General features: G+C 52.8%; 2 protein-coding genes across 16 annotated transcripts in view; both read right to left on the bottom strand.

Moving 5' to 3' along the window:
- Positions 1-19,317, bottom strand: part of Aebp2 (AE binding protein 2) — a 24,405-nt gene extending 5,088 nt beyond the window's left edge. Inside the window, exons 1-7 of the mRNA XM_070011857.1 lie at positions 18,975-19,317; positions 18,641-18,821; positions 8,915-9,122; positions 5,315-5,422; positions 2,751-2,937; positions 2,329-2,453; positions 590-657 (exon numbers count right to left, since the gene is read on the bottom strand). Coding sequence (XP_069867958.1) covers positions 590-657; positions 2,329-2,453; positions 2,751-2,937; positions 5,315-5,422; positions 8,915-9,122; positions 18,641-18,821; positions 18,975-19,317 — 1,220 coding nt within the window. The remainder of the gene's footprint in view (positions 1-589; positions 658-2,328; positions 2,454-2,750; positions 2,938-5,314; positions 5,423-8,914; positions 9,123-18,640; positions 18,822-18,974) is intronic.
- A 6,972-nt stretch (positions 19,318-26,289) lies between these two features.
- Positions 26,290-122,109, bottom strand: Plekha5 (pleckstrin homology domain containing A5). 15 transcript variants are annotated; one of them, XM_070011598.1, is made up of 31 exons: positions 121,875-122,109; positions 121,701-121,780; positions 118,183-118,240; positions 67,629-67,712; positions 66,564-66,681; positions 65,801-65,905; positions 62,528-62,600; positions 61,080-61,180; positions 57,712-57,827; positions 54,840-55,256; positions 53,591-54,002; positions 51,592-51,675; positions 49,862-49,981; positions 48,894-48,947; positions 46,408-46,488; positions 43,529-43,564; positions 42,569-42,625; positions 41,869-41,949; positions 41,609-41,758; positions 40,622-40,723; positions 38,921-39,032; positions 37,282-37,328; positions 36,032-36,220; positions 34,241-34,361; positions 33,160-33,278; positions 31,485-31,694; positions 30,170-30,310; positions 28,812-28,936; positions 28,406-28,551; positions 27,524-27,622; positions 26,290-27,059 (listed from the first exon to the last, which is right to left on the bottom strand). In XM_070011598.1, the coding sequence occupies exons 1-30, from the start codon at positions 121,964-121,966 to the stop codon at positions 27,531-27,533; spliced, it is 3,723 nt and encodes a 1,240-aa protein (XP_069867699.1). In that variant the 5' UTR covers positions 121,967-122,109; the 3' UTR covers positions 26,290-27,059; positions 27,524-27,530. The 15 variants fall into 15 exon arrangements, with proteins under 15 accessions (XP_069867699.1, XP_069867698.1, XP_069867700.1 ...); XM_070011597.1 differs by having other exon boundaries at positions 26,290-27,015; positions 121,875-122,108; XM_070011599.1 differs by lacking the exon at positions 43,529-43,564 and having other exon boundaries at positions 26,290-27,015; positions 121,875-122,108.
- Positions 122,110-141,805: the final 19,696 nt, after the last annotated feature.

Raw genomic sequence — 141,805 nt, 5'->3', positions numbered from 1 at the left:
GCAAGAATTTAGGAAGGAATGAGCAGGGTCGGGTACACGCCTAGCTGTTTGCTCGCCAAGTGCAATTGCTATCTGACGGAAGGAAAGCTGGGGGCCAATGTCTTCCTTATGCGAAGAAGCATCACCAGAGCCCGGCGCTGGTGGCTCCCGCCTGTCACCCCAGCTACTCAGGAGGCTGAGATCCCAGGATCGTGGTTCAAAGCCAGCCTGGACCGTGAAGAGTCTGAGCTCCAAGAAACCACCAGCAAACCAGAGGTGGAGCCGTGGCTCACGTGGTAGCGCATTTGCCTTGAGTGAATCAAGCCCCACGACCAACAGAAATAAATAAATGAAAAAAAGTAAATCCCCGATGAGCTGGGTGCGGCTCACGCTTATCATCCTAGCTGCTGGGGAGGAGGAGGAGGGAGCCGGGATGGAGGCCCATGGCCAGCCAGGGCCCAGGCCCGCAGCGCCATCTCCAATTAACCCGCACGATGCCCCTCCCAGCAGGAAGGCGGAGGGCCGGCCGGGCAGCGGAGGAAGCCGCCCCTGGACTCCGCCGTGGGGACAGGCTCATCCACGGGGCACGGCGCACGCTTCCCCTACTCACATGTCTTCAGGCATCCAGTGGAGGAGGAGCTTTATCTTTCCAGAATCCTCTTTTCTCTTCGCTATTACCTGGTAGGGAGAGACAGGAAGGGAAAGAAAATGTCTCAAATGCTGCGTGCAGCATCAGTCTTGGGCACTGTCCTAGGCACCCGGGGCCCCGGTCCGGCTCTGGCTTAAGCTTCACAGATCGGGATGGCCCCAGGATTTGCGGGGGAGGGGTTAAGAGTGAGAAATTCATTCAAATGGCAACATTTTATTTTTTACCAGTCCTGGGGCTTGAACTCAGGGCCTGGGCGCTGACCCTGAGCTGCTTTTGCTCAAGGCTAGCGCTCTACCACTTGAGCCACAGCACCACTTCTGGCTTTTTCTGCTGATGTGGTACTGGGGAATCGAACCCAGGGCCTCATGCATGGTGAGGCGAGCACTCTACCACTGAGCCACCTTCCCAGCCATGCAGACGACGTATCTTCGCTGCAAGGCTGGTTACCTATGCGAGCACCATTTACTGCATCTACATACTAACTCCCCTCACCCCCAACACGTATTGGCCCAAAAGACACAAAAAACAAAGCACGACACGGAAACCCCCAGAGGAATGGTGGTCAGGGGCCAGTCCCAGCAGAGCAAGAGCAAAAGAGCTGGCGTGGCAGCCCGCAAGCACAGAGGCCCCGGGTTCGATTCCCAGTCCCCGGGTTTTCTCCCGCCCCCACGGGCTTTCCCAGCTTCCACGCTCGCCAGGGCGCACCCCTAAGCACGGGCTGCGCTGGCGGCTGCCCACACTTCCACTAGTTACATTCATCGTCGTGCACAGCCATCTTTTCCCATTTTCTTTCCACTGGCCTGCGTTCTTCTCTGGTTTGTATTAACACCCAACACACAGCAGGGCCTCAGATTTAAGGGAGCAGAACAGTGCCCGGTGTCCGCATCTCAGGCCAACGACTGCAGCCCCTCGCCAGCCAATCAGCAAAAGCAATCGGATACCAAGTCTGAGTCCCCGTCTCAGACCACGAAAAAGGCAAGCTGAGATTTGGAAGACCTCTATCTATGTAAGGCCAGGCAGAATTCACTAGACTCCATCTCCAAAATAGCCAACATAAAGTCAGGCTAGGGCTGGGCAGGTGGCTCAGTGGTAGAGTACTCGCCTAGCCTGCGCGAAGCCCTGGGTTCGATTCCTCAGCACCACCATATCCAGAAAAAGCCAGAAGTAGGGCTGTGGCTCAAGTGATAGAGCGCCAGCCTTAAGCAAAAGTTCAGGGACAGCACCTGGGTTCAAGCCCCAGGACTGGCACAAAAAAAGTCACGCTTAAGCGCTAAAGCATCAGCAGAGGAAAAGCAACGGAGAGACTGGGTCCAAACCCTAGAGCCAGCAAAGGGAAAGGGGAGAGAGACGTAGTTTGGTTTGTCTATTGAAACTGTTTTAGAAAGCAGGAGTAAGACTGACTGATGCCAGGCGCCGTGGCTCACACCTGTCATCCCAGCTGCTCAGGAGGCTGAGATCTGAGATCACAGTTCAAAGCCAGCCCAGGCAGGAAAGTCACTCAGACTCTGATTTCCCATGAACCACCAGAAAACCAGAAGTGGAGCTATGGCTCAAGGGGTAGAGCGCCAGCCTTGAGTGAAAGAGCTCAGGGACAGCGCCCAGGACCCTGAGATCAAGCCCCACCACCGACAACAACGACAACAACAAAATAGAAATGTGATGGTGAAAGGCCAAAGCCATTCTTTGCTTTTGATACTCACAGTACTATGGAAGACCACACTGTGGCCCTTGCCCAAGCTCTCTATGTGGGCGGAGAGGTTAAAGCATATAGCTCGGTGTCGGATGGCATCCAGGGTCTGGGCGTCGAAGAAATCGTGCGGTCGCGCTACAAGGCAGCACAGAACAGCAACAGTTAGGGAGGCAAAGGATCGTGAGGAAAACCTAACAGTCCAGGCTGGGAAGGTGGCTCAGTGGTAGAGCACTCGCCTCGCATGCATGAGGCCCTGGGTTCGATTCCTCAGCACCCCAGACACAGAAAAGGCTGGAAGTGGCGCTGTGGCTCAAATGGTACAGCGCTAGCCTTGAGCAAAAGGGAAGCCATTTCCTAACACCATGGTGGACTGAGAAAAGCCCCCCAAGAGCTAAGCCTGGGGGCCACGCTCCCCCCGTGCCCCCCACTCACGCAGCGAGCGCCGCCTCTTGTTCCTCAGCTTCCGCCTCTTGTTCACGCCAGCCTTGGAAGGAGATTCTTCTTTGGCCTTGGGCTGGCTGGACACCTTGGACGAGTTCTGCTGGCTGAAGTGCGTGGGCACGTGGCGCGCGAGCCCCCCCTGCGACGCGAAGCTGGCGCTGCAGCCGCCCACCACGCACTGCAGACACAAAGACGGGCGCGGGCTGAGCCCGGGCACGGCGGCCGGGGGGGGGCGGGGAGCCCCGGGGACACCAGCTGCCTCCCTCCCGCCCTACGGCCGAGCACGCCAGCAGAACACTCCTGAAACCTGCGACGCTCTTTAGTGGGAAGGTTTACTGGATCCAGGCGCTCAGGAGAGACTTCTGAAAGCACTGCACAGTGTCCTCCCTCCCTCCCGCCGCGCAAGCAGGACGCGAGCGCAGCCCCTGGGGCCTGAACCGCGTCTCAGGTGCAGCTCAGCTCCAGGGCCTCTGGGTTCGATCCTGTGGGCACGCCTAACAGTTCTGTCACCAGCAAGTCGCTTTCTAGATGATTCTCCAGCCGGGACCCTTGGCTCAGACCTGATAAGCGACTCAGGAGGCCGCGATCCAAAGATCAGAGCTCAAATACTGCAGCGGTGGTAACTGTGTGTTCAAAACGCACTGTGTACACAGGTGAAAATATCCCATTTCAAAGGTATCCCAGAGCTAGAACTCGGCCTGGGCGCTGTCCCTGAGCTTTTTTGCGCAAGGCTGTAGTACTCTACCACTTGAACCACAGCTCCACTTTATTTTGGGGGGGGTTAATTGGAGATAAACTTTTATGGACCTTCCTGCCAGGGCTGCTTCAAGCTGCGATTCCCAGGTCTCAGCCTCCTGAGTAGCTAGGATGACAGGCGTGAGCTGGGCTTTATTATTTTATTTTATTTTTTGGTCGGTCGTGGGGCTTGAACTCAGGGCCTGGGCACTGTCCCTCAGCTCGTCAGCTCAAGGCGAGTGCTCTACCACTTGAGCTACAGCGCCACTTCTGGTTTTCTGATGGTTCATTGGAGATCAGAGTCTCACGGTCTTTCCTGCCCGGGCTGGCTCTGAACCTCGATCCTCAGATCTCAGCCTCCTGAGTAGCTAGGATTACAGGCGTGGGCCACCGCGCCCAGCTGTAAGCTGGGCTGTATAAAGGTATCTTAACTCAAGAATAAAAAAAAAAAGGAAGGAAAGAATGAGACATGTTTATGTCCTGTCTGTAGTTCCATGAAAAAACACTTAGGGGGCTGGGCAGGTGGCTCAGTGGTAGAGCGCTCGCCTAGCCTGCAGGAAGCCCTGGGTTCGATTCCTCACTACCACATATGCAGAAAAAGTGGCGCTGTGGCTCAAGTGGTAGAGCGCTAGCCTTGAGCAAAAGAGGCTCAGGGACAGCACCCAGGCCCTGAATACAAGGCCCAGGAGTAGTGAGAGAGGAGGGGGGGGAGGAAGAGAGGGAGAGGGAAAGAGGGAGAGAGGGAGAAAGGGAGAGAGTACTAGAATTCACTAGACACCAACCGTGGGGGTGGCGGGCTTCTATGGAAGGAAGTGTTTTGGGGTCTCACCATGTTGCTGGCTTACCCCTGGCTTCCTGTCTCAAGCCATCTGCCCATCAGCCTGGGACGGGACTGCACGCATGCGCAACTAAGCACCTTGCTAAACACGTGCTTACCTCCTTTCACAAACGCTACCAACAGTCCCCTCAGAAAGCGCTCAGCGATTCGCACTGCAACCCACCAGCATGACCCACTCTCCGACAAGACCCCAGGGGGAAGGTTCTGGCACAGTACCCACATTCCAGCCCAGCTTAGGGTTTCTTTAAACAAGCACCTTTCAACCTGGTGGTATTTGTGTTTTCCGCATTTAGAAAGCAAGCGAGTGTGTTTAATTTTCATCAAGCTAACTGGGGAAACAACTTTTGCTGAAACTTGCTGCTTATGGTGATTCCCCAGAACATGTCCATAAAGTCATTTAGGACTAACTAGCCTCTGCTGATATGCTGTTGTTTCTTTCTTGCTAGTAACTGCCAGTAAGAGGGAAGCCCCTGGCAGGGAGAAAATGTAATCAGACCACACGGTACTGACGACACTGCTGCTCTCCCAAGGGGCCAGGCATGGTGCGCATGCGTGCAATCCCCGCCGGCGGATCCCGAGGCAGAACCACAAATCTGAAACCAGCTTCAGCTGCACAGCGAGACCCAGACTCAAAAGAGAAAATCTCCTCCAGCCGGGGGCTGGTGGCGCAGGCCTGTCACCGCAGCTACACAGTGCGCCGAGATCTGAGGATCGTGGTTCAAGGCCAGCCCAGGGAAAGCAAGCCCCTGAGACTCTTCTCACCAAAAACCACGAGAAAGATCCCGAAGTGGCACTGTGGCTCAAGTGGGAGAGCACTAGCCCTGAGCAAAAGAAGCCCAGGGACGGCACCCGGCCCTGAGTTTGAGTCCCGGATGGGCACTCAATTGACGGAGACATGGCGGGGGGTCAGAGCTGGTGGGCTAAGGGTGAGGCCATCCAAGGGGGGGAAGGGGGGAGGGGGGAGGGCCGCAGCAGCACGTACCTTGAAGGGCCGGTCGCCACTGTGTGTGAGCACGTGTCTCTGCAGCCAGCTCTGGCTGGTGGAGGGCGTGTTGTACACTTTGCAGCCCTTCCACAAGCACACGAACACCTGTCCAAACGAGAGCCGCAGGTGTCAGTCACCGAGCGAGGGTCCACACGCTCCAAGCCCTGGGGTCCCCGCCTGCTGTGGCACAGGAGGGTGCGTCTCTAGAGAGCAGCGTCCCGAGGTCTGCACCAGTACTTCACCCAGCGCCCCGCCCCGCCCCGCCCCCCCGCAAGTGTCCACTGGGAGGAAACACCTGAAGCATTAACATGGTATCTCCATGGGCGCTGGTGGCTCCCGCCTGTCATCCCAGCTACTCAGGAGGCTGAGATCTGAAGGTCGTGGTTCAAAGCCAGCCCAGGCAGGAAAGTCTGGGAGACTCTGATCTCCAATGAACCACCAGAAAACCAGAAATGGAGCTGTGGCTCAAGTGGTAGAGCACCAGCCTTGAAAGAGCTCAGGGACAGCGCCCGGGGCCTGAGTTCAAGACGCACAACAACAAAAATCTAGATGCATGCTGCACATTAGTGGCTCACACCTGTCATCCCAGCCACTCAAAAGGCTGAGATCTAGAGGATCACAGTTCAAAGCCAGCCTGGGCAGGAAAGTCCATGAAACTCTTACCTCCAATGAACCACCAGAAAACCGGAAGTGGAGCTATGGCTCAAGTGGTAGAGTGCTCACCTTGAGCAAAAGAGCTCAGGGACAGCGCCCAGGGCCCTGAGTTAAAAACCACCACCACCACCACCACCAATCTAGATGTTACCCACCAGTGGCTCATGCCCATCATCCCAGCTACTTCAGAGGTTGAGATCTGAGGATCTCAGTTCAAGGTCAACCTAGAGGAAAAGTCTGTAACTCACCAGCTCAAGTGGTAGAGCACTAGCCTTAGGCACAGAAGTGAAAGAGCAGAGCGCAGGCCCCGAGATGTAACCACAACTACGTCTAGACATTAAATCATAAATGTGCCGTTCTGCCAGAGAAACTCAGCACTGTGGGAAGGGGGGGGGAACGGGACTGGGGGGGGTGCTGGAGGGAGGGAGTGGGCAGGGCGCCCGGCTGGGTGTGTTGAGATCAAACCTGAGTCCCCCCAGAAACATTTGAGAATGAGATAGAAAAGCTGGGGGAAGGCCAGAGAACGCCACGGGAACGCATGCTGCCCGTCACCTGCCTGACCACGGGTCGGACTACAGCTCCAGTGCTCGGCCCAACCATCCACAAGCAGCAGGGCCTGGGGGGAAGTTCCCTCACACAGACGACAAGATGGAGACGAGTCCTGGGAGTACTCCAGCCCGGGGAAAAGCTAGGACTTACCTCCTCCCGCACACCCGCAGCCTCTACGCACAGCCTAGCCACCGCACCAGGAGAAGCCAGTGTCTCCCCTCCCCCTCCTCCCACGCCATCAAGCACGCCTGTCAGTCAGCGCGCGTGGCGGGCGAGACACCAACCCGGGACATGCGCAGTGGCGGCCACTACCCTGCAGCCCGGTGACTTCAGGAGAAAGAAACCAAGCGGATGCGGACAAGCAAGTTCAGCACCCCAGGGTGAAAGTTTTCCCTGATGCCGGAGAGCCGGGTGAGCAGCTCACCGCTGTGTCTTAGTGCCAGGATCACAGTTGCAGCCCAGCCCAGGCAGAGACGCTGCAGAGACCCTCTCTCAAAAACTGACCTACTAAAGCCAGTGGTTCACACCTGTCATCCCGGCTATTCGGGACTGAGATCTGCGGATCATGGTTCAAAACTAGCCCAGGCAGGAAAGTCTGTGAGACTCTGATCTCCAATAAACCACTCAGAAAACTGGAAGTGGCACAGTGGCTCAAGTGGTAGAGCGCCAGCCTTGAGCGAAAGAGCCGAGGGACAGCGCCCAGGCCCAGAGTTCAAGCCCATGACCAACAACAACAACAACAAAAAACCCTGACCTACAAGCTGGGCATTGGTGCCTCACGCCTGTCATCCTAGCTAGTTAGGAACTGAGATCTGAAGATCACGGTTCAAAGCCAGCCTGACAGGCAATTAATTCCCTGTGAGACTCTGATCTCCAATGAACCACCAGAAAACTGGAAGTGGCGCTGTGGCTCAAGTGGTAGAGCGCCAGCCTTGGCCTGAAGAGCTGAGGGACAGCGCCCAGGCCCAGAGGTCAAGCCCCATGACTGACAAAAAAAACAAAACAAAACTGACCTACAGAAAAACTTGGGCTGGAGGTGTCGGTACCAGCCTAGTAAGCGTGAGGCCAAGTTCAAACTATAGTACTGCCTCCCGCCATTGGCCAAAATAAAAAGATGATAACCCTGTGGAAGGTGGTTCTTTAATCCATCTTTGCACAAGTGCAGTCTTGACAGTAAAAGCTCACGTGACAGAACAGGGGATCCCCAAGAACACCAAACTGCCCCGGGCCTGTGTTTCCTTTCTAAAACCAGTCTTTGTCTGAAATGGGACAGGACGATCTTCAAAGCCGAGACCGCGGCTCAGGCTCAATCTGTGAAGACGGCGCTTTGTCACTGGGGGTGGAATTACAGCTCTGTGGTTTCCTATTTTTAGTTATTACTTTTTTTTTTTTTTTTTGCTAAGTCTTTGGGCTTAAACTCAGTGCCTGGGTGCTGTCCCTGAGCTTCTTTTACTCAAGGCTGGCGCTCTACCACTTGAGCCACCGCTCCACTTCCGGTTTTCTGGTGGTTCATTGAGATCAGTCTCACGGATGTTCCTGCCCGGGCTGGCTTTGAACCATGATCCTCTGGATCTCAGCTTCCTGAGTAGCTGGGATGACAGGCGGGAGCCACCAGCACCTGGCTCGCACGTGGGGACCAGTGTCACGCCAGCCGGTCCCACATGCTACAGCAACGTAAGCAGTAAAGTCTCAGAAAGACTGGATGGATGGAAGATGGCTCTCTCAATGAGGAGGAGAGGGTGGGGGCCATAGCCATGAGCAGACACATGCGTGGAGGGCTGACGTGGGAGGCAGGGAGACAGGACACCCGCCGGGGGGCAGAGGCCGAGACCAAGCACCCGCGCGCTGCTGACGCTGCTGACGCGCCTGCAGCCAGCCCCCGGGGCGCTCTGCCTTTCTGTGGGCCTGCACCCACCCGCCCCGCAGTCTCCCTGGGGGCTTTCCCTTCCAGGATAACCTGAGAGCCCTTTGGCAGGGCCAAGGCCGAAGGCTGAGATCCCCGCCGCATCTCTGCACATTTGCAAGATTTCTATTTGTCTGTTCTTTTTTTGGCACGGTCTCTAGCTTGTTTCACTCAAGGCTGGCGCTCTACCACTTGGGCCACGGCTCCACTTGCAGCGTGCTGGTGGTCCACGGAAGGTTAAGTCTCGTAGCCTGGCATGCCCGGGCTGGCTTTGAACCACGATCCTCCCACCGGGGAAGTGGAACTTCTCTACACCAACTTGCTGACTAGTGACCAGCGCGGGAGGTTCTATCAAAGAGGTGGGGAACATCAACCCTGGGTAGAAGGGAACCCCACCATCAAGAGAAAAACCAAGTCTACTGCGCCACCACGAAGCCATACCCAGCCCGGGAGGGGGAGGGGGAGGGGGAGCGGGCAGGGGGGGTACGCACCCCTCCGCGCTGGCCGTCCACGTGCAGCGAGCGGATGTGCTCGGCCAGGTCCGGGCTGGAGGGGAAGCAGGCCTGGCACTGGTCCCAGCAGCAGCTGTAGGCCAGGCTTTTGCTGGCGGAGGTGGTGCTGCCCTGGCCGTTCATCATGGCGGGCGTGGAGCGCCCACTGGAGACCGTGCTGTCCACGTCCATGATCGTGCTGCTGATGCTGCACACAGAGGAGAGAGAAGAGAGAGAGAGAAGGCCGCGTCAGCCCCCCACACTCGGCAGCCTCGAGGCGGCCCGCAACAGGCCGCTCCCCGAACAGAGCTGCGGCTCAAATGGTAGAGCGCCAGCCTTGAGCGGAGAATCTCAGGGACGGCGCCCAGGCCCCGAGTTCAGGCCCCACGACGAACTAAAAGAAAACACTCATGCTTCGAAATGAGCAGCAGTACCCAGGCGCCGGCGCTCACGCCTGTCATCCCAGCGACTCAGGAGGCTGAGAGCTGAGGACCGAGGTTCAAAGCCAGCCCCGGGCAGGAAATTTCGTGAAGACTCTGATCTCCAAGAAACTACCAGAAAACCAGAAGTGGTGCTGTGGCTCAAGTGGTAGAGCACCAGCCTTGAGCTGAAGAGCTCAGGGACAGCGCCCAGGCTCCGAGTTCAAGCCTCAAGACTGACCAAGAAAAAAATACAAGGTGAGGAGCAATAAGTACAAATGAACGCACAAATACGAGCGTGCCTCTAAACTATACACACACACACACACACACACACACACACACACACACACACACACACACAGGTTCATTTCAGTAGCTTCCCCAAGGTATGGACTACCAACTCTACACAGATAGAACCCTAACCTGTGTCCGCACACAGTTCACCCATGCTCTCTCTCTCCCTCCCATAGTTCCAGGAAATCTAAGAGAGCCGTCCTTCCAAGGTGTCCGCAATTCAATCAAAACATTACTTCACAGAGCCTGAAAGCATTTCTATTTACAATCTGACCATTAAACCACTTCCACCCATCTCAAAAGAAAGAGCCAGGCGCTGGCGGCTCACACCTGTCATCCCAACTAGTCAGGTGGCTGAGATCAGAGCCAGCCAGGGCAGCAAAGTCCCCGTGAGACTCTTTCCTTTTTGCCAGGCCCGGGGCTTGAGCTCAGGGCCTGGGCTCTGTCCCTGAGCTCGTCAGTTGAAGCCCACAATAATAATAATAATAACAACAACAAAGAATTCAGTTGCAGGCTGGGGCATAGCCCAGGACTAGAGTGTTTGACTAGCCTGTGTAAGGCCCTGGATTGCATCTCCAATACCACACGTGCACGTGCGCACGTACACGTGTGCGTGCACACACACACAGTGTGCGTAAATCTGCATAATCTCTTCCTATTAGCTCTGTAACATTATTCTCCTAAATCAGCTGGAAATTGCTAATGTGACACTCCAACGTGTATTTTTACAAATACACCAACCCCACCGGCGTGGACCATCAAAGGCGCGCGTTTCCGCCGGGCAGGCCGTGGGGTGAATGTGGGCTGGGCCCTGCTGGGCAGCGGCTCTCCCCCGTGAACCCTTCCCTCCACTCTGCACGCGCCCATCTTGAAAAAGTTAACAGAAAGAAGACAGAAGGGGAGGCTGGCGCTGCTTGAAGGGTGCCTTAGCGCGCGGCCACTGGCTGGCCGGCTGCCATCGACGTAGGTGTGAATTCCACCTCGCGCTGCTCCACCCTAAAGCGTGTCTGCAGCGCACCTCTGAGGGCGCTTCACGCATGGCCTGCGGGAATCAAACGCAGGTGGTTCCTCGGCTCCCGGGGCCTCCCCCCTGCCATCCTCATCCTCTCATGGCCTGCCGTGCGCACATCCAGCTCCAGCGCGGGCGGGACAGAGGCCACCAACCCAACCCAGGGCACTGTGGCCCCACACGGGCACACGCTCGTGCCCCGGGGGCAGACAGCAAGACCAGCCCGTCCAGGGACAGACTCCAGGGAAACAGACAGACAGACAGGCAGGCAGGCAGGCAGACAGACAGGCAGACAGGCAGGCAGGCAGGCAGGCAGACAGACAGACAGACAGACAGGCAGACAGACAGGCAGGCAGGCAGGCAGGCAGGCAGGCAGGCAGGCAGGCAGACAGGCAAACAGACAGGCAGGCAGGCAGACAGGCAGACAGGCAGGCAGACAGGCAGGCAGGCAGGCAGGCAGGCAGGCAGACAGGCAAACAGACAGGCAGGCAGGCAGACAGGCAGACAGGCAGACAGGCAGGCAGGCAGGCAGGCAGGCAGGCAGGCAGGCAGGCAGGCAGGCAGGCAGGCAGGCAGGCAGGCAGGCAGGCAGACAGACAGACAGACAGACAGGCAGGCAGGCAGGCAGGCAGACAGACAGACAGACAGACAGGCAGGGCTGCCCGCAGATCCTATCCTCTTGAGAAGGACACACACACACCACGCTGCTGCAGCGCTGAATGAATGAAATGAATGAATGAATGAATGAAAGTCTGAGGGTACCATTTTTTTTTCCTGAGAGTCTCTGTGCGTCCCGGGCTGACCTCCTAACGCAGAGTCCTCGTGCCCCACCTCCTGTACGTGTACAACAGCCAGGTTGTGAAAAAGCCCTAGCCACACCCACTTCTGTGCCAGGACCGAGACTCAAACTCGGGGCCTGGGCGCTGTCCCTCAGTTTTTCCACTCGAGTCGTGCGCTCTACCACTTGAGCCACAGCTCCACTTCCGGGTTTTCTGGCGGTTCATTGGTGACGTGGAGTCTCCAACCTCGATCCTCAGATCTCAGCCTCCTGAGTGGCTGGGATGACAGGTGTGAGCCACTAACACCCGGTGCTAGCCCATTTAAGTCGTCCCCCCCCATGCTCCCCCCCACCCCCGCCCCAAGCCTCCAGCTGCCTGTGATGAAGGAAAGCCGCTGGGACCGGGGACCACAGCAGAGATGAGCTAGTGCAGACTTCAGTGTCTAGACAGCAAGAGGATGAGAACTAGCCAACCGCCCCGACTCAGCTCGGCCGGGAGCTGCCAGCGCTCACTTCCTGCTCCTCTGAAAGGCAGCCGCCTGAGCAGCCAGGCTGCTAGCGGAGGAAATGCTGAGCACTGGGCGCACACGACGCCCCTTGCTCTGGAAGGCTGAGGAGGGCCTGGCTGAGGCTGGGCCTCGCTTCCTGCCTCCTCCAGGCCAGGGTGGAGGAGCAGCAGCAGCAGCTAGCACTGTGAGCTGGAGGTGCAACTCAGCAGGAGGCCCAGGCTTCACACACGAGGCAGATGGAGCTATGGGATGCACGTTCAAATACAGTGAATAGATAGGCAGACAAACAGATAGGTTACATAGGCAGGCAGGCAGGCAGGCAGACAGACAGGCAGACAGACAAGGCAGAAACACAGATGAACTTGTCTTAAGAGTAAGACATCTGGCCAGGCACTGGTGGCTCACGCCTGTCACCCCAGCTACTCAGGAGGCTGAGATCTGAGGATCGCGGTTCAAAGCCAGCCCGGGCAGGAGAGACCATGAGACTCCTATCTCCAATAAACCACCAGAAAACCGGAAGTGGCGCTGTAGCTCAAGTGGTAGAGCGCTCGCCTTGAGCTGAAGAGCTGAGGGACAGCGCCCAGGCCCAGAGTTCAAGTCCCACGACCGACCAAAAAAAAAAAAAAAAAGACATGTGGACCATGTCACATTTCTGGCAAATCCGTCTCGTTTAACCTTCTAAAGCACTCTGCATAGGACTAGGGGCATGGCTCAAGAGGTAGAGCACCAGCCATGCGCAAGAAGAGCTTCAGGCCCAGAGTTCAAACCTAAAGTGCTAGTTTTTCTGGTGCTTAAACTCAGAAACAATTAGGAGGAACAATGGGGCCGAGCTCCTCCCTCTCAGATGGGTGTTATGCATTTCCCTAAGGAGCTTCCTTCCCTGGGGGGGGGGGGGGGAAGGGCTAAATCTGCTCCCTGTGACGCAATTAATTTGCACCTTGAATCATCTGCAAAACTCACCGAGTGCCAACTCCAAACCTAGCTAGTGCCTCACTCAGAGAAGGGCCAGTGGTAGTGACAAATCCAAGACAGACTGGAAAAATAAGACACACAGCTTGGTGACAGAAGCAACCATAAAAAAATTAATCACAGTCACCCACGCACACAAAAACAATCACTAGCCAAAACAAAGATGGTATTATTACTATCATTACTGTAATTACAGGCCATTATTACTATAATCCGGAAGAGCTGAAATAGATTTTTCTAATCAAGACTACACTGTCCCCACAATTATCCTCTAGCCAAAAACACAAATGACTTTCTCCCCACAACCCGCACGCACAAATTGGCCAGAAGGGATTTCATGCAACCATGATGCAACAGGGCAGAGAGGCAGGTCCGTATCAGCACCACACCAGACCCTAAGCGCCACGCCCAGCCCATCATGAACTTTCTCTTCCCACGTTTTTCAATCTACCTGAAGAGATCATTAAGTGATTCCCTTCAAAAGATCCTAATGCTTCAATAAAATTACACCAACCACTGCCCCAGCTAGGGCGCTGCTCAGTGGCTCACGCCTGTAATCCCAGCTACTCAGAAGGCTGAGATCTAAGGGTTGTAGTTCAAAGCCAGCCAAGGCATCTCCCATTATACACAAAAACGCTGGAAGTGGAGCTATGGCTCAAGTAGTAGAGCGCTAGCCTTGAGCACAAGAGCTCTGTTTGTCTGTTTGTATTTTTTGGTCAGCTGTGAGGCCTGAACTCTGGGCCTGGGTGCTGTCCCTCAGCTCTTCAGCTCAAGGCTAGCGCCCTACCACTTGAGCCACAGTGACACTTCCTGCTTTTTCTGCTCATATAGTGCTGAGGAATCGGACCCAGGGCCTCCTGCATGCAAGATGAGCACTCTACCCCTGAGCCAATTCCCCAGCCCCAGCACAAGAGCTCTGAACAATGCCTGGGCCCTGAGTTCAAGCCCCAATACTGAAACAAAGATAAATACATCTACCACAACTCTATCAAATACCGATATTAAGACTCTCAGCTGGGTGCCAATGGCTACCAGAATCTCAGAATCTTGGTCTGAAGGGACTTGGGCAGAAAAGTCAGCAAAACTCTACATCCAGGGCTGGGCATTTGGCTCAGTGGTAGAGTGCTTGCCTAGCATGCATGAAGCCCTGGGTTGGATTCCTCAGTACCACATACACAGAAAAAGCCACAAGTGGAGCTGTGGCCCAAGTGGTAGAGCACCAGCCTTGAGCAAAAGCAGCTCAGGGACAGCGCTCAGGCCCTGAGATCAAGGCCCAGGACCGGCTAAAAAGCAGGTGAGGTACATCAGGCCTTGAGTTCTGGTCCCAGGAATACAAAGGACTGTCTAGCACCCAGCCAAGCCCGGGACGTGAGGCCACGCCCCCTCGTTTCCAACAAGTGTGAATCCCCACACACGGGCAGGAACTCAACCCCCAAAGCCAACAAGGACGGGTTCGGAATGATCAAAACCACAAGCCAGTTTCACAGTCAGCTCTCCTTCACGAATGATTCACGGGCTGCTGGATGAATCGACTAGCACGCTCTGCCCTGCCCTCTCTCAAAAGCAAGTGTGTGTGGTTAGACAAGTTTCAACCTTATTTGGACTTATGACACCCATCTTCTCCCGTTCCTTCCTGTAAGACATGAGGTAAAAATCAGACACTCACTACCATCGAATGAAACCCCAAACTTCACTCGCTGAAATAACACTTGATAGTTAATTGATATTTAATCTCTTGCCTCTTAAAGGCAAGAGACGGAACGGACAGACACAAATTAAAACAAAACAAGCTGATCCAGACCACCCTATTGCTTACTGCTGTGCCAGTTCTGGGACTTGAACTCAGGGCCTGGGCACTGCCCCTGAGCTTTTTTGCTCAAGGCTGGCTCTCTACCCTGTGAGCCACAGCACAGCTTCCCGCTTTCTCTGTGATTTAAGTGGAGGCCAGAGTTCCACCGACTTTCCTGCCTGGACTGGCTTCAAACCCCGATCCTCAGATCTTAGCTCTGGAGGAGCTGGGATGACAGGCGTGAGCCACAGAACCCGGCCCACCTGTTATTCATGTCTTCTGAGCCCTGCAGGGTGGAACCAGTTCTGGGAGCCTCTGTTTCTGTCCGGCTCCACTGGTCCAGGCCACAGGTGAAGCCAAGGGTCACTGGGCTTGCGTCATGGTGGAGTCTGTGACACGAGTTGGGAAAGCTGGAGATGGAGACAGCGGAAGGTGGACACAGGCGGGTTCAACGTGGAGCACACATCGATCTCGTCTCTCCCAAAGACAGGCAGGCAGTGGAGACTCCCGCCTGCCACCCTTGCGACTCTGGAGACTGAGATCTGAGGATCCTTAGTTCTAAGCCAGACCAGGCGGCAAGGAGACGCTAATGAACCAGTAAAAAACCAAAAGTGGAGAAGTGGCTGCAGTGGTTCAACTCCAGCTTTGAGCAAAAGAAAGCACACTAGAGCACCCAGGCCCGGAGTCCCAGCCCCGGTGTTGGCACAAAACCAAACAAATTCATTTCCTAAAGCGATTCCCCACCTACCTTCTCCGATCCAGCTCGGCCCAGGTCAGAGGCTTACATTTCAATTCACTTTCTGAAGGAGGCACTCAGCATGTGGTTAAACACAAACACAAAAAAGCCTGGGGTTTGGATTTCTCAAAATACGTTCTGGGGATATTCCAATTATCCCAAAGATTCCTTGTAGCTCTGACCACAGGGGTCCTGTTGATCAGTTAGCCATGTCTCTGCTTTTAAACCCCTAGCCCTTTCCACACACAGACCCTGCCCTCAAGACAACGCAAAACCACTACGGACCTAGAAATCCTACTGCGTGCCAAAACATCAGCCGAGAGCCAAAATAAATGTGAATACACTTTGGAAGCATGATTCGCCTTTTAACACATTAAAAACTGACTACTGAAAACACGGTGTTTTCCGAAAACATTCCAAGTAGTGAGCGGTGGAGAGGGGGCGCATCTGCAATCGCAGCGACTCAGGAGGCCGAGATCTGAGCCCTGCCACGCACCGTGAGCTTGGGGAGAAAAATCTGAGACTCTCATCTCCAATGAACCACCAAAAAGCCGGGAGGGATGCTGGGAGGAGCAAAGTGCTCATCTCCAGCAAAAAGCAGCTCGGGGACAGTGCCGGGCCCTGAGTTCAAGCCCCAGGACCTGCACCAAAAAAAAAAGTGATGAAGTAATGAGAGCAACATGGGAAACATTTCTGCAACGTCTGGGGAAAGAAGGGCTGCGTTGTTCTGCCTCTCATTATTTCCAAGAAGCTTTAAAAAAAAGTACGCTGAGGAAGTGGCGCTGTGGCTCAAGCGGTAGAGCTCTGGGCTTGAGCTGAAGAGCACAAGGACGGCGCCCAGGCCCAGAGTTCAAGCCCCATGACCAACAACAACAACAACAAAATGTACACACACACACACACACACACACACACACACACACACACACACACACACGCACCACAGGACTTCAAAAACTGCCACTATGGAAGCAGGGCGGTGTCAGATCTCACTTCTTACTTCTGTGACCATCTCACTACAGTCCCACCCGGGTGGGACTCTGCAGAGCTCTCCCGCTGGGGTCTGACCTGCGCTGTAGGGTCTGACTGTAGGTCTGACCTGTGCTGTGGGGTCTGAATCTGTGCTGTGGGGCCTGACCTGCGCTGTGGGATCTGACCTGAACTGTGGGGTCTGATTGTGAGTCTGACCTGCGCTGTGGGGCCTGACCTGCGCTGTGAGGCCTGACCTGCGCTGTGGGATCTGACCTGCGCTGTGGGATCTGACCTGCGCTGTGGGATCTGACCTGCGCTGTGGGATCTGACCTGCGCTGTGGGATCTGACCTGCGCTGTGGGATCTGACCTGCGCTGTGGGATCTGACCTGCGCTGTGGGATCTGACCTGCGCTGTGGGATCTGACCTGCACTGTGGGGCCTGACCTACGCTGTGAGGCCTGACCTGCACTGTGGGATCTGACCTGTGCTGTGGGATCTGACCTGCGCTGTGGGATCTGACCTGTGCTGTGGGATCTGACCTGTGCTGTGGGATCTGACCTGCGCTGTGAGGCCTGACCTGCACTGTGGGATCTGACCTGCACTGTGGGGCCTGACCTGCACTGTGGGATCTGACCTGTGCTGTGGGATCTGACCTGCACTGTGGGGCCTGACCTGCGCTGTGGGATCTGACCTGCACTGTGGGGCCTGACCTGCACTGTGGGATCTGACCTGCGCTGTGGGATCTGACCTGCACTGTGGGATCTGACCTGCGCTGTGGGATCTGACCTGCACTGTGGGGCCTGACCTGCGCTGTGGGATCTGACCTGTGCTGTGGGATCTGACCTGCGCTGTGGGATCGACCTGCACTCCAGGCCTCTCCTGGACCCTCCACTGGCTGCACGGGACCGGCTCTGGCCTTGACCACTGAACCCCCATCCCAGGGAGGATCGGCCTCTCCTCACTCTTTCTCTAAGACCCCAAGGCCCAGGCGGAGAGGCTGAAGCCACCAGTGGCACTGGGAGGCTCAGAGCAACGCCCAGAGGTGACCAGCAGATGTAAGACGGCGAAGCACAGGCGCCCCCACCCAGAGGAGCCCAGTGAGCGCGGCCGGGAGTTCTACCGACCCCCAGGGCGGGCGGGGCTGACCTGGGTACCCTGTCTGGAGTCCTGGGGTCTCAGGCTGGGCACAGAGTCCCTCCGAGGCCCGGGGAGGGTAAAGGGGAGGAGGGTTACAGTGGCATCAAGGCCCCTAGATTCCCCCTCACCCCCTCCCCGCGAGAAGGGCAACGGGGGGGGGGGGGTACGGAGGCCTAGAGCCCCCTCGATCCCCTGCGAGAGGGGCAGGGGAGCGGGTACTGGGGACAGGGCGGCGGGAAGTCCCTGAATCCCCCGTGGAGGCCCGGGAAGGGGACTGGGGCCAAGGCGGGGCGGGGCACAGCCCGAGCCCTCGGAGGCCCGGGAAGGGGATCGGGGTCCGGGACGGCGCACAGACCTGCGATCGCCACCGGGAGGCCCGGGGAGGGGACCGGGGGACAGGGGGAGTACAGCCCTCCAAAGGAACCGGGGTCCGGGACGGCGCACAGACCTGCGATCGCCACCGGGAGGCCCGGGAAGGAGACCGGGGGACAGGGGGGAGAAGAGTCCTGCAAGGGAATCGGGGTCCGGGACGGTTCACAGCCCGCGATCGCCACCGGGAGGCCCGGGGAGGGGACCGGGGGACAGGGGGGGAGTACAGTCCTCCAAAGAAACCGGGGTCTGGGACAGTGCACAGCCCGCGATCGCCACCGGGAGGCCCGGGGAGGGGACCGGAGTCCGGGACGGCACACAGGCCCCGATCGCCAGGAGGCCCGGGGAGGGGATCGGGGTCCGGGACGGCACACAGGCCCCGATCGCCAGGAGGCCCGGGGAGGGGATCGGGGTCCGGGACGGTACACAGGCCCCGATCGCCAGGAGGCCCGGGGAGGGGACCGGGGTCCGGGAGGGCGCAAGAGGCCCGCGATCGCCAGAGAGGCCCGGGGAGGGGACCGGGGCCAGGGCGGGGCAGAGCCCCTGAGCCCTTGGAGGCCCAGGAAGGAGACCGGGGGACAGGGGGGGGGGGAGTACAGTCCTCCAAAGAAACCGGGGTCTGGGACAGCGCACAGCCCGCGATCGCCACCGGGAGGCCCGGGGAGGGGGGGACCGGGGTCCGGGACGGCGCACAGGCCCCCTCCCCCGCCGCCCGGCCCGGCCCGCGCCCCGCACCCCGCACCTGTCCTCCGAGTCCATGCGGCTGAGCGGCTCCCCGTCCGACGACATCTCCAGGCTGCCCCGGCGGCCGCCGGAGGTCGCGCTGCCGCCGCTGCCGCCGCCCCCGGTGCCGTAGCCGTCATCGCCGCCGCTCGACACGACGCTGCTGCTGCTGCTGCCGCCGCCGCCGGGGCCGCCGCTGCCTCCGCCGCCTCCGCCGCCCGGGCCGCCCGAGCCGAGGCCTCCGCCGCCGCCGGGGCCGCCCGGGCCGAGGCCTCCGCCGCCGCCGCCGCCCGGGCCCAGGCCGCCGCCGGGGCCTCCGGGGCCTCCGGGGCCTCCGCCGGGGCCGCCGCCGCCCGCCGGGCCCTGCGCCGCGCCCGGGCCGCGCCGCGCGTCGCCGTCGCCGCTGCCGCTGCTGCTGCTGGCGGCGCCGGGGCTGAGCGAGCGCGCCTCGTCGCCCTCCAGGCTCTCGGCGCTGCTCTCCTCGCCGTCCTCGTCGTCGTCGTCGTCGTCCTCGTCCTCGTCGTCGTCCTCGTCGCCGCGCCCCGCCGCGCCCCCGGGCCGCAGCAGCGCCGCCGCCGCCGCCCGCGCCGCCGCGTCCGCCGCCGCCTCGTCCTCCTCGTCGGCCCGCGCCGCCGGCCCCGGGCTGAGGCGGGAGAGTTCCTCCAGGTCGGCCATGTCGGCGAGCGCGGCGGCCATGGCGGCGCTGCTCCCCGCCGCCGCCGCCGCCGCCCCGCGCGCGCCGGGCCCCGCTCGCCGCCGCCGCCGCCCGCACGCACGCACGCTCGCGCCCGGCTGCCCGCCCCTCCCTGCCCGGCGCCTCGAACTCCGCCGCCGCTGCTGCTGCCGCCGCCGCCTCCGAGCAGGAGGAGGGCGCGCCGGCCGCGTCAGCCCGCACACGCGCTACGGAGCCCGCGCGGGGACACACGCGCCGCTGCGCGCCTGCGCCGACGCGCCGCGCCCGCCCCGCCCCCACCCCCGCCGCCCTCTCCCACGGCCCGGCGCGGAGGCCACGCCCCCCCCGCCCTGCGGACACGCCCACCCCCCCGGGGCCCCCCTCGCTCGCGTAAGCGCCGGAGGGGACGCTCGCTCCCTGCCTCTCACGTCCGCCGCTGGACGCGGAAGCCACGCCCCCCACGTTGGTCACGCCCACGCCGCCCTTCCCAGGAAGCCACGCCCCCTCGCCCTTCTCACTTGCACAGCCAGGCGCGGAGGCCACGCCCCCACGTTAGTCACGACCCCCCCCCCCCCCCCCCCCGCCGCCCTTCCCAGGATCTGGCCCGGAGGCCACGCCCCCTCGCCCTTCTCACTCGCACCGCCAGGCGCAGAGGCCACGCCCCCTCTCGCGTCCGCGGGCTGACGCGGAAGCCACGCCCCCGTAGTCACGCCTCCCCACCGCCCTTCTCCAGACTGGCCCGGAGGCCACGCCCCCCCTCGCCCTTCTCACTTGCACAGCCAGGCGCGGAGGCCACGCCCCCTCTCACGTCCGCGGCCTGGCGCGGAAGCCACGCCCCCGTAGTCACGCCTCCCCACCGCCCTTCTCCGGACTGGTCCGGAGGCCACGCCCCCTCTCCCTTCAGCCGCGCGGAGGCCGTCCGCCTTCCAATCCTCTTCCTGTACTAATGTAGAAGCCACGCCCCCCGTGGCCACGCCCCCTCTGCCTTTCCGTGGCAGTACGCGGCCACACCCCCTAGCGGCCGACTCACAGCCACGCCTTTGGCCACGCCCCCACCGCGCCGCCTCAGGGTCCTGGGCGGAGACCACGCCCCCCAGGCCCTCAGTCCTGGGAGTACCGTGACCTCCCTTCCTCCCTGCAGGCCTCTCCACGCTCCACAGGCCTCTCCGGAGGAGGCCCAGCGGCCTCTCCAGGCTGCCCTGCCCGCCTCGGGCCTGGGGTCCCTCTGCCCTCTCCACCCTGCTTCCCCTGCTCTGCCCTCTCCTCCTCCCCGGGGGGCACACGCAGCCTATACATAGACCACGCCCTCCTCATTCATGCTCCGCCCCCAGGCCGCCCCCTGTCCAATCCCAATAAGCAGCTCCGCATGCGGGGCTCGACGCCCCACCCCCTCCAGCAGCACGCCCCGCCCCCTTTCGGCGGCACGCCCCGCCCCTCCGGCGGCACGCTCCGTGGCGTCAGCCCCTTGAGGCCACGCCCCCTCCAGCGGGCCACGCCCCCTCTGGTTATTACCTTAGCTCCAAGGGACCAGCAAAAGCCCGGAAGTGGAGCCGTGGTTCAAGTGGTAGAGCACCAGCCTTGACCAAAAGAGCTTACAATCCCTGAGTTCAAACCCTGTTCCCCACCCCGGGCCCCACCAACGTCCCTGGGAAAGGAAAGTGCAATAAGTTCTTCACGAAACAGTCTGGGTTGATCAGAGCAGATCAAATAGTCACAAACTCCATACCTTCCCTGGAGAAAAGATCATTTCCCACACTGCACTGTCCCTTTCTTTTAGGCCCTAGAGGGGTTGGTAGAGAAAGGCCTAGAGACCTGGAAAAGCTGCACCTTTTGTTTTGCAAATGAAAGACGGAACTAGTGGGTGGAGGTCTCTAGAAGTTAAATCCTGACCAGTCTTTTACTATTGGGGTTGGAGGACAGTAAGTGTAGAGAGCTGATTTAATGATATGATTCATGATGGAGTGCTTGACTCAGTCTCCAACACCACTCTTATTAGAAGAAACTACATGAATCATTAAAAACAAAGCAGGGCTCTGTGGCTTCCGCCTGTCATCCCAGCTACTCGGTGTAAGGTCCGCTGGGACCTTACGCTCAGGGACAGTGCCCAGGCCCAGAGTTCAAGTCCCCTGCTGAACAAAGCATAAAAAGTTTCACGAACTTGTGTGCCAGCGGATCCTCAGATCTCAGCCTCCTGAGTAGTTAGGATGACGGCTGTGAGCCACTGATGCCTGGCACCAAAACTCTAATTAATAGCATCCAATTAGCAACGATAACCTCCCAAGTCAACTACATTAGGATACTCCAGCTTTTTCTGGTCCTGCTGGGCTGAAGGAGTCTCTTAAGAGCTCAGACACCCACTAGGCATGCCTTTCTCTGTCCTTCTAGGTACCTATGTGGATTTAAGATGCAAGAAAACCAGCAGGAAATGAAGCAATAGGGTTGATCGTGCTGATCTGGGAACCCCCAACGCTAAAGGTTCTGCTAGCAGATTAATAAAACAGCTTTTTTTTTTCTTTTGGGCCAGTCCTGGGTCTTGAACTCAGGGCCTGGGCGCTGTCCCTGAGCTCTTTCACTCAAGGCTGGCGCTCTACCAACTTGAGCCACAGCTCCACTTCCGGTTTTCTGGTGGTTCATAAAAGATCAGAGTCTCACAGACTTTCCTGCCTGGGCTGGCTTTGAACCTTGATCCTCTAGATCTCAGCCTCCTGAGTTGGCTAGGATCACATGTAGGAGTCGGCTCTTGATGTAGCTACTCAGAGCCAAAGATGTGCTCCCTGGCCTAGTTTGGTGACAGATTCAAGTCACAGCCGCCCCAGGCTGCATTTATGACTTGTCAAGTGACTGATGACTAAGTGTTTCTTCCCATTCTTCCTCCCTGCTTTGGCAGACTTGTCCAGACTTGAGCCCCGGTGACTCAGCCAGGTGAAGGTTGAGATGAGATTCTTGCTGTACCACAAAGCAAGCACGTTTCTAAAAATGCACCCAGACTGCCAGCCGGGTTACAATTGGCACCCTTGCTTTAGTTCCTGTGTCTTGAACTAAAAAAGGCGCTGGCATAGTGAACCTCATTCTCCAAGTGATTTAGGATTGAAGCAAACATGCAGAGAAGAAAGAACACTTTTCCAGGCGCCGGTGGCTCCCGCCTGTCATCCCAGCTACTCAGGAGGCTGAGATCTGAGGATCACGGTTCAAGGCCAGTCTGGGCAGGAAAGTCCGTGAAACTTTTATCTCTGATTAACTAACAAAAAGCCAGAAGTGGAGTTGTGGCTCGAGTGGTAGAGCATCAACCTTGAGCACAAAAGCTCAGGGACAGGGCCCAGGTTCTGAGTTCAAATCCTAGGGTTGCTACCTGCACACAAAAGTATTTTGTCAGTGGTGGTTCTGGGGCTTGCACTCAGGGCCTGGGCACTGTCTCTGAACCTCTTTGTGCTCAAGGCTGGCGCTCTACCACTTGAGCCACAGTGCCACTTCTGGTTTTCTGGTGGTTCATTGGAGATAAAAGTCTCATAGACTTTCCTTCCCTGGGCTGGCTTTGAACTGTGATCATCAGATCTCAGCCGGGAGCCCCACTTCGACTTTTTGCTGGTTAGTTGAGATTTCTCTTTCATTGGTTGCCCAGGGTTGGCTTCCAACAGAGATTGGCTTTCTGAGTAGCTGGGGTTAAGGTGGGGAGCCCTGGAGCTGGGCCTTTGCTCTAGAGTGTGAGATGAATGGGAGGATGGGTCAGGTCCCACAGAGTGACAAGGTTTGGGGGTGTCACTCTCATCCAGAGCCTGAGTCCTGGGCCACCGCTCACAGCCCCGCCAGGTCTGGCTCAGGGAGAGCAATGGAATTTGTTTTCCCAGCGTTAGTTAACCCCAGGGTGGGGACAGATAGAGGTGCAAACTTAATCACCTCCTTATCTGGTCAGGCTGAGAAGTAGAGTTTAAGTAACAAAGTAAGTTTCTCCCAAACAAATTCTTTCTTTTAGCATTTGTAAAGCTAGACGCCCGCAGCCTTGTTTATTTACATGGTAAATGCCTTTATCTGCCCTTCATTAGCATATCTTTGACCAAGCCTCTTAGCGCCTGAATCCGTGCACGCCAGGGTACTCAAAGGTAGAGACCTAGACTCTTTCCCAGTCCCCTTACTCAAAGGTAGAGACCTGGATTCGTTCCCAGTCTTCTTCAGAAAATGGTCTTTTTATTTACTTTAGAAATAAACAGTCTGAGCCAGGCCCTGATGGATCCCGCCTGTCATCCCGGCTACTCAGGGAGGCTGAGATCTGAGGATCGAGGTTCAAAGCCAGCCTGGAAAAGAAAGTCTGTGAGACTCTGATCTCCAACAAATCACCAGAAAATCAGAGAAAGACGCTCAAGACAGCACCCAGGTCCTGAGTTCAAGCCCCGTGACTGATCAAAAAAGAACCTCCTGGGCTGGCTTTGAACCAAGATCCTCAGATCTCAGCCTCCTGAGTAGCTGGGATGACAGGAGGGAGCCACCAGTGCCCAGCTTTACTGACCTTTTTTCTTTGGTCAGTCGTGAGTCTTGAACTCAGGGCCTGGGCACTGTCCCTCAGCTCTTCATCTCAAGGCAGGTGCTCTACCACTTGAGCTACAGCTCTACTTCTGGTTTTGGGATGGTTGATTGGAGATAAGAATCTCATGGACTTTCCTGCCCAGGCTGGCCTTGAACCATGATCCTCAGATCTCAGCCTCCTGAGTAGCTGGGATGGCAGGCATTGGAGCTTGAGCTCAGAACTTGGATGCTGTCTCAGCTTTATTATTATTATTTTTCTACATTCTTTTGTTGTTTTGTTTTGCTGGTACACTGGGGTAGGCCAGAGTCTCTTGGCTTTGTCTGCCAGGGCTGGCTTTGAACCATAGTCCTCAGATCTTCAGTCCTCTGAGTGGTTCACATCATAAGCTCCAGGACAGCCCACAGCTGGCTTCTTCATGATGATTATTTTCACTTTGGTCAAGTTCATCAGCACGTAATAAAAAAGAGCTGCCATAGACCGGACCAACGGTGCATAAATGAAGGCCATCTGAATACTCTCATCTCCAAATGTGCTTTTCATCCTGAGCCTGTGGGATTGTGGGAAGTGAAGAGGTGGGGGGGGAAGGGGAGGGGGGAGGGCTGGCTTTACTCCTCCAGGCTGGTGAACTTGGCAACCTCTGTGGGAAATGAACCCCAGCTCTCCCAACCCCCCGCCACCCCCCACCCCACCCCCAGCCCCCCTGAACAAACCCATTCAAAACGATTTCATACTTTTCCTTCCCCAGCCTTTGGGAATGTGGAAGCCATTTTCCAGGAAGCTAAATCACAGATTTCCACAGTTAACCCTTGCAGAGAAACAAGCTCCTTTCTCTCTTTCCAAGGGTAAGGAGGATAATATGCAGTGTGTGTGTATGTGTGTGTGTGTGTGTGTGTGTGTATACTAACCCTTAGCTTTTTAATTTTATTTATTTAGCCAGTCCTGGGGCTTGAACTCACGGCCTAAGCACTGACCCTGAGCTTCTTCTACTTGAACCACAGCGCCACTTCTGTTTTTTTTTTCTGTGTATGTGCCACTGAGGAATCGAACCCAGGGCCTCATGCATGCTAAGCAAGCGCTCTACCACTGAGCCACCTGCCCAGCCCTGTCCGTCAGCTTTAGCGCACAAGTCTAGTGTTGTGCCATTTGCGTCACAGTTCCACTTCTGGTTTGTTGGTTCATTGGAGATGAGTCTCAGGGACTTTCCTGTCCCTGGCTGGTTTTGAACCTTGATCCTCTGATCTCAAGCCTCTGGGCCTAGCTGGGATTCCAGGCATGAGCCGCAGTGCGTACACTTTGCTTTTGAGATGGGGTTCAGGTTCTCATTACGACTGATGATTTAATAATCAGGTACAGGAGGCTCCTGCCTGGGCTGGCTTCAAACCTCACAATCCTCAGAGCTCCGTCTCCGGATCAGGCGGCTGGGATTACAGGCAGGAGCCACCTGCCTGGCCTAGCTGCCCACATGGATATTTGGAGGCAGGAAAGGGCCTGGAGTTGAACTCAACTCTCTCCCCATTCTTGCTCTTTCTCTTCGGGTTGGGAGCAGGTCTGTTTGCATCTGGGTGTTCTTTTGGGGGGAAGGGGGTGGGTGGAATTCTTACACATCTGTGCGCAGCAACTGGCTAAATCCTCTTTGGCAGGCATCCGTGTGTGTGTGTGTGTGTGTGTGTGTGTGTGTGCAGGAATCTGCTACTGAAGGGTGTGGGTTGGGGGCTGGGCAGGCGACCCGAATCGCAAATCAATCGTGGGGCCTACTGATCAACACTGGGAAGCTGGGGGGGGGGGGGGGAGGGAGACAGACCACGATTTTCTGGTGTTCCTCATTCTCTTGTTGAGTGTAATAGGATTAGGGCCAGCAGTTCTGGGAAAGGCGCTCAGCCAGTCACAGGGCCGGGCTGACAGACACCTCCTTTATGAACGTCTCTAAGACCCTCAAATTCTATTCTTTTCTCTGATTTTTTTTTCTCTTTCTTATTTTTATTGGTGCTGGGAGAGGGAACCCCAGAGCCCCCTGCAGAGCCCCTTCTCATTCATTCACTCATTCATTCATTCCTTGGCTGTGGAGCTTGAACTTGGGGCCTGTACCTCGTGCCTGAGTCTCTTTCACTCAAGGCTGGCACTCTACCACTTGAGCCACAGCGCCACTTTCTGTTTCTGAGTGGTTCATTGGAGCTCAAAGTCTCATGGGGATTTTTCTACCCTGGGCTGGCTTTGAACCCCAATCCTCAGATCTCAAACTCCCGAGAAGCTGGGATGACAGGTGTGAGCCACTGGCGCCTGGCTATTTCATTTATTTATACTGGTGCCAATTGTGGGTCCTTGAACTCAGGGCCTGGGCGCTGTCCCTGAGCTTCTTTTGCTCAAGGCGGGCGCTCTACCACTTGAACCACACTCCCAGCCCCAATTTTCCACTTTCCGGCCCCAATTTTCCGTGGTTCAGAACCCAACAAGCAGCCAAGGAAACTCCCGACCTGGCCCGCAACTTAAGAACATCAACATTTATTTAACATGATAAAAAAGGAATGCGATATGAACATTGGCGTGGAAGCGATCGTTCTGGAAGCTGCCTTTCGCACACGGCAGGCGCTCGGTGTATGTACACGATGAAGATAATTACATTTGTACACAGACTAAGTACAGGACTGCAGGGACTTCTGGCTTATTGCTGTCCAAGTCTGTCGGCCCCGGGGGGGGGGGGTTGGGGGTCCTGCGGGGGGATCGAACTTGGGAGTTTCTCCGAGGGGACGGGGAAGAAGTTAGGGGCCTGAGCACTCATGGCGGAGGAGGGGGGGGTGGCGGCGATGGTGGGAAACGGGGGGCACCCCTCACGGGCATGAATGAGGTGGCATTGCGGAGGGAGCGGTCCACGGCTATGACAAATCAAGTGGGAGCAAAGCAGTCCTGAAGAGATGAGGGGGGGACGGGGGGGGGGGACCCAGGTCCTTGGAAATAATAACTAACGCTATGTAAGGAGAAGCCAAAGGGCTGAGCGGTAGAGACCCCAGGATGGAGGGGGCGGGGCTTGGCAGGTGGGGTGCAAGCTGGAGGGGGGGGGGGCGGCTACAGAGGGACCGGTGGGTGCTTAAAGCTGTTTGGAGGAGACGTTTTTTTTTTCCCCGGGAATGATCGGGTGTCGCTCGGTGAGTTTCAGAGAGTGAAGGCGTTCTGTACACGTCTTGTCATGGCGGTCGGGGTGGGGTGGCTGAAAAACAAGGGCTCTCCTGACCTCTTGCCCAGTCTCCAGTCCTGCCAGAGATCCAACAGGTAATGGGGGGTGGGGAGGGGGGGTGGGGTGGGCGTGGATCAACATGCAGTTTTCACAAACTGATTTTTTTTTTTTTGGTCAATTGTGGGACTTGAACTCAGGGCCTGGGCGCTGTCCCTGAGCTCTTTCGCTCAAGGCTGGTGCTCTACCACTTGAGCCACAGCGCCACTTCCGGTTTTCTGGTGGTTCACTGGAGATGAGAGTCTCACGGACTTTCCTGCCCGGGCTGGCCTCCAACTGTGATCCTCAGATCTCAGCCTCCTGAGTGGCTGGGATGACAGTCGGGAGCCAGAGGCGCGAGGCGAGCCCAGCTGCGCTCCCCTGGGTGGATGGGACGGATCTGAAGGTAGGCGCCACGGCCACCGTGCTGTCACCTGCCCCCCCCCCCCCCGCTGCTCTGCGGCCTCCCCCCGTAGCGCCAACAATGAGTCTCGGCGGGCCTTACCTGGGGTCTACACGCACATGAAGTGTGACCCTTCGGGGAGCTCTGTCTGCAGGGGGGGCTCTGGCGACGAGGGCTCAGGAGATGGGGTCAGGCTTGGCACTGAAACACAGAACACACGGCGGGGGCGTCAGGATGAGCAGGAAGAGGCAGGGCGGGCGGCGGGCGGCGAGACCACTGCAAAGCGTAAAGGGAACCACGGCCCAAGGGCCGGCGAGGGCCGGGCCGCAGCTCGCTGGCAAAGCACTTGCCTAGCAAGTCTGAGGTCCTGGGTTCGATTCCTGGTCCCGAAACAGAAGAGACCAAGAAGAACGATGATGCCCATGATGATAACAATGGTAAGCTGGGCAGGTAGCTCAGTGGTAGAGCGCTTGCCTGGCGTGCATGAGGCTCTGAGTTCGATTCCTCAGCACCACATAAACCACAACCAAATTAAATCATGGGGAAAGGGGGGTGGGCACAGAAGTTGGAGGAGAGGAGGGAACGGGAGGGGGAGAGGGGGACAGAGAGGAGGGGAGAAGGGGAGATAGAACAGCACAGAACGCCTTCTGCTTATTTTTTTTGGTCGATCCTGGGACTTGAACTCAGGGCCTGGGCGCTGTCTCTGAGCTCTTTCATTCAAGGCTGGTGCTCTACCACTTGAGCCACAGCGCCACTTCTGGTTTCCTGGTGGTTCACGGGAGATCAGAGTCTCACGGACTTTCCTGCCCGGGCTGGCTTTGAACCGTGATCCTCAGATCTCAGCCTCCTGAGAAGCTGGGACGACAGGCGGGAGCCGGAGCCGCCGGCGTCTGGCTCTGCCGCTGCTTTTGTGTGTGTGTGCCGGTACCAAGATTTGAACCCCCACTCTTGCCAGAAAGAGGGGCTCTGGCACCCAAGACCTACCGGCGTGCGTCTGACTCTCTCTCGAGGCCTCGGGAGTGGGCTCAGGGGAAGCCGCAGGCTCTTCCTGGTCAGGAGCACTGCTTTTGGAGTCTTCTTCAGGGCTGTCTAGTGCTTCGTGGTTCGCGATCTGCCCATCGTCTCTGGGGCTGTGGGAAACGGTGCGCTGTTTACGCGTGCTGGACAAGGGCCTCCACTTTTCTCAGATGGGGTCATCCAGTGCGGGCCTCCCTAGTCCCCTCCTCCCCGCTCAGCCTCCCCCGTGCTAGGGTTATTGGTGTCAAACCCACTGTATTCGGGGTAGTGGTGGTGGTGGTGGGGCTTGAACTCAGGGCCTGGGCTCAGAGTTCTTATTATAAAGGGGATGTACAGAGGGGTCGGTTACACAGCTCCTCCTGCTCTGAGTTACCTGCATGTTGCTCCAACAGGGTCGGATTCCTCGCTCCTTTCCTTGTCCCCGGATTCCTCAGAGTTTAACCCTTTTGGCTCAGGGGTGAAAAGCACACCATACAGAACATTCTCCGTTCTCTTCAACTACGAAGGAAGAGACACATGGTTTCTAGTGTGTTCTTACCACCTGAATACCAGTCTATCTAAATGTTTCAAAGAGCCAGGTACTGACAGGTCACCCCTGTCATCCCAGCTACTCAGGAGGCTGAGATCTGAGGATCGCGGTTCAAAGCCAGCCCGGGCAGGAAAGTCTGTGAGACTCTGATTGCCAGAACCACCAGAAAACTGCAAGTGGAGCTGGGGCTCAAAATGGTTGACAAAAACCAAACACCCCCAAAATAAACACACAACATAAACATCCGTATCAAGTGACTTCAAATCATGCACCAAATATTTAGTGGCTAAAAAAAAAATTCTAGATTGGAGTATATTGAAATCATTATTAACATTTCCTATTAGCTCACCCTAGAATTCTAGTAGCAATCCTGTAACCGAATTGGCAATGCTTTATTCTAACTTTGTTTTGTTTTGTTTTGTTTTTGGGTCCGGTTGTGGGGCCTGAACTCTGGGCCTGGGCGCTGTCCCTCAGCTCTTCAGCTCAAGGCTAGCGCTCTACCACTTGAACCACAGCGCCACTTCCAGCTTTTTTCTTTTTGCTTATGTGGTGCTGAGGAATCGAACCCAGGGCCTCAGGCACTCAAAGCAAGCGCTCTACCACTGAGCCACCTTCCCAGCCCCTAACTTTGATTATACTCTGCATTTTCTTCTTGTTTGGCTGGTCCTGGGGTTTGAACTCAGGGCCTAGGCACTGTCCCTGAGCTTCTTTTGCTCAAGGCAAGCACTATACCACTTGAGCCATAACACCACTTCTGGCTTTTTCTGTGTGTGTGGTACTGAGGAATCGAACCCAGGGCTTCATGCGTGCTAGGCGAGCGCTCTACCGCTGAGCCACACGGACAGTACCGTGTGTGTGTGTGTGTGTGTGTGTGTGTGTGTGTACACGCGCACGCGCGCGCGTATAAGCACAGCTCCTGGGGTTTGAACTCAGGGTCTGGGCGCTGTCTCTTGGCTTTTATGCTCAAGGCTGGCGCTCTTCCACTCTGAGCCACATAGCACTTCCAGTTTTCTGGTGGTTCACTGGAGATCAGAGTCTCATGGACTTTCCCGCCCGGGCTGGCCTCGAACTTCGATCCTCAGCTCTCAGCCTCCTGAGCAGCTGGGATGGCGGGCGGGAGCCGCGGCGCCCGGCTCACTGTGTTTTTCTGTGGTGGAGGCCCCGGGCCTCCGCGGCGTTTCTCTGGTGGGATCTCACGCTACCTCCTTGCCGGAGTCTGGACTTTGGGGCTCAGCGGCGGTGGCGGGAAGAGCGTCTTCCGTGGGGGATTCACGGGGTGGCTTCCCGTCGCTTTCTGTCCTGACGGCGTCCGGCTCCTTCACGCCGTCGTCCCTCCTCCGAGGCTGCGGGGACACAGAGCATTCCCCCCGTGACTCCCTTGGGTGCTGGGAGTGCTGGATTACAGGAGTGCACTACAGCGCCCGGCCGAGTAGCTGGGCAGGGAAGGATGGGGGCGCTGATGTGTGCGGCTCACGTCATTACAGATGGGATCCACCCAGGGCGGACCGCTGCGTGCTAGAAGACGGCCCGGAGGACACGACGGACAAACAAGGGCCATTTCTGTTCCTGTCTAGAAGGGACCGAGAACAAACCGGAAGTCACGGCACCGAGACTCTTGTGTGGAAAAGCTGAGGGCCACAGATGGCGGGCAATCTCTGCCATTCGGGTCACACTGAGTCAGGACACACACGCACATTTTATTGGGAGGGAACTGTAGGCTATCTTGGTACTTTGCTTAATGGCGCCAGTCCTGGGCCTTGAACTCAGGGCCTGGGCGCTGTCCCTGAGCTGCTTTTGCTCAAAGCCGGCGCTCTACCACGTGAGCCACAGCGCCACTTCCGGCTTTTTCTGCTTCTGTGGTGCTGAGGATTCGAACCTAGGGCCTCCTGCATGCTAGGCAAGCGCTCTACCACTGAGCCACCTGCCCAGCCCAGCATTGTTTTTGTGGTAGTTCTTTGGAAATAAGAATCTCACAGAGTCTCTACCCAGGCTGGCTTTGAACTGTCATCCTTGATCTCAGACTCCTGAGTAGCTGGGATTACAGGCGTGCTCCTGGCATCTCGTTTTTTCTTGGTGTTTGTGCAGCAGGAAGATCAGGCCTGGTGCAGGCATCTCCACCGAGAACTCTGCCTCTCTGCTTCTCAAGGCCATGGATGCTTAGTGAGCTGTCTTAAAAATACAAAGCAAAGCCGGGCGCCAGTGGCTCCCGCCTGTCATCCCAGCTACTCAGGAGGCTGAGATCCAGAGGATCGTGGTTCAAAGCCAGCCTGGGCAGGAAAGTCCGTGAGACTCTGATCTCCCATGAACCACCAGAAAACCAGAAGTGGAGCTGTGGCTCAAGTGGCAGAGCACCGGCCTTGACTAAAAGAGCTCAGCGACAGCGCCCCGAGTTCAAGCCCTAAGACCATCTCGTCCCCAGTGTAGTATCCCTTTTCAAAGGACCAAAGCGCTGCTCTGCGATTGTAAAACCCAAGTCACCTGAGCCTTCAGACAGAAAATTCCGGGCCACCGACGTACCTGCACCGTCCTGAAGGGGTTTTCCCTCAGGCTGGAAGGGCTGTGTAAGGGGGACGGGTCGGAAGCGCCCAGAACATTCCACCCTTTCTTCCTCTCCCGCAGGCAGGCCTGCTGATGCCGGCGGATCCGCTCCATCTGCTCCTCCACCGTCATCCGGGGCCGAGAACTTTCTGCCAGGCAGAGCTGCTCCACGGCGCTTCGCGGCCGCTCCTTGAGAAGGACAAGGAGGGGTGTGAAGCCGGGTGAGTCGCCTGGGGGGGCGCGCGGCCAGGGGCGCAGGAGGAGGCTGAGGTCTGGGGATCGCGGTCGGAGGCCAGCCCGGGCAGGAAGGTCCAAGGAACCACCGGAAAACCACAAGGGGCGCCGCGGCTCACGCGGGATGGAGGTCGGGCGGGGCCTCACGGAGATGGTGGGAAGGAGCCGTGACTCACAGGCGCAGGAATGAGTCACGGGCAGAGCCGCCCGCAGCACCCCCTGTCCCCCGAAACCCCCTGCCCTGCTTCCTGTGACGCACGCCTGCCGGGCCGTCCCGCCCCCGGCTGGCGCAAGGCCACGCGAGCCCCGCCCCCGCTGGCCAGGCACCCAATCCCGCTCCGGCTGGCGCGAGGCCACGCGAGCCCCGCCCCCGCTGGCCAGGCACCCAATCCCGCTCCGGCTGGCGCGAGGCCACGCGAGCCCCGCCCCCGCTGGCCAGGCACCCAATCCCGCTCCGGCTGGCACGCAGCCACTCGAGCCCCGCCCCCGCTGGCCAGGCACCCAATCCCGCTCCGGCTGGCACGCGGCCACGCGAGCCCCGCCCCCGCTGGCCAGGCACCCAATCCTCTGTGGTGTCCGGTTCTGGCTCTTCCGTAAGTGAAGCAGGTGCGCGACACCCGCCCTTCCCTGTTCACCTGTGACAAGGCCTGTGCCCAGTGGCTGGGACTTCCATCTGGGACCTGGCATTGTTTCTTCCAAGGCCGGCGCTCTACCACCTACTCTGCGCCTTCAACCTGGCTTTTTGCTGCTTCACTGGAGAGAGAAAGAGTCTCTCCAGACTCTCCTGTCCCCAGCTGGCTTCAAACGGTGATCCTCAGAGCTCAGCCTCCTGAATGACTGGGGTTACAGGCGTGAGCTCCCGGCCCCTGGCACAGTGTACTTGAACTGACGGTCTCACACTCTGGATGGGGCTTTTATCATTTTAATTGTTTGCCAGTCCTGGGGCTTGAACTCAGGGCCGGGGCGCTGCCCCTGAGCCTCTCTGTGCTCAAGGTTAGTGCTTGAGCCACAGCAGCACTCCTGGCTTTTTTCTGACTAGTCAGTTGGAGGTAAGAGTCCCATGGACCTTCCTGCCCGGGCTGGCTTTGAACTGTGATCCTCAGATCTCAGCCTCCTGAGTCGCTGCGATGGTGGGCGGGAACCACCGGTGCCTGACTGCTCAAGGGATTTTTCTCGGGTCTCCAGGGCAGCCATCCAAGGAAAGACCCACACGGGTCCACAGACGTGGTCCACAGACAAGACACCTCGATTATAGGACCTTTAGGAGTAGTCCTAAGGTGTTCACTGTCTAAACGTAATTGGAAGATGACCGCATCTTTCTTAGAAGAAAGAAAGAATTGGGGAAGCCACTAGAAGCGGTGGGGGGGAGATAGGAAAGCCAGCAGACTGGCTTTGAGAACGCTCGATTTTAGTCCAGTACCGTGCTGAGGTCCAGCACCTTCTTGGTTTTCCTCAAGGTCACGTACGAAGCGATTGTGGAAGACTCGGGCGTCGGGGACTTGGTTCTGGGGGGGACGATCCCCACAGGAAAGTGCGGCCCTGGAAGGAAAGCAGACTTTCATGAAGCCCTGTTATCGAGGACAAAGCTCTGTGTGTGTGTGTGTGCGCGCGCATGCCCACCAGTCCTGGGGCTTGAACTCAGGGCCTGGTATTCTTCCCTTGGCTGTGTTGCTTAAGGCTGGCGCTCTACCACCTGAGCCACAGCTCCACTTCTGCTTTTTGCTGGTTCATTGGAGAGTCTCATGGCTGGCTGTTTACCTGTGATCCTCAGATCTCAGCTTTCTGAGTAGCTGGGATTACAGGTGTGAGCCACCAGGGCCTGTTAAGAAATTAAGTTGCAGATTTTCCTCATATTCTTGTTTCCAGAGTTCACCTATGTGGGGCTGGGCAGGTGGCTCAGTGGTGGAGCGCTCGCCTAGCATGCATGAAGCCCTGGGTTTGATTCCTCAGTACCACAGACAGAGAAAAAGCCACCAGTGCAGCTGTGGCTCAAGTGGTAGAGTGCTAGCCTTGATCAAAAGCAACTCAGGGACAGCGCCCAGAGTTCAAGCCCCAGGACTGGCAAAAAAATAAATAATAATAATAATTAAAAAAAAATAAAATTCCCCTATTCCCGGCACCGTGGTGCATGCCTGTAATTCCAGCACTCAGAAGCTGTCAGCTGTAGCCAGCCCAGGCTACATGGTAGGATTCTAACTCAAAACAGGCAAAACCCACTGACTACTATCCTAGCTACGCAGGAGGCTGAGATCTGAGGATCACGGTTCAAAGTCAGGTAGGGCAGAAAAGATCGTGAGACACTTTATCTCCAATGAAGCACTAGGTGGCGATGTGGCTCAAGTGGTAGAGGGCCCCACAACTGACCAACAATCACACACACACACACACACACACACACACACACACACACACACACACACACACACACACACACACACACACACACACACACACTAAAAAACACAAAACAGGAAAAGGGATGATGGGGTCTTGGGGCTGACCTTTGATGGCTGCGGTTTCGGCCTCTGACACAGGCTCAGATTTTTCTTCGCCATTAGACTCATCAACCTCTGCTACTGTGGTTAACTCGGGCTCACTCTTGTATAGCCTATAATCGGGACCCTGGGAAGGAAAGAGCAGCCATGATCAAACCCCACAAGGCTTGGGCTGCGTGGCAAACTCGCTGGTGAAACCCTGGCTAGCTTCTACCAGGTCTTGGCGTCTAATCGGCAACATTTACATGAAATTCCCAGGAAACACTGCAGCCACTGAAAACCACACAATGGATATGCGCGTGATGAATAAGCAGAAAGAAACAAAACAAAACCTTAACTCGTTTTAACCGGTTTTGCTGGGCACCGGTGGCTCCCGCCTGTCATCCCAGCTACCCAGGGGGCTGAGATCTGAGGATCACAGTTCAAAGCCAGCCTGGGGCAGAAAAGATCGTGAGACTTACCTACCATGAACCACCAGAAAACCGGAACTGGAGCTGGGGCTCAAGCGGTAGAGCACCAGCCTTGAGTGAGAGAGCTCAGGAATAGCGCCCAGGCCCTGAGTTCAAGACCCAGGGCCGACAAAACAAACAAAAAAATCCACACACTGACGTGTACCTCCCCACGCCCAAAACTTCCAAGACTCTCGCCTCAGCCTTCCTAGTGCTGGGATTACAGGCGTGTGCCAATATGCTTGGCTGCGAAATGTTTAAGTGGTGAAACTTTTTGTTTTACAATTAAGAATACTCCTGCATCCTGTTGTTCTTTTGTGCTGGGATTTGGGCCTCTGGTAGCTACCTCTGAAGTCTTCAAGGTTACCGTAAATGAATTTGGGGGGCAGTACTGAGGTTTGAACTCATGGCCTTGTTCATGGCGGGTGCTCTACCCCGGAGCCATGCCGCCAGTCTGGCTTTTTTTTTTGCCTAGCTCAAAGGGGATGGACTCTCCGGGGTGGGCTTGAACCAACGGTGAGCCTCTGCGTGCGGGCAGGAATTACAGGCATGAGCCACAGATAGAGGTCACATTCTTCTCAGGATCACTGAGGCCAAAAAGTCATTTTGTAATCCAGTAAGTTTTCACTGTGACGACAGGGTGCGAAGGAAGGTCCACTGAAGCACTGAGTTCTTGTTAGTGAGCACGATTTCTTTTGGGGTGGGGTGGGGGTGGTCACCAGTACTGAGGCCTGAACTCTGGGCCTAGGCTCTACAAGCGCCACGTCTGGTTTTCTGGTGGTTCACTGGAGATCAGAGTCTCACTGACTTTCCTGCCTGGGCTGGCCTCCAACCATGATCCTCCGATCTCAGCCTCCTGAGCCAGCTGGGAGGACAGGCGTGAGCCACCAGCCTAGGCCTGGCTTACGATTTGAACTCTGGGTAAGAGAACTGGTTCTGGCGTTCTGGTTATTGTCCTTTCTTATTTCACCTCTATGCTTTGATACCCTAAACGGGGCCTTGACAACAGGGCTCTATCAGTGTGTGCCCAGCCTGCATGTTCCAAAAGGAAAAGGTTCAAAGCAAGAACAAAAGCGCTACCACGCAATCATTCCAGTGCGAAAAACCATGATAAATACGAGCAGGCTAAAACAGCAGACGGGAAAAACCAAACCAAAACCCAGCAACGAATGATGATGATCTTCTATGGAAATGACAGCGCTCCGGCTACAACAAGTAGGGTGACCAGAAAAAAACACAACGGGGGGGAAAAAAAAAGCAAAAAAAAAAAAAAGCTTGAGTATGCAAACGAAGGAACTTTCCAGAAAGGGCGAGGGGGCGGGACCCGGTGGCTGCTGGGGCCACTTACGCAGTGAGGTCCATTTCTTGGGTGTCCTTGAGCTTGAGGCAGCCTCTTGTCCTCAGGCAGATGCGCTAGGTCCCTGCTATAACAGAGCAAGGAGCGGCTATCACTGCACAGAGGGGGGGGGATGGGAGGATGCTCGGTAAAGTCATAAGACCGAGGAAGTGGAGGCCGAGGGGGGGCGCTCTCCTCTTCCTAAGGATTGTAGAAGTCACCTTGTTTAGACAGGCACAGTGAAGTCAGCATCGCTAAAGTCTTTGCAACGGTACAGTAAATTCACATTCACACGTTGAAAGGGACACTGCCAAGCCAGAACTCGGGGTGGGGGGAAGAATAGGAACTTTGGCCCTCCCACCCTACACCCTTAAAAAAAAAAAAAAAGAAGAAGAAGAAGAAGAAAAGGTTAGAAGAGCCAGCTATTGGGTTTCCCCGCACGGCCACTTCTGGGTTGAGCTTGCCGCGGTAGTAAGTTAGCTTTAGTAAGTCAGCGGTAGTAAGTTAGCTTTCCCACTGCAGCTCCACTGTGTGAAATGACCAAGTTTCACCTTAAAAGAAGAAGAAGAAGAAAAAAAAAGAATCTTGCCCCATGCTGGTGGCTCATGACCGTGGTTCAAAGCCAGCCTGGGCAGGAAAGTCCATGAGACTCTCATCTCCAATGAACCACCAGAAAACTGGAAGTGGCGCTGTGGCTCAATGGTAGAGCACCAGCCTGGAGCTGAAGAGCTGAGGGACAGCACCCAGGCACGGAGTTCAAGCCTCCCCCTTTATTAAAAAACCCCTTTCTCTTAGGTTTCTGTATCAGTCGAGCGTACAGGACCTCGTGTTTGGGTTGACAGTATCTCTTTACAGCGATCATTTCTCTACATCACCCATAACAGAGAAGCAACACATCTATCAAGCATCCTACAAACTTTACCGATGAAAAGTATGCATTCTAAGTATTCAGAACACTCAGAAAAAGCATGACAGAGTTAATTTCAATACACACAAAAAGCAGTGAGTTTTTTTCTTTTCTTTTGAAGAAAGATTCATGTTAGACACACCCAATTCCTGAACCAATAAAAGCCCAACACTAAAACGATTTCACTATATTAAAAAGAAATTGTGTTACGTAAACAGACTTAAATCCCTTCTCATTTCACAGGTGAAACGCTTTAGGCGACCGCTCCAGTTATACAACAGACTTAAATTCCTTCTCATTTCACAGGTTAAACACTTTAGGTGACCGTTCCAGTTATGAAACCAATGAGACTCACCTCACTCCTGTACTTAACTGTGGAGAAGGGCTTTGACCCTGTCACACCTATGAGAAAAAAATTAAGACCCTGTAACTACTCACAGTAAACACAGTTTTCCCCCATGAATGGAGCTTGAACTCAGGGCCTGTACCCTGTTCTTCTGCTCAAGGCTTAGCGCTCTACCACTTGAGCCACAGTGCCACTGCTGGCTTTTTGGTGGTTAGCTGGAGATAAGAGTCTCACAGACTTTCCTGCCCACCCTGGCTTTGAACCATGATCCTCAGATCTTGGCTTCTTGATTACAGGTGTGAGCCACCAGCGCTCAGCTAAACACATCTCTCTCTATCTACAGAAAGAATCATTTCTTTTTTTTCCATGGTACTGGGATGTGAGCTGTAGGAAATAATGATTGGTAGTCCATTCTTTCCTTTTTTTTTCCTTTGCCACATGCCCAGACCCTTTTTTTTTGTTTTTTTGTAGTCTACCACTTTCTTCTGCTAGTAGTAAGCCTCCTCCTCCTAAGCAACATCATGTGGTTTAGGTTGTATACCTAGCTTTGAAAATGGACCAGGGTCTGGCAAGGTGGCGTAATGGTAGAGTACTCGCCTAGCATGCATGAAGCCCTGGGCTGATTCCACAGTAACATATACACAGAAAAAGCCAGAAGTGGCGCTGTGGCTCAAATGGTACAGTGCTAGCCTTGAGCAAAAGAAGTTCTCGGACAGTGTCCTGTCTCAGAGTTCAAGCCCCAGGACTAGCAAATGCAAACACACACACACACACACACACACGACCTGAAGGGACAAAGCCTACTTCTAAAATTCAACCAGTCTGAAAAGGGAGTTCAAATTACTCAATAGAAAATAAAAAGCCAGGCGCTGGTGGCTCACGCCTGTAATCCCAGCTACAGGAGGCTGAGATCTGAGGATCGTGGTTCAAAGCCGCTCTAGGCATCCAAGTCCATGGCAGGTTCGTTTTGTTTTGTTTTTGGCTGGGCCTGGGCGCTGTCCCGGAGCTTCTTTGCTCAAGGCTGGCGCTCTTCCACTTGAGCCACAGCGTCACTCCCAGCTTTTTTCTGAGTAGTTCGACGGAGTCAAGAGTCTCATGGACTTTTCCTAGCCTCCAATATCTGGGATTATAGGCGTGAGCCACTAGCGCCCAGCTTTCTAGGAGACTTATCTCCAATGAACCACCAGAAAACCGGAAGTGGAGCTGTGGCTCAACGTGGTAGAGCACCAGCCTTGAGTAGAGAGAAGTTCAGGGACAGTGCCCAGGCCCTGGGTTCAAGGCTCACCACTGACCAAAAAAAGAAGAGAATTAGACTGCCATACTTCACACACTCCACACCAAGGCAGAAGGAAGTAGGTGGAAGACAAAAGCCCTCCCTGGTCCATACCCAGGTATGGCTGCCGACCGGAAGTCTCATTACTTCCTGTCTATTACTTCCTTCCTGCATCTAGCCAACATGCTTCTCCTAGGTTTGCCTGAAGCAGGGTTCTGGATGTGTAGGCTGGGATGGCTTTGAACTTGTGGATCCTCCTACCTCCGGTGGGGTTACAGGTGTGCACTAACCTCCTCAGCTCACTTACATGACATGAACGTCAATGAGCAGAGTCCTTCCGGCTAGAGGGGGCCGGCTCGGCCCCACTGTACGCACCCGGTTCCCAGGAGCCTCTCTGCTGCTTGTGTTTGCTGAGGCCTTCCATTACGTCTTGGATCCTCCACATTTCCTTCTGGACCTGTGCGCGCTGAATTCCGGCCGACTCCGTCTGCTGGCGGAAACGGACAGACCACGGAGGGGGGGGGGGGGGAGTCCACGTGAGAAATTAAAAACAGCAGCGCAGGGAGCTTGTGTCCTATCTAGCATGACCCTAGGGGATTCTGTAGGGTAACATTTTCAGTGGCAAAGAGAGAAAAAGATGGAACTTTTCAGACTCAAATAGACCATTCTTCATTTTTTTTTTTTTTCTTTTGTCAGGTTTGAACTCAGGGCCTGTCCCTGAGCTTTGATTCAAGGACAGTGCCCTACCACTTTGAGCCACAGCGCCACTTCTGCTTTTCTGGTGGTTCACTGGGGAGAAGTCTCAGGGACTTTCCTGCCTGGGCTTTGAACTGTGATCCTCAGCTCTCAGCCTCCTTAGCTGCTAGGAATGATAGGCATGAGCCACCAGCGCCTGGCCTGTTTTCCATTTTTGCAGAGTTTTACCTAGTGTTCTTCACAAGCTTAAGAAATTGAGACTAATTTGAAGGGACTAAATATGAAGCTGTGTACTGATGGAGCACACTTGTCACCCACCTATTAAGAGGACCCTGATTCCAGGCCCAGGCTGGGCAGGTGGCTCAGTGGTACAGTGCTTGCCTAGCATGCATGAAGCCCTGGATTTGATTCCTCAGTACCACATACACAGAAAAAGCCAGAAGTGGCGCTGTGGCTCACGTGGTAGAATGCTAGCTTTGAGCCAAAAAAGCTCAGGGACAGCGCCCAGGCCCTGAGTTCAAGCCCCACAACTGGCCAAAAAAAAAAAAAAAAAAAAAAAAAAAAAGAAAGAAAAGAATAAAGGATCTGGGCCAGTCTAGGCAAAAAAGTTCAAGAGACCCCATCTGAACTGAAAGAGCCGGGCGTGGTGGTGCACAGCTGTAGCGGGACATGTAAATAGGAGGATGGTGGTCCTGGCTGGTCTAGGAAAAAGACCGCCTCCCCTTCAAAAGGCACTAGGCGAGTGGCGCATTCAGAACGCCACCTGCACAGTCAATGTAAAGTCATGAGTTCAAGTCCCAGTACTGTCAAAATATAAAAAGTAGAAGGGAAAGGTTAAAAATAGGAAACAAAACCAGAGAGCCAGGGCCGTCTTCAGCTCCTGTGAAGCTGGAATCACAGGCGTCCACCACCACGCTAGGCCTTTGTTATTGTTTTAAAACATTTTTTTTTTTTCTGATCCTCCTGGGGCTTGAACTCTGGGCCTGGGCGCTGTCCCTGAGCTTCTTTTTGCTCAAGGTGAGTGCTCTGCCAACTGAGCCACGGCGCCACGTCTGTTTTACTTATTTGCCTTTTTTATTTAGTCGTTTATTGGGGATAAGAGTCTCCTGGCTTTGAACCACTATCCTCAGATCTCATCCCCCTGAGTAGCCGGGATTACTGGCGTGCGCCACTGGTCCCTGACTTAGGTACCGAGGGACCAGACCGTGTGTCTCTAATGTAAAATCAATTCATGGAATGCAACTCACGACCAGTGACCCAGAAGGACTCGGGGGGTCCTGAGGTCAAATTTATAGGAGCAGCTGATGAATAGTCCGGGTGGTTACCCCAGGTGCACAGAAGTGACAACTTCCGATCCTGTAGAGAAGCCGTCCGCCCTACCTGAACTTCTCCCAGGCGGTCCAGCTGTTCCTGCATCTGCTTCCGGGTGACGGTGACATCATACTCAAGCTTGTCATACTCCCTCCACGCCCGCTCCAGCTCCTGCAACCAGAGCATCCATTACTGCAATGGGCAGCGCCTTTCTAGAAGTTTCTACCAGGGGGGAAAAAACCCTACCTCCTTTTCCTTTGCTTCCTCTCCCCCCGGAATTCAGTTAAGAAATCCGGAGACAATTTAAATATTGATACTGTGTTCTGTTGTATCAGAAACATAAAAGTACCAAAGGTGAACACCAATGGCTCACACCTGTCATCCCAGCTACTCAGGAGATCTGAGGATCGGGGTTCAAAGCCAGCCTGGGCAGGAAAATTTGTGACTATTTCCAGTAAAACACTGGAAGTGGAGCTGTGGCTTAAGTGTCAGGGCGCTAGTCTTGAGTGAAAAAGCTCATGGACAGCGGCCAGGCCCTGAGTTCAAGTCCCAGGACCAGCGTACATATGTGTGGACACACACACACACACACACACTCTTGATTTATGCCTAGTTATTAGTTAAAACACTTTAAGAATCTAAAGTGCCACCTCCTAAACGAATAAGCCACGAAGACGGTACCTAGGCTCTTAGTTCAGACCCCAATACTGACACGCAAAATAAGATCCATCCCAACAACTCCCTCCCTTTCTTTTCTTTTTTTGCCATCCCAGACGTGGGGCTCAAGGCTGGCGCTCTACCACTTGAGCCACAGCTCCACTTCTGGTTTTTTGGTGGTTCACTGGAGATAAGGGTCTCAGGGACTTTCCTGCCGGGGTTGGCTTTGAACCGAGATCCTCAGATCTCAGCCTCCTGAGGAGCTGGGATGACAGGTGTGAGCACCAGTAGTGCCTGGCTGATTTTTGCTTTCTAGGCAGGGCGCCTCTGCCTCGCCCGGCGTGGCCTCGAACCCGTGTCCCTGTCCGCCATGGCCCCGGTGTGGGGTGCGGGACTCACCGCGGTGGCGCGCGAGAGCTCCCGGCAGGTGCTCAGCAGCCCGTTCTGCAGGTCATCTCTCTGCAGCAGCACCGTCTGGATGGCGGCGGGGTTGTCCGCGTTGGTCTCGATCTCCTGGCTGGCGGACAGCAGGGCCTGCTCCAGCGTGTACTGCGGGCAGAGCGGGCCCCGGTGGGTGGCGGCCGGGGTGCTGCGCGGCCCTCCGCACGGCGGTGACCGCCCTGGTCAGGCCCCGGAGGCCCCGGCTAACGGCCACCTACCTTCTCCTTGTGCAGCTGCCGCAGCCGGTCCTCCAGGGCGCGCACCACCTTGTCCTGTTCGCAGAGGCGGCTCAGCTTGGCCTGGGCGGAGGAGAGGGCGCCCTTCGTTAGTCATCTTAGTGTTCGATTGCAATTGTGTTGGGGTGTGTGTGTGTGTGTGTGTGTGTGTGCCAATCCTGAGTCTTGAACTCAGGGCCTGGGCGCTCTACCACTTGGGCCACGGCGCCACTTCCGGTTTTCTGGTGGTTCACTGGAGATCAGAGTCTCACGGGCTTTCCTGCCCTGGGCTGGCCTTGAACCGCCATCCCCTAGATCTCGGCCTCCCGAGCGGCTCTCTGCTCTGCAGCCCCAGCTGCCCGGGTGGCCTGGGAGTGAGATCAGGCCGAGGCCCACCGAGACCTGCGGCTGAACAGCACAGGGCGGGCGGCGGCTCCCGCCTGTCAGCCCGGCCGCTCGGGAGGCTGAGATCGGAGGATCGCGGTTCGAGGCCAGCCCCGGCAGGAGAGTCCGTGAGACTCGGATCTCCCAGGAACCACCAGAAAAGCCGGAAGCGGCGCCGTGGCTCGGGTGGTAGAGCGCCCGCCTGGAGCTGCAGGGCTGAGGGACGGACGGCGCCCGGGCCCCGAGTTCGAGCCCCAGCAGTGACAACCCCCCAAACCGCGGCCCCCCGGGGTTCCCGGGGCCTCGCGGGGTGACTCACGTCGGTGTCCGCCTCGTCGGGCCTGCAGCGCTGCAGCGCGCCTCCGTCCTGGGACAGCTGCGGAGAGAGGGACGCCCGGGCCTGAGACACCGCGGCGCACTGAGCATGCGCACGCGGGAAGGCGCGGCTCACGGCAGCCCTTCCCAGGCCTGGCTCATCACACTGAGCCATGTGTGCGCGCGTGCGCATGCGTGAACCTGCCGCACACTCACGGCGGCTGCGCAGACGGGGCCAGTCCAACCAGGCCTGGCTCATCACACTGAGCCATGTGCGCGCGCGTGCGCATGCGCGAACGCGCCGCACGCTCAGGGCGGCGGCGCAGACGGGAGCCAGTCCAACCAGGCCTGGCTCATCGCACTGAGCATGCGCGAACGTGCCACTCATAATGGCACTGAGCACGTGCACACGCAAACCATGCCGCTCAAGGCGGCTGCGCAGACGGTCCCGTCCCACCAGGCCTGGCTCATCACACTGAGCATGCGCACACGCGCACGTGCCACTCACTCGCGGCTGCGCAGACGCTCCCGTCCCACCAGGCCTGGCTCCACAGCCACGATCGTAATCGCACGAAGCATACGCACACGCACACCCTGCAGCCCGGCCCGGCTCCGTAGCCACGGCCTGGAGCGCACCGAGCATGCGCACACGGACGTGCCCACGCCCACCGCGGCCGCGCAGCCCCATCCGGCCCAGCCACGTCCCGCAGCCACGACTGTCATTGCACCGGGCATGCGCACACGCACCCCCCGCGACCCGGCCCAGCTCGAGCGCCACGGCCCGGATCGCACCGAGCATGCGCACACGGACGTGCCGCTCGCGGCGGCTGCGCAGGCGTGTTCCCCCCCCCCCGCCCCACCCCTCCACAGCCACGGCGGCATCGGCGCCAAGCACGCGCGCGTGCGTACACACACACACACACACACACACACCACACACGGAGAAGAGCAGCAGCACACGTACACAGTACAGACTTATCTTGTTCTTCTGTCTCAAGAACTGGAAAGGCAAGGGGGGGGAGGCGGGGTTTAATGGCGGCCGGTGGTCGCGCATGCGCAGCCCCGGAGCCCGCGGGGGGGGGGGGGGGGGGGGCTCGGCTGGGGCCGGCGCGCGCGCGCACGCACGCACGGTCCCCCAGACACGACCCCTCCGGCCTCGCTCTGCGCATGCGCACCCCGCGGCCGCGCCGGGCGGGATCCGGTGCTGTCTCCACGTGCCAGCAGCGTGTGGCCGCCCCGCCCCGCCCCGCCCCGGGGAACCCGGATGGACCCGCGGCCCCCGCCGCGCGCGCGCGTGCGCGCCAGGCTCATGCAGGATGAGGGTGGCCGCAGCGCACGCCGAGGAGGGAACACGGCGCCGGCGCGGACGCGACATGAAAAATGAATGTCGGGGCCCCTCGCTGCCTCGCTTTGCTTTGGTTCCTGCCCGGGCCGGCCTCGAACCGCGGTCCTCGGCGCTCGGCCTCCCGAGTGGCCGGGGCCGCGGGGCCCGGCCGGGTTGGGCCTTCTAGAGGAGTCCCCTTCCTCTGCTTTGTACCAAGGGGAGGGGACCCGGCTGGAGAACTGTGAGCCGACGTCCAGCCCACGTCTTTACCGGGTAAGTTGGTAAAAGGAAAAGGGTCAGCGAAACCCAGCGTCGCGCGTGCGCGCATGCGCGCGCATGCGCACAGCCGCTACGCAGCCCCGCCGTCGGGAGCCAGGCAGCACGCTCAGGCCCCGGCCCAGAGCACCGAGGTTTCAGGTGAAGACTGAGACAGAGAGAGAGAGAGAGACACCCCCCCCCGGGTCAGCAAAACAAAAACCGCCACTCAGGAGGCCGGGACCTGGGGATCGAGGTTCGAAGCCAGCCCGCGCAGGAAAGCCCGTGAGACCCTCATCTCCCATGAACCAGCACAAAGGTGGAAGTGGCGCCGTGGCTCAGGTGGTAGAGCGCCGGCCTGCGGTGGAAGAGCTGAGGGACGGCGCCCAGGCCCTGAGTTCAAGGCCCAGGATCGAACATCCGCCCCCCCCCCCCCCAGCACCGCCACGACAAACAAACGACAGAAAAATCCAAGTCTACCACTGCATCGCTAGTACTAAGTACTGGTAACCAATAAAATGCAGGCTACGATTGTTGTCTAAATGATGTTAACATGAAAGAGAAAACGCTACCTGTCCCGCACACCAAAATTTGCCTTTGATCTCAGCTCAACTTAGCATTCCACAAAATTGGGGTATGGAGAGATTTGAAAACACTGTATGTGTTGCCAGTGGTGTCAGTGTTTTATAATCGGGTGACTTGTTCTTGTTGTTGGTCATGGGTCTTGAACTCAGGGCCTGGGCCCTTGTCTCTGAGCTCTTTCACTCAAGGCTGGTGCTCTACCACTTGAGCCACAGCGCCACTTCCGGTTTTCTGGTGGTTCCTGGGAGATCAGAGTCTCATGGACTTTCCTGCCCTGGGCTGGCCTTGAACTGTGATCCTCAGATCTCAGCCTCCTGAGTAGCTGGGATGACAGGCGGGAGCCACCAGGGTCCAACTTCTATGCCACCGTTTTGTGGCTGAGTCTCCTCAGGGAACCGGGAAGACTTCCCAGCCCTTTCTAAGCCCTGTCCCGGCCCGGCCCCTGTCCCTGCACTGGGCTCGGACCCCTCCCCAACCCCACATTCATTTTTCATGCGAGGCAGCGCGTTTCTCCTTGGTGTGGCGGTGGAAGATGGCGGCCGGCCAGAGCGCAGTGCGGGTGCTGTGTGGGACACACTGATGGAGGACACACAGCTATTACGTCAGGGACAGGATGACCAGACACACAGAGCGACGGGTGGAAATGTACACATACACATACACGACGACGCGACCGGCACAGGGTGCCTAGAAAAGCCAGCCAACCTCCTGAGCTGTCTGTCTGTCCTATCTGACCTACCTACCTATCCAATCTACCTATCTATCCATCCAACCTATGTATATATGTATCTATCCATCCAATCTGTCTATCTATCCATCCAACCTATGTATCTATCCATCCAGTCTATCCATCCATCCAATATCTCTAACCATCTACACATCTATGTATCAATCCATCTATCTATCCATCCAATGTCTCTAACCATCTATGTATGTATCTAACAATCTATGTATCAATCCATCCATCCGTCATCTATCATCTACCCAGTTATCTATCAATTAGGTATGTATGTATTGCCAGGGCTGGGCTTCTTTTACTTTCCCACGTGAGCCACAGCACCACTTCCAGATTTTCCTGTGTATGTGGTACTGAGGAATCGAACCCAGGACTTCATGCATGCTAGGCGAGCACTCTACCACTGAGCCACCTGCCTAGCCCATATGTGTGTGTGTGTGTGTATGTATGCATGCATGCCTATCTTTCTATCTATCTCTATCTATCTATCATAATCACATGCCTGTGTCCTGGGGACTTGAACTCAGGGCCTGGGCGCTGTCCCTGAGCTTTTACACCCATGGCTAGTGCTCTACCACTCGAGCCACAGCTCCACTTCTGCCTTTTTGCTGGTTCACTGGAGATGGGCGTGTCATAAACGAGCCTGCCCTGGCTGGCTTTGAACTGTGAGCCTCAGATTTCAGCCTCCGGGGTGGGTAGGAGGACAGGCACCCCCCTCCTGTGTTAAGAAATGGCCCCCCCTGGAGGAGAGAAGCCAGGTGATAACAATTCCTACCCCAAAAGCCGTCTTTTAACAGTAACAGTTCAATGGCCCAGGAACAATCAGGATGGAGAGCCAAGCCATGCCCAGAAAGCGTGGATGAGGCGGGAGCGCCCCCTGGAGGCAGGGAGGACGCCACACACAAGAGCCAAGCGGGGTCCAGTCATTCACTGTCCAACACCTTACTTGCTGGTACAGCTGCGGTCTGAGCGCCGAGTTCTCGATCATGGTGTGTACCATGGTGATAACCGGTTCGTTCTCCTTCATCTAGTTCAAATCAGGAGGAACAGACGGCAAGCGTCAGTTTACGGCTGGATCGGAGAGACGACACTGTCAATAACCTCTTCCACGCCATGCCTCCCGCCGGGGCGCGACACAGAACAGGTTTCCATCAACAGCTTCCCCGAGAACCGAAGGCCGCACCCCTACAACCACACGGGCGAACCCCAGCGCTACAGTTCACGACCAGCCCTACGGATACAAGCACCCCAACAGCCAAGGACAGTCTTGAGAGGAAAACGATCGTCGTAAATGGGAAGAAGAGTCGGGGTTTTCTTCTCAAAATAAGCTTAATCAGAACACAGCTCTGTCCTCTACCGTAGCTTTGTGACTTAGGTAATGATTCTCCATTAGAACAAACGTCTCCGCCTAAGACTGTAGGGAGATTCACTTGACCTAAGGCCTCTGCTCTGGAAGCCCTGTTCCCATTTCTAGCTGGGTGGTTCTCGATCACTTGTCTCTAAGCAAAGCTCTCCTCTCACTCGGCCAAATGTCGCGCCCTATCAGCCCAGCTACTCAGGAGGCTGGGATTCGAGGATCGTGGTTGGAGGCCAGCTCGGGTGGGAAAGACTGGGAGACCCTTTATCTCCACTGAACCACCAAAAAACCTTCTGAGGAGCTAGGATTACAGGTGTGAGCCGCAGGGATGTCTTTGGAACACACTCCCCTCCAGTGTCTGAGTTGAGGTCTAAGTGTGTATAACAGATAATAGGGTCAAATAGGCTGTACTCTTTCAGTGTTTAGTGTCTCTGGGCCAGGGAGTTGGGGCTGAACTTTGAACTTCCTACAAGCAAGCCCCATAGCACAAAACGCTGCTTTCTGGCAGAAATGCAGGTGGCCACTGGTGACGAGTAGTAAGATGAGACAGGGTAACTGCTCCCGAGGAGGACAGCGTAATTACCGTGAAAGCATCGTGAAGGAGCACAGAAGCAGAATGCCAACTCCACTGCCAACAGTGCCATGCTGTCCTATCGAGAGTTTTCTCGTGGGGGGCTGGGCAGGTGGCTCGGTGGTAGAGTGCTCACCTAGCATGCATGGAGTCCGGGGTTGGATTCCTCAGTACCAATATGCAGAAAAAGCCGTAAGTGGCGCTGTGGCTCAAATGTAGAGCGCCAGCCTTGAGCAAAAGAAACTCAGGAACATTGCCGAGGCCCTGAGCTCTTTCACTCAAGGCTGGTGCTCTACCGCTTGAGCCACAGCACCACTTCTGGTTTTCTGGTGGTTCCTTGGAGATCAGAGTCTCATGGACTTTCCTGCCCAGGCTGGCCTCGAACCACGATCCTCAAGTCTCCAGCCTCCTGAGTAACTGGGATGACAAGCGTGAACCGCTGGTACCTGGCAAGCAGCAGCCTCTGCGGGGAATGCTGGAGTTTGGACGGGAGACCTGCTCGTTTCTAGAACTTTCCAACTAACCACAATGAAGGCGTTTTGTGGGAAATGTCGAGCATGTTTCTCTTTAGGATAAACACTTAAAGAAGAACACACCTTCTACAGGGTCATCTGAATGCAAAACCTCTCTTTAAAGAGAAGAAGGTGCTGTGGTATTCCCAGAGAGGCAGACAGAACATTCTAGAACATTCTGCAAGCCTGTCTCCTATCACCTTTGCAGAGTCAGTTCTCTCTGGACACTTTACAACCGGCTGGAAGGGGCTTTCGCTTCACATTCCCGCAGAGAAATCGCGGCTCACAACATCAGCGCCCTCACTTAGTACCGGACCAGATCACAGTGTAAGAGGAGTGAGCCAGTGCTGCTGCTGGCCCTGCTGGGCTGCCAGGGGCATTAAGGATCCGGTTCTGCTCGGTGGTGAAACCCCAACGCCCAGCCAGGCAGGAGACGCCAGTCGGGAGCGAGGCCAGGCTACCAGGGGCTCCTCCACCGCTCCGTCCCCCACGCTCGGGGGAGGGCACGCCACACCAGCTCCTCCCCCGGCCTTCCTGCCCCTTGATTTTTATTTATCCAGGTTATTTTTTGGTGCTTTACCATTTGAACCAGAGCTCCACTACCAGCTTTGCTAATGACTCCCCTGCCTGGGCTGGCTTCAGACTGCGATCCTCAGACCTCAGCCTCCTGAGGAGCTGGGATTACAGGCATGAGCACCAGTGCCTGGCTTCCTGTCCCTTCGTGTGACTTAATCTCAGGGAGGAGCCATTGTTTCTTTTGGGGGGGGGGTGGTCTCTGTTCGTGCACACCCCTCTACCTGAACGGCTACGGTCCTCCTCCACTTCCTGGTGTACCCCTAAATTCACTTGCTCAGTGTCTTTTGTCTGCCGCATGTTAAGAGTTCACCGGAGTGGCCCCAACCCGGTCGGCAGCTGGAGGAAAGCCAGCATGGCCGCTCGCGGGCGCTGCGCCCTCGGGTCGGGTACTACAGTCGGGAAGCGCGGAGTCCCACCTGGTGGTCCAGATACATGGTGTTCCTTTGCAGGTGATGGGAGAGCATTTCGTTCTGGGAGACGCCGAGGATGGGAGGAGGAGGAGAAGGAGAGGAGAGACAGAAAGACAGACAGACAGACAGACAGACAGGAGAGAGAGAGAGGATGCAGAATTCATGAACAGGCCCAAGGTGAAGCAGAGACCACAGGCCACAGCCCGTGTGCGCATGCTCCCTGGAAGAGGCCAATGGCGGGTGGCTCATGGTATCTCCCAATGACTCAGCCGGGCCCTGAGGAGTCTGCCACGGTGGGGTGGGGGATGGGAACCCACCCTTCTCTGGCTTCATGCACTCAAGGTACGGAAGGAAGGTGACCCGCGCCCTCTTCCCTGCAGTATAGTACTCCTCAGTGAGGCGGCGTGCGCGTCCCTGGAGGCTCTTGGGCCCTTTGAGAAGCAGTCCTCTGTTCATCGTGCACCAATGACACTAGCAAGCTTTGGTACGTTACTTGATGATGGTTATTCAGCCATTAATTTCCAGCTTGCTGGAAATAGATAAGGCTTCTCGCTGTTTTAGCAGATGTAGATGGCATCATCACTATTATTATTATTATTATTATTTTTGGTCGGTCATGGGGCCTGAACTCAGGGCCTGGGCGCTGTCCCTCAGCTCTTCAGCTCAAGGCGAGCGCTCTACCCCTTGAGCCACAGCGCCACTTCTGGTTTTCTGAGTGGTTCATTCACTGGTGATCAGAGTCTCAAGGACTTTCCTGCCCGGGCTGGCTTTGAACTGCGATCCTCAGATCTCAGCCTCCTGAGTAGCTGGGATGACAGGCGGGAGCCGACGCCTGTCCAGAGAAGCCTGAATTCTCCAAAGCTCACCAGGGGACCTCGTGGTACCGAGGCCCTGGTGCCCACCCGGGGCTGACCGCTACGACCCGGGGGTGGATGGGATGGCGGATGACCCGGATGGACGTGCTCAGGGCTGACCTTTGGGCTGTGGGCCTGGAGCTTGAGCTGCATGAGCTGCGCTAGTGTGTGCTCCCGAACGCTGCTCAGTTCGGCCTGCTGCCGCCTCAGCTGAATGAGCAGCAGCGTGAGCTCCTCCGGCTGGAGGGGAAGAAGCCACACGTGGGAGACAGGTTAGTGGCTGACAGAGACACAGAGACCCAGCTTGCCTGGCTGACAACACACAGCGCGCCTAGCCACCGAGCGGAGAAGAGCGCACTAAGCCACAGACCTCTAGAGGGGCCGAAGGGACAGTTACTCCACGGCACGCGAGAACAGCCCGGCCATGGTGCAGAACTGAGGAGATCGCGCCAGGAAGCACGCATTCCACCATCTTAAAGGCATGCACACTGCTACACGTTCTTCTGGGGTGTTGGAGATGAAGCCTAAAAGCTCACCCTGAAAAGCTCACTGGTGGGCTGGGCAGCTGGCTCAGGGGTAGGGGGCCTGTCTAGCATGCATGAGGCCCTGGGTTCGATTCCTCAGTTACCACATGTGCAGAAAAAGCCGGAAGTGGCGCGGTGGCTCAAGGGGTAGAGCGCCAGCCTTGAGCTGAAGAGCTGAGGGACTATGCCCCGGCCCTGAGTTCAAGAGCACGACCAGCAAATAAACAAACAAATAAATAAGGAAAATAAAAAATCACCTGCGGGTCCCACCATGAAAATCCACGTCCAGTGGGAACAACATCTTGTATTTAACATTCAGGACTTGGGCCTGTGATTCTGCTTCCATGTTGCAACGTACCATTAGTGAGTTTACAGCATTTGTTGTTGTTGTCAGTCATGGGTCTCGAACTCAGGACCTGGGCGCTGTCCCTGAGCTCCTTTTGCTTAAGGCTGGCGCTCTACCACTTGAGCCACAGCGCCACTTCCGGCCTTTTCTGCTTATGTGGTGCTGAGGAATCGAACCCAGGGCCTCATGCATGCGAGGCAAGCGCTCTATCACTGAGCCACCTGCCCAGCCCCCTTGAACCCATTCTTTCAGTGGTATTTGAAATCACTTCCCAAGTTCTGCCTCCAGCTCAGCAGTTGGGTGGGGGGGGGGGGGGGTGGGGGTGGCGGCAGAGGTGAGTTCCGGCCAATGGAAGAAAAAGAGGAAGAAGAGGAAGACAGACAGACGTTGGTCCGTCTGTGATCCGTTTGAACCTTGGCACACAGCGTTATTTGCATGGGGGAAAGGCAGGGTACTGGCGGGGTGTTCTACCCGCAGCGCCCACTAGGGGGAGCAGGACGCCAACAGGGGGCGCGCTTGGCTTTAACACACGGGGGATTATTTAAAGCGGGCACCATTTCTTTGCGCGTGGCTAGAACGTGCGTGTCAAGAGGAGAATAAAAGATACGTGAAGATATGAAACAGTTATGACCGCGTGAAGATTTCAAGTGCTTTGAGTGGAGTACCATCTCATTCATGGCTTTGACCAAGTCACAGTTCAAGGCTTTCTTCCCGTGGTATTTGAGCCACGGGGTGCTGGGATTACAGGTATGTGCCACGTGGCTCGGCGCTGGCCCCGTGTTGCTTTCTCTGGGGAACTATGCAAACTGGTTTCTTCGGGATATGAGAAGGGGTTAACTTGGACCCAACTCACAGGAAAGCCGGCGTGGGGTGCCGCCTGCCTGGAACCCCAGCGTTCAGTAGGATCACAACAAGTTCTTCCTGCAAACTGCGTTCGTTTCTTTGCTTTTGAGACTGGGCCTTACTAGACACCGACTCACCGTTTTCCCTTGGAGACTCTGCGAACTCACGGAAGGGAGGGTCAGGCTGGCGGGCATCGATCTTCTGTCAGGTATGTACATGTGCTGAGACAGAAAGACACATGTCACGGTGAGGGGAGGTGCATGCTTGTGTGTGCGTGCGTGTGCGTGCGTGTGTACATATAGTCACTGAGAGATGGGGGTGGGGCTCTCACTCACTTTTCACCCTGCTCGCCTCCAGCAGCCCTCCCAATCTCCCCCTCCTGAGGAGCCGGGATTACAGGAGTGAGCTACTGCGCCCGGCCCTCTTTACAATCTTTAAAATGAAAAGCGGCCTTGCTGGTGCTTTTAATTAGTGCAAATCTTTGTTTGATTCTCCTCACAGTTGCACCTCCGCCTCTCTGCGCAGTGTCTTTCAGCGGAAGGGTGGGAAGAAAACTCACCTAGATCCATGGCAAAGGCCAAGTTTAGTAGCTGTTTGAATTTTGACATTCACCTTTTGAGATTGCCTGAGAGCTTTGCGAATGCGGCGCGAGCACGGGTGTGGGGAAGTTGACGTGGGAAGTGGTCTGGGAGCTCCTAGCTGTGATTTTTGATACTTGGACCCATGAGCATCCATCGGTCCGTTTATGCGCCTAAGAAACTCATGGCCTCCACGTGGGAGACGACAGCTCGGGGCGCCCGAAGCCTGGAGTGCCCCAAATCCACTGACCTAAGCCCGATTCTCCCAACGCCAAAGCCTTCCTGACACCAGATAGCACTGGCCACACACTCGGTCCCGCCGTCCCTGGGAGCAGACTCGGGGAACCTTCTAGGAGCAGCCAGCAAACACGAAGGCAGCATAACCGCATGCCCTTTGTTTCTTCCCGACTGCAGGGAAAGCCGCTTGGCTCGCTCTCTCTCCTTTTTGGTGCTGGTCCTGGAGCTTGAACTCAGGGCCTGGGCGCTGTCTCTGAGCTTTTGTGCTCAAGGCTGGTGCGCTACTGCTTGAGCCACGGCTCCCGTCCTCTGGCTTTTTGCTGGTGCGGTGGGGCCCAGGCTGGCTTTGAACTGCGACCCTCACATCTCAGCCCCGAGGACCTGGGATGACAGTGCCCAGCTCCACCAGATTCGGACTCAGAGTATGTTTTCCTACCTCTTCCATGGAAATAGCACATGAAAAAGAAGGAAAGGAAGGACGGAAGGAAGAAAGGAAGGAAGGAAGGAAGGGAGAGAGGGAGGGAGAGAGGGAAAAGAAGGGGAGGAAGGAGAGAAAGGAGAGGAAGGAAGGAGGGAAGGAAGGAAGGAAGGAAGGAAAGAGAAGAAGGAAGGAAGGAGAGGAAGAAAGGAAGGAAGGAAGGAGAGGAGGGAAGGAAGGAAGGAGAGGGAGAAGGGAAGAATGAAGGAAGGAAAGAGGAAGAGAGGAAGGAAGGAAGGAAGGAAAGAAGAGGAGGGAAGGAAGGAAGGAAGGAAAGAAGAGGGAAGGAAGGAAGGAGAGGGAGAAGGGAAGAATGAAGGAAGGAAGGAAAGAAAGAAGGAAAGAAGGAAAGAAGGAAGGAGAGGGAGAAAGGAGAAGGAAGGAAGGAGGAAAAGAGGAAAGAACGAAGGCAGGCAGGGAGGGAAGGAAGGGCGGAGGGAAATAAGGAAGGAAAGGGCAGGAAGAGAGGAAGGAAGGAAGGAAGGAGGGAAGGAAGAAAGTAGGGAGGGAGGGAAGGAAGGAAGGAAGGAATGAAGGAAGGAAGAAAGGAAGGGAGGGAGGGAGGAAGGAAGAGAGGAAGGAAGGAAGGGAGGAAGAGAGGGAGGAAGGAAGAGAGAAAGGAAGGAAGGGAGGAAGAGAGGGAGGAAGGAAGAGAGGAAGGAAGGAAGGAAGGGAGGGAGGGAGGGAGGAAGGAAGAGAGGAAGGAAGAGAGGAAGGAAGGAAGGAAGGAAGGGAGGGAGGGAGGGAGGGAGGGAGGAAGGAAGAGAGGAAGGAAGAGAGGAAGGAAGGAAGGAAGGAAGGGAGGGAGGGAGGGAGGGAGGGAGGCAGGGAGGCCGGGCTCACCTTGGGGTGGTGGGCCCGGTGTCTGCGGTCCAGGGTGGCGTCCCCTCTGGGGCCGGGGGGCGACAGGCCGGGCCTGGGGCTGCGCTGCGGGGAGCAGGCGTGGAGGAGGGCGAGGGGGGGCGAGGCGTGCTCGGCGGGGGCGGGCCGGGGCTGGGCTGCGGGCCGGGGCAGCGTGGCCTGCTTGCCGCACACCTGCCGCTGCTGCCACTGGTACAGCTGCGACATGGTGTCGCCGCGCACCGAGCGCCGCTTCTCCTCGGGCCGCTCGTGCAGGGACGGGGCCGCGCTGCACAGGCTGTCGGGCCTGGCCTTGGGGTTCCTGGGGAGCGTTCTGTAGCCCTCGGGGTAGCGGGCGAGCATCGGCGCGCGGTGGCTCGGCATGTTTCTTGGTAATGTTTGATAAGAAATGACGCTAAAGGTACAAAAGAAAAAAAAAAAAAAGATGGAAATGTTAACATGGAGAGGCCGGGCGCCGTGGCTCCCGCCTGCCGTCCCAGCCACTCAGGAGGCTGAGATCGGAGGATCGTGCTTCAAAGCCAGCCCTGGCAGGAAAGTGTGTGATCTCATCTCTAGTAAACCACTGGGATGAAGCCAGATGCTAGCCTTGAGAAAAAATAAAAGCTCAGGAGGCTGGGACCGTGGCTCAGGGGTACAGCGCTCGCCTAGCATGCATGAAGCCCTGGGTTCGATTCCTCAGCACCACAGATACAGACAAAACCAGAAGTGGCGCTGTGGTTCAAGTGGTAGAGCACCAGCCTTGAGCCAAAGCAGCTCGGGGACAGCGCCCAGGCCCTGAGTTCAAGCCCCAGGACTAGCACAAAATAATAAATAGAAAATGGAGGAGGGCTGTTTCCCAAATTCTAAAATCAGCATGCTTTCTTGTTTTTGGATAAATGAAATACATGCTAATGCACAGTTTTCATTTCCCTTCTGGTTGTGGGGCTTGAACTCAGGTCCGGGGCGCTGGCCCTGAGCAATTTCACTCAAGGCTGGTGCTCGACCACTTGAGCCACAGCTCCACTTCCGGTTTTCTGGTGGTTCATGGGAGACAAGAGTCTCACGGACTTTCCTTGCCCAGGCTGGCCTTGAACCGCGATCCTCAGCTCTCAGCCTCCTGAGTAGCTGGGATGACAGGCGGGAGCCACAGGCACCGTGCTACCAGTGTAATACGTAGCCCGGCTTCGCAGCACCACCATAACTCAGCACCCCATTCCCCGCCCATCTCGGAGAACCTGGGGTGGCCACTCACCCCCGGGGTTCATCCTCCAGACTCCTGTCCTTCTGGATCTTAATCCACTGCCCCAGCTGCAGCATGGAGTTGGTTCTCTGGAGGATGCGGCTGGATTCGGGGTGACCCCCAGCCCTGAGGTCATTGGCCAGCCTGCCATCAGGGATGCAGGTGGTGCTGGGCCTGGGGTACACCGATCCCCCGTCGTAGTCGGACGGCAGGGGGGTGAGCTTGACGCTGTTGATCTTGGTCAGCGGCCGCTCATGGCCGTCCATCTGGAAGCCGTACTTCTCCGCCTCTAAGGCCTTCCGGTCGTCCAGTTTGCTCGTGTCCTTGTTTCTTTGGTTGTTTTGGGCCTCGGGTTTCACCAGCAGTCTGTGGTTGGGGATGTTATTGGTTTCTTTAGGGGGGGCGCTTTCCGAAGGGATCTTGTCCACTCTGAAAGCAGAGAAGAACATTCTAGAACAATTGCCCGAAACCGGGCCAGACAGTCAAGCAACAGCAGACACGTTGCACAGAGACCCACCCCTGTTTGTGCAGGGCGGGCCTGCCAACATTATTGGGGTGCCCCGCTGGAGAGATCAAGGGACACTGCAAAACTCACAGCCCAACTCCAGTGTGTGCACACTCAAGTATGAAGGAAGAGCGGTGAGAAGGGCGGATTGCTTTCCTCAGCTTTGATCCATTTGAGGCTGGAACTCGGGGCCTCACACTTCCTAGATGGGCGCTGAACCACTTGAGCCACGCTCTGGGCTCCTGACTAATATTTTAAGCCACGTGGCCACGCATACCTAACCGGGTCTTCTTTTTTATCTCTCCCCTCCCACACCCTCGGCCACCCCAGCTTCATTGACTAGTGATGGAGTGATGGGTGGGTAGGATGTTGGATACGTGCAAAAATAGCAAGTGAAGATGCAAAGCTGTCAGCTAACCGATCAAAGGACTATTAAAATAGATGCGCGAGCCCGTCTCAGCTCTAGTACTGGAAAATCACACGCGCATGCGTACTCCGTCTCTCTTCTGGAGAGACCAGGTTGACAAGCTCGAGTTCTAATCCCAGTGCCACACCACACCACAGAAAACTCAGCGAAAACCCAAGCCTGGCTAACTAGTCTTCTCTTGATTATGTGAGATGTACACTCAACTATATAGACATCATACCAGAAACCTTATTTCAAATGATAGGTCATTTTTTAAAAATGTGTGTATTTATTCTACTTTCTCTGTGTTTGAGAAACACATTTCCTCGGACGATTGAAACAAAACAACAGGTTGGGCAGGTGGCTCAGGGGTAGTGTGCTTGCCCAGCATGCATGAAGCCCGGGTTCGATTCCTCAGCACCACACACCCAGAAATTACAAACGATTGCTACTGCACTGGTAACTAACTCTCAACAGAGCTGAAGAGTATTGATATGATCCTTGTTTCCAAGCTGGAAACAGAAAAATCACTCTTAGATCCATTTTCTTAGTATACATTTTCAAGGACTCTGCACACTGGTGCTCTAAGGGGGGGGGGGGGAAGGGCACAATTCACCCAGAAGTGGGTGTATTACGAGAGCATCTCGGAGCGCGATGAACTATTTTCAGAAGACGTTCATCATCAGGATTAACCAGCAAAGGTGAGACCTTAAAAGGTCTCACTGTAGCCGGGCGCCGTGACTCCCGCCTGGCGTCCCGGCTACTCAGGAGGCTGAGATCAGGGGATGGGGGTTCAAAGCCAGCCCGGGCCAGGAAAGTCCGTGAGACTCTGATCTCTGAGGAACCACCAGAAAACCCCACGTGGCGCTGTGGCCCGGGTGGTAGAGCGCCAGCCTCGAGGGAATGAGCTCGGGGACAGCGCCCAGGCCCCAAGTTCAAGACCCAGGGCCGACTAAAACCGAAACCCACCAAGGCTTACTGTTTTGAACTTCACGAGCATGGCAACAGGGGGCGGGTGGGGCGGGCGCGATGGCGCGGGGCGGGGGCGATGGCGCGGGGCGGGGGCGATGGCGCGGGGCGGGGGCGATGGCGCGGGGCGGGGGCGATGGCGCGGGGCGGGGGCGATGGCGCGGGGCAGGCACGATCGCGGGGCGGGGGCGATGGCGCGGGGCGGGCACGATCACGGGGCGGGGGCGATGGCGCGGGGCGGGGGCGATGGCGCGGGGCAGGCACGATCGCGGGGCGGGGGCGATGGCGCGGGGCGGGCACGATCACGGGGCGGGGGCGATGGCGCGGGGCGGGCGCGATGGCGCGGGGCAGGGGCGATGGCGTGGGGCGGGCACGATCGCGGGGCGGGCACAATGGCGCGGGGCGGACGGGGCGGGCACGATCGCGGGGCGGGGCGCGATCACGCGGGGCGGGGGGCGATGGCGCGGGGCGGGCGCGATGGCGCGGGGCGGGCGCGATCGCGATCCTGCAGGGCCCTGCACGCCGACCCGACAGGGTTAGAAAGGGGTGCGGCGCAGGGCGCGCGGCCTGGAGGGGCTGCGGGCGGACTTACCTGAGACTAAAGGTAATTCTGAAAGAAGAAAAGAAGATTCAGTTGGAATAGCAATCAGGGCCGAGATTCGGCGCAGGACACACAGATCGGTGCGTGCGAAGGAGCGGCAGACCAGGGAATGGAGAAGGAGAGGGCAGCAGGGCGCCCAGGCAGCCCACGGCGGCGCATGCGCGGCCCGCCAGGGAGCCAGCCAAGGCCAGCAGCCCACGGCGCATGCGCGGCCCGCCGGGGACAACGCCGACGAGGCCAGCAGCCCACGGCGGCGCATGCGCAGTCCGCTCGGGCCGCCGCCGAGGCCAGCAGCCCACGCCACGGCGGCGCATGCGCAGCCCGCCCGGGCCGCCGCCGAGGCCAGCAGCCCAGTGGCGCATGCGCGGGCGGAGGCCGCCTCCTGCCCGCCCGCGGCCTTTACCTTTTCACGGGCTCGGTGTGCACCAGAGCCGCGTCCAGCATGGCTTTCATCCACAGCTCCATCTCCTTCCCCGTGTCCGTGCAGAAGTAATAGGTCCGCATGTTGGGATGGGCTGCCTGGTTGAAAATGACACTGTCATTGGAACAGAAAGCAGCACGGGATCCTGGGAAACGGGAGGTGAGGGGGGGAGGGGGAGAGAGAGAGGGGGGGGAGAGAGAGAGAGAGAGAGAGAGAGAACACACATGGGTAAGCGGCTTCTAAGATGGCGACCGCCAAAGCGGACTGACTGGTCTTTAGAAACAATTCCACCCGGCGCGGATCTCGAGACAGACACCTGACGACTTCAGTCATCTTTCCCTGAAGTTCTTTTGGTTGGGTTACAATTAAAGCTGGGGCTGGGCACGGCTGACCCCGCCCCCGGAGACCCCGCCCTCCCGACCCCGCCCACCCGGAGGCCACGCCCCTGCAGCAACCTGCCCCATGACTGTCAGGCACCAGCCACGCCCACCCGGAGGCCACGCCCCTGCAGCAACCTGCCCCATGACTGAGGCACCAGCCCCGCCCACCAGGAGACCACGCCCTGCACCAGCCACACACTCTGCAACCCCGCCCACCTGGAGACCACGCCCCTGCAGCAACCTGCCCCATGACTGTCAGGCACCAGCCCCGCCCACTCGGAGACCACGCCCCAAAGACAACCCCACCTCTTAACCACGCCCCCTCGGCAACCATGCCCTGGTGGTGGCAGCCACGGCCTCCCAGCGACCACGCCCTCGAGGACGCGCAGGCGCATTTGGTAACTACTCACCAGATCAACACACAGAAGCTTCCTGGTCCAAAGGCTTAGTAACACAGCAGCTCGGACACGCAGGGGACAGCACGGAAAAGAGGAGGAGAAGCCACCATTACGATTCTCGTTACATAAAATAATCGTGGGGGGGGCGGGGTTGTATGTGTGTGGTGTGTGTGTTTGTGTGTATATGTGTATGCATGTGTGTGGTGTGTATGTGTATGTGTATGTGTGTGGTATGTGTGTATGTATGTGTGTTGTGTATGTGTATATGTATGTGTGTGGTGTGTGTATGTGTATGTGTATGTGTATGTGTGTGGTATGTGTGTATGTGTGTGTTGTGTATTGTGTATGTGTGTGTGGTGTTATGTGTGTGTATTGTGTTTATGGTGTGTGTGTGGTGTGTGTATATGTGTGTATGTGTATGTGTGTGGTGTGTGTGTGGTATGTATGTATATGTGTGTATTGTGTATATGGTGTATATGTGTGTGGTGTATGTGTGTGTAGTGTGTGTGGTGTGTATGTATGTATGTGTATGTGTGTAGATGTGTGTATTTGTGTGTGTGGTATGTATATGTGTGTATTGTATATATGGTGTGTGTGTGTGTGGTGTATGTGTGTGTAGTGTGTGTGGTGTGTATGTATGTATGTGTATGTGTGTAGATGTGTGTATTTGTGTGTGTGGTATGTATATGTGTGTATTGTGTATATGGTGTGTGTGTGTGTGGTGTATGTGTGTGTAGTGTGTGTGGTGTGTATGTATGTGTATGTGTGTAGATGTGTGTATTTGTGTGTGTGTGGTATGTATATGTGTGTATTGTGTATATGGTGTGTGTGTATGTGTGGTGTGTGTGTGTGGTGTGTACACTCCGGCACTGGGGCTTGAACTCAGGGCCTGGGCACTGCCCTTGAGCACCTTCCCGCAAGGCTGGCTGGTGCTCTACCACCTGAACCACAGCTCTACTTTGGGATTTGTTTTTGCTGGTTCATTGGAGATAAGAGTCTCCAGGAAGTCCCTGGCCGGGGCTGGCTTCGAACTGTGCTCCTCAGATCTCAGCCCTGAGTAACTAGGGTGACAGGCCATGGGTGCCCAGCTGATAGTCTGTCTATGTGTGCTCTGAGAGTTTAGGAACCCCGGTCCAACGGCCTACAGACAAAAAGAATACAACACACATTTGCTACATTTACAAGTGAATGGAAGACTCAGGGTTATAGGCAAGCAAGTGTTGCTGATACCCGGATGTACAGGTGCCCTTGGCCGGAAGTCCACCCCTTTATCCTCCCAGGTCCTCAGTGAGCTGCCAGCACCCATCCCACAACCCACCGCTTCCCTCCTCCCTCTCCCCCTCTTAACACCCATCAGGACAACACACTGTCCCTGTAAACCGTCTGTACAGCACCTTTATAATAACAAAACAAATTGCCAGGCGTTGCTGGCTCACCCCTGTCATCCTAGCTACTTGGAGGCTGAGATCTGAGGATCGTGGTTCGAAGCCAGCCCAGGTAAAAAGTCCCTGTGAGACTCTGACCTCCAGTTGACCACTCAGAAACTGGAAGGGGCGCTATGGCTCAAATAGGAGAGCCAGCCTTGAGCACAAAGAGACTCAGGAGCAGCACCCAGGCCCTCAGTTCAAGCCCCACAACCAAATAAACAAAATTAAGGAATCAAAGTACAAAATCAAGATATTTAAAACTGGATTAAAAAAATAGCTAGTAGCAAATGCTATAAGGGAATACTTGTAAAGTTCCTTTTTTTGGTCAGTCGTGGGGCTTGAACTCTGGGCCTGGGCGCTGTCCCTCACCTCTTCAGTTCAAGGCTGGCGCTCTACCACCTGAGCGATAGCACCACTTCCGGCTTTTTCTATGTATGTGGCACTGAGGAATCGAACCCAGGGCCTCATGCATGTAAGGCAAGCACGCTACCACCAAGCCACCTTCCCAGCCCTTGTAAAGTTCTTTACAAGTGGACAGGAGTTGAAAGTGAGTAAATATTGTGAAGTAGAAACACTTGCATTTCTTTTTTTTAATTTTAGTTTCTTGGTCAGTCATGGGGCTTGAACCTCTTTCTAGGCTGGTGCTCTACCACTTAGCCCACTTCCCGTTTTCTGGTGGTTCATTGGAGACAAGAGTCTCACTGACTTCCCTGCCCAGTCTGGCTTTGAACCTTGATCCTCAGATCTCAGCCTCCTGAGTAGCTGGGATGACAGGCGTGAGCCACAGGTGCTTGGCTGTCACTTCGTTTTGAGCAACCATGTCGGTCATCCTTATTTGAATGTCCACAATACAGCCTTGTAGCTCATAAACATACGTGCTCAGAAAGAGGCCACAAAAGTCACAGGTGACCCCTGAAACTTATTTCAGCCATAATCATAAGGCAAAGACAGTAACTGGCCACCAGAGGGCAGCAAAGACCAGCCTGGACAGAAGCAGGCCTGACCTCAGCTCTACCACTTGAGCCACAGCGCCACTTCTGGCTTTTTCCCGTGTGTGTGCTACTGAGGCATCGAACCCGGGGCTTCATGCACGCTAGGTGAGCGCTCTACCACTGAGCCACCTGCCCAGCCCGAAACTGCCTTACCTTAAAGGCGTATTTCCGATGAATGTGATCCTCAGAGGTAAGCAACGCTATCTGGAAGCTGGGTAAGAGTATACTTCCCAGAATCCCCTCTTCCTTCTCATCTAAGAGGTAATTGAATAACTAATTAAAGATATCAAGGCTTTCAGAAGGAAAGAGAATAAGGTTTTCAAAACTTTCTTGGGCCAAACCAAAAGGTTCTTATGCACGACTGAGCTATATTTATATTCAGGCAGATCTGTATGCATGCATGCACGTATGTATGTGTGTGTGTGTATTTTTGTTGGTTGTGGGGCTTGAACTCAGGGCCTAGGCACTGTGCCTGAGCCACTTTATGCTCAAAGCTAGCACTCTGTCACTTGAATCACAGCTCCATGGTTGGTTTTGGAGCAATTCACTGAAGATCATGAGTCTCATGGAGACTTTTCTGCCCAGGCTGGCTTTGAACCGTCACCCTCGGATCTCAACCTCCGGAGTGGGTACGGTTACAGGCGTGAGCCACCAATGCCTGGCTTTTATTTATTAATTTTTTAAAGGTTTTAAACAACGTAAAATAAAATAGCAAAGGCTCTTTTTCTCTCTCCCTCTCTCTCTGGAAGGGGGCTGGCTGAGACAGAGTCAGGCCGGCCGTGAACGTGGAAGGCTTCTTGCGTGGAGCCGGGATTACAAGCCAGCACCACGAGGCCCGGTCGGTTTCAATAAGCCCCCTTATTATACCAGAGCACAAAATTAGTCCCCACACATCAAAGCAAACCCCATTTAGACATCAAACATTTGGTTTGTATGTTGCATTCTACAAAGGCCTTTTGTGAGTCACTGAAATATGCAAGCTCACGAGTGAAGACAGGGAACATGTCTGATCAACATCTCATGAACAAGGCTCACTTTTATTAAAGGTGATCATTCTAGAATTTTCCATTCTCTTCCTCTCTTCACTAGATTGTAAAGCTCTAAGAAAAGCATTTGGGGGGGGGCTTGGGGGGTGTTCTGGTACTGGGGCTTGAACTCAGGGCCTGGGCGCTGTCCCTGAGCTCTTTCACTCAAGGCTGGTGCTGTACCATTTGAACCACAGCACCACTTCTGGTTTTCTGGTGGTTAGTTGGAGATAAAAGAGTTTTGTGGTCTCTCCTGCCTGGTCTGGCTTTGAACCACGATCCTCAAAGCTCAGCCTCCTGAAGAGTTAGGATTACAGGCGTGACTACTTGTAGCTTTCTAGGGGTTAATTGGAGTTTCATCAGCTGGGCTGGCCTCAAACCAAGATCCTCAGATCTCAGCCTCCTGAGGAGCTGGGAGGACAGGCGGGAACCACCGGCTCCGGGCTAGAGAAGATCCTCTCGGTACTATTCATTAATACTAAAACAGCGCGAGCGAAGATGGCTGTGGCTTTTCCTTTATGAAGTATTAGTACTTGGTCCACACTGTCATGGTGAATGAACGCAGAGGCCACTCACCTCGGTAGTAAAAGAGGCACAGATCGGACAGCACAAACCAGCGCTTCTTCCAGAGCTTCATGCCGGTGCTGTCCTGCAGGGGAGAGAGGAGAAGGGGCTCCTTCATTCTAGCACGTGGCCGGCCCCGAGAGTGCACGTGGCCAGCCCCTAGAGCGCACGTGGCCAGCCCGAGAGTGCACGTGGCCAGCCCGAGAGTGCACGTGGCCAGCCCGAGAGTGCACGTGGCCAGCCCCTAGAGCGCACGTGGCCAGCTCCTAGAGCACACATGGCCAGTCCCGAGAGTGCGTGTGTCACAGCCGTAAAGGCCAGGAAGAATGTTTGGGTGCTCAAGTTTTGGTTTAAGGGAGAATGACAACGTTCTGCCTATTTCCAAAAAGCACTGAGAAGTCAGGTACTTGCGACTCACGCCTGTAATCCCAGCTATTCAGGAGGCTGAGATCTGAGGATCGTGGTTTGAAGCCAGCCTAGGCAGGAAAGTTGATGAGATGAAACACACACACACACACACACACACACACAGATGTGGCAGTGTGGTTTAAGTAGTAGAGCGCCAACCCTGAACAAAATAAGCAGACAGCGCTCAAGTCCTGAGGTCAAGTCCCAAAATTGGCACCAAAAGAAAACGAACCAAAAATCTAGGAGAAAGAGCCGGGTGTAGGTGGCTCACGCCTGTCATCCCAGCTACTCAGGAAGCTGAGATCTAGGATCGTGGTTCAAAGCCAGCCCGGGTAGGAAAGTCCATGAGACTCTGATCTCCAATAAACTACCAGAAAACCGGAAGTGGCGCTGTGGCTCAAGTGGTAGAGCACCAGCCTTGAGCTGAAGAGCTGAGGGACAGTGCCCAGGCCCAGAGTTCAAGTCCCACGACCGACTCCCTAAAAAAACTAGGAGCAAGAAGTCTTACTGCTTTCACTGCAAAGAAATGCTTAAGTACTTGAGGTCAATGAGAAGTTCTTTCCAATTTCATATTCTGCAGTGTTCACAGGTACGGAGACATCACACTGCACCCCATAAATACGTGGAGTTCTCATGTAATGGGTACAGAAAATTTCAAGGAAGCTTGCCAAGTAGACTGGCTTCTGGAAACTAATACAGTCATGAAAAAGGCTTTGATTCCACCTCCCCTAAAGAAACAGGCAAGCTGCTCTGTCTAGCCCTGGGTGAGTCAGCATCGTGGGACTGTCAGCAGGAAGGAAGCTAAGTGTATAGACCAACAATTACTCTGCAGGGAAGTCATTTAAAATGACAGCGCAGCCGGGCACCATGGTTCACGCCTGTCATCCCAGCTACTCAGGAAGCTGAGATCTAGGATCATGGTTCAAAGCCAGCCAGGGCAGGAAAGTCCAAGAGACTCTTATCTCCAATGAACCATTCAAAAACCAGAAGTAGTGCTGTGGCTCAAGTGGTAGAGCACCAGCATTGAGCACAAAGAGGCTCAGGGACAGCGCCTAGGCCCTGAGTTCAAGCCCCACAACTGACAACAACAACAACAACAACAAATTAAAGGGCATCTTGAAACCTTAATATATAAATGCATATCCGTGATATTTCTTTATCTGGGTTTTGCTCATCCTGTAGAAGGCTGTCCAGATTAAAGTAATTTACTTCATGAAACTATCGCTCACCCAAAATTACAGTTGGAATAAAAATTACTTTGCTATTTGCAATAAAACAAAAAAATCCAAGAGAAAGCAGACAGCCAGGTAGATAATGAAAAACGGGGTTAATGCACATCACATGTTTCGTATTTCTTAATTTATTGCTAGCTGGAAACCATCATCAAGCAATGCTTTTAGAATAGAAATTAATATGAATAAAAATCCATGAATGCAAAAGATGTGTGTGTGTGTGTGTGTGTGTGTGTGTGTGCACGCGCGCGCGCATGCCAGTTCTGGGACTTGAACTCAGGGCCTGGGCACTGTCCCTGAGCTGCTTTTGCTCAAGGCTAGCACTCTTAATGCTTGAGCCACAGCGCCACTTCCGGCTTTTTCTGTGTATGTGTTACTGAGGAATCGAACCCAGGGCTTCATGAATGCTAGTGTTCTACCACTTGAGCCCACAGTTCCACTTCTGGCTTTTTTGTTTGGGGGGGGTAGTTTATTGGTGATAAGAGGCTCAGGGACTTTCCTATGTAGGCTGGCTTTGAACCATGATGCTCATATCTCAACATCCAGAGTAGCTGGGCTTACAGGCGTGAGTCACTGGTGCCTGACTAGCAACTGTACATTTTATGGAAGACAGTATTGGGTTTCAGCATGTGCAAACAATGTATTAGTGGTCTGATCTGGCATACATCATTCAAGAAAGGAACATTTAACTCGCTTTGGGCCATGGATCTGATGTTGGAATGCAGAACAGAAAGATAGAAGCCTGGAATGTTCCCTCTATCATTTCGGTTTCTTGGTAGTCACTTACCGAAACCCAGCCGCAAACTGAGAAGAAGAAAAAAAATAGCCTCAAAACCATAAAGATCATGTGCCAAAATCCGGGGAGGGGACTAAAATATAGACCTGAGGGCCAACCTCAATCTATTAAATATTTTCCAAAAAGCTTCATTATCAAACAACCCAGACAGCGCGATCCATTTTCACGACCATGTACCCTATGGTCTGAGCACGGACCCTGCTTGAATCAGCATGAGAAGAAAAAGCGAAATAATAAAAAGAAGAACAAAATTAAGAGGTTGAGACGCAGCAGTCTGAGTAAACACAAGTCAAAAAAAAAAATAAATCTGAAAACAAAATGCAGGGAAGCAGAGCACTATGCCTTTATGTAATGATTTTATGTGAAGAGACCAAGAAGAAAAAGAGTTTGAATTTCTCTCTTGATGTTTAACAAACATACATCAACCTCTGTGTTCTACCTAATGGCTCTCTTGCTCTCTTGCCATTTATACAGGTAATAAAAGGCAAGGAATCATTTTACAGCACTGTCTTGGTAACATTTTGGCCCGACAATGTTCCATTTTTTTTTTTTTCTTTTTTGGTTGGTCATGGGACTTGAACTCTGGGCCCTGGGCGCTGTCCCTCTGCTCTTCAGCTCAAGATGAGTGCTCTACCACTTGAGCCACAGTGCCACTTCTGGTTTTCTGGTGGTTCGTTAGAGATCAGAGTCTCATGGACTTTGCTGCCCTGGCTGGTTTTGAACCGCGATCCTCAGACCTCAGCTTCCTGAGTAGCTGGGATGACAGGCGTGAGCCACGGTGCCGGCTCCTTCTGCTTTTTATCCTTCTGTTTCATATCAAATAGAAGAAGAAGAAAAAAATACCAATACCTGTTTGTAAAGCCAGCCTCTCCTCACCACGGGGGCATTAGGGTTCCTTTTGATTGAATTTGATCTCTTCCCAAAATTGTGAACCTTTTTGGATGCCCGTGAAGTCTAAAGAGAAAAGAGTAAGGAAGGCAAAGATGTTTACAATGACTCCTTTAAAATCAAGCTGCGTGGCTGTTTTTGTTTTTCTTTTTCCCAGACCTGGGGCTTGAACTCAGGGCCTGGGCACTGCCCCTGAGCTTCTTTTGCTCAAGGCTAGCGCTCTACCCTTTGAGCCACAGCACCACTTTTGGCTTTCTTTATGCATGTGGTACCAAGGAATCGAACCCAGGGCTTCATGCATGCTAGGCGAGCACTCTACCACTGAGCCACCTGCCCAGCCTCTGGCTTAACTATTCTTTCATTCCAGGTACTGGGCTTAAACGCAGCTCATGGCTGGAGCTCTACCACTTGGGCTGCTCCTCCAGGCCAGCTTTTGGTTGGTTGAACGGAGAGGATGTCTTAAGGACTTTTCTCCCAGGGCTGGTTTCAAACTGCCGTCCTCCAGATCGGAGCCGCCTGGGTAGCTATCTATCTTGGTGACATCACCCCAAATCAGAACTGCTCCTGACACTGTCCCCCCCTTCTCCCCGATCCTTGAACTCCTGAAGGCATGGAATACAGGGATCGGGGTGCAGCCCCAAGCCTCCCTCTCTTGGGGAAACTGCTCTGGATCCCGCCCGGCCCCGGCATCGGCTGGTGATGAAGAGGAAAGGCAACCATTTACCCTGCCGGCGGGGCTCATGGGGTGGGGTGCGTAGTCGGAGGCCGGGCTGTAGCTGGCTTCGTTGACCATGCTCATGGGCCGCTCCTTCTTGTCTTCTGATGGCATGCTCCCAACTGCCCTAGAAACACAGCATATCACAGGCTCCGCCGTGTTTTAGGGCCAACAAGGCGGGTGAACTACCTGAGCTGGGGGCCAGGGCCGCTGGCTCAGGCCTGTCATCCTAGCGACTCAGGAGGCTGAGATTGGAGGATCGTGGTTTGAAGCCAGCCTGGGCAGGAAAATCTGTGAAACACTTTTTTTTTTGCCAGTCCTGGGACTTGAACTCAGGACCTGGGCGCTGTCCCTGAACTTTTTACTCTAGGCTAGTGTTCTACCACTGGAGAAGAGCACCACGTCTGGCTTTTTCTGTGCATGTGTGTGTGGTACTGGGGAATTGAACCCAGGGCTTCCTGCATGCTAGGCGAGCACTCTACCACCTGAGCCACCTTCCCAGCTCCTTTGTAAAACTCTTCTTTCTGGTGAACCACCAAAAAAACCCAGGAAGTAGAGCTGGGGCTCCAGATGTAGAGCGCTAGCCTTGAGGAAAAAAAAAAAAAAAAGCTCAGAGACAGTGTCCAGGGCCTGAGTTCAAGTCCCAGGACTGGCACAGCCACACAAATTTAGTTTTTATTGGACTTGAACTCAGGACCTGGGCGCTGTCCCTCAGCTCTTCAGCTCAAGGCGGGTGCTCTACCACTCGAGCCACAGCATCACTTCTAGTTTTCTGGTGGTTCATTGGCGATTAGAGTCTCTCCGACTTTCCTGCCCAGGCTGGCCTTGAACTTGGATCCTCAGATCTCAGCCTCCTGAGTAGCTGGGATGACAGGTGTGAGCCACCAGCCTCCGGCTACAAATTCACTTTTTTCCCACTGCACAGAGTGTGCACCTGACATCCTGGCCCGGCTATCTGACACATGGTGCAGAGAGGAACCCCACAGCCCTTCCCTGTTGCCCGCGGATCACAGGAGTGCCACGTACCCACCCCCGTGCTGCCAGCAGCCGGCCCGCAACCCGCCCTGTACTTACTGATCATTCACTACGAAGATACAGTTGTCTTGAGACGGCTGGCCTGTGACCGGGTGCTTGCAAGTCACTTTCCTTTCATTGTGACTGGAAAAAGCAAAGCCAAAGCACAGGTCAGTCTCCTTGTATCAGCAGGGCTTCTTCAATAACGTGGGCGCCAGACTCCTATTTCCTTTGGCTACGCTAATGCAAAGCTGAGACTCAAGTGTGGCAGGGAACGTGTGGGTCAAACATACACTTTGCTGGGTGTGTCAATCAGGGTTGTTGTACACTCAAGAGTATTACCCTCCCCCCCAACAGAAATTACCCCTCTAATTCTTGGTATTTTGTGAACAGGGGAGGCGTGGCTAATTTTCCACTCAACAGGTGACGTGTCCCCGCCCCCTTTCTACCATTCTGTGGCCCAATTCTGGCACATCACGGAGACCAAATCCACCTATGGGGGACAAAGCTGGAGATCCGTGCACACGGGTAAGGTGCCACGGAAGAGTGGGTAACGAAAGGCAAGTGGTAAATTCCACACTCTCACGTGGCTTTTGTGCTCAAGGCTGGCGCTCTACCACTTGAGCCACAGCTCCGCCTGTGGTTTTCTGGTGGTTCACCGGAGATCAGAGGCTCACGGGCTTTCCTGCGGGGGCTGGCTTTGAACCTCGATCCTCAGCCCTCAGCCTCCGGAGTAGCTGGGATGACAGACAGGCGTGAGCTACCAGGGCCTGGCTGAAATACATACTTTCTGGCTTGGGGACTGAGCAGTGAGATTAGGGTTCATAGAGTTCTTGGAATAAAAGGAAATAAAGCTTAAAAACTTCCTTCCTGTCTCTCCTGAGGCTTGGCTTGCAGGCAGGGTCGGTGCTGCCTGGCTTGTTGTTTGAGGTAGGGTGTCTCTCACTTTTTTCCTAGATCCTCCAGTGGCTGGGATTACAGGAGTGAACCACAATGCCCGGCCTTTTGGTTTCGATGTGTCATTTGAGACAGGCTCTCAGGGGATAGCCCGGGCTGGTGTGAACGTTGTGACCCTCCTTCCTCCGTCTTCCCTGAGGCCCGGGATTACAGGTGGTCACTACCACGCTCGGCTGGGAGATCGTGCCAGGAGGAAGCAGCCCCCGAGGAAGGCATGATCGCCTTCATGAAGGATGGAAGGTCGCCGTCGTTGGCGAAATCCTCCAAAAGGGACAGCAGAGACTCTCTCCTGTCATCCTAGCTACTCAGGGCGGGGCTGGATCAGAGGACCACAGCTCAGAGACTCCTATCTCTAATTAACCAGCAAAAAGCCACGCTGGAGTTGTGGCTCAAGTATAAAGCTACAGCCAAGAACAACAACAACAAAAAAGTAGGCGAGTGGGAGACGAGTTCGACCCCAAACCAAACTGTGGTCACCCTTGTAATGTTCTGAGCGTTTTGTTTTGGGTCCAAGCCTCCATATGGGACACTGACCGCAGCACACAAGCAAGCGTGTTGATTTTTCTTTCAAATTTAGCAAAGAGACTGAAATTGCTGCGAACCTAAGTGCCAGCTACAGCCCTTGGAGTGATATTACACCGTGGAACCGAGAGAGATTATTAAGTAGCGCGTCCTGCGTTGTCACTGGCTGAAATTATCTCCATCATGCAAAAAGAAAAAAGAAAAAAAGGAGTGCTTCCCCAGAAGGAGACGTTGGCTGGCTTTGATGAAACTCAGATGTGAACCCCAACTTATGTGATCTGCGATGAGTCATGCATTTCCCCCTCAGGAAAGAGAAGAGGACTTAATTTAGTTTCAAGCAAACTGGGATTTATCTCAGCCCGGCTTGGCATCCAGCTGCTGTTTGGTTATTTCTTCTGGCAACCCTGGCAGCAGGGCCAGGGCGCTGGGAGACAGAGGTGGTCTTGGGGGGGGCGTGGCTTCAGGGCTGAGTGGCTGGGATTCCAGGCAGGAGCGACAGGCGTGAACCACCCACAGCAAACTGGAAAGGTATTTGTTTTTTTATATTTTTTTTCACCAATAGAAATCACCTAGTAACCAGTGCTGCAGAGTGGTATTGCCTTGCAGAGCATGCACGAGGCCCTGGGTTCAATTCCAGGCCTAGCACACACATGCATACACAAGATACAAGTAACCGTCCTACCCTAGAGAATCTCAAACAATGAAAGTGATGTAGGTGCAGAGACTCTTCTGTAGGGGACTGTGAGTTACGGAGTCCAAGGTGATTGCAAAATTGTTATTCAATGTACGTTTCCGGATTGGTTTTTTTTTTAGGGAGAATGATTCTAATTTCTATTTGTCTTAGTAAAAAGGAGAAAAATATTTCTTTGGAATCTGGCTGTGACGGTGACTGTTTTAGTCATTTATTTTTCAACTAAACACACACACACACACACACACACACACACACACACACACACACACACACACACACACACACACACACACACACACACACACACACACACTATGCTGGTATTGAAAATTGTGGCAGCAGCCGTGGCTCCCGCCTGTCATCCCAGCTACTCAGGAGGCTGAGATCTGAGGATGGAGGTTCAAAGCCAGCCCAGGCAGGAAAAGTCGGTGAGACTCTGATCTCCAATGAACCACCAGAAAACCAGAAGTGGTGCAGTGGCTCAAGTGGTAGAGCGCCGGCATTGAGCTGAAGAGCTGAGGGACAGCGCCCAGGCCCAGAGTTCAAGCCCCATGACTGACACGAAGAAAAAAGAAAATTGTGCCAGCAATTAAACCCAATGTTTTAGGAACAACACAGAATGCAGCAAAAGCTCCCTGCCTTTTTTGGGAAAGGGAATTCTTGGAGCCTTGGTAATCTGAGAAATAACTGAGTTAGCCACCCCCAAAAGCTGTAATTGTTTTTCTCAACATGACAAGTATCTATTTCCTTTGCCCACTGGATGGGGAGTTAAATGCCATTCTGGGCCCAAACAGGCCCAAACCGCTCTGAGTCACAGGCGGCATCTTTTTCCCGCTTAACCCTTTCTCTGCCATTCAGATCTGGTGGGCAAAAGTGAGCATTCACGGGGCGGGAGGATGTCACCCCACTAACAGAGGGGGGGAAGAGGAGGGGCCTGAATGCCATGCCCTGGACACTCAGCGTTTGCAGGCCTGCAATGGGTCCACTTTACAACCAGCACATTCATTTATTAAAGCTTAGGAGGCTGAGATTTGAGGATCCTGGTTCGAAGCCAGCCCCTGGCAGAAAACGCTCATCTCCAATGAACTACCCACCCCCCAAAAAAAGCCAGAAGTGCCACACTGGAGCTCAACACTAGCTTTGAGCAAAATGAAGCTCAGGGACAGTGCCTAGGCCCAGAGTTCAAGCCCCAGGACCCACAAAGAAAAGGTTTATGACCTTCATAATGCCACCAGACACACGCAGCAAGCAAGAGGGGCCGAGGATGAGCTGCTCCCCCCTTTTTTTCTTTATTTTGTGCCAGTTCTAGGGGCTTAAACTCAGGAACGACGTGCTGTCTCTGAGCTTCTTACGCTTAAAGGCTGGTGCTCTACCGCTTGAGCCTCCGCTCCACTTCCAGCTTTTTGGTGCTTAGTTAGAGATGAGTCTCAAGGACGTTTCTTCCTGGGTGGGGCTTTGTCTGTAACCACGATCCTCAGATCTCAGCCTCCTGAGTAGCTGGGATGACAGGTCACTTTGCTCTGAAGTTGTCCCTCCCACGAGACCATTTCCACCCTGACTCCACAGTGAGTTTCCCCCAGTGTCTCCTTCCATCGTCCTGTCCTCTGCCATCGTTTCCCTCTCTTAGTCAGCCGTTCCATTAGAAACCGTTAATGCCGCAGACATGCTACCTCGCATCTCCACCACAAATGGTAGAACAAACGTACAGCCAGCGATCGCTAGCGGCACCAATGCAAAGACCACCTTGGCCCAACCCTAAAGAGCCTGAAGAAGGAGCTGGAGAATTCTCTAGCAAACCCAGAGCAGGGCCCAGGGACGGGCCCAGAGTTCCAACCATCAGCACTCACCCGCCGCTGTCTCCCGTGATCAGTTCGTGGCTATGCACGGAGAATTTACCAATCATAAAAAGCTCTTGAAAATTAAAAAAGGAGTACGTACGCCAACAATTCCCCAAGAGAAACACTTAGAAATGGAGGTTATGTAACTCAGGAAGCCACACAAGCGAATTCACACCAGGCTGGGGGAAAACAAAATGTGCCTGTCACACTCAGTCGGGGTGTTAAGGACAGTTATATTTTGGAAGACTTGATACATTACACACAGTGACTGAGGGAGCTGAGAGGGGCTGGGTGTGAACTCACTCCGGGAGGGCTGGGAGCGGACTCCAGCGATCGCCACCACCATTCAAAGTCATTTTCTGCCAGGTGTTCCAGAATCATGAGACATTTTTGGTTGCCATTAGCAACCGCTCTATGGGTGTGGCATGCAGGAAATCCGACCTCTTGTCTTAAATAGGCTTGATACTTTTTTATGGGGGGGGGGGTGCTGGTCCTGGGACTTGAACTCAGGGCCTGGGTGCTGTCCCTGAGCTTTCTTGCTAGCACTCAACCACTTAGCGCAAGGTCTATTTTAGCACTTTAAAGAGACTACTGAGTAGCTATATGAAAATACTGTTGGCAAAAACTTAGGATGGGAAATTTTATTTCATTTTTTTTTTGGGGGGGGGTCCGGTCGTGGGGCCTGAATCTGGGCCTGGGCGCTGTCCCTCAGCTCTTCAGCTCAAGGCTAGCGCTCTACCACTTGAGCCACAGCGCCACTTCTGGCTTTTTTCTTTTTGCTTATGTGGTGCTGAGGAATTGAACCCAGGGCCTCAGGCATGCAAGGCAAGTGCTCTACCACTGAGCCATCTTCCCGGACCCAGGGTGGGAAATTTTAAAAGAAAACAAATCAGAACCTCGGCTCAAAACAAGTGAATGCTCAGAAAATTCCACTTGTCATTTAGAAGCAATAACGTGGCGCATATATATATATATATATATATATATATATATACATGCACACACATACATACACACATACATACACACATATATACACACATATATACACACATATATATGTATACATATATATATATATATATATATATATATATATATATATATATATATATATGAATTACCAGGACTTCATGAATCAAGATGACAGTACTCCCTAACCAATGTTGGAAAATTATACATTTTCTTGTAACGTACATGAAATGGACATTTACTACACCCCTGGGAAGGAAGCAAATGATAAATTAGAAAAAGCTAAGTTGGGCTGGGCAGGTGGCTCAGTGGTAGAGCGCTTGCCTCGCATGCATGAGGCCCTGGGTTCGATTCCTCAGCACCACATCAGCAGTAAAAGCCAGAAGTGGCGCTGTGGCTCAAGTGGTAGAGCGCCAGCCTTGAGCTGAAGAGCTGAGGGGCAGCGCCCGGGCCCAGAGTTCAAGCCCCATGACCAACAAAAAGAAAAAAAAAGAAAGAAAGAAAAGGAAAAAGCTAAGTTTAAGCACCATTTTTCCCCCTCCTAGACAGAGCGTTGGTGGGTAGCTTCGGCTGGCCTCAAATTCAGGAGCCTTCTTGCTGCTGCCTCTTCGTGCCGAGATTACAGGCATGCGCCACTATATCCAGCCAATTCTAACACATTCCACTTTGGAGATGTAAACCTGGTCACCACACACATTCTCCTCTCCTCTTCTTTGGTTCTGCCAGTTTGCTTACGGTACTGGGGCCTGAACTTAGGATCTTTATCACTTCAGATACATTCCCAGAACCCTGATCATTTTACCAACCCCTTCTGAGTAGCTGGGATCACAGGCATACACCACCCTGGCTCAGCCCCCAAATACATTTTTTTGTCTTTTGTCAGTTGTGGGATTTGAACTCTGGGCCTGGGCGCTGTCCCTGAGCTCTTCAGCTCAAGGCTAGCGCTCTACCCCTTGAGCCATAGCACTCCTTCTGGTCTTTTCTGCTTATGTGGTGCTGAGGAATCGAACCTGGGGCCTCATGCATGCAAGGCGAGCACTGTACCACTGAGCCCCCAAGGTAAGACTTTTAAAAGACTCCGATGTGGTGTAGTGCAGTAAATGTTTTTATGTATTCGATCCCTGACCTAGGCGCTGGGAATGCAGCCTTCATAACATTCCTCCACACACAAATAATGGGAGTAATGGGATCGTAAAGGAAACACAGGGCTGGCGCTTCATCAAAGCGGCCGGCCTATGAAGGGGAGGGACAGGAATGCCACGTGGGCACAAACCCCAGACACTGAGCATGCGTGCTACGGGCTGACCAGCCAAGTGACTGGACCTGAGCACTCTCCTCTAGTCCTGCTGTACCCCACAAAAAAGAGCACTTACTGTACTCGGAGTCCCTAAGGAATGAATGACTCAGGAATCTTTATGGCCCAATCCAGGGTCTCCTGGGCTCCGCCTGTCCCCAACCTCTTGTTTTTTCATGCGGCCAGCTGGAACTTCCTGTCTACTCCAGAACCTGAAGCTGCTCCTTGTCCCCGATTTCTGATGCCTCAAAAACATCATTGTCTCGGGCTACAGCCCACCACCGCCCCCTGACCCCATCCCTGTTGATGGCTGAGTTGGGAGTGTAGTGGGCCCCCCAAAACAATGGGAGGGGATGAGGAGGATCTACAGTCAGATGTGAAAAAAAGAGCGTGGACTTCAATATTCACGAGCTTTCTGCACACAGGACTGAACATCTTGAGGCTTGAGGCAAAAACCCCCAAATCGGATCTGGAAGTTGAAAATGTCACAACTTCAAGAGAAAACGTGGATCAAGTTAAAGGAAATGTCACGTTAAATAAAATGAACGGAAGAGCTCCCTTCTGCATTTCTCTGCTTCCAAATATGGAAGTACCATTGTACCTGGCTGCTGAACAGAAGGGAATTAGTTACACCCCAAATCTGTATTCTTACACAACCACAGAGACAAACCTGATTATGGCTGAGCGCCAGTGGCGCATGCCTGTAATCCTAGCTACTCAGGAGGCTAAGATCTGGGGATGGAGGCGCAAAGCCAGCCTGTGCAGGAAAATCTTCTTATGGCCAATTCATCCCCCCAAACCCCAAAAGCCAGACGTGGAGCTGTGGCTCTGGTGATAAAAAAAAAAAAAAAAACAACTAGCCTTGAGCACAAACGCTCAGGGGCAGAGCCTAGGCCCTGAGTTCAAGCCCCAGGTCCGGCACCAACCCAACCCAACCCAAGAACACTTCCTTTCAATACTTAGGGTTTTGAAGATGCACAGTAAGTCATATTCTGCATTTGCTTAGGAAAATTCAGTGGAATTTGATTTCTTACCAACTTTCCTAGTGTCTATTTTCCCCCCAGTTAGACTTAAGCAGGCTTTAGGTTGTGTAATAGTAATAGAATAAAACTGCAATAATATTACTGATCCACAGGAAATAGGAAAATTTCTGGGGGGTGGGGGGAAGGGAACAGCTCTATCCAAAACCAAAGGCAAATCGCACACACCACATACTCTTTCACGGGTACTTCCAAACCAAGTAAATCAAGGGACAAAGTGTAATTAGGAACCACGCGGTGATACCGGTTAATAAGAATAAAACTCACAGGTACATTTCCCCAGCAACCACAACCAATGGCAAATCAGTGTGTTTGATTTTTAACCTTTTGAAGTTCCTCAAGTTCTGCTCACATAGCACCTTCCTGTGAATAACTGTCCTTAAGTCTGAGGTTCACAGAAATCCTGTCACCCGGACTCTTCAAGTAAAACAGTAACCGGCTGTTTCAAGTACTTGTTCATCTGTTTAAAGCAAGAAATCAGGGGTGTTTTGAAGGGGCTTCTGTGAAGAAGTCATCATGGAATTCTCCAGAATAAGTTCAAAAGAGAGAGAGAGAGAGACAGAGGGACAGAGAGACAGAGACAGAGAGAAACAGAGAGAGAGATAGAGACAGAGAATCGAGAATTTTAAACCAAAAATCTCTGGCTTTGAAGCAATTTGCTGACTACTATGGATTTATGTAGGGAACTCAAGGAGAAGAAGACAGGGGACAAGCCAAAATAATTAATAAAATAATAATAATAATAGTAATAATAATAATAAGTTCAAGTCCCCTGAAGAACCTAAGGAACCTTTCCCATAATGAAGATTTTTTCTTACCATGCAAACGGCGACCGAGACGGTTTATGCCCAGGCAAAGCAAAACTTGGCACTGGGGCTCCACAGGACTGCGGGCCCAGAAAGCACTTGGCTTGGGGCCGGGGCAGGGCGGGGCGGTACTCACGGGCCGGCTCCAGGCCCCAAGGCTGCAGGCATGGAAGGAGGTCGGAGCCCTTTGTGTGTCCGCCCCGCTGGCAGGGAGCGCGGAGGAGACTGACTGAGCCCCGGGGCTCAGGCTGGGGTGCCACCCTGGAGCTCCACACCCCCGGCTGACGTCACTGCAGCCACAGCCAGAGGCAGCCCCTCCCTTCAGAGGAGGGCCAGAGATCCGGGATGCTGCAGAGCACCAGGCTGACTCCTGGCTGCCTCTGAACAGAACGGCTTTCAAGCAATGGCTATTTCCTGTTCAACATGCATGCTTACCCAATGATACAGTGACTCTCTGCAGAACGCTGGTTTGGAGGTTTGAACCAGTACCAGGGGGTATTGCTTGGTATAGCCCGGCTTTTCAACACCCAGACATGGTAAGTAACGGTGGTCAGCCTTTAAGCCTTAGCAGGGGAAGCTTTTTGCATTGGTCTCTGAGTTTCCTGGGGCTTGAACTCAGGGCCTGGCCGCACTATCCCTGAACTTCTTTTGCCCAAGGTTGAGCGCTTGAGCCACAGCTCCATTTCTGACTTATGCTGACTAGTTTATTGGAATTAAGAGTCTTGTGGACTTTCCTGTCCGGGCTGGCTTTGAACTGCGATTCTCAGATCTCAGCCTCCTGAGTAGCTGGGATGACAGGCGTGAGCCACCAGTGCCCAGCCCTCAATTTTCTGATGTAGGAAGATGATTATTTAATCCTCTTGAGATTTTTTTTCCCCTGAGAATTACAGGAGAAAAACTAGGTAATTAGAAGAGTACTTGCTGCCTAATCGTTTAATTAAATATGGAGTCATACTTAATACCTGACTCTATTTCTTCTGTCATGGTCTCTGGTCAAAATAATGCTTCTTAATACATCGGAGCAGACAAATAACTTCACAAATCCACTGTCAACATCTTGTTAGAATACTAATATCTCTGAGATGTCACAACCAGACCTCATGTGTAAATGAACCAGCATTTTCACATGTAACGGCTAAAATGAAGATCAAGGTCTGGAGGTGTGGATCACATGGTAGAGCGCCAGTAGTGATCATGAGGCTCAGGCCCTTAGTTTAAGCCTTGGGATTGGCACACAAAAATACAACAACAAATGAAAACACACAAAACAAAACCGCCGGTCCCTCAACTTGAAAAAAGCATGCAGGTTGAAGGGTAGAAAAGCCGGCCTAGGGCTTTCTCTAGAACAAAAGATTTACATGTCTGACAAAGCTCGGATGAGGAATTTGTCCTGTTCTTTTCTTCTTCTTCAAGATAAGGTTTTGCTTAATTCCAATGACATTCAGTGCGCACACTTCTGACAGCAAGAAAGAAAACAAAAGTCAGGCACCGGTGGCTCCCGCCTGTCATCCCAGCGACTCAGGAGGCTGAGATCGGAGGATCACGGTTCAAGGCCAGCCCGGGCAGGAAAGTCTGTGAGACTCTGATCTCCAATGAGCCACCAAAGAGGAGCTGTGGCCCAAGTCGGTTGAGGACTAGCTCAACGACAGCCCAAAGGCCCCGAGTTCAAGCCCCACGACCGGCACAAAGCGATGCTTCGTCAGACTATGGCCTCTCACGGATATGAACGCCCACGTTGAACAAGGACCTCAGACGGGCCCCACTCTCCCGTCTCCTGGGCACCGAGGATTGTTGGAAATGCCTTGGGACACTGTGGTCACATAGCAATAAAAGGCCCAGTTCACTGGGGGGGAGAGGGGGGAGGGGGTTGCACTTGTGTAAATGGTGGCTGCTCTTAAAAAAGTGACATTTTCAAACTCGAGACCCCATAAGCACTCCAGCTAGCATGTCAGCGCACTCCTTTAGTGCTAAAATCTCACACCCCAGCAAACTTCTGGAAAAAACAAAACAAAACAACTGGGAGACACTTAAGAATCAAATCAGTTCATAAGCACCTGCTTAGGAGAGAGTAATTATGAAAGAGGCTTCCTTCCCCCAAAGGGAGCGGAAGCTTCTAGAAGGCACCTGCTGACTAAGAGGACGTAGACGCTTTGGAGGACATCTTGTTTCCAGGTCATTTATGAGCAAGTTAAAGTCAGTTCCATAACACACAGAGTTAGACATTTCTTCTTTCCTTTCCGTTTTCTGCCAATGGTTTCTAAATCCGTTGTCCTTTTGGTGAGAGGTCAGTGGGAATTAATCTTTCTGTAATTCCCTCACCTTTTAGGGAGTGCTGGTCCTGGGCTTTGAACTCAGGGCCTGGGCTTTTGTGCTCAAGGCTAGCACTGTACCACTTGAGCCACAGCGCCACTTCTGGCTTTTTCTGTGTGTAGGTGGTACTGAGGAATCGAACCCAGGGCTTCGTGCATGCGAGGCGAGCACTCTACCACTGAGCCACCTGCCCAGCTCCCTTTACCACCTTTCTTTGGCTACTTGAAGACAGTTTCACTTACAGATTAAACATGGATGCTGAAAGCTGCATTCTTAACTGTGTCTCCTTAGTGATAACAAGTCAGAAAAAGTTCCAGAGTTTATGGGAAACATATGTTGTATGAAAGCTTTATATTTATGTGACTATATATATATATTTTTCCTTTTCTTTTGGCTGGTTGTGGGGCTTGAATTCAAGGTCTGGGTGTCATGCTTGAACCTCTTTGTGCTCAAGGCTGGTGCTCTACCACTTGAGCCACAGCTCCACTCCTGACTTTGGCTGAGTAGTTATTTCTGAGTCTCCTGGGGGCTTTTCTGCCCAAGCTGGCTTCAAAATGCAGTCCTCCGATCTTAGCCTCCTGAGTAGTTAGGATTACAAGCGTGAGCCACCGGCATCTGGGCTAAATACATGTATTTGTGTGTGTGTGTGTGTGTGTGTGTGTCCCCGTCCTGGGACATGAACTCGATCTGCGTGCTGACCCTCACCTTCTTTGGTTCAAGGCTAGTGGTACATGAGCCACTTGGAGCCACAGTTCCACTTCCGGTTTTCTGGTGGTTCACTGGAGATCAGAGTCTCATGGTCTTTCCTGCCTGCTCTGGCTCTAAACTGTAATCCTCGGCTCTCAGCTGCCTGAGTAGCTGGGATTCCAGGCGTGAGCCACGGAGCCTTCCTGCACATCCTTTTCAGCATGCCAGATTGGAGCCTAATACTGATATTTTTTCTGGTGATCCCGGGGGCTTGGAGTCAAGGCTTGTGAAAGAGAGTCTCTTCTACTTGAGCCATGCCTCCAGCCCTGCAGATAGTTTTCACTGCTAACAAGGCCATAAACATCTTCACTGATTTCCTCCCGAGCCTGATTCCCCAACAAAAGCATCCATTCTTCCCTCGTGCCATCTGCCCGCAAGCCATATGGTCGGCTTTGGATACAGAAATAGAACCAGACAGACGATGCCGTTACGCTCTCGTTACCAGAGAAAGCAGAGCTCAGCCAGGCCCTACAATGGCCGCTCTGTGTGGTGGCCTGGCTCCCAAAGACCCACGAGTGAGCAGAACATCGGTTTTCTGAGCTTGATTCTACGTCCAAGATGGGAGGCGCTTTGTGACTTAGACTTGGTCTCCATCGTTGTTGCTGTTTTCTTTCTGAAGGTCACAGGACTTGAACTCAGGGCCTGGGTGCTGTCCCTGAGCTCTCCAGCTCAAGGCTGGTGCTCTCCCATTTGAGCCACAGCGCCATTTCCAGCTTTTTGGTGGTTCACTGGAGATAAAGAGTCTCCCAGACTTTCCTGCCCAGGCTGGTTTTGAACCACGATCCTCACATCTCAGCCTCCTGGGTAGCTGGGATGACAGGCGGGAGCCACTGCGTGCCTAGCAGTTATGATTTTTTAAAGGATCATGTTATTTAATTTTCTGCTGTAAAGTTTCCAAGAAAAAAAATCAACATACACAAATGTAACCCATATGCAACTCAACACCATTTTTTTTGGGGGGGGATCCGGTCATGGGGCCTGAACTCTGGGCCTGGGCACTGTCCCTCAGCTCTTCAGCTCAAGGCTAGCGCTCTACCACTTGAGCCACAACACCACTTCCGGCTTTTTTGTTTTGCTTATGTGGTGCTGAGGAATCGAACCCAGGGCCTCAGGCATGCAAGGCAAGCGTTCTACCACTGAGCCACCTTCCCAGCCCCTCAACACCATTTCTAACACAATCTTTTAAATTAAAGGTTTTTCTGTTAAATTGTTATTATTTTACCTTTGTATATATATGGCCCAACCCTGGCTTTTTTCTTTTTTTTTTTCTTTTTGAGTTGTCACTTTTGGAGTGAACAAATGCTACACACTCTTAACTATATAGCTTCTTGGGACAGACTGTCAAACTCCTGGAAGTGTTGCAGGGTTTTTTATAGCTGGTAATTTCAAAGGAGCGTGGGCAATAGCTCAAACAGTAAGTATGCCTTATTTCTAACATGCCCTTAAGAAGACATGAAGAGCTGGGTGTCGGTGGCTCACGCCTGTCATCCCGGCTACTCAGGAGGCTGAGATCTGAGGATCATGGTTCAAAGCCAGCCCCAGCAGGAAAATCCATTAGAATTTTTTTTTTATCCTAAATTAACCACCAAAAAAGCTGCAAGCAGAGCTGTGGCTCAAGTGGTCGCGTGCTAGTTTTCAACAAAAACAACAACGACAACAACAAAGCTCAGAGACAGTACCCAGGCCCTGAGTTCAAGCCTCAGGACCACAGCTTAAATCAATCAACCAATCAAAATAGTAAATGTTGGAGCCAGGGACTGCTGGCTCAATTCTACAATCCAAGGCGGAGGACATGAAGATTGAAGTTTGAAGCCAGCTCTTGACTAGCAAAAGGCCAGGCTGGAGGTGTGGTTCAAGTGGTAGAGCGCCAGCTCTGAGTGAAGAAGTTTAGCTGGAGGCTCTAAGCTGTAGACCCTAAAAGGAAGGGGGGGGGTAAGCTGAGTGGCAGGGGAAGGGGGGTCCCCTGTCCCACACATCCCTGGTGTCTGCTGACTTGGCGAAGGCTGCGTGGGTACAAGGACGGCCTAGAACATTCCAGCAGCGATCCGGTGTCTGTATTGTTCAGAGCGCTGTGTTATTTATAACTCACATTTTCATCTTTTACAACCCACAAAAAAAAAAAAAAAAAAAACCATCTCTGGCGACGGAAAACAAGCTTAAGTGGGCAGGGCGCCTCGGCATGCTGCACAAGAAGAAATGGTTTGGAGTAAGCCAAGAAACACTGGAGTAAGAAGGACCAAGAACGCGGGCAAGCCCCAGGACCTCTCAAAGAAGTCTTCCCCTGGGCTCTCGAACCCCCGAACCTCCAAACCACAGCATGAAGTGCTCCTTTGTTTTACCTGACAGAAAGCACCCAGCTGGGAGCGACTTCCCGCCGGGTAGATGGGGGACAGTGGGGAGCTCACTGCAGCCCACTGGCAGCTAGAAGGGAGCCCAAGCAGGTCTCGGGTCTAGACAGGAAGAGACGGTGTCACCAGCCAGGCGCCGGTGGCTCCTGCCTGTAATCCTAGCTACTCAGGAGGCTGCGATCTGAAGATCACAGTTCAAAGCCAGCCTGGGCAGGAAAGTCCATGAGACTCTGATCTCTAATTACCTAACTACCCCCTCCCAAAAAAACCCCACCAAAAATTGGAAGTAGAGCACTAGATAGATGGATGGATAGATGGATGAATGGATAGGTAGGTTGATAGGTAGATAAATTAAAATAGGTAGGTAGATAGGTAAATATGTAGATAAAAGGGTAGGTCAGTAGATAGGCAAATAGGTAGACAGATAGGTAAGTAGGTAAATAGGTAGACAGGTTGGTAGGTAGGTAGATAGGCAAGTAGATAAGTAGATAGGCAGATAGGTAAATAGGTAGATAGGTAGGCAGATAGGTAAATAGGTAGGTAGGCAGGTAGGTAGGTAGGTAGGCAGGCAGGCAGGCAGGCAGGTAGGTAGGTAGGTAGGTAGGTAGGTAGGTAGGTAGGTAGGTAGGTAGGTAGGTAGGTAGGTAGGCAGGCAGATAGGTGGCGGGCGAGCAGAGCACCGGGCACAGACCCGGTGTCTGCGGGGGACGCGGTCACCGCGGCCGTGTTGAGAGGATACCCGAACAAATAACCAAGGAGAACCCCGGGGATTTTAGGGTTGTCGGGGCTGTGGCTTCCCTCCCGGCTGCCCCCAAGCACCGAGGCGGCTGACGGGCGCCAGCCACAGCCCAGGCCCAAGCTGGCGGGAAGGTCAGACAAGGTCAGCAGCGGAGGCCGGGAAGGTCACACAAGGTCATCAGCACCGACCCTCAGCAGCAGCACACAGCCACCGGGCCTCACACAGCGGGGTGAGGAGGAGGTGATCGGGAGGACCGCAGTCCCTCAATCCAACCTCGGAGAGCCCCAGGAGAAGCCCGCCCGCCAGCCGCCGTCCGCGCGGGGGCCGATGGTGCCCGGCGTCGCAGGAGGCTGCGATCTGAGGACGGCGGTTCGAGGCCAGCCTGGGCAGGAGACTCGGTGAGAAGCCGGAACCGCAAGGCAGCCAGAAACGGAGGTGAGCTCCACTGATGGGCGCCGGGAGAGCGGCACCCGGCACCGATTCCTCCAGGACTGGGTTCAGAGGAAGGCTGGGGAGGACCGGCGGCCAGGGGCGGCCAGGGGCGGCCAGGGGTGGCCAGGGGCGGCCAGGGGTGGCCAGGGGCGGCCAGGGGCAGCCAGGGGCGGCTGGGGGCGTGGCCTGGCGGCGAGGCGGAGGCTGGCTGATGGGGTGGGACTGGGGGCGTGGCCTGGCGGCAGAGGCTGGCTGATGGGGTGGGACTGGGGGCGTGGCCTGGCGGCAGAGGCTGGCTGGTGGGGTGGACTGGGGGCGTGGCCTGGCGGCAGAGGCTGGCTGATGGGGTGGGACTGGGGGCGTGGCCTGGCGGCAGAGGCTGGCTGGTGGGGGTGTGGCTGGGGGCGTGGCCTGGTGGCGGAGGCTGGCTGATGGTGTGGGACTGGGGGCGTGGCCTGGCGGGCAGAGGCTGGCTGGTGGGGGTGTGGCTGGGGGTGTGGCCTGGTGGCAGAGGCTGGCTGATGGGGTGGACTGGGGGCGTGGCCTGGTGGCAGAGGCTGGCTGGTGGGGTGGGACTGGGGGCGTGGCCTGGCGGCAGAGGCTGGCTGATGGGGTGGACTGGGGGCGTGGCCTGGCGGCAGAGGCTGGCTGGTGGGGGTGTGGCTGGGGGCGTGGCCTGGTGGCGGAGGCTGGCTGATGGGGTGGGACTGGGGGGTGGGATGGGGCGTGGCCTGGCAGACAGAGGCTGGCTGGTGGGGGTGTGGCTGGGGGCGTGGCCTGGTGGCGGAGGCTGGCTGATAGGGGTGGGACTGGGGGTGGGGTGTGACCGGGCGTGGCTGGGTGATTGGATGTGACTGGGGGCGACTGTGCGGGGTTGCGACTGGGGGCGTGGCCAAGGCAGTGGGGATGACTGAGGATGTGGCTGTGCTGGGGTGTGACTGGGGGGCGTGGCCGAGCAGTGGGGATGTGATTGGGGGCGTGGCTGTGCTGTGACTGGGGCGTGGCCGAGCAGTGGGGATGTGACTGGGGGCGTGGCTGTGCTGTGACTGGGGGCGTGGCCGAGCAGTGGGAATGTGACTGGGGGCGTGGCTGTGCTGAGTGACTGGGGCGTGGCCGAGCAGTGGGGATGTGACTGGGGGTGTGGCTGGGCTGTGACTGGGGGCGTGGCTGTGCTGGTGACTGGGGGCGTGGCCGAGCAGTGGGGATGTGACTGGGGGCGTGGCTGTGCTGTGACTGGGGGCGTGGCCGAGCAGTGGGGATGTGACTGGGGGTGTGGCTGGGCTGTGACTGGGGGCGTGGCCGAGCAGTGGGGATGTGACTGGGGGCGTGGCTGGGCTGTGACTGGGGGCGTGGCCGAGCAGTGGGGATGTGACTGGGGGCGTGGCTGGGCTGTGACTGGGGGCGTGGCTGGGCTGTGACTGGGGGCGTGGCCGAGCAGTGGGGATGTGACAGGCGTGGCGGGTAGTGGGGGGCAGGACAGGAAGGAGAGGGGAAAGGAAGAGAGAGGAAGGGGAGAGGAAGGAGTCTGGGGGACACCCAGGCTTTGCACGTGCACCACCGTGAGAACTCGGGGAGCGTGCAAAGCCTTCCCTTGGGCTGACACAGCACATTTTGAGGGCCAATGATGAACGGATCAGGATGCCTCGGAGGGGGCCGCGCAGGCGCCTTCCTCCTCCGCTCCCCCGCCCCCCACGCGCCCGCACGCGCGGTCTCGGCCCCCCCCCACGCACTCGCACGCTGGGTCTCGCCCCCCCCCACGCGCCCGCATGCCCGGTCTCGCTCCCCCACGCACGCGCATGCGCGGTCTCGGCCCCCCCCACGCACTCGCACGCTGGGTCTCGCCCCCCCCCACGCGCCCGCACGCGCGGTCTCGCCCCCCCCACGCGCCCGCATGCCCGGTCTCGCTCCCCCACGCACGCGCATGCGCGGTCTCGGCCCCCCCCACGCACTCGCACGCTGGGTCTCGCCCCCCCCCACGCGCCCGCACGCGCGGTCTCGCCCCCCCCACGCGCCCGCATGCCCGGTCTCGCTCCCCCACGCACGCGCATGCGCGGTCTCGGCCGCGCAGGTTTGGGGCCAGGCCGCACTTTTTATTTCCGAGCAGCCGAGGGGATGAGCATCTTTCCGCGCCAAGCCCGGGTCTGCTCCGTCCATCCCGTGCCCTGCTGCCGGCGCACACTCACGGGGGGCAGATGGTGGAACTGCAGCAGCGGCAGGGCTCCGAGATGCGGCACCAGCGAGGGGAGGGAGGATTGCAGCAACACTGCCCGGACCCCGACGCCCGGCCACGGCCCCGTCCGCCGGGACCCCCGAGCGCCGGGACCCCCGAGCGCCGGGACCCCCGAGCGCCGGGACCCCCGAGCGCCGGGACCCCCGAGCGCCGGGACCCCCGAGCGCCGGGACCCCCGAGCGCCGGGACCCCCGAGCGCCGGGACCCCGGCCCAGTCTCTGCTCGGGAGCCCCACGTCGGCCCCACGTCAGTCCCACGTCAGCCCCACGTCGGTCCCACGTCGGCCCCACGTCGGCCCCCACGTCAGTCCCCACGTCGGTCCCACGTCGGCCCCCATGTCAGTCCCCACGTCGGCCCCATGTCGGTCCCCACGTCGGCCCCACGTCGGCCCCACGTCGACCCCCATGTCAGTCCTACGTCAGCCCCACGTCGGTCCCACGTCGGCCCCACGTCGACCCCCATGTCAGTCCTACGTCAGCCCCACGTCGGCCCCACGTCGGCCCCACGTCAAGCTGTCGGTTCGGAACAACCCGCAACGGAGCGCATCCACCTCGCAGGGCGCGTGTGTGGTGTGTGTATGCGCATGTGTGTGTGGTGTGTGTGTATGTGTGTGTATGCGCATGTGCATGTGTATGTGTGTGGTGTGGGTGTGTGTATGTGTGTGTGTATGTGTGTATGTGTGTGCTGTGGGTGTGTGTATGCGTGTGTATGTGTATGTGTGTGCGCGCATGTGTGTATGTATGTGTGTATGTATGTGTGTATGTATGTGTGTGGTGTGTGTGCATGTGCATGTGGGTGTGTATGTGTATGTGTATGTGTGGTGTGTGTGGTGTGTATGTGTATGTGTGTGTATGTGTGTATGTGTGTGTGGTGTGTGTGCGGTGTGTATGTATGTGTGTATGTATGTGTATGTGCGAACGTATGTGTATGTGTATGTGTATGTGTGTGTATGTATGTGTGGTGTGTATGTATGTGTATGTGTGTGTGCGCGCATGCGTGTATGTGTGTATGTGTGTGGTGTGTGTGTGCATGTGTATGTGTGTATGTGTATGTGTGTGTGTATGTGTATGTATGTGTGTGTATGTGCATGTGTATGTTTATGTGTGTATGTGTATGTGTGTGGTGTGTGTGCGGTGTGTATGTATGTGTGTGTGTATGTGTATGTGTGTGGTGTATGTGTGTGTATGTGTATGTGTATGTGTGTATGTGTGGTGTATGTGTGTGGTGTATGTGTATGTGTATGCATATGTGTGTGTATGTGTGTATGTGTGTGTATGTGTGTATGGAAGGACGACGGCTTAAGCGCCTGCAGCGCCCCCGGAGGCCACGCCCGGTACTGACTTCCACCCCAGGGATCCGATTCAGCTCTTCCCTCTGAAGCAGGAGCCAGGCACTGGCGGCTGGCGCCTGGTCCGGAGAAGGGACTCGGGAGGCTGAGACCTGAGGATCACGGGTCAGAGCTAACCGAGCCAGGCAAAGTCTGCGGGACGCTCCTTTCTAATTAGCTACCAAGAAAAGGGAAAAAATAGTAAGAGAACCGGGGTGTGTGCCCAGGGAAAGACAGGAAGGACTTCCACCATCCGTGACTGAGCGGAGGGAGGAAGGCAGCAGTGAATCAGCTTCCTCGAGCCTGAGATCAGGGACAGAAAGCAGTCATTAAATCACAGAAAGCGCTAATGAAAGGGGGGAAAGATCTGGCTACTCTCAAAAGAGCCTATTTAAAAGCAACTCTCCCAATCCTTATTAATGCTTCAAAAAGCAGCGATTATCCACGTCAATAAAAGTCCAACACACTTCGTGCGTCTCAGACTCGTAACTGGTCTTCACAAGACTTGAAACCATCTCTGTGTTGGCTTAAAAGCTTGCACCAAGCTGGGGGCCCCGTGGCTCACGCCTGTAATTCTAACTACTCAGGAGGCCGAGATGCATTTGTTTGGTTGTTTGTTTTCCAGTCCAGGGCTTGAACTCAGGGCCTGGGCGCTGTTCCCTGAGCTCTTTCACTCAAGGCTGGTGCTCTACCACTCTGAGCCACAGCTCCACTTCCAACTTTCTGGTGGTTCATTGGAGATCAGAGTCTCACAGACTTTCCTGCCCAGGCTGGCTTTGAACTGCCATCCTCACATCTCAGCCTCCCGAGTAGCTGGGATGACAGGCATGAGCCACAGTACCTAGCCTCCCATCATTTTCCCAGGTACCCCAGCCCTTGGTTTGCTCTTTGATCTCTTAACTCTGCTCCAGCTTTTCTGCTTACTGCTCATGTTAAGAGTTCCTTCCAGCCTAGAAGAATCTTCTCTGGCAAACCCATCATTTGAGTTTCCGCTTACATATCCTTTATTAACTCATGAATTATCACTCTACTGTCTATTTCTATGTAGGCAGATCAGTAATTTAAGGACAGTATCTGCTTTGTTTAGCTCTATTACCCAGAGCCACCCAGAAACTTCCTTCCGGCCCCTAAAATTCAATACGCGTTTGTTCAGTGGAAGTACTTTAAAAAGCAAATGACTTCACTTATCGTTAGGTATATTAATAAGTATACATAATATCTTTACACCCAGTTAGTTGCTAAGCATTCAAGGTAAAATAAGAACATGAGTCTACAACGAAGGAACACGGTAGAAATAAATGCGTTCTAAGGAGAGTAATCTCAATGTATTACGCATTGCTCTTCCTACCTCTAGGATTACGTGCTTATTAGTCTGGTAATATCCTCCACAAAATCTGTCAAGTGAGACCCGAGAGACAGACATTCCTGACCATTAAGTTACTCCGCGAGATCAGTTACTGCAGACTTATTATTGCTGGGAGCATTAATAAAGTGTCAGAGACAGCGACATCACTTCTAATACGATTTTGTTTCTAAAATAGTTATCAGAACTACCATAGGAAAAAGACGAATGGAGTCGCAACTATTCTAAACTGCCCATATCTTCTGATACTTTTCCTTCTTATATATTCACAACGAATACATCCTTGGTGCATTTTTCAAAATGAATGAAGAAAAGAAATGTATTAGAGGCGGATATGCAGAAGAGATTGCCAAGAGAACCATCAGTTCTAGTTTCCTTTCTACTTTGAGCTTTAAAGTCCCAATGTCCTCAATATTAACATAAAATCCTGGCTTCCATTTCTTCTTTTTTTGGGGGGCACTGTCCCTGAGCGGCTTTTGCTCCAGGCCGGTGCTCTACCACTTGAGCCACAGCTCCACTTCCTGCTTTTTGCTGGTTCACTGGAGATAAGAGTCTCCTGGACTTTGATCCATGGTCCTCAGATCTCAGCCTCCCAAGTACCTGGGGTTTTCCAGGCGTGAGTCTGTGAATCAGTGAGCTCACAGACGCCATGCCTCTTTCAGCCACCAGAGGGCAGGAGCGGCACACTGTTCTTCTTGACCTGGCCCTAAGCATTCAGTCAGAAGTGAAAATCCTGCTCCAGCAGGAAGGATCTATTAGCCAGAAATTAGTGGATAGTGGTGTGTGTGTGTGTGTGTGTGTGTGTGTGTGTGTGTGTGTGTGTGTGTGTGTGTGAAATTAGTGGATAGTGGTGTGTGTGTGTGTGTGTGTGCGCGCGCACACGCGCGCGCTGATCCCAGGGCTTGAACTCAGGGCTTGGGTGTTGTCTATAAACGTTTGTACTCAAGGTTAGTGCTCTACCACTTGAACCACGGCTCCAGCTTCTTAGTACTTAATTGGACCAAAGAGTCTCATGACGTTCCCGCTCGGGCTGGTCTTGAACCTGTGACCCTCAGGTCTCAGCTTCTGGGGAAGCCGGGATTACAGGTGTGAGTCACTGGCGCCCAGTCCCACTTTCCTTCTTCTATCATGTTCCAGCTTATCTGTTATATGTGTCACCTCCATACTTCACCGACCCTCAGATACCTGCAGACTAAACAGACCTTAAGCAATGCCACCCGGGGGGGGGGGGGGGGCGTTGGGCAGGTGGCTCAGTGGTAGAGTGCTTGCCTAGCATGCACGAAGCCCTGGGTTCGATTCCTCAGTACCACATACACAGAAAAAACCAGAAGTGGTGCTGTGGTTCAAGTGGTAGAGCACTAGCCTTGAGCAGAAGAAGCTCAGGGACAGCGCCCAGGCCCCGAGTTCAAACCCCAGGACTGGCAATAAATAAATACATACATGAAAATCTAAAAAAATAGAGAAACAAAGAAACATCACCCCTTTCTACAATTTGAAAAAGGCCACCAAACATCTGCCTCAAAATCCTTGGCGGCCACACCCGCAATCTTCAAGAGCGAACATCATTTTTGTCACCTATTTTAGAGACAGGCATCTTCTGTCTCTAAGTCATGACGTGGATGGATGAATTCCTGTACAAAGAGGAGGGACCAATCTACTAAAATACAGTGATCAATATGAGAGAGAGAGAGAGAGACAGACAGACAGACAGAGAAAGAGAGATTGGATGGGAAAGCCAAGTGTGAGTTCCCAGTGCCCTGTAGAAATGTGGAGCAGGGCGCCCCCTTCTGGCCACACTGAGAACATCACATTTAGCTACATGGCAGAATTTCTTATTAGGCTTTAAAAAAGCGTGACTGCCAATAGCCAGCGTATGGAAACAACCCAGACGTCCCACCACGCATGAATGGATCCAAAAATTGTGGTGTCTCTACACAATGGAATATTATGCAGCCAGTAGAAAGGACAAAGGAATGGCATTTGCAGGGAAATGGATGGAGCTAGAAGAAATGATGTTGAGCGAGGTAAGCCAAGAGCAAAGAGACAAATGGCACATGGTCTCCCTGAGGAGTGGATGTTAAATCCAAAATGTTAGATGATACGACAAAATTAACAAGACTTAAGAAACAAAGGACTTCCATTTATCTGGTCAAATCACTACTAAATAACCCCATGCTGCTGATCACATGTATGGTATATGTGTGCACACCGAAGGGAAACCAGGAGGAGGACACAGAACTAGAGGGAATCAGGGAAAAACATACACCAGCGGGATCCATCAGCTGCACTGGACATTGACCAAAATGAACCAAGCAACTCAATGGCAGCGATGGGAGGGAGGGAACGAGTGGGAAAGAGGTAACAGCTGATGCTATGCAAAACAAAAGAAATGTACATATCACCAATGTGGAAGAAATAACTATTGCAAAGCTCATAGAACTCATCAATGTTATAGACCACGATAGACAATTTGCCCCATGAACGTTAGAATGTGTTTGTGACTTTAACTGAGCATCACTATCCCACAAGACTGTGAAATTGGGGACATTAGGTAACCACTTCATCACAATAAAAAATCTGAAGAAAAAAGTGTGACTGCTAAAAAACGGTTCCTATTCAGACCATAAAATAGAAAGCAGAGCAAGTACTACAAATCGCCACCTCCTCCATCAGACAGAATGGACCTAGAACAGGGAGAAGATGAATGATTGCTTATGTCATTTGATTCATTGGTATTCAGAGGACAAAGCACCTATGCTAACAGCTGGGAAAATCTATCTCTCTCTCTCTCTCCCTCCCTCTCCCTCCCCCCCTCCAACCTACCTTTGTACCAGTCTCGGGGCTTGAACTCAGGGCCTAGACACTCTCCCTGAGCCTTTGTGTTCACAGCCAGCTCTTCTTATCATTGGAGCCACACCTACACTTCTGGCTTCTTTTTTTTTTTATTGTTGTTTAACTGGAGCTAAGTGCCCTTTCCTGCCCCCATCTGGCCTCGAACCTCAATCCTCAGATCTCAGCCTCCTGAGCGGCTGGGATGACAGGCCTGATGGGAAAACCACCTTTGTACAAGTTCTTATTTGTTGGTACTTGTTTTCCTCTTTCTGAACACTTTAAAATAATACACAAGCTAGTCACTGGGAGGCTGGGTGGGAAATTTCACACAGGAGGCTGAGATCTGAGGAGAGAAGTTCAAAGCCAGCCCGGGCAGGAAAAGTCTGTGACTCTGATCTCCAAGGAACCACCCAGAAAATCAAAGGTGGTGCTGTGGCTCAAGTGGTGGAGCACCAGCCTGCAGCCAATTAGCTCAGCGACAGAGCCCACGCCATGAGTTCAAGCCCCAGGAGCGGCTCACACATTCGAGTGTGCACGTCCAAAAACAAACCCAAACCAACCCCCTGGGGTGGAACTCCCTTGTCCTCAATGCTAGGGACTGGCACACATTCCAGATCTGTCTCTGGAATATTCCAGAAACACCCACAGAGAACAGAATCTCAGATGCCTGGAGATCCAAAGCTTTTTGAGGGCGCACGTGATGTGTGCAGAGTGTTGACTTTGGATTTTCAGATGCTCTCAGGTTACACGGGGCACGCTGGTTTACACAGACAGACATTCCTGAGTCCAGAGCCGGCCCAGCCCAAGTGAAGCCACGACTGGGTAACACGACAACGCATCTGCCCAGGCCCGTGTGGCCGAGTCCCGCCCCGGACCCTCCTCCTCCTCCTGCCCCGGGCCTGCGCTGCAAACAGACACGAGCCACCTGGATGAAAGGGATTCGAACTCATGACTACACTCAGTGCCGGAATTCGAACTCACAACCACACTCAGTCCCGGGCAGAAAGCTTGCAGTTCTCACTGCATAAGCAGAGACACAACCGAAGTACTTTTGGGAAACTCTGTGTGTGTGTGTGTGTGTGTGTGTGTGTGTGTGAGATCACACACGATCCCTGTGTGCCCTGGTCCCGGGAGGCTGGTCTGTCCCACAGGGCCGACCCACTTCCACCAGGGCCACCTCCTGTCCAAGGAGATGCCCAGGGACACGGCCCCGGCCCCGGCCCCGGCCCCAGCCCCAGCCCGGTCACGCAGCGCATGCACACGAGTTCTGCTTACCGCAGGAACTGGCTGTGTAGCGGTGTCACCCAGCACAGGCCTGGGACTGTGTCACCAGCCCACGCCCGACTTCCTGCACCCTTGTAAGTCCCTAGAGACGATGAGATTAAGCCATCCACATCGTCCACCCAAACCTGTAATCCGCCCTTTAAGCCGTGATTAAGGGAATGCGTGGTGAGCCGGCTGAGCTGGCGGCTGGGACTGGACATGCAAACAAACACGTGTTCTGTTCCATCTCTCTGTGATCGTGGGTCTAAAATGCAACCACACACACAGACACACACAGACACACACACACACACCACACACACACACACACACACACCACACCTTTGCTGTAATTAAACCCTTCTCCTGGCTTCTAGGGACATCACCCAATTACCTTAATTAGCTTTGATGAATGAATTCATCTTTATTTTAAAGGCTTGCAGAAATACCCAAATAACAATGTGCACACATTGTTTTTCTGGACTTTCACTTTGTGAACTGAGGGCAGTGTTCGAGTCTTCAGATTCTTTTTTTTTTTTTTTTTTGTCGGTCATGGGGCTTGAACTCCGGGCCTGGGCGCTGTCCCTCAGCTCTTCAGCTCAAGGCGAGCGCTCTACCACTTGAGCTACAGCGCCACTTCCGGTTTTCTGGTGGTTTATTGGAGATAGGAGTCTCACGGTCTCTCCTGCCCAGGCTGGCTTTGAACCGCAATCCTCAGATCTCAGCCTCCTGAGTAGCTAGGATTACAGGCGTGAGCCACCAGCGCCCGGCTTCTTCAGATTCTTTATTTCAGGGTCACATTCTGAATATCCTTTTGGTTTTTTTGGTCAGTTGTGGGATTTGAACTCGGGGCCTGGGCACTGTCCCTGAGCTCTTTCCCTCAAGGCTGGTGCTCTACCACCTGAGCCACAGCACCACTTCCAGTTTTCTGGTGGTTCCTTGGAGATCAGAGTCTCTTAGACTTTCCTGCCCAGGCTGGGTTTGAACCACGATCCTCAGAGCTCAGCCTCCTGAGAAGCTGGGATGACAGGCGGGAGCCACAGCGCCCGGCGTCATTTCCAAATTGTCTTTACACACAGTTCTGCTCCTCTACTTGGTTTATCACATACTCTCTTTCATAAGCCCAGCTCAGTGCTACCTTGGGAGGTCGGATACAGTTTGCATAGTGAATATTCTGTGATCTTCATCTAATTATTTCTCCTCCTCATCAAGTGAGTAGGAACATTTCATTACAGAAGAAGGTGATCTTCTTGATCTATTTTCTAGAATATAAAAGAACTTAAACTGATTCTTATTTATATTTTTTTGGTCTGTTGTAGGCCTTGAACTCAGGGCCTGGGCGCTGTCCCTGAGCTTCTTTTGCTCAAGGCTGGCGCTCTACCACTTGAGCCACAGTGCCACTTCAGCTTTTTCTGTGTATGTGGTGCTGAGGAATCGAACCCAGGGCTTCATGCATGCGAGGCGAGCGCTCTACCACTGAGCCACCTGCCCAGCTCAAGATGACCTAGTCTTGCAGAGTTTAAGTTTAGTCCTAACGGTGGTTTAGATTCTATATTCAGCCAGTAAGCTCTTCTGGACTCAAGTAGCAGACACACAACCCATCTCCAGGCTGGCGGTGTGAGATTGAAGACTGTACCCTGCTACGCGGCTAAATACTAAGTATGGGGCACAGCGTGTGTGTGTGTGTGTGTGTGTGTGTGTGTGTATGTGTGTGTGTGTTGGAGGAAGTGACCCTTGTTTAAATGAAGGCCACGGACTCTCCTATGAAGTTTTACTGTGTTTCTCTCCCTCTGTCACTTGAATTTTCCTCGGATCATGTTCATGTGTAAAAAAGATGGTTACTACGAGTCATTCTTTCAGGTAAGAGTCAGCTGACGTTGAATCCCCCCAGATAACCTGCCCTTGACTTGTGCAAACAGCTGGGCCCTGGTGGCTCATGCTTATAATCCCAGCTGCTCAGGAGGCTGAGATCTGAGGATCGAGGTTGGAGGCCAGCTGGGTGAGGAAAGTTCAGGAGACTTTTACCACCCAATTCAACAAAACAAAAAAAGGGGGAAATGCAGGTACGGCTCAACTAGCAGAGCATCAGCCGTGAGTAAAAATGCGAAGGGACAAGGCCCGGTCCCTGAGTTCAACAATCACAATAACAAGAGACTAACTGACCACTTCCCCAGAGATCGGAGGAAGCGTCCGTCCTAAAACCATTTCCGTTTCACACTTCTGTCTGATGGTCAGCGGCGCGGGTAAGTGGCCAAAGCCGGGGTCACGTGGTACCACACTCGATCACCCCATGCTAGTGCCCGGAGAAAAGAAGGCCAGGCATTGTTCCTAAGGAATATTCCCCTAACACAGAGCGTGGAAAGCAGGTTGGAGACACACAGCTCCTCTAGGGGGCGCTAGAGTTCAGGCTCCGCCTGGGTGCTTTCCAATGATGACTGATCGCCATCTCCAATGATGATTGATCACCAATGATGACTGATCGCAGGATTACCACATCACCACCCCAACCTCGTCCCCAGGGCCCGGAAACCCTCCCAAGCGTGGCAGAATGGGCTGGCTCTTAAGTAAGAGTCTCATTCCAAAGATGGGCCTTGGATTGGAACCTCCCACCTCCAGGCCCCCCACACATCTGGGAGACAGACGGGCGGCGCCAGGCCCGGCTGGTTGGTTGAGATGGGGTCCTCCTGTCAGCTTTGTGACCAGGCACCTCCTCCCAACCTGTGGCTCCTGAGTAGCTGGGACTACAGGGGTGAGCCACTGGGCCCGGCCAAGCGCTTTGGCACGGAGCCACACATCGCCGGACAGGGGCTGTCCGGGTTTTCTGGCTGTTTTTATGACGAGCATAGATAATATCTAAATCTAGGTCTTACAGAATATATAGCCTGAAATATATATATATATATATCCTGAAATATACCAGAAAGCAACCCCTGGGACTCTTTTGCATTATTATTTTTTTTTGTCAGTCCTGGGTCTTGAACTCAGGGCCTGGGCGCTGTCCCTGAGCTCTTTCACTCAAGGCTGGCGCTCTACCGCTTGAGCCACAGCGCCGCCACCTCCAACTTTTTCTGTTATGTGATGGTGGGGAATCGAACCCGGGGCTTCATGCAGGCTAGGTGAGCACTCTACCGCTGAGCCACCTGAGGATTTCTGCTTTTACGACCAGCTCACCTCCCCAGCAGTGAGTGAGACGCTATTTCCCTCACACAAAGTATCAGCACATTTAATGACCAGCTCATGCCGGCTGGCTTTTTTTTTTTTTTTCCAAAATGGCTATCTGGGTTTTAGTTGGCCCATCTTTGTATCAAACATTTCCAAGGGCTTACATAAATGCAAGCCCGATGTCTCCCTGCAGAACGGCTCTGAAGACGGGCTGGCCAGTCTTGGTCTAAGTGCTCTGCTTGTTCCAACCGATTTCCACAGAACTGACTGACCGCGCTGTGCGAAAACTCTGTCTAGACAATCATAAATACCGGGAAACAGGACACAGACAAGGAAAAGCCACGAGGCCACGGTCAAGGTTGGCTGTGGCCACGTGAATAAGCCACGGCTTTAACTTCAGCCTATGGAGGCTCTGGGTCCTCTGTCAGGAAGATCAAATATCTGGGCAGAACGGTGCTCAGGCATGTTTGGTTCTACAGCATGCAACTTCAACAGGTTGTAGTGTTTTTCTTAGGACCGCGAAAAGCTATAAAACCAAGGTGAAATAATTTGATCACCATGAAGAAATAATAAATAGAATACAGGTTTTGAAAACCGGTCGGCCACTGGTGGCTTCCCCCTAGAATCCTAGCTACTCAGGAGGCTGAGATCGGAGGACTAGAGTTCGAAGCCAGCTTGAGCAGGAAACTCTTCTCTCCACTAAACCACTCAGATACAAGCCCAGAAGTGGTGCTGTGGCTCAAGTGGTAGAGCCGTTAGCCTTGGCCGAGAGAAAAGCTCAGGGACACAGAAGTCTGGGCCCTGAGTTCAAGCCTCAGGACCAGCAACACAAAACAGAACAAATCCTGACACCATTCATGTGACATGATTATCCACCCAATAATCTCTATAGATTCTTGATTTTTTTTTTAGCCACTCTTACGTTCGGAATTTGGGGAAATCCACTCCAAGTGCTGATTTCTATTTTCTGATCAGCACAGCATTCTACATGCACTTCAAACCAACAGAATCGTTTCCAGGGCCAACTGCTAATACACACTTTTGCATGAATAAATCAGGCTTTTTTAGCCTGTGCTTTTTTTTCCCCAGCTCCTGTACTAAATGAGCCGTGTCCACAACTCAAATCAGACTTGTGCGGCTGGAGTGGTTTATGTTTTTGTTTTGTGTGTGTGTGTGTGTGTGCTTCTTCTGATGACGATTTAAAAAAAAAAAAAAAGGAAAAGAAATCTCATCTGAAGAATTCTTTCGAGGCCACAGTGCCATTGCCTGTTCATTGTACAGTTTTAAATGCAGCGTTTAAGAAAGAATTGTCTCAAAGTCAGATTTTTCGTGGGTGGCAGGTTGCTATGGCAACAGGAGATGCGGTGGATGGGGCCAGAAGGTGGAAATCTGACAGCATTAAGGCTGAGAGATGACATCTTTGATTGTTGAGGGCTGGGACCGATGGGACAAGCTTTGAATTCAGTCGCTACGATCACAAATTGAGTCCAGAGTTGTAGTTTGGTGGTGGGACTTGAACTTGGGGCCTAAAACGCCATTGATACTCATGGCTAGCCCTCTACCACTTGAACCACAGCTCCATGTCCAGCTTTTCTGGTGGCTCATTGGAGATAATTCAAGAGCCTCATGGCTGGTCGCCGGTGGCTCCCGCCTGTCATCCCAGCTACTCAGGAGGCTGAGATCTGAGGATCACAGTTGAAGGCCAGCTCGGGCAGGAAAGTCTGAGAGACTCTGATCTCCCATGAACCACCAGAAAATCGGAAGCGGTGCTGTGGCTCAAGTGGCAAAGCGCCAGCCTTGAGCCTGAAGAGCTGAGGGACAGCGCCCAGGCCCTGAGTTCAAGCCCCACAACTGACCAAAAAAAAAAAAAAAAAGTCTCATGGATTTTCCTACCCAGGCTGGCTTTGAACCCGCGATCCTCTGAGCAGCTGGGACAACAGGGGGCAGCCGCAGGCTGTGTCCAGAAACACACAAGGCCTTGTTGTTCAAGCTCCAGCACGCCAGCGATCAAACAGGACAGGAGACTTTCCCGAGGCTAGTACTGCTCCTCGGTCACACGTGGCTTGTGACTACACACAGAAGCTCGGGATAATGACACCCTTCAACGGGGAGGGATCGATGCACCTTTGAGGCTTTATTGCTCATAAAAACCTAGGCAGTACTCTGTGGAAAGGGACACACCTTGGCGTAAGTACAGGGTCTGGGAGGGAAAACCACAGGAGAGAGAAATGAAAACAGCATCTGTGTGTGTGTGTGTGTGTGTGTGTGTGTGTGTGTGTGTGTGTGTGTGTGTGTGTGTGTCTTGTGTGTGTGTGTGTGTGTGTGTGTGTGTGTGTGTGTGTGTCTTAGGGCTTGAACTCAGGGCCTGGATTCTATTCTTCAGCTTTTGTGAACAAAGCGATTACTGCTCTGCCACTTGAACCCACAGCTCACAGACTTTCCTGTCCAGGCTGGCTTCACGCTGCGATCCGTGCATCTCAGCTTCCTAAGTAGCTGGGATTACAGGTGTGCGCTTTGGGTACTGGGCTAGAGGAAGTTTTGAAATCAGACAGTATGAGCCCTCCACTTTGCCCTTCTACAAAACCGGTCTGACTACATGAATGGACAAGCGTAATTAAATGTATATATTGAAGAAAGTGATAGCAAACATTCTTGTCAAGGACCCTGGGGCTCAGGGGACACTTCTGGGTAAGAATAGAGTCTCGGGACCTCTAGGTAGGAGCGTTACCACTGAGGTATGTCTACAACCAATGTTGGACATTCTTTTTTGTGTGTCAGTCCTGGGGCTTGAACTCAGGGCCTGGGCGCTGTCCCTGAGCTTCTTTTGCTCAAAGCTGGCGCTCTACCACTTGAGCCACAGCGCCACTTTTGGCTTTTCCTGTGTCTGTGGTGCTGAGGAATCGAACCCAGGGCTTCGTGCATGCTAGGCGAGCGCTCTACCACTGAGCCACCTGCCCAGCCGTGGTTGAGCATTCTCTCACGTGGTACATGTGTGGTGGGGAAGAGGGCTTTCCCAGGGGCAGTGCTCAACCACTAGTGGTTAGTAGGTCCAAGGGTCTCAAGAGGTAGGTGGAAATCAATGCATCACTGCCGAGCAGTGCACTGAGCATGTGCGAAGAAATCACTGAAACTGGATGGGGAGCCAAAAAGGGGGGGGGGGAGGGGGAGGCAGAAAGAGACAGAGACAGAGACAGACAGACAGACAGACAGAGGGGAGATTGAATCCTTTCAACCTAAAAGTGGCAAAAGACCTACTAGGCAAATGACACCAACTTCATTCACACCTGGGTTCAGTTTACAACCAATCTCTCTCTCTCTCTCTCTCTCTCTCATTTACCTGAAATAGCAATTACTAGGTCTTTACTTAGGTTCAAAAACAAAAATCACAGGCTGGGCAGGAGGCTCAGTGGTAGAGTGCTCGCCTAGCATGCATGAAGCCCTGGGTTCGATTCCTCAGCACCACAGACACAGAAAATGGTGCTGTGGCTCAAGCGGACAGCGCCAAGACTGGCATAAAAAGAAAAAAAAAGAGAGAACAAGTTCCCAAAAGAACCCTTTCAGTAACAGTGGTCATAAATAACACCTTTTGCAGGGCGCTGGAGCTCGCGCCTGTCCCCCAGCTACTCAGGAGGCTGAGATCTGAGGATCGTGGTTCAAGGCCAGCCCGGGCAGGAAAGCCCGTGAGGCTCCTCTCTCCAGTGAACGAAAACCCAGAAGTGGGGCTGTGGCTCCAGTGGTAGAACAGTATAGCCTTGAGCTAACAAAAAGTCAAGGGCAGTGCCCCAGGCCCAGAGTTCGAGTCCCAAGATCGGCAGGAAAAACAACTTTGTTTCAAGAAGTGAGACTTGAGTTGTTAGCTCCAGGGCTGGTGAGAAAGACCAGGCAGGAGAGGCGAGAGGTGATTGGCCAAGTTGCTGCGTGGAGGCGGGACAGCCCGGCCCCTTCCCCCAATAACCACAGCTTTGATGAGACACTCCCCCGCCAGCCATCCGAGGCTTGCAAATGGTGTGTGCGTGTGTGTGTGTGTAAATTTGTGTGTGTGTGTGTGTGTGTGTGTGTGTGTGTGTAAATCCCTTTCTAGTCTGCTGAATGAATGAATGGGATGGAAGAAAGAAGATCACCCAGACACACAAAAACCCAAATAAACCCAGCCAGGCGGGTCACATCCAAAGGGTAGAGCCAGGATTTCAGAATCCAGCGGTGCTAAGCATCTCCACCACAAAACGATCGGCCCCAGCCTCCGACTCAATCAGCCCACAATCACCTGTCCAGGGGGAGGGAAAAGTCTGAAGATTCACAGGGGGTTGAGCTGAAAATCAGGGGGGACCTTTCCAACCCCTGAATCCAATAAGCTGTTTCATCGGATAACTCCGGGAGCCGTCTTCCAAGGCCACATCCACCTCGCCCTTTGTGAAGAGCCGTTCTTTGCCACTCTCCAAGCCAAAGCAAGCCAAGCTCGGCTGCGGCTCTCCTGTTACCCTGGAGACGACACTCACACTGATTGACAGGTGATGGATGGATGGCGTAGGATGGCACCCCGGCAGCCCCCCTGGGCACAGCCAGGCAGCCACTGGGGCTGGCCGGGAGGTGTGCGGGGTGACTACAGGTGTGTGCAACACTCCGGGTTTGTTGATGAAATGTTAAGTCTGCAAGGAAGGGTTATTAGCTCTCTGGATAAATATATGTTGGCAACTTATATGTGATATACGTATATATATAATTTTGGGGGGGGTAGAAAGATATTACACAGAAGGTTTCAAACGAATGGCTGGATAAATTTAGCCCCTCAGTTTCAACCAAATCCAAGGCGTGTTAGAAGACAGGAATCGCAGAGGGACAGTCAAATGGACAGGAGCGCATACAACCTGAAAGAGTACCTGTTGCTATGGTTACTGCTACTTGGGGGGGGGGAGAAAATAGGGGAGGGGGGGCGGAAAGGGGGACCAAACACAGAGAGATGATCCTTAGCCACAGTTTTACGTCTGATTCCGTGGATGGCTGACTCTTAGATGGTAAACTGTGGATTAGAGCACCCATCATCTGAATTCCACTAGACAGGCGTGTTAGCTTGGCTTGCATGGGATTGGGTCCACAGCCACTGGAGACTGGGGGGGGGGGATGGGGGGAGGGCAGATCGGGGAGGTACCCCTCCCCCCCAGCAGTGAGATGAGAAGGAAGCAGGGCCCAGAGGTAACAGGACATTTAGCGGCGTGATGTGTTCACATACCTGAACGCTGGCCCAGTGGGATTTAACACTACATGGAATGTGCTAGAGGGAAAATGACGTGTTATGGATTGTGGGACAAGTACCGCCTTCTTGCTCAAGTTCCCTCAGGGGAATGGCTAAAAAGTAGTATGTGCAGGCTGGGCAGGTGGCTCAGTGGTAGAGCGCTCGCCTACCATGCATGAAGCCCTGGGTTCGAGTCCTCAGTACCACCTATACAGAAAAAGCCAGAAGTGGTGCTGTGGCTCAAGGGGTAGAGCGCCAGCCTTGAGCAAATAAAGCTCAGGGACAGCGCCCAGGCCCTGAGTTCAAGTCCCACAACCAACAACCAAAACAAAAGGTTTTTAAATAGGATTCACAGCTACTTCCCCATAGTCAAAGTGATCAGCGGAAGTGTATTTGCATTCACTAACAAGAATCTCCACAGGAAGCTGCAGCCTCTAGAGACTGATAAACTGCAGGGTGTTTCCCCCTTAGCAGTAAGGAGGAAAGGGATTCGAGTCCCAAGCCTGGATCAATACAGGGGCTGCTAGAGCCCATCCACTCGGGAGGCTGAGACTGGAGGATCAAGGCTGGAGGCCTGGAGTCCCCAAGGCTCCACCAGAAAACCAGAAGTCGCGCTGTGGCTTAAGGGGTAGAGCACCAACCTTGAGCTGGGACAGCGCCCAGGCCCTGAGTTCAAAGCCCAGGACTGGCCAAAAAAAAAAAACCGTCTAGAAACAACAGGGCCTCATGGAAATCTGAATATAAGTTTCACTTGTGTTGGGCTGGGCAGGTGGCTCAGTGGTAGAGTGCTCGCCTTGCATGCACGAAGCCCTGGGTTCGATTCCTCAGTACTGCATAGACAGAAAAGGCCAGAGGTGGTGCTGTGGCTCAAGTGGTAGAGTGCTAGCCTCGAGCAAATAGCAGCTCAGGGAGGTGCCCAGGCCCTGAGTTCAAGCTCCAGGACCAGCAAACACCCTCCCCCCAACACATACACATAGAAGTTTCACTTGGGAGTTATTACATTAGCAAGTACTTGGAGGAATGCTATGTGCAATTACAGGCCCGCCAACAACTGTGGAGTGTAATTACACAAATTATGACTTGCTGAGCCCCGAAGGGTGGGCATTCGTGATCACGCTGGAGAAAAACACCCTGCCTTCCCACTTTGGGTGAGATCGTGCCGCAGAAGAGGGGTTCAGTGTCCCCATACAAGACTGCCCTTGTCCACCCTGAACATGGCTGTTACTGAGATTCGAACTTAAGGCCTGGGCTGGCTAAACAGGCATCCCTCCGCCACTGAGCGATGCCTTCAATGCTTTCTTTTTGTCTTGCTCAGTGGTGGGACTTGAACTCAGGGCCTGGGCGCTGTCCCTGAGCTCTTTCACTCAAGGCTGGCGCTCTACCCCTTGATCCACAGCACCACTTCCTTCCACCTCTTTTATTATTATTTTTTTTTTAATTTAACCATTTTAGGGCACTGGTGGGTCAGGTCTGTAATCAGAAAACAGTGGCCCTCATTTCAAACTCTCCTCCCCAAGAGAAAGACTTGGGCGAAGGCGAGATAGATAAACACAGAGCCAGCCATGCAGGCAACGGGAACTCGATAAATATTTGTTGAGTGAAGGAATGTCACGTTGAAAACTTTCCAGTGGGAATGAAAGGCGAAATGGGATCTTGGCTAGTCATTCAAGCTATCTGGACACAAGTCTAGTAGTAGGGATAAACCTACTAAAACAAACACAAACGGGTAGGAATTCCTTTCCTCATTAGAGTGGATGATTGTTCATGCAACTAACCTAATTCTGAACTTCCTGTATTTCCCCCAAATTACCACATCAAGTGCTGTTCCTTTGAGTTAGTTAGCAGACTTTGGATTTATACTCAATCATTATGTTTTACTTAGTTAAATGGACATGTGCAAACCTATATTATTGAAATACAGGTTCCTTTTTTTCCCCTCTTCTTTTTGTCAGCCCTGGGGCTTGAACTCAGGGCCTGGGCACTGTCCCTGTGCTCTTCAGCTCAAGGCTGACGTTCTAACACTTGGATTACAGCACCACTGCTGGTTTTCTGGTGGTTTATGGGAGATCAGAGTCTCACTGACTTTCCTGCCTGGGCTGGCCTTGAACCGCGATCCTCAGATCTCAGCCTCCCGAGGAGCAGGGATGACAGGTATGAGCCACTGGTGCCTGGCTTTTTGATCCCAGAAAAATCTCCTCCGTTTGAAAGGGACATTTATTTGGAGAATCGGGATTGTATTGCTTCCGCTTGCAGGAAAGAATCCTCCCAGCTCTGGGGCTGATCTTGGCAGGGGGACCCTCAATGTTGGTGAACCTCCAAACACACACACACGCACGCATGCACACACACACACATCAGGGTAAATCCTCTTCTCCAGGGGTCAAGTTTTTGCTCCTAGAAGTGTCTGCCTGCTTTATCTCCTATGGCCAGGCCGGCTTGGACTGCTCATCCTAGAATCTGGTAAGGGGTGGGTTAGGGAGGGGAGGAGGCCGGGGGGAAGAGGCTACAGGAGTGGGGCTGTACCCTGAACACCATGCTACCTGTTAGATCTGGGGGTGATACCACCAAGGCAGAGAGCAGGGGGCAGACAGGGCGTAGGGCACAGCCCGTGTGGGTTTTTTTTGGAAGGTGTGGGGGGTTATTGTTGGTGCTGGTCCTGGGGCTTGAACTCAGGGCCCGGACGTTGTCCCTAAGCTTTTGACTCAAGGCTGGTGTTCTACCACTTGAGCCCCAGCTCCACTTGCAGTTTTCTGGCGATCAGAGTCTCACCGATGTTCCTGCCCAGGGGGCTGGCTTTGAATTGCGATCCTCACCTCTCAGCCTCCTGAGTAGCTGGGATGACAGGCGGGAGCCGCAGCGCCCAGCCTCACTGCGCGTGTGAGTAGCTACCTACTCAAGCGGTTCGTGTAGATAGACTCGGGGTTCCCCGCTGAATGAGGCTCCACCTTTTCAGCAAATAGAGAAATACATTTTACCAAATTCCAATGGAGGTTTCGTGACGTTCACGGAAGTGTTTTCCGAACACAAAACCAAGGGGTTGACCCAAAATGGGGTGTGGGTGGTTGGGGGGGGGGGGAAGGAGGGGGAGAGGAAAGGTTTAGGGAAAGGGGGAGGGAGCAGGGAAAAAGAAGATAAAGAGGAAGGGGAAGGGGGGGGGCCATGGCAGTACCCACGGAAGTATGAGATGGGGTGCGTGGTTCCTTAAAATAATAACTGGAGCGAATAAGAGGAGTGGAAGCGGTGTGTGTGTGTGTGTGTGTGTGTGTGTGTGTGTGTGTGTGTGTGTGTGTGTGTGTGTGTGTGTGTGTGTGTGTGTGTGTGTGTGTGTGTGTGTGTGTGTGTGTGTGTGTGTGTGTGTGTGTGTGTGTGTGTGTGTCTGAGTGATGCATAAGAATATGCAAATCCACAAATCAGGCAAAGTTTGTCCCGCCCCTCTCTCCAGAGAATTTCCCGACTCCCCCCTCTTCAAGGCAGAGTCGGAACATTTCTCACAGTAAATATTAGGACATCTCCTGAGAAGGAACTTGGCTCAGTCTCTAAGCTCCGATCCAAAGCCGGAGCGAAGGACTCAGCCCTAAAAGACCACTGCTTCTGTAGCCAGCCTGGGATTTCCGTGCAAACAAACCAGCCTGCCATCTCAGCGGCTCAGGAGGCCGAGATCTGAAGGATCGTGGTTCAAAGCCAGCCCGGGCAGGAAAGTCTGTGAGACTCTGATCTCTAATGAAACCACCAGAAAACCAGAAGTGGCGCTGTGGCTCAAGTGGTAGAGCGCCAGCCTTGAGATGAAGAGCTGAGGGACAGCGCCCGGGCTCTGAGTTCAAGTCTCAGGACTGACCCCTCAAAAAAAAAATCAAGTTCAGGAGACAGGAAAGACTCAACTGCAGTACAGAATTATTATTTAGACTTTAGCAGAATAAGCCCCCGGGTGTGTTTTGGAGCCCAGGGCTCAGGGAGGAGAGCAAAGGCCCCTCAAGGTCACCTTGAAGGTCACTCACATGGCTGCCCTCAGGCTGCGATCCAGCCGTGGTAATAAAGGGCTGGCACTCTCAAATACACACAAATGAGTGTGGGCGCACGCGCTGCTCAGCAGACATAAAAAGCAAACGTGCTAGAACCTTCCACGCAGCCCTTGAGGCCATGGCTAGATGTAAGAACTGTTTCCACGTGTTTTAAGGTTTTTATCCACCCCACCTGACTTGCTGTGACGGGAAACCTGCCGGCTGCCGCTGATTTGCGCAGCACCGGAGGCTTTAGGAGAAAGGCTAGCGTTGAATCCATGCAGAAACTGCATTTAAAGACGTGAAGTTAGCCTGCGAGCCATTCATCGCGGAAAGAGCTGTGACTTTGGAACTTCAGTGAACTCTACGCTATGGAAAGGGAATGATAAATAAATAAAAGGAATGATCAATCACAGAGGCTCATTCACACTCTAGGTGAGGAAGAATGTGAGCGCTTAGGAGCACATGCAAATGGCCTGTGGTGGCCCGAGCGGGCCTCCTAATGTTTTCTGGGTATGTGGTGCTGAGGAATCAAACCCAGGGCCTCAGGCATGCAAGGCAAGCACTCTACCACTGAGCCACCTTCCCAGCCTTCCTACACTAGTTAAAGTAATGATTGGGCCAAATGCGTTAATGGAGAGAGGCGATATAGACTAGAGCCAAGGCAAGTTTGCAAAGTCTCAAAGCCCAAAAGTCTGCTCCCAGCTGTGTTTGGCCATGTTTTACTAAACAGAACCAAATGCTGCCCTGTAATCCGGGCTGAGCGTTTCCATGTGTGTCTTGTACAAGTTAAAGGCACACTATGACACACTTCTAGAAATGCTACCTTTAGGCATTTCTCCGGTCTATCGTCCAAGCTGTATCAACAGCGGGTGGTTTGTTCATTATTAACTTATTATTATTACTTATTAAATTGTCAGCTTGACCCAGCTGTGGGACAGTCATTCTATTGGCTGACCTGATACAGCTTTTGTTTTCTATCAAGTTTTCATAATAAATAGGAAATGATTATAAAATGATCCCATAACTAGCTAGGCACATTACACAATCGTTTGTTGCCTTTTTTTTTTTTACAAAAATCTGGTGAAATCATAAATCTTCTTAAGCATAATTTTCTTTCTTTTTTTTTTTTTGGTTGGTAGTAGGACTTGAACTCAGAGCCTGGGTGCTGTCCCTAAGCTCTTCAGCTCAAGGCTGGCGCTCTACCACTTGAGCCACAGCACCACTTCCTGCTTTTTGGTGCTGCTTCATTGGAGGTAAGAGTCTCACGGACTTTTCTGCCCAGCTTTGAACCGCGATCCTCAGATCTCAGCCTCCTGGGTAGCTGGGATTACAGGTGTGAGCCACGGGCCCCCGGCTTCATAAGTCTTCTTAACTACAGTTCTCAACCCCAAGAAATTCCATAGCCAGGCGCCGGTGGCTCACACCTGTCATCCCAGCTACTCAGGAGGCTGAGATCTAAGGATCACGGTTCAAAGCCAGCCCAGGCAGGAAAGACCTTGAGACTCTGATCTCCCACGTACCACCAGAAAACCGGAAGTGGTGCTGTGGCTCAAAGTGGTAGAGCACCAGCCTTGAGAAAAAGAGCTCAGGGACAGCGCCCCAGGCCCTGAGTTCGAGTCCCAGGACTGATAAAAACAACTACAACGAAATAAGCAGCAGTAAGGATTCCATAAACCACAGCTAGGCAGTCAAGGAAACAAAAACGTAAAAGCAGCAAGTAGAATGTACTGTCGTGATTGTGTCTTCCCAAAAATCTTAGGGCAAACCCTGGTATGCCACCGAGAGACAGAGTAAGATGTGGGCTGGGCATGGGGGCGCCCCAGGCTGGCTGGGTATGCATACAGGCTCCCTAGCCACAGACAATACACACTACCTCATCCCTAGCGCTAACACCACCCCTTCAAAGTGGGTTCAAAGGCTCTAAGGACTGGCTCAGGTGCGTGGCAGGTGCTAGTATTCATTTAATTACTAGTGTATGCGTTCAATTTCATCTTTTCCCATTCATAAAAGAAGTTTCTCTGCCGGGCACCAGCGGCTCACACCTGTAATCCTAGCTAGTCAGGAGGCTGACACTAAAGGATACTGGTTCAAAACCTGCCTAGCCTGACAAACCTGCAAGACTCTTGGCACCAACCAACCAGCGAAAGGCTGGGAGTCGTGGTTCAAGAGGTAGAGTACCAGCCTTGAGTGATAAAAGTGTACCCCACACACACACACACACACGAAGCTTATTTGACGTTTTGTTTTTTGGCCAGTCCTGGGGCTTGAACTCAGGGCCTGGGCGCTGTCCCTGAGCTTCTTTTGCTCAAGGCTGGCGCTCTACCACTTGAGCCACAGAGCCACTTCTGGCTTTTGCTGTGTAAGTGGTAACTGAGGACTCGAACCGAGGGCCCCCTGCATGCGAGGCGAGCGCTCTACCCCTGAGCCGCCTGGCCAGCCCTGGGTGAAGTTCTAAGCCTGGTCTTGGCGTGCGTTTATTCCTGTGTAGCACGTACAAGGCTGCGGCCGGGCGCTGTGTGGCTCTACATTATACCCGGAGTACCCGGTCCAAGCTCAGCATGCTGGGGGGCCCCAGACCCGAGCTTCCTCCCCTTCCTGCTCACCTGAGCGGTCCCTGACCGTCTTCCCACCCTGTGGGGTGGTTCTCCGTGTGGCGTGTGCCACCTGCCACGCACTGCCTGCGGCTCTGCATTCCAGAATCTTCTACGCCAGGGCTTAGCACCACTGTCACCCCAGTTTTGTCCCTGGTGAGGGGGTGCTCGGAGCCTTTGGCTTCCCTCCCTCCCCTCGGCTGGCACCGATGGGAATCATGTTTCCTGCAGTTAAACTCATTCAGCTTCCAGACTTACACAATCACCAGCCATGCCTACTTTCCAAATTGCACACGGTACCCGCTGATCCTGCCTGTCCCACTGAGAACTCCCCCCTTCAAGTTCCCCCTCTCTGGGCTGGGCAGGTGGCTCAGCGGTAGAGCGCGCGCCTAGCCTGCAGGAAGCCCTGGGTTCGAATCCTCAGTGCCACATACACAGAAAAAAGCCAAAGTGGCGCTGTGGCTCAAGGGGTAGAGCGCCAGCCTTGAGCAAAAAGAGGCGCAGGGACAGCGCCCAGGCCCTGAGTTCAAGGCCCAGGACTGGCACAAAATAAATACATAGAAAAATAAATTCTCCCTCCTGCACAGTTGCCTCCATGCACGCTACAGCCCCAGAGCAGAGCGATTTTACTTCCTAAGGGAGAATGTCCTCAGCCTGGCGGGCTGGGCATTTCTAGAACACGAACGCACGAACGTCCAGTCAATCTCCTGGATAGCACAGGCCTCTCCTCAACCATACTTCCTGTGCCCCCTTCGCGGCTCTTCTGTCTGAGGTATGAATTATGCATCAACCAGCCGGCCTGGGTACCTGGAAGGTGATGTGAGGGCCAGCCACCAGCAGCCCCTGTGGGCTATGTGTCCCGAGGATGGGGGGAGGGGGGAGAAAGAAAGAGAGAGGTGTGTTTCCTTACACACCCAGTCCTCTCCTGCTTTCCCCATTGCTCAAGTCTAAACCTGCAAAACAGGCAAGGCAAGAACACCTCCTCAGGGCTGGGCAGGTGGCTCAGTGGTAGAGTGCTCACCTCGCATGCAGGAAGCCCTGGGTTCGATTCCTCAGTACCACATACACAGTAAAAGCCGGACGTGGCGCTGTGGCTCAAGTGGTAGAGCACCCGCCCTGAGCAAAAGCAGCTCAGGGACAGCGCCCAGGCCCTGAGTTCAAGCCAAAAAGACCCACAACCCCTCCACCCATCATCACACAAGAGGAGGTGACATGCAATGAGACCAGTTCATCAAATGGCAGATTGGTGGACACAAAACCTCGGCCTGACCACGGCCGCTGTCCACGGAGCCACGGCGACCATCCACTGAGCTGCAGCCTAACCAAGACCATCCACTGAGCCACAGTGAACATCCACTGAGCCACGGCGACCATCCACTGAGCCACGGCGACCATCCACTGAGCCACGGCGACCATCCAGAGCTGCAGCCTGGCTATGGCCACCGTCCACTGAGCCACAATGACCATCCACGGAGCCACAGAGCCACAGCGACCATCCACGGAGCCATGGAGCCACAGCGACCATCCATTGAGCCATGGAGCCACAGTGACCATCCACTGAGCCACAGCCAACCACGGCGACTCAGAACTCCAGGACTCAGAGACTTACAGATTTATAGGCCCTGTTCCAGGACAGAGTCTCTCTCTGCTACCCGAAGGACTAGTCAAAGACCCAATCCTATTGTGGACTTGGCTCCTTTTTCCTCTCCCACGTGCAGATTCTCTATTTACACTTACTTTTCAATCACAATCAACAAAGGAAGAATAAGCTTTAGGAATATGGACAACCGTGGTAGCAATACATGCACGTGATTTACGAATACACGTAATATTCAACTTATGTACCTACATGTATCTTGTACAAATATAGAATAGGCATGCACCTAAATAAATGAGTATATTAAACTTGACTTTTACGTGTGCATAAGAAAACACAGAGAACCAGATGCTGGTGGCTCACATCTGTCATCCCAGCTACTCAGGAGGCTGAGATCTGAGGATCACAGTTCGAAGCCAGCCAGGGCAGGAAAGTCCGTGGGTCTCTTATCTCCAATAAACCACCAGGAAACCAGAAGTGGAGCTGTGGCTCAAGAGGTAGAGCGCCGGCCCTGAGTCAAAAGAATCTCAGGGACAGCGCAGGGGCCCTGAGTTCAAGCCTCAGAACTGGCACCAACACAACACAAAACAACAACAAAAACCCACCACTATAAATAAAGGTTTCCACCAAGACAACTGGCCAGACATCTAAACGCCCCCAAATACCTGCCAGTCCATGAACTCAAGGCAGAGAATGGTAATGATGGCAGGAATGCATTCGAATTCACGCAGGAAATGAGGGCCAAGCAAATGCAGGCAAGACTGAAGGATAGTTAGCATCAGGTGCTAGAAGGATCTTGGATTCCCACATACTGCTATGCAAGGACTCTGCGGTGCAAGGATTGACTGGTGTAGAAAGATACGTGGTAATAAACCGCAGGTGGTAAACCATAAGTCTGCAGGTGACCTGCAATCTCGGGACAGCTGATCTAGCCCTAATTCTTAAAGGAGTGAGGTTGTGACTGTACGGCTCTCTTTGGGATTTTTTTTTTGTCGGTCATGGGGCTTGAACTCAGGGCCTGGGCGCTGTCCCTGAGCTCTTTCACTCAAGGCTGGTGCTCTACCACTTGAGCCACAGCGCCACTTCCGGTTTTCAGGTGGTTCACTGGAGATCAGAGTCTCAAGGACTTTCCTGCCTGGGCTGGCTTTGAACCACGATCCTCAGATCTCAGCCTCCTGAGGAGCTAAGATGTTAGGCATGAGCCACTGGCGCCCGACTCTTTGGGACTTTTTAAGCAGGGTGTTTAGTAGGATGTGGTGTATTTATTAAGTCAAAACAAACACATGACTGGGTGCCGGTGGCTCAGGCCTGTCATCCCAGCTACTCATGAGGCTGAGATCTGAGGATCGAGGTTCAAAGCCAACCCGGGCAGGAAAGTCTGTGACTCTGATCTCCAATGAACCACCAGAAAACCGGAAGTGGAGCTGTGGTTCAAGTGGTAGAGCACCAGCCTTGAGCAAAAATGCTTAAGGCCAGTGCCCAGGCCACAAGTTCAAGCCCTGCAACTAAACACACACACACACACACACACACACACACACACACACACACACACACACAGTGGCACTAATCATGGTTTACTGTTACATATTGTTTGTATTTTCCCTCTCTCACTAACTCAACCAACTATAAGCTCCTAATGCTGTTACATTCACAAAGCCTAAGATTTTTGGTACACAATAAACAGTGTTGTGTGTGTGTGTGTGTGTGTGTGTGCACACGTGTGTGTGGGTTAGTCTTGGGGCTTGAACTCAGTACCTGGGCACTGTCCCTTAGCTTTTCCCTCAAAGCTAGCAGCTCTACCACTTGAGCCACAGCTCCACTGCTGGCTTTTTGGTGGTTCACTGGAGATAAGAGTCTCATAGACTTTCCTGCCCAGGCTGGCTTTGAACCCTGATCCTCAGATCTCAGCCTCCTCAGTAGCTGGGATGACAGGCGGTGGCCCCCAGCAACAATATTCGTTGACTGGATCATCAGTGGGGTAAATAAGCAAGTCATGGTTTGCATCTATAGGGGTAGGTGGTATCTTGGGGGAGTGGAGACAAGATGGCGGGCAGAAGAACAGGTTGCATTGGCTTGCTTGAGACAGATGGGGGGGAAGAGAACGCTGGATGATTTTTGTGAAGGCAAACTTTTAGCCACCTAAAGGAATGCTACATCCTCCCAAGAAAAGCAGCTCCAAAACCAAAGCATCAACAGCATATCTGCACAGAACTCCCCCTCCCCGAGTGTCTACCTGCCCCCTCCCCTCTTATGTGTGTGTGTGTGTGTGTGTCTTTCACACACACACACACACACACACACACACACATACACACACATTCAAGCCTAGGGTACCATCACTCTAGCAGCCGTTCAAGCACAAAGAAATCACCTCTGACCCTATGTCAGCCTCTGAGCTCAGCAAGAAACACCCCCCCCCATCTTTCCCCCAGTCCTGGGACTTGAACTCAGGACCTGGGCTGTCCCTAAGCCTCTCTGTGCTCAAGGCTAGTGCTCTACCACTTGAGCCACAGCGCCACTTCTGGCTTGTTCTGTGTCTGTGGGACTGAGGAGTCGAACCCAGGGCTTCGTGCATGCGAAGTGAGCACTCTACCACTGAGCCACCTTCCCAGCCCCTCACCAAGATCCTTAAGTCTGTGGTCTCCACTTTCAGATCTCTGATCCCGACTCCCTGTCACCAGTGATGAGACCCGAGGTTATACCCACAGACACAGCCCTGTCTGATCCAATCTGCTCAGGGGAAAGAAATCTCCCTAAAATCCTTCCCTCTATCCCAGAAAACAACTGCACGGGCGCGCTTAGGGGAAAACATCCCAAAGGCCAGACAGGATGTCTCCAGACAGCATTCCTAACCCTATCTCTTAGCCTCACTGGTTGAGCACTACATTACTCCCAGCAGCCTGGTTATCTGCTCTAAACAAGCCCTGCGAGTGTTTCCCATCACCCCATCTGAACACCGTCCTTTTACCCCAGGCCTAGCCCTACAGCTTCACTTCGTCTCACCAAGTCAGTCCATCTGATCTACACATACCCCTTCCCTCTTCCCGTGGGATTATACACATCTAAACCCCAAGGGTGGATGGGTGGTTGGATGGATGGGTGGGTGGACGGATGGGTGGATGGTGGATGGATAGATGGATGGATGGATGGGTGGGTGGATGGATGGATGGATGGGTGGATGAGTGGATGGATGGATGGATGGGTGGGTGGATGGATGGATGGATGGGTAGATGGATGGATGGATGGGATGGATGGATGGATGGGTGGATGGATGGATGGATGGGTGGGTGGGTGGGTGGATGGATGGATAGGTGGATGGATGGGTGGATGGATGGATGGATGGGTGGATGGATGGATGGATGGATGGATGGATGGATGGATGGGTGGATGGATGGATGGATGGGTGGATGGATGGATGGATGGATGGATGGATGGATGGATGGATGGATGGGTGGATGGATGGATGGATGGGTGGATGGATGGATGGATGGATGGATGGATGGATGGATGGATGGATGCAGACTTGTCACACGCACGAGTGGAGATTACACTTGAGGATCTATCCGCAAAAGCTAGGACACTCTTGACTCTCATCATAGTTCTTTCCCTCAGGCCCATCCCCAAGGCTTCCAACTCCATCTCTCCGCATCTGAGGATGGAGGTTCGAAGCCAGCCCAGGCAGAAAGTCCGTGAGAATCTTATCTCCAATCAAACACCAACAAAGTCCAAAGTGGAGTTGTGGCCCAAGTGGTAGAGCGCCAGCCTTGAGCACAAAAGCTCTGGGGACAGTGGCTCCTAAGAGTTCGAGCCCAGGGGCAGCACAAAAACAAAACGAAAAACCAGATGTCAGGTACTAAGTAGAGCACACCTGTTCCCCGCCGCGAAGTCCACATGGCGGCTCCTATTCTAGCATGCATCTGAAAATGAGAATGCAGCCGATGTCTGCGTGGCATTTACAACACACCATCCCCATGTGTCACCACACATGGCACTTTGTTTTTATGAAGGCGTCATCTTTCAATTACACATTTGTCCCGTTGCTTTTCCCCTGCCTATGTCTGATATTCAGACTAGAAGATCCAAGAAGGTAGGGTACCCGAAGTGTGTATGTGTTTGGCCCAGGGGGAGGGGCCGGTGCCCTCCCCCTCTTCTTCATCTCCTCCAGTGAATGTAAAGGATGACAAAAAGCCATGGGTGGAGGCGTGGTTCAGGTGGTAGACTGCCAGCGGATGAGTGAACCATCAAATCAAGAGTTCGAGTCCCAGTGCAGGATACCCCCAGCCTCCAAAAAAAGATGATAGCAAGCCACAAGACTGGAAACACTAGCCACCAGGTTTTGGGTGTTAAACAAGCTCGTTATAGGAAATAATACATCGTCAGTGCCAGGCTATCTATACAGCTGCTCAGTGACCTTGGCAGTTCGACCTTGGGATGTGCTTAATATATGTAGAAAATGACGTACTGCCACGAGGACAACGTCCATGGATTTTTCTAGAGCATTCTGTATTGCTCTAGTACCTAAAGAACACTGCCCAGAAAATCCTAAACTCCTATTTTAAATATCAAGTGAAATGAATATATTCTAATATTCATATGGCAATTCGTGGTGTGTGTGTGTGCGTGTGTGTGTGCGTGTGTGTGTGTGTCTACTGGAATTTGAACTCAAAGACCCAAGTGCCGTCCCCTAGCTTTTTTGCTCAAGGCTGATGCTATGCCCCTTGAGCCACAGCTCCACTTCTGGCGTTTTGGTGAGTTAATTAAGGGTTCTTGTAGACTTTCCTGCCTAAGCTGGCTTTGAACCTCAACCCTCAGATCTCAGCCTCCTGGGTAGCTGGGATGACAGGTGTGAGCCACTGGCTCAGGAAGCTCCAACTCATGTGGCAGGGTTAGATTGTGTGTACGTGTGTAAATCATGTGGCAGGGTTGGATTGTGTGTATGTGTGTGTGTTTTTTTTGTGATTCACTAGCTATACTCAGACTTGGAACTACGATCCTCTAGGAAGAACTAGAAATCCCCTCCCCCCCCACCCCCCGCACCCGGCCTTGGTAACCTTCAATGACTTTCATACCAGAAACCGGCTCACGGTAGGTATTTTACAATTCTCAGCACGCGTTCATAACATTCTAGCTATCAAAAATCAAACCTCATTAGTCCAAATCAAACACTGTCCTATTTGCACATGCAAGGGAAAGTTCAACTTTCAGAACTTCTCTTTTCAGAAAAGAGCAATATGGAGTTAGAACCTCACAAACCCTGTATTGTTGTCCTAATATGCAAGATGTGTGGTTTTACCCTCCTGCCTATCATCATACAAGACGATGACCTTTAAAGAATCAGAGGCAAGTTTCTAGCTACTTAGGGAGGGTGCTCTTTTCTATTCGCCCCACACTTGAAGTGAACCAAACCATGGTAAAGTTTGGTGTAATGGATGACACATCCATTTAAGGGACCTCACCCGGCTGTCATCAAAGAATCCTTAAAGCCCCATTTTCAAGATGGAGCAAGAGAAGCCTGTAACTTTCAAGTCTCTAAGATTATCCCTGTACTTTCTGGGTTAGGATTGGATTTCCAGTGAGAAAATGGACGATGTAAAGCTCCACTTTGGGCTGGGCAGGTGGCTCAGTGGTAGAGTGCTCGCTTAGCATGCGCGAAGCCCTGGGTTCGATTCCTCAGTACCACACACACAGAAAAAGCCAGAGGTGGCACTGTGGTTCAAGTGCCAGCCTGGAGCAAAAGAAGTTCAGGAACAGCGCCCAGGCCCTGAGTTCAAGCCCCAGGACTGGGAAAAAATAAAATTCTGCTTTGTAAGTTACAAACACTGGTATCAATTCTTAACATTTCCCCCTGAACTACCATAGTCTTAAAAAGTAATATGGGGTCGGCATCAGTGGCTCATGCCTGTTACCCTAGCTACTCAAGAAGCTGAGATCTAAGGATCATGGTTCAAAGCCAGCCTGGGCAGGAAAGTCTGTGAGACTCTGATCTCCAAGCAACCACCAGAAAACCCGAAGGGGCAGTGGCTCAAGTGGTTGAGAGCTAGTCTTGAGCAAAAGAAGCTCAGAGACAGTGCCCAGGTCCTGGGTTCAAGACCCAGGATTGGCCAGAAAAGAAGTGGTGTTCATAAGTGTGTACGCTGGGAATCTAACTGAAATCTCTAGGACTCTGATCAGGGCTTGGGTGACTTAGCTCGAGTTATTCTTAGCATCACCAGGCTCTATGGGGAAGATGTGCATACACGCACCTTACAAGGGAACATAGCCACAGCAAACAGCCAGAGACACCAACACAAACCACTCCAGCTCCCTACCAGGCTTAGAGAGAGAGAGAGAGAGAGAGAGAGCAGTCCAACCTGAAGGGAAGCTAAGCGGCTTATAGGCTCCATTGTCTTCTTGGCACTGGGTAGTTTTCATCATTTCCTAGAATAACTGTACATTCCCAGAGAATAAAATCCAAACAAATTCACAAAAGACGATGGAACGTAGAAGATGTAGAAATGTGAAAACAGAGCTCCTGTGGCTTCAGGCTTAGCCCTAAAGACTTTCTCTCCCTTTCCCCTCATGGATACTGAGCCTTAATCCCGACGTAGCGTCCACTGGTGATTTCTTTGCGACAGCTTGCCATTTTGAACCCCCCACACCCCTGCCCCGCCACCCCCAAGAGGAATATTTAGTTAGAATTCAGGGTACTGCCCTCTTGAGAGGCAAAGCAGAAACCAGCTCTGAGAGCAAACAATTCAGAGCAGAGAAGGGCTCTGTTGTCTTTTTTTCTATTTTTGTCCGTTGTGGGGCTTGAACTCAGGGCCTGGGCGCTGTCCCTGAGCACTTTGTGCTCAAGGCGAGCGCTCTAACCATTTTGAGCCACAGCGCCGCTTCCGGTTTTTGAGTGGTTCATTGGAGAGAAGAGTCTCACGGGGACTTTTCTGCTGGGGCGGGCTTTGAACCTCGATCCTCAGATCTCAGCCTCCTGAGTAGCTGGGATTACAGGCATGCACTACCAGTGCCTGGCTTTTCTATCTTCTCTCCTTCTTCCCATGGGAAGGAAGTCTATGCGGCTGATGCCCATCACTTCCTTTTATCATCTGACCAATTATCTCCTGCATCCAAGAAACAACTGAACATTCACCATTTCCCTTCTTCAGGCCGCTCTTTTTCTTCTACTGGGAATATTCTAAATATAGCTCCTGCTCCTGCTCTTTCTCACTGGGCTGTCTCCTCTAGAAGATAAGTTCTATAAATTCCACAGGCCTGCTTTGCGTGTAGTAGTCTTTTTTAATTTGCTGGGGAAACACAGGAAGACAATAGCTCTCCAGATGACTTCCGCCATCCTGGACACTCCAGTTTAAGATGAGAAGAATATAACCTTATATTAGAACAATAAAGCATCTCCAATTGCTCCTCACGGTGGATGGGCCAGGTTTCTAAGATATTACAGTCTTACTAAGGGATTTCAGCTATCTGTAAGGAAAAGGAGACTTTCTGGTAACTCACAGAAGGACTAAGTAGTAACACCTGCTATTCAGCAAATCCCAGCCTTGTCAATGGTGAGTTGATGAAGCAAAAGTTATTATTTTGCCAGTCCTGGGGCTTGAACTCAGGGCCTGGGCGCTGTCCCTGAGCTTCTTTTGCTCAAGGCTTGTACCACACACCTCCACGTCTGGCCTTTTCTGGGTATGTGGTAGTGAGGAATCGAACCCAGGGCCTCATGCATGCTAGGCGAGCACGCTGTGGGGTCAGTTTATTATTCCTTTCCCGGGGAGTGTTGACCCCTGATGTGGATGGTGAGTCAGCTGTGGCAGGAGGAAATCAGGCCCGCAGCATTTCTGTTCCTCGCCCCTTCTCTCCAGCAGCCACGCAACTGCCATCTTGGAATCCAGGAAGATAAGACCACAGGCCAAGCATCAAGGGCTTTGATTGTAACTAGGCCCCGCCCCACCAATTCTCAAACAAAGGTCAGACCACCTGGGACCACACCTGTGCTCACAGTTCACTTCCTGCCCCCCCCCATGCTTCCTCTCATCCTAAAGGCTGTACCCAGAAGATGGCAGACTGTGTAAATGCCATCTGCCCATAGCAGCCCGGGACTTTCTCCATGTCTCTCTCTACTTGATGTGTAGAGGTGTCATACTCTTGGGAGTCTGGGCCCTGGGGTTTTAAAGGCCAGTTTCATTATTAGCTATTTATACCGCATGATTAAAACCCACTAAGGGTATCTTTTTTGTTCTTTTTCTTTCTTTTTTGTCGGTCATGGGCCTTGAACTCAGGGCCTAGGCACTGGTACCTGAGCTTTTTCGCCCAAGGCTAGTGCTCTACCACGTTGGCCACACCGCAGTTTTCTGGTGTTCTGGTGGTTCATTGTTGCCCGGGCTGGCTTTGAACCTCCATCCTCAGATCTCAGCCTCCTGAGTAGCTAGGATGTCCGGCGTGAGCCACCGGTGCCCCATTAAGAGTATCTTTAAAGTATAATGACAACTTAATGTCCTCATTTTCCCGAGATGGGTTTCTTAGGGATGGCACTCAAATACAGCTGGAGTTTAAGTCAAAATAGGAGAAAAATCTCATCGAAATGGTCAGTGAAACAAACAACAAAATTCAATTAAACCGCAACAACATTCAATTAAAACACAGCCATTCAGCCTGGACCAAGAAAGACATTTTGTGCCAGCAACAAAGAAGTGCCCAGGGGATTTACATTATCATGGAAATTAAAGTAGCATTGAGAATTAAAGTACCACCTCTGTGTGTGTGTGTGTGTGTGTGTGTGTGTGTGTGTGTGTGTGTGTGGTGTGTCAGTACTGGGGCTTGAACTCAGGGCAAGGGCACTGTCCTTAAGCTTTTGTGTTCAAGAGCAGCACTCTATCACTTACCCAGGCTGGCCTCAAATCCTGATCCTCAGCTCTCAGCCTCCTGAGTAGCTAGGATGATAGGTGTGAGCCACCAGTCCAGGCTTACCACTATCCTTGAAGAATCATCTTAGACTTACCAGCCCTTTCCATCCAGCAGTCAAAATATACACAGCAGCCTTTTCTCATGGTACCCACAGGACTATCCAAAAGGGCAAACAACATTCCCTTCCCTAGCAACCCAAACAGGCTTTCTGGCAGGCTGAAAACAGCCACTACAGCGCCAACAACAGCGTGATCTCCCAATTAATAGTGTAACAACAACAAAAGGACAATCCAGCCGTTTTCAGTGTGAAATTTCTCCATTCCTGTCTCAAGCCTGTGTTGCTGGCGCCTACTTTCAGCATTTCAATTGCCTGTAAATACCCCGACATTTTAGATAAATACCCTTCTAAAACACTTTTGAGAGCCACACGTGTAATTACCATTTAGTGGAAATGTGGCATGATGTTAAAAATGTCACTTGGCTAAAATAACTCACAAAGCCCAATGAAATAAAGCCCAATGAAATAAACCCACCTTTACCCAGACTATCTGTTGTGGCTAATGAAATACCCAAATCACCCACCATATGTTGTATGAAAACATTCTCTTTCAAGACTCAGCTTCAACCCAAGTTAAAGTTGAATAAAAATTAGTTCAGTGTTCTAGAAAACTAGTTTTAAGTTTGGGACTGGCAGTCCTGTTTTTTTGGACCTCAACTGGAAAGTCTTTCACGCAAACATAAACCTGCTAATAAAACGTGATGAATTGAGCAGCAATGATCTAAAGTTCAAGTGTACATTGGACTATCTAGTAGTCACTACTACCGGGTTTTGAACTCAGGGTTTCAGACTTGCTCAGCAGATACTCTACCACTGAGCCACGCCTCTATCCCATGTTTGTTTTGTGCCATTTACCTAGCTTTACTTAATTTCACTACTTATTAACAGATCTGGTTAAAATATACAAGAACCGGATTCACTTTTAAAAAAACAAAAATGATGGCAATGTAACAAGAGTTTGTGTGTGTGTGTGTGTGTGTGTGTGTGTGAGATCTCTTAGCATAACCAGCCAACCATCAAAACTCATAAGTAGCAAATAGCTAAAGACAAATGACTACAATACTCTACCAACAGGAATAAATCAGAAAAAAACACCAAAAAAAAAATCTTAACCATGACCACAAATGATCTAATTTTCAAATCAATGAATCACTTAATATGTGGGAAAAAAATAACAGGAAAACCAAGAATACCATCCTTTTCTGCTCCCAAAGTTTCAAAACTACAGGATATAATCAACATGACATGATTAAAAACAAAACAAAACAAAAGCTTAAAACATCATGATCAACTCTAGACAAACCAGCAACCAAAGACTGAACATAGAATGTGAATTACCCAGGGGGAGAAAAATCAGAATACAAAGACTCACTTGATATAGTATCTTGCACCTTCAAAAGTGTACGCCTCTTCCCAACCGGTGGGCAAATCTAAAAACAAACCAAAACAAAACAAATATATAAGTTACAATTAGTATGACTTCCATCAGACAGCAAAGTAAGCTTCCAACCATTTTAATTGTTTGTTTTCATGATCAACTATTTTCATTCATGTAGGTTCCTACCTGGGGGGGAAAATGTGCTGACTGGCAAAACGTTAATAGCAGATATAATATCCTTTGGGGAAAGGTGATAATTCAAATTTCAAGTCACCAGAAAAGTCCCAATAATATGAAGAGATGAAATGGCACGAATATACCCATTAGAAACTAATCAGAGTGTGTGAAGGAACTGTAATCTGGATTGTGCCAAAAGGAAGTGAAAAGTTCTCTAAATACAGGTAAAATGGCAATTAGTAATTACCAAAAAGCTAGGTGCCAGTGGCTCATGCCTGTCATCCCAGCTACTCGAGAGGCTGAGATCTGAGGATCGTGGTTCAAAGCCAGCCCTGACAGAAAGGTGTGAGACTCTGATCTCCAAGGAACCACCAGAAAACTGGAAGTGGGGCTGTAGCTCAACGTGGTAGAGGACTAGCCTTGAACTCAAAGAGCCTCAAGGACAGCAATCGCCCAGGTCCAGAGTTCAAGTCCTGGATTGGAAGGAACACGTTCTGGCTGTTGGTGGCTGAGATCTGTAATCTAACACTATTCAGAAGGCTGAGATATTAAGATCTTGGCTCAAAGCCAGCCTGGGCAGTGGGAAAAGTCCATGAGACTGGTATCTCCAATGAACCACCAAAATGCGAGAAGGGGTGGTGTGGTTCAAGTGGTAGAGCACTAACCTGTATAACAAAACAGCAGAGACAGAGTCCAGGTCCCGAGTTCAAGCCCCAGGACTGGGACATGTGTGCGCACACACACAAACACAGAAAGTACTGTCCTTGCTACCTAGACAATCCCGATCACTGTGACTGTGGAAAAGGAAGATCTCCGGAGGTACTTAATAAGCGCGCAGCACACCTGACCTGAGTGAAGTTTCCAGCGAATCAGGTTGGGAATGACCCCGTGGCATCTGTGACCAACTTACAATGGCCATGGCTCTGGATTTCATCAGAGGCCCCGAAATTAACATACTGAAATAACTAAGGAAAGCAAGGCACTGATGTGTCAGTAATGCCAAGCGGGAGTCCATGTGAACCGAACCAGAATATTAAAAAAGAAGAAGAAGAAGAAAAAAAAAACACATTAGAGGAAAGAAAAAATGAAGTTTCCCAGGAAGAGGTGACATCCGGGAGGTGAAGAGCTCCTGGGGAGGGGGTGGTTTATCTTCAAGGAGATAAAACCTGGGATTCCCTACAGGCGTCCGCGTGCAACACACCTGCCGGTGCACGGGGTGAAGAACGTAAGGATGGGTTAGTCACAAGCGCCCTAACACACACACACAGACACACAGACACACAGACACATACAGACAGGCACACAGACAGACAGACAGACACACACACACACACACAGGCACACACACATACACAGACAGACACAGACAGACACACACACACACACACACAGACACACACAGACACACACAGGCACACACACATACACAGACAGACAGACACACACACACACACAGGCACACACACATACAAAGACACACAGACACAGACACACACAGACATACAGACACACACACATACACAGACACACAGACACAGACAGACACAGACATACAGACACACACACAGGCACACACACATACACAGACACACAGACACAGACAGACACACACAGACATACAGACACACACACAGGCACACACACATACACAGACACTGACACACAGACACACACAGACACAGACAGACAGACAGACAGACACACACACACACACACACACACACAGACCCCCTACTCCTAACTTCACCTAACTCGGCCAGCTAAGCAGCCCCTCCTCCACCTATTATTATTACTGCCGTTGTTGTTGTTGTTGTTCTGGTCGCTCCAGCCCGGGGACCGCTCTGGCCCCTTCCGCCGCTCCGGGGTTGGACCCGAGGCCCGGCGGCCCCGCGTGCCCGGCGCCCTGGCTCTCTCTCTCTCTCTCTCTCTCTCTCTCTCTCTCTCTCTCTCTCTCTCTCTCTCGCTTCCTGCGGGGCGGGGGGTGGGGGCCAGGCCCCGGCCGCAGCCCACCGTCTCCCCACCCGGGGCGGGGGGGGGTCCCCCCGAGGCCGGCCGAGGACACGTGCTTCACCTCGGACAAACAAGCCCCGCGCTTGTAAACAAAGACCGAGCGGAGCGGCCCGGCCGGCCCCGCGCGCCCGGCCTGCCGCAGGCTTCCAGAGCCGCCGCTCCCCGTCCCCGGCCGCCCCGGCGACTGGGCCCCCATGCCCACATGGGAGGGGGGGTCCCCCGGTCGCGCTCCGGGAGGACCGTGCGCCCCCGAGAGCCCCCCGGGAGGACCGTGCGCCCCCCGATCGCCCCCCGGGAGGACCGTGCGCCCCCGAGAGCCCCCCCCGGGAGGACCGTGCGCCCCCCGATCGCCCCCCGGAAGGACCGTGCGCCCCCCGATCGCCCCCCGGGAGGACCGTGCGCCCCCCGATCGCCCCCCAGGAGGACCGTGCGCCCCCGATCGCCCCCCAGGAGGACCGTGCGCCCCCCGATCGCCCCCCAGGAGGACCGTGCGCCCCCCGATCGCCCCCCAGGAGGACCGTGCGCCCCCGAGAGCCCCCCGGGGAGGACCGTGCGCCCCCCGGGAGGGCCGTGCGCCCCTCGATCGCCCCCCGGAAGGACCCTGCGTCGCCCAGAAGGACTGTGCGCCCCTCAATCTCCCACCGAAAGGTCCGGGCGCCCCTCGATCGCCCCCCGGGAGGACCGTGCGCCCCCTAATCGCGCTCCGGTAGGACCACGCGCCCCCCGGGAGGACCGCGCGCCCCCCGATCGCCCCCGGGAGGTCCGGGCGTCCCCCGATCACCCCCCGGGAGGACCGCGCGCCCCTCGATCGCCCCCCGGGAGAACCGCGCGCCCCCCGGGAGGACCGCGCGCCCCTCGATTGCACCCCGGGAGGACCGCGCGCCCCTCGATTGCACCCCGGGAGGACCGCGCGCCCCTCGATTGCACCCCGGGAGGACCGCGCACCCCCCGATCGCCCCCCGGGAGGACCGCGCGCCCCCCGATCGCCCTCCCGGTCTGAGCAAGCCCGCGGCGGGGGGGGGGGGGAGGTTCTGAACGCGGATCGCCGGCGGCTGCGGCCGCTCCCGCGCGCAGGACACGCACCCGGCGCTGCTCCCGAGCCGGTTCCGGGTCCCCGAGCGTCGGCGGGGTCCCCCCCACACACACACACCCCGGGTAGGAGGCGGTGGGGCGCCCGGGCGGCCACGCACGCACGGCGGTGGGGTCGCGGGGTGCGGGGCGGGGGGGAGGAGGAGGGACTTCCGAGAAGCTGGTGGGGGGGGGCACCGCGGGGGACCCCGGCGCGTCCCGGGCGGTGTCGGGGTCCCCCCCGCCCCGCGCCTTACCTGTGCTCTGCCGCCGGTGTCCGGTGACCACGGCCTCGCCGGTGACCGGGTGCAGCCAGGTGGTGCTCTTGGCCTCCTCGCTGCGGGGGGAACACGGGGACCGGGCGTGAGCGGCGGGCGAGCGCCCCGCACCCCGCGCCCCGCACCCCCGGGCCCCGCACCCCCGGGCCTCACTTGATGAAGAAGACGCGGCCGCCCCTGGTGATCCCGTAGGTCCAGGAGCGGGGCAGGGAGCAGATCCACTCCAGGTTCAGGTCCGCCGCCATGTCTGCTTCCCGGGCCGCCGCCGCCGCCGCCGCCTTCTCCGCAAGCCGCGCAGGGACGAGGCGGCGAGCGAGCGCGGCCCGAGCGCCCCGCCCGGCCCCGCGAGCCCTACCCCCGCGGGCGCCGCCTGCCCTGCCGCCCCGGCCCGCTCCGGCCCGCGTCGCCGCCCCTCAGCATCGTCCCCCGGCCGCCGCCGACCGGCCGCCCCGCCGCCGCGCTCGGGGGATGGGCGACGCCGCCGCGCCCGCCCGCCGCAGGCCCCGCCCCGCGCGCCGCCCCGCTTCCCGCCCGCCGCCGGCCCCGCCCCCGGGCGGGGGCCCCGCCCACTCCCAGGCTCCTCCCCCCGCGGCGTCCGGCCACGCCCCCGAGAACGCCACCACAGGCCTCACGCGACCCTGCCCGCGCGTAGGCCACGCCCACAACCACACTCCTCCCCACCCCCGCGCGTCCGGCCACCATCCCTACGCCCCACCCGCGCAGACCTCTCCCTACGCCCCGCCCACTCTCAATCTGTCCACTCCCCTCCCACTGGCAGGCCCTTCCCGCTCCCTTTCGCCATAGCCTCTCTACGCCCCGCCCACATGCTCGCCCTCCGCCTCCTCCGACACCCCCCCCTCCATGCTACGTCCCTCTCTTCACGTACCTCCCAATGGCAGGTCCCCTTCCCTTTCGCGTTCCTCCCATTGGTAGGTCCCTTTCACGACCCGCCCAATCGCCAAGCCTCCTTCTCCACACCCCGCCCAATCCAGGCCAACCCCCTCCTTCACGCCCCGCCCAATCGGCAAGTCCCCTCCCCCTCGCGCCCCACCCACGGGCGGGTCTTCTTCTCGCCCCGCCCAATCGCAAGCCTCCCCTCTCCACGCCCCGCCCACTGGCCGGCCCCGCCCCCTCCAGCGCGTGTACCTGACCCCTGTGCCTGGGTCGTCCTTTGTTGGGTGCTGGGATGCAGTGGATGCGGCGGGATTTGATCCCGCGTCTGCAGAGCCTTCTAGAATAGCTGCTTTTTTATTCAGGCATGCAGCAGGATGTGTGTGCGTGATGTGACCAACTTACCTGCAAAATCAGTCTGAAAGAAAACAAGTTTTCTGTTGTTTTCCTGGGCCTCTTAGGTCCTAGGGGGGGTTCATGAAAAATCAGCTCTTGCCTTCAAGAAGCAGGTCTGCTGGGGTAGCAGGGTGCATGTCCACCCTTGTCTACCCTTGTCTCCCACTGACCAGCCAAAGCCTGAAGTGGAGCTGTGGCTCAAGTGGTAGGGCACCAGCCTTGAATGAAAAGCCCTAAGGACAGCGCCCTTGGGGCCTTCCTTGAGTTCAAGCCCCAGGACCAACACACACACAGTCTCACACACACACACACACACACACAGTCTCACACACACACACACACACACACACACACACACTCAGCAATAGACACTTACAGTTCCTACTACTTGAAATGAGGTCTAAAGAGCCCAAGGTGATTTGCTCTGGGTCATGGTAATAAATGGCCAAGCCTGGATTCAACCTGGCTCTGGGATAATTTCACAAGGCAGTACTCAATAAATAAATAAATAAAACTGTCTCCATCCGTCTTCCCCAGTTTTCTGAACAAGAGCAGATTTCCCAACCATTAAGATCATGGCGCCATGTTTTCTCTCCTGTGCAGAAGCTAGATCTAAAATACATGGGGACAGGATGGATGACCCGGGACTCTAGACTTCCACACACAGCCAGACCCAAGGAGGACACTGTTTGGGGACGAACACAAAGGCACCAGGTCTCTGATTATAGAAAATAATATAGAAATGGACTCCAGGAAATGGACCCAAGGGGTCTTCCATGTGGTTTCTATTTCTTTTTGTCACGTGAGTGGGTTTCTCTGTCTCTAGGAGGGTGAGGGGGACACAGAAATGGGGGGACAGAGGGGAAACCAAGGCAGCCGTGGTCCTCACTGGACACCATGTGGAGAATGAACTCTACCACTCATGGGTGGGGACGGGAGGGAAACGTTGGGGGGAGAGAGTAAGGGAAGGAGGGACAAGGTCCACAGAGAAATGTGCTCGTGACCTGATTGATGTCACTGTCACCTCTCTGCACATCGCCTTTATTATCACAGTAAAAAATTGAAAGGGAAAAAAAAAAACCAATAATTAAAAAATATATATATCCAGGGGGCTGAAGCTTGTCATCCTAGCTACTCAGGAGGCTGCAATCTGAGGACCAAGGTTTGAGGTCAGCCCAGGCAGGAAAGTAGGTGAGACTCTATTCTCCAGTGAACCATCCAAAATTGCACACACACAAAAAAATTAAAACAAATAAATAAATAAGCTAGAAGTGGAGCTGTGGCTGAAACCTTCCAGTACTGGCAATAACTAAACAGATAAAAAAAGATCTTAGCATGGCTCAAGCATTGTGTAACCTGGCCTTTTCTCTGCTTCTGTGATGTATCTCTTCAGCCACATGACTCACTCATTCCAGCCACTAGCAGAATTCCACAATAATTGTCCTGTTTGCTATTCTGATAGCACCTTTTATTTTGAGCAGTTTTGAAGGCATGGTGGAGAGAGAATTATCTCGTACATCTTCCCAGGAATTCAAATGGGCCAATAATCTGTCTCCACTTTTAAGTTCTTGAAGAGGAAATGAACTTTGGCCAAAGCTAGCTGCAGCCAGTCAGATATGGGAGGTGGAGGAATAGGTATTTAAAAACCATAGTTCACAGAATTCAAATTCCTGCAGACCATTCTGTCTTCTGTGGAAAAAAAAATCACCAAAAACAGAATATGGAGAGTCTTAATTGCTTCTATAGTTTGCTTGATCATCTCTGCTTATACAGAAAACCCAATAACATCACTTTCTTTGTTTTGTGTTCTCCTTGGCATTCTACTCGTTCATTTTTAACCATGATTACTGCTTGACATCTCATCTCTTGCCCAATCTCTGGAAAGATATGCGTTTTTCTTTAAAAAAAAAAAAATCAATGAATAACTAGCAGGAAGTCTTCGCCCGTAATATCAGTGGATGTAGAACACAGCAAGGAAAATGAAGAGCTGTTAAGAGTTATGCCAACATTACCATTTTTAAAGTCTCTTTAATATCACCATGACGTAAGAAAGCCACTGTCCGTACGTCCAGCTGTGGTATTTCAATGTTTATATAATGATTGAGAAGTCTATAGTCTGACCATATGCTGTTCTGAGATTTTTTTATTTTAATTAGCTCTGAATGTTGATTTTTTTTTTTACAAGATTTATTCCCACAAGGCCTATTTCAAACAAGTGACTTAAAAATATCTATCTTAGGCTAGGCGTCCATGGCTCAAGCCTGTCATCCTAGCTACTCAGGAGGCTGAGATTGGAGGATCCTGATTAGAAGCCAGCCAGAAAATCTGTGAGACTCTTATCTATAATTAAGCACCAAACGCACACACACACACACACACACACACACACACACACACACACACATACACACACACACACACCACAAAAAAACCTGGAAGTGGAGCTGTGGCTCAAGTGGTAGAGCACTAGCCTTGAGCACAAAAAGAGCCTCCTATGTAGCTAAAATTATAGGCATTAGCCACTACACCCAGCTAAAATCTATTTTTCTTAAGCTCTTTTAAGAATGCCCTTTTTCTCTGTAAGCATATTTTTGTCCCCGTCTGCTTTAGGTTGTAATTGTATATAGGTTTTTCATCTGCTTCATTCAGGTAGATGCAGAATTATATCTCCTTATCACTGAATCTCCATACCTTGGAGTTAGCATAAGAATCGTTAGTGAATTTAATTTTCAATCCAATTCCTTGGCCTCCCCATGGAATTATTCCCTGTCACATTTTCCCATTTTATCACCCGATATTTTATTTTGGCACGCACTCACACCGAAACTCATATCCAACGTCTGCCTTTTATAGTAGTTTTTCATATTTCTATTCTCTCTATTCAATTGCTTATTTCATGAACTGCTTTTGGAGAAAAAGTATTAAGCCTTGATAAGCAGAGTTGCTTCAAAAATAAAAGCAAAAGAGAAAGAGAGATTTAAAACATACTGAGTATTACCTAGGCGCTGGTGGCTCACGCCTATAATCCCAGCTCTTCAGGAGGCTGAGATCTAAGGATCATGGTTCGAAGCCATCCTGGGCAGGAAAGTTTGTAAGACTCTACCTTCAATGAACCAGCAAAAAGCCTAGAAATGGAGCTGTGACTCAAATGGGTAGAGAGCTAGCTTTAAGCACCAAAGCCCAGGGACTGTGTCCAGGCCCTGAGTTCAAGCCCCAGGACTAGCAAAAAATACATAAAAGCTTTTAGTTCAGGGGCAGTTCCAACTACACGTAGTCCTTTGGACTCAACCCAAGGGTCAAGTGAAGGATATTGCTAGGATTTTGTCCACGGCACCATTCTTTTCTAAATAATCCTTTTTTTTTTTTTTTGATTGGTCCTGGGTCTTGAACTCAGGGCCTGGGCACTGTCCCTGAGCTCTTTCACTCTAGGCTGGCGCTCTACCACTTGAGCCACGGTGCCACTTCTGGTTTTCTGGTGGTTCATTGGAGATCAGAGTCTCACGGACTTTCTTGCCTGGGCTGGCCTTGAACTGCAATCCTCAGATCTAAGCCTCCTGAGTAGCTGGGATGACAGGTGTGAGCCACCAGCACCCGGCTAGATTATTCTATTTTAATGGCTTAATTGAAGACAAAATTGTTTCCCTTGCGACCATTCCTAATTTTTTTTCAAAAAATTACACAACTGTATGTTTGTATACACTTGCTTTTTTTTAAACAGTTGCTTCATTTCTGATTCAATGTTGGATGCTGTTTCATGCAGAGTTATATAAATAATAACCTAAAATAAAGATATCTGTAGTTAATTATAACATAAAGAGCAAATTAAGTGTGTGTGTGTGGGGAAATGGAATGGAAATGGAAATTTTTACATTACCATAGGCACAAGTCTTGTGCACAGCTCATATTCAACAATATTTAGTAATTGAATGAATCATAAAATAACAGTGCACAGCTCCGGATGAGGACACGAAAGCTTTTCACAAAGCTTTTCTATTTTGGAAATATTTTTTCTTAAAAAAAAAAAAAAAAACAGCAACCCAGAGCCCTGTAAATTCAGAATTGTCAGTCGAATTTCCCGATCTGAAGAGCATTTTTGCTCGACCTGAGCAACAGAGAGAGTAAGGTTATGAATAATTACAATGGGAAATGTGAATGTGTTTCAAATGGAAAAGGCTGAAAGAATGAATCACGGCAGCTCCAATTTCGCTCTTTTGATGGTGGGGTGTTGGGGGTTCACAGAGGAAAGAACAGAGGCTGAGTTATGGAGAAACACCCCCTTCTTTGTAGTGCCCCTCCTGGGGCTTGAACTCAGGGCCTGGGCACTGGTCCCAAGCTGCTTTTGCTCAAGGCTGATGCTCTACCACTTGAGCCACAGCATCATTTCCGGCTTATTCTGTGTCTGTGGTACTGAGGAATCGAACTCAGGGCTTCACACATTTGAGGCGAGCGCTCTACCACTGAGCCACCTTCCCAGACCCCGCCTCTTAAAAAAAATTAAATGTTTTCAGATATATCAATGAGCATCTGGCTCAGAGATCTAAGCTTTCTAGCATGTTGAAGTAGCTTGAACTGCTCAGACATGAACATTTTTGACAGAGATGGCATTTCTTGCTAAAAAGCGGGAGAGAAGGAAAGCAAGGTGATTTAGATCTGTTAGCATTTGCATGCTGCTCCCGTGGCTGGGCAGATTGCTGATTTTGTTTTGTTTTGCTTTGCCTCCGGTCCATCATTTGTTCCCTTCTGATAGATCGTGTCGGAGAATTGTCCTGTGCCGGTTCATGCTAAGTAGGGTACTCAGCTGAGCTGTTCTAGAAGCTTAAGTTGAAAAAAGAAAGAGGAATCAGGAAAGCATGGAAGGAAGGGAAGAAGGGAAGGAGGGAGGGAGGGAGGGAGGGAAAAGAAGACAGAAAATATTCAAGGAAAGCACACACTTTTATCTTATCTTGGATTAAGAACAAAAGGAAAGAAAAAAAGCACTGGTGGCTCCCGCCTGTCATCCCAGTGACTCAGGAGGCTGAGATCTGAGGATCCTGGTTCAAAGCCAGCCTGGGCAGAAAAAGTACATGACCCTCTTTATTTCTGATTAATCATCAAAAAGCTGGAAGTGGAGCTGTGGCTCAAGTGGTAGAGCACCAGCCTTGAGTGATAAAGCTCAGAGACAGTGCCCAGGCCCTGAGTTCAAGCCCCAGGACTGACCAAAAAAAAAAAAAAACAACTAGAAATCTCTCCTTCCCTCCCTCCCTCCCTCCCTCCCTCCCCCCCTCTCTTTCTTTCTCCCCCCCCCCCCAGGTCTTGCATTTCTAAAATGCAAACAACCCAAAGCGTGGATGGTACCTTCAGCCCCTTTGCAGGAAGATGTGTCTTTTGAAGCCTTTTATTTCTTCAGAGGAAGACAGGAAGGAAGCTGGGAGAAGAGTGGAGGAGGGGAAGGAAAAGGGAGAAGGAATGAGGGACCGCACAACTGAAATTGCCCATTTCCCACAGCCTGCCCCGACCCGCACCCTGTCCTTTTCCTCTGTGGGCGATGTTCTAGAATACCTATGGAAAACTCGTAAACCCATCTGTTAATGAACACATAAGGGCTACTGAAACCAGCCAGAACTAGAATGGATCCTGCCAAATACATGATCTTGGTTTTTTTTTTTAATTTGATGTGTGCCAGTCCTGGGACTTGAACTCAGAGCCTGGGTGCTGTCCCTGAGCTGCTTTTTCTCAAGGTTAGCGCTCTACCACTTGAGCCACAGCGCCACTTCTGGCTTTTCCTCTGTGTCTGTGGTACTAAGGAATCGAACCCTGGCTACTCAGAGGCTCAGATCTGAGGATCACGGTTCAAAGCCAGCGTAGGCAGGAAAAACTCTGATCTCCAATGAACCACCAGAAAACCAGAAGTGGCGCTTTGATCAAGAGGTAGAACACCAGCCTTGAGTGCAAAGAAGCTCAGGGACAGCGCCCAGACCCTGAGTTCAAGCCCTGTGACTGACAAAAGCTAAAAAGCCAAAGCACTGTGGGGGAGTTGAACTTGGACCACGTGACCTGGGCTTGAAGATAGAAGTTGGAGGGCTCAATCCTGGCTCTGCTTGCCGGGTCATCCCTGGGGTGTGAGGTGTCTGGAAATCCCTTTCATTCATGGTTTACTGCAAGGTAGATTCATTAGAGCTGCCCCAGCTCCCTATCTACCGGGGATAGTCATCAAAGGCCATGGGGCTCGTGAAGGCATAGAGCAAACTGACACTTCACAAACAAGACGCTGGTTATGCGGCGGCCAGCTGACAGACCCTGACCAATCCTGAAGAGATCAAAGGACAAAATCATTATCACATGGAGGTTTGACCTATAAAGACAGAATTATTCCAAGATTGGAAACCTCCTGAAATAAATATTCCTTTGTGTACCACTACGAAGGACACACTGAATCTTCTTTCTTCATATGCATATATTATATATGTAATATGTAGATAATATATATTTTATATATTGGTTTATATTATGCATTTATATATTATATATTTTTATATACAATATTTTATCTATTGTACCTATTTTATATATACATACATGCACATATATTATTAATATATATTATATACATATATGTTATATCTGTATATTATATATGCATATATGTATATAATATACAATATATGTATATATTATATATGCATATATGTGTATATAAATATATATATAATATACCATATATTATATACATATGCATGTATATAATAGATACGTATAATATATGGTATATTATATACATATATATTATATAGACATATATACATGTATTATGCACACACATATATATTTTGTTTTTGTTCGTGCCATTCTTGTGGCTTGAACTCAGAACCTAGGTAGTATCCCTGAGCTTTTTTGCTTCAAGTTGGTGCTCTGCCACTTGAGCCATAGCTCCACTTCAAGCTTTTTGGTGGTTCAATGGGGTTAAGAGTCACACAGACTTTCCTACTCAGGCTGGCTTCGAACCAGGATCCTCAGATCTCAGCCTCCTGAGTAGCTAGGATGACAGGCGTGAGCCACCAGTATCTAGATAAATGTGCTATTAGGATATTGATAAAGCAATGTTTACATCCTCTTCTTTCCTCCTCCTCCTCCTCCCCCCCAGCCCTCCTCCTGTTCCTTTTTGCAGGTCCTGGGGCTTGAACTTAGGGCCTAGGCTCTGTCCCTGAGCCCCTCTGTGCTGAAGGCTAAGCACTCTACCACTTGAGCCACAGCACCACTTCAGGCTTTCTGACGAGTTTGTTGGAGATTAGAGTCCCATAGACTTTCCTGCTCAGGCTGGCTTTGAATCACAATCCTCAGATCTCAGCCTCCTGAGTAGCTGGGATGACAGGCGGGAGCCACTGGCGCCCGGCTTTCTCTCCTTTTTAAAAAGACAACCAGTGGACGTTTCTTTGAAAGTGAGAGGAAAGGAGGGAGAGGAGTCCCCAAAGAAAAGCCCTGTCTACATCCTCTGGTGCAAAAACGAGTTTATTTTATTTATTCTTCAGTATTTAATATACTAGAGCTAGCCGAATTCCCCTCTGAACCAACTGGATGGAATTTCAAACCCTTGCTCCTCAAAGTTTGAAGCAGGGTACATTTGTACAAAGGGAAAACAAGCAGGCCATTTTCCCCCAGCAAAATTGCCATGTTCCAAATGATTCTGCTGGTTTTCACCATGATCTTCCTCTCGGGGTGATAAACTTACCTTCAAACACAATGAACTCTGGCCAGTTTGACTTGGAGATGCAGGAAATAAAACAATGCAAGAATAAAAACACCACAAGAAGGGGTGCTTTCAACAGAGGGAAACTTAATCGGGGGGTGTGTTCCGTTTCTTCTGTTGATTTTATAGTCGGAGTAGCAACAACAGGTTTGGACATATACTCTTTAAGAGTTTTTATATGTGTTTATTTTTTGCCCATCCTGGGGCTTGAACTCGGGGCCTGGGCGTTGTCCCTGAGCTTTTGTGTTCCAGGCTGGCTCTCTCGAATCACAGCTCTGCTTCTGGCTTTTTTTTTGGGGGGGGGTAGTTTTAGGGGAGATAAAAGCCTTCAGGACTTTACTGCCTGGGTTGGCTTTGAGCTGTGACCCTCAGCTCTCAGCCTGCTGAAGAGCTGGGATTACAGGCGTGAGCCACAGCGCCCAGCTCATGCATACTCACATAGCTGGTCATTTCCTGGTGCTTTGGTGACTAAGTTTTGGAGTAGCTCTCAACTGTTCCTCTCCGGGTTTGTGGAATTCTGTTTCTTGCCAGATCTTTGGTTTGTTTGGTTGTTGGTTTGTTGTTCTTTTGTTTTCCCCTGATACCTGAAACTCTTCTTCCCTTCTCTGGCCACTTGCTTTCCTCTGTGTCCTGCTTTGGGTCCTTGGTTTCTGCCTAACTGGTTGGAGGTATATTTCTGGATGCTCTACTTTCATTTATTTAATGAGAGGCAGGTTGTAGGAGCCCAGCCCGGATGGTGAGGATAAGTTGATCACAGCTGACTTAATCTCACCAGAACCACACAGAAGACAGACAGGAAAGCCTGACAAATCACGACGGAGAACATCAACCAAAACCAACACCAACACCTAACCTGGAAACGAAGAGACCTGGTGGAAAGGCCAGAAGAAGGTACCTGCTCTCTAACAATGAAAATCACATTCAAGCCAACTGCTGGTGGCTCACGCCTGTCATCCCAGCTACTCAGGAGGCTGAGATCTGAGGATCACGGTTCAAAGCCAGCCCCTGGGCAGGAAAGTCTGTAAGACTCTTATCTCCAATGAACCACCAGGAAACCGGAAGTGGGGCTCAAGTGGTAGAAAATGGGAGAAGAGGGTGATACTATTCAAAAAGAAATGTCCGCATGATCTGACTTACATAACTGTAACCCTTCTGTATATCACTTTCACAATAAAACCCTTTTAAAAAGACACATTGTGTTCATCACCTGCTTTGTAGAATGTCAACTCCTTTGTACAACTACTTAAAGATAATAAAAAATATTCCCCGAAAAATGAACGTTAGAGGAAAAGAAATATTGAGATGGATACACGCCTATGGAATACAGAATAGCTAATGCTCAACATTTGTATAAACTTAAGCCTGTAACCTAACTTTTTCTAAATAAACAAAACAAAAAGAATAAAGAAAAATGCAATCACAAAAGAATAGAGACTTCCAAGTATGGCATCAGAGTTTAAAAAAAAAACAAAGCCTGCAAATACTAAGGAAATAAAAGCAGTATTTATTTTATATAACTGCTGAATTAGATTTTTTTCCTCCATAGTGAATAGCCTGAAGGATTTTTATATCATTGCAACTTAAATTTTACAAAAAAAAAAGACAGCCTTTTTTATTTTAACTTGAAAAAAATACTGTGGAAGAGGTTTTAAAGCCTATTATTATTTTTCATTTTCAGTGAATAAAGGCTTTTTAATCCAGATGCCAGCCTTTATCTTAAGTTGCATTAATTCACAATCAGTAATTATACCTAATAATAGAACAACACAGGGCGAAACAAAATGTGATCAATCGATAACATATTCTTCTGAAAAAAGCTACCCTTTGAAGTTGATTTTAGAATTAAGATAGGATTATCAAACGAAGCACAAAGAAGCAATGAAGTTCCCAAGTTGAAACTCACTGAGTTTTTTTTTTTTAATTTCCATGTGCATTTTTACTAGGAATTACCATGTTTTAGGAAAACATTGGTAATTTAATGTTTCAGCCTGGTAGTTCACACCTGTAGTCCCAGAACTCAGGGTGCTAAGTAAGACAATCTTGAGTTCCAGGCCTGTCTGAGCTACAAGAGTGAAATCAGGTCCCAAGGAAGGAAGGAAGGAAGGAAGGAAGGAAGGAAGGAAGGAAGGAAGGAAGGAAGGAAGGAAGGAAGGAAGGTAGGAAGGAAGGAAGGAAGGGAGGGAGGGATGGAGGGAGGGAGGGAGGGAGGAAACTAAGACACTCATGTTTCAGTTTGTACAAGTTGAATCACTATATAATTGAATCTTTTTTGTGATTCTTTGAAGAGCATGGTTTGAATTATCTGTAGGAAATAAATCTTACATAATTGAAACTCAAAGATTATCAAAGTGAATAATCTTAGTTTCCTAGCCCATGAAATCTTTTTAAAAACTAATAGACACGGCTGTGAAGATGGATTAGTGGTCGAGTGCTCACCTGGCATGCCTGAAGCCCTGGGTTCGATTCCTCAGTACCCCATACTAGAATATATATATATATATATATATATATATATATATATATATATATATTCATGATTATTTTGTATTGTCTCTGGGCTTTGGGCTCTGTAGGCAAGCATTCTACCACTTGAGCCACACCTCCAGCCCTCTTTCTCTTTAGCATGTTACAGAGGATTTATTTTAATATGCTCACACACATTAGATGAAGATGAAAGGGTAAACAAATTGCCCAATGAGTTTCCCTTGATTGCAAGAATATCTCTTCTCCGCCTGTCTCGGGTTGAGCAACTCTCTCGTCCATGTAGACATTTGGTGGAATGGATTCTGGGTTAGACGTCAACGTTTAGGCAGCGCTAGATTCTCAGGACAGATGAGGAAGAGATCTAGACAGGGTCAAATCACCAAGTTGGCACAGCTAGGCATAGGAGATGGCACTCAGGACTGAGACTGTGGCTGACAGGCTACCAAGAGAGCTTCGTGTGACCTGGTTCTTGGTACAAACCCCAAACACCTGGGGCTTTGCTCAGCAATAGAAAACAAACAGGAGCCGGGCACCGGTGGCTCCCGCCTGTCATCCAAGTTACTACGGAGGCTGAGATCGGAGGATCACGGTTCAAAGCCAGCCCAGGCAGGAAAGCCCGTGAGACTCTTTTATCTCCAGCGAAACACTAGAAAACTGGAAGTGGCACTGTGGCTCAAGTGGTAGAGCACCAGCCTTGAGCGAAAGAGCTCAGGGACAGCGCCCAGGCCCTGAGTTCAAGTCCCAGGATTGGCACAAAAATGAGAGAGGGGAGGGGGAAGGGAGAGAGGAAGAGAGAGAGAGAGAGAGAGAGAGAGAGAGAGAGAGAGAGAGAGAGAGAGAGAGAGAGAGAGAGAGAGAGAGAGAGGGAGAGAGGGAGAGAGAGAGAGAGAGAGAGACTAACAATACAATGGTTGGTCTTTATCCGGAAAGCTTGGATGATTAACCCCCTGAAATGGAGCTTATTAAATATGCTCTGATGAGGAATGGCTTTAATGTGGGAAGTTGGGGTGACAGAGGAGGACCCAGCCCCGTGAGTCACACCAGGGCCGATCTTGTGAATGACAGAGTGAGATTGGCAAATGGATATTAGGAGTTCTACTGGTTTGGCACCTGCTAACGCTCTAAGACAGGTGCTGCTTGGTTTGGATGTGGTCAGACCTGTTTTCTCTTCCCTTCCCTTCCCTTCTTTCCTCTCCTCTCCTCTCCTGTTCTCTCCTCTCCTCTCTTCTTTTCTTTTGGTCAGTTATGGGATTTGAATTAGCTCAGACCCTAGATGCTACCCCTGAACTTTTTGCTCAAGGCTGGTGTTTTACTACTTGAACCATACCTCCACTTCTGACTTTTGGTGGTTCATTGGAGATGAGAGGCTCACAGACTTCCTTGCCTGGGCTGGTTTTGAGCCGCAATCCTCAGATCTCAGCCTCCTGAGTAGCTGGGATGACAGGCGGGAGCCACCAGCGCTTGGCTGTTTATTATTATTATTGTTATTATTATTATTATGTCGTGGTATTTTTTTTGGTTGGTCGTGGGGCTTGAACTCAGGGCCTGGGTGCTGTCCCTCAGCTCTTCAGCTCACTCTACCACTTGAACCACAGCACCACTTCTGGCTTTTTCTGCTTATGGGGTGCTGAGGAATCGAACCCAGGGCCTCATGCATGCAAGGCAAGCGCTCTCCCACTGAGCCACTGTCCCAGCCCCCAAGTAGTAGTATTGTTTTCAGTTGTGGGTCTTGAACTTAGGGCCTGGGTGCTGTCCCTGAGCTTTTTAGCTCAATGCTGGTGCTCTACCACTTGAGCCACAGCACCACTTCTGGTTTTCTGGTGGCTCATTGGAGATAAGAATCTCACGGACTTTCCTGCCCTGGCTGGCTTTGAACCGGGATGATCTTCAGATCTCTGCCTCCTGAGTAGCTGGGAAGACGGGCGTGAGCCACCAGTACCTGGCTGTTTATTATTATTATTATTATTATTATTATTATTATTATTATTATTATTATATTTAGGCAGTGCTGGGAATTGAACCCAGGACCTGGAGGTTCCTTGGCAGGCATTCTACCCTTTGGGCCAGAGCTGCAGTCTTTTATCCATGGGTCATTTTCAAGGTAGAGCCCAGGCTGGCCTAGGCTGGGTCTGCCCATCCTCCCATTGGAGTTTCTTCTGGCCTTGTTGCTAGGGACGACAGGCATGCATCACTGCACAGGGCTACGGGGCTTCCTGGGGAGCTGGGATTATAGGTAAACACCACCACACCTGGTCATTGATTGAGATGGAGTTTCTCCCACCTGGCCTCTGATCTTCCAAATCCCCTGGTCTCTGCCTCCCAAGGGGCTGGGATTGCAAGCTTGAGCTACCATGCCCAGCTCCCACAGACAGACAGACAGACAGACAGACAGACAGGTTTGGATGAATTCATTGTGTTGCAGATCTAGAGGTTAGAATTCCCACCTCCAGGCCTCCGCCCGGCTGACTGTGCTGGAGAATTGTGTGGGATGCTCTAGGCCAGGCTCTAAAGACACCATCTTGGCCTCGCTGGGCTTGTAGACAGGTACTGCACACCTGTCATCCCAGCCATTCAGGAGGCTGAGATCCAGAGGATCATGGTTCAAAGCCAGCCGGGGCAGGAAAAGTCTGTGAGACTCTTAACTCCCATGAACCAGCAGAAAACTGGAAGTGGTGATGTGGCTCAAGTGGTAGAGCGCCAGACTTGGAGCACAGGAGCTCAGGGACAGCGCCCAGGCCCTGAGTTCAAGCTTCAGGACACACACACACACACACACACACACACACACACACACACAAAGTGGCCATCTGTGGACTGGTAAGATTAGAGACCCCCCCCAACCATTCCTGTGTGATGTCATCAGAACTAATGACATAGTCAATGATTCTATATGCAAATGAGGTGATCCACAGAGGCCCAACTTTGATGTATGAATTTGGGGGGGGGGGAAGGAGGGGGAGGGAGAGATCACACTCCAAGCCCTTCCATGGCATTGTGTAGAAATGCTCTATCACTTGACCAAAATCAGAAGGCCTCCTCTTCAAAGCCAAGCCAGGGCGGTAACCACACCTCCTTAATCTAGCCCACCCACGGTGTCAGGCCCTGAAAGGCCATGGATGATCGCTGAAGAAATGGGTGGACCAGGACAGGGAGGAGGGACATTTCTGGATGCACTGGAAGTCCTGTGGGCGGAGCGATTTGCACACCCTGCACGTGTGTGTGTGTGTGTGTGTGTGTGTGTGTGTGTGTGTGTGTGTGTGAACTCAGGGCCTGGGCACAGCCCCTTTCTTCCCAGGAGAGGGCTTAGTGGATCCTTGGCCCTGTGATCCCAAACTGCCACATTCTCAGAGAATGAATAAAGAGAGATTTCAATTCACCCGTGGTGGGCTGGGAGGATCCCGAGTTCAAGACCAGCCCGGGCTACATCTCTTAAATTAGCCCATGGACGGTGACAGAGGGCACTTTTGGTCACAATTACTAATCAGAGTTATCCCCGCTCTGTTCCCCACCTTCATCTCCCATCATCCATTGCAAGGTTCCTTATAAAACCCAGAACAGGGTGTAAAAATGTCAATTTATATGCACTCCGCTCCCACAAAATGAAGTAATTGTGCCACCCACATGCAGCCGGGGTCTTACGGGTTGTGCAGCGTGATCTTCGCCAGGCTATAATCTTTTTTCCATTCACTGAACTGCTGTTTAATTTTGGGGGGGGGTTGGTTGTATGGAGGGCTTGAACTCAGAGCCTGGGCGCTGTCCCTGCGTCTCTTTGTGCTCAAGGCTGGCACTCTACCACTTAAGCCACAGCTCCACTTCTGGTTTTCTGGTGGCTCATGGGAGATCAGAGTCTCATGGCCTTTCCTGCTCAGGCTGGCTTTGAACCGTGATCCTCAGATCTCAGCCTCCTGAGTAGCTGGGATGACAGGCGGGAGCTACGGGCGCCGGGCTCATTCATTGAATAATTTGCTTCCAGGTAGGTGCTAAGGACTCAGGCCTGTGGTCTGAGCTGTGTGGGAGTCTGGGATTGAGTGGATCACAGTTCTAGGCCAGCTCAGGCAGAAAAGTACACGAGATTCCACCTCCTTTTTCCCTCCCCTCCTCTTCCCCTCCCTCTCCCTTCCCTCCTCCCCTCCCCTTCCTTCCCCTCCCCTCCCCTCCCCTCTCTCTCCTCTGCAGTGCTGGATGCCAGGCATGTTCAGAGATGTTTGCACGCTGTCACCTGGCTGTTCCATCGGTGTGTTCTGAGCTCAGAGCTCTTCTCCTCTGGCCTGGGCTCCAGGCCTGGGCTCCCAGTCATGGGTATATAATGAAGAATCTGTTCATTCTTTCCCCAACTCTCACTCAATTAGCCCTGTGTTCAGTTAGCCAGGACCAAGGGCAGAGCATTGTGGTCCAGCTAGAAACTTCTATGAAAAGCTCTGGAAGTAGCTGGGTGCCGGTGGCTCCCACCTGTCACCCCAGCTACTCAGGAGGCTGAAATCTGAGGATCTTGGTTCAAAGCCAGCCAGGGCAGGAAAGTCCACGAGGCTCTGATCTCCCATGAACCACCAAACACCAGAAGTGGCGCTGTGACTCAAGTGGTAGAGTGCCAGCCTTGAGTGAAAGAGCTCAGGGACGGCGCCCAGGCCCTGAGTTCAAGACCCATGACTGACCAAAAAGAAAAGAAAAGAAAAAAAATAACATTTCTTCAACAGTAAGGGTGCGCTCAGGAGTCTCTGAAAAGAGACAGAAGTCACAGAAAAAGTCACAGAAAAGACCTGTGATAAATCGCAGCCATTTTCCCCTGAGTTTTTCTCGGTGGTGAGTTTGACTACTTTATTCCACTCTAATTTAAATGTCTCAAAGTGTGTCACGTCAAATCCTGTCCCTTGGGAAGTTGCCCTATTGGAAAAGTATCTTCATTAAGAGATTCCCGTGTATTTAACCCAAATTCTTAAATTCCATCCTATCTGCCATTAGAAATCTGCCATTCGGGCCTGGGAAGGTGGCTCAGTGGCAGAGTGCTTGCCTTGCATGCCTGAGGCCCTGGGTTCGATTCCTCAGCACCACATAAGCAAAAAGAAAAAAAGCTGGAAGTGGTGCTGTGGCTCAAGTGGTAGAGCGCTAGCCTTGAGCTGAAGAGCTGAGGGACAGCACCCAGGCCCAAATTCAGGCCCCACGACCGGACCCCCCCAAAAAAAACAAAAACAAGAAATCTCCCATTCTCCTACCCCAGAGCTTTGATGACTAGTCTTGGTTAAAGGTAGCCATTTGGTCTTTTCTAGAAAAAGCAAGATGGCTGCCTTTCCTTCTTGAAAGAAATAACCTTGAGTGTCCTTGGAGTGAGTTCACTGAAATCAGCCCCCCCCTCCCTCTTTTTTAGGTGCTGGTCCTGGGGCTTCAACCCAGGGCCTGGGCACTGTGGGAGCTTCTTTTGTTCCAGGAGGGTGCTCTACCACTTGAGCCACAGCTCTACTTCCAGCTTTTTGCTGGAAGTGATCAGAACCTTGTGGACTTTCCTGCCCGGGCTGGCTTTGAATTGTGATCCTCAGATCTCAGCCTCCTGAGTAGTTAGGATGACAGGCGTGAATCACCAGCACTTGGCTCACAAATTTCTTTATTTCCGATTAGAGTGGGAGAATTTCCACTGTTGTACAGTAATCATAAATGCTTGCTTTTTGTTTCCTGTCTTCTTTATTTTCTTATCAAACCAAAGCATTTCCCTCCATTTCCACCTTACTAAGATTTTTTTATGGGAGATTTTTGAATCTGATTACAACATTTTCTCCACTGGTTTAGACGATCAATAATAGGATTTCTTTTTCATTCATGTGCTAAAGTGCATTGATAGTTTTCCTTTTTTTTTTTTTTTTTGAGACATTAGCCAATCTTGCGTTCCTGGAATGAACTCACATTTAAAGAAAAAAAATATTTTGCTCAATTGGATTTGTGGGGCTTGTGTTTAGGGCTTTTCAATCTGTGCTCTGAGCAAAGCTGGCTTGGACTTTCTCTTACACATAATATTTTTGTCATGTTTTGATAGCAAGGGTACGCAGCTCCCTTAGAAAAATGACAAGAAACAGTCCCTCATTTGCTATTTTCTAGAAGAAGAAAAAAAAGTCTGTTTAAGATGCACCCGCAGAGCCATCTGGGCCTGTGATTTGCTCTGTGGGAAGAAATTAAATTGAGAGAATTGATTTTCTTTAATGGACCACTTCAATTTTTTTTTCCCTGTTCTTGTGTGAGTTTGGTTAACTTATGATTTTGTCTGAGCCATCCAAACCTTAAAATTTACTGGCATGAGATTTTTTTTTAATCATATCATCTGATGTTAATTTGCCCATCTGTGCAATCGAAGGCTGGAGTTGGTAAGTTAGGATTGTCAAACCATTTCTGGCTCATAGCCTGTTTTGGTTTAATCCAGAAAACTAAGTATGGGGGCTGCGAAGGTGGCTCAGTGGTAGAATGCTTGCCTAGCATGCATGAATTTCTCAGACAGTCAGAAGTGGCTCTGTGGCTCAAGTAATAGTGTGCTAGCCTTGAGCAAAAGAAGCTCAGGTGGGGCTGGGAAGGTGGCTCAGTGGTAGAGCGCTTGCCTTGCATGCGTGAGGCCCTGGGTTCGATTCCTCAGCACCACATAAGCAGAAAAAGCCGGAAGTGGTGCTGTGGCTCAAGTGGTAGAGCACTAGCCTTGAGCTGAGGAGCTGAGGGACCGCACCCAGGCCCAGAGTTCAGGCCCCATGACCGGACCCCCCCCCCAAAAAAAAAAGAAGCTCAGGGACAGCACCCAGGCCCAGGACCAATAAATAAATAAATAAACAAACGAAATATTTGAAAATTAATTAAAAACTCGCTGTCTCTCTGTTTCTTGATCTCTCTTTTAAAACTTTCAGGCAGGCCATTTTTTGGTAAACATTCTGTCTACTGGAAAAGAAAAGGTCAGGTCTGCTGTCATGCTATTTTAATCTTGTTTGTCCTTACTGATTTCCTGGTCTCCTTGTTTTGCTAATTAGTGATGCAAGTTGTGGGAAAATCTTTATTGTGAATTTGCAGATTAGTAGCTCTGAGATCCACAGCTCTACAAATCCACTATCTATCTATCTATCTATCTATCTATCTATCTATCTATCTATCTATCTATCTCTACAGATCTCAATCTCTGTACATATATACATACATACATATGGATATATACATATACATCTATCTAAACATGTAAAGATTTATAGACATAGACAGATAGGTCTAATGTTTTTGAATCAGGGTCTCAGTAGCTCATGGATGACCTCTGAACTTTGCTTCTTAAAGTGCTGGGGTTACAGGGATCTGCACTGAAGTTTTGCTCTGCTTTCTTTTTTTTTTTTTTTTGCCTGATCTGGGACTTGAACTCAGGGCCTGGGCGATGTCCTGAAGCCTCTTTGTACTCAAGTTCAGCGCTCTACCACTTTGAGCCACAGCACCACTTCCGGCTTTCTGGTGGTTCACTGGAGATAAGAGTCTCACGGACTTTTCTTCCTAGGCTGGCTTCAAACATAGACCCTCAGATCTCAGCCTCCTGAGTAGCTAGGATGACAGGCATGAGCCACCAGTGCCCAGCTACATTTCTTAAGGCTATGCTATTATTTATTTATTGTCAAGGTGATGTAGAAAGGGGTAACAGTTACATAAGTAAGGTATAGAAGCATATATATATATATATTTTTAAATTTTTTTCTTCTGGTGATGGGACTCGAACCCTGGGGCTCCTGCATACAACATTTACTCTGTACCACCAAGTTACTGTGGCAAATTTAGAATTGTTGCATCTTCCTGGTGAATTGAATCTTTCATTGCAATTAATTGTGACGAGTGGGAAATATACTTTTAGCAGTGGGGAATCTGTGAGAGAGGAGAGCTAGAAGAAACATATTTATGAGAGGAAATAATGCTATGTAATCACATTGTGAGCTTTCCTTAGGGAGTTAAAAGAAAGGCATGAAAACAGATTTTTATCTTCATTTTCTTTGCCAAAGTAAGGAGTTTATAGCTATACTATTTGATTTCTCCTTTTGCTCCACCTCCCCCTCCTTTTCCTTTTCCTCTTCTTCGTCTTCCTCTTCTTCTGTGCCAGGTCTGGGGTTTGATCTCAGGGCCTGGGCGCCGTCCCTGAGCTTCTTTTGGCTCAAGGCTGGTGCTCTACCACTTGAGCCACAGCTCCACTTCTGGCTTTTTTGGTGGTTTTATAAAGAGTCTGGTGAACTTTCCTCTCCCAGCTGGCCTCCAACCATGATCCTCAGCTCTTAGCCTCCTGAGTAGTGTGCATTATAAGTGTAAGCCACAGGTAGTGGGCAGAAAGATACATTTTTTTTTAAATTTCCCTGAAGCAGATCTTCCAGCTTCTCCGTGGGGCATCAACAGAGAGCAGGAGGAGTTCAGGAAAAACAAGTTCCAGCTGAGACTCAGGTGTGCTGATCTGTGGAGAAACTTATCTCTTCCCTAACAGGTTCTAGTCCCTGCTCAGCCATTGATAAATCGCTTTATCTGTCTCAGCTTTCCCCTTGGTGTGTACCATCACAATTCAGGGACGTGCACCTGTGAAGATCAATCAAGATTGGGTTGTCATATGACAGGC

Source organism: Dipodomys merriami, unplaced genomic scaffold (genome assembly GCF_024711535.1).
Source record: "Dipodomys merriami isolate MVZ:Mamm:240054 unplaced genomic scaffold, mDipMer1.0.p SCAF_84, whole genome shotgun sequence".
NCBI lineage: Eukaryota > Metazoa > Chordata > Mammalia > Rodentia > Heteromyidae > Dipodomys > Dipodomys merriami.
The sequence above is the reverse complement of the archived record's forward strand: the minus strand, read 5'-3'. Positions and strand labels throughout refer to the sequence as shown.

Excerpts from the sequence above, each read along its gene's own strand:
- Plekha5 (XM_070011598.1), bottom strand. The coding sequence starts at position 121,966 with ATGGCGGCGGACCTGAACCTGGAGTGGATCTGCTCCCTGCCCCGCTCC. Across the intron at positions 43,565-46,407 it reads GACCGCAGCTGTACCAGCAA|TTCTTGAGACAGAAGAACAA; the intron begins GTAAGGTGTTGG and ends TTGCCTTTCCAG. Across the intron at positions 41,950-42,568 it reads CCGACGAGGCGGACACCGAC|GCCAAGCTGAGCCGCCTCTG; the intron begins GTGAGTCACCCC and ends TCCTCCGCCCAG.